The sequence below is a fragment of the Heterodontus francisci genome, chromosome 7, assembly GCF_036365525.1.
Source record: "Heterodontus francisci isolate sHetFra1 chromosome 7, sHetFra1.hap1, whole genome shotgun sequence".
Lineage (NCBI taxonomy): Eukaryota > Metazoa > Chordata > Chondrichthyes > Heterodontiformes > Heterodontidae > Heterodontus > Heterodontus francisci.
In genome coordinates this window covers 27,131,295-27,275,473 of record NC_090377.1, presented here as the reverse complement: position 1 = coordinate 27,275,473, position 144,179 = coordinate 27,131,295, and the positions used below count along the sequence as shown (strand labels likewise).

The following is a 144,179-nucleotide window of genomic DNA, read 5'->3' as shown; positions in this document are numbered from 1 at the left end:
AAGGGCAAATGTTATAAGCAGTAAGAAAAATACAGTGAAAGAGTCCTCAACGCCCACAGACAGGCTACAAATTACCTCAATATTGGGAGGTAAAGGCCTACTCTGGGTCACAGAGAGCCAAGGCTCACCTACGAGTGTAGTCCAAGATGCTGACTTCCCAAGAAAAATATCTTGAGTAAGGACCACAGAGTGAGAGCCACAAAAAACTACTAATTCTCTCAGTAAAGGTGTCAACAGAGTGAGGAACATAGACAGACTATGAATACAACATTTCCCAGAACACAACAGTCTAGCCTGCCTTTCCCACTAAATGCACTGACTGAATTAGACAACGTGTGTATTCTATCAGATGTGGCCTAATCTATAACATAGTAAATTTGCAATGTATGTCACACACTCTATTTTGGCATCACCATTCTGTGAGTTGTACCCTTCTATCAATAGATGGATTTTCATAAACTCTAAAAGCAGCAGATCCTCATACCTATACCTATAGCATCATTAATGTACTCTGAGGTAAATTCACTTGTCCTGACTTTCTGTGGCCAACACCATGGAAATCCATTGGTATTTTGAAATCTTTCCATGAGGTCGAGAACACCAGACACTGACAATACTTCCATTGGTTTATAGCCTCAGAAGTTTACCTTCCTCCTTTTCGAAGGTGACATAAGCAATGCCAGTGGCATCGGCTGGATAGATGACGCTTTCCACCTCACCACCACCATTCCTCGGCCTTAAAAAGTGAATGGTAAGTTTGTCGATCATCACAATGCTGGGAAGAATGTCCTCAGGAAAACCTGATACAACAATTGTCCTCTCTGCCCAGTTTGATTCCATTTTCTCTGGGGCTTGGGGCACCTGCAAAGATACAAGAAGCCATATTTCACTAAGATACGTAGCTCAGGGCTAGCTCCCACTTAACTAATGGATGCTTCACAGCTGCTGTTGTGAATCGCTCATGTTTTCCAGTTAAACACCACTCATTCTGGCTTTGTGCGAGTCAGATTTGTAACCAAAAAGCTAACCACAAATGAAGAAAAACATTAGTTATTTCTGTACCATGATTCAAAGGATACAGTTAACCTGCAAGGTTTATGCTGCAGTTATCCTTAAACACGATCAGCTTTCTTAACTATATACACAATTTAATTTTTGCACCTTCGCCATTAATGTCAGACAGCAAGTTGAGGATCAGACTTGCTGTCTGACATCAGATAGATTTTTTCCGAAGCCATCTGAGTAAACCACAAGCAGATAATCTACTCCCTATCACAATCCCTTTGTGGATGTCCACTCAACTTAATGGAGCACAGCCTCAAACCTGATCAGCTCTGAGCTGGGTTTGAAACCTCACATCCAGTCCATCACAAAGACTGGCTACTTTCAACTCCCAAACACCACCCATCTTCCATCACACTCCCCCCACCATCTCACCTCCAGTGCCTCTGAAATTCCCAATCATTTTCACCTCCAGACTTTTCAAATGCTCTCCTCACTGGCATCTATTATACAATAATCCCAATTCACACTGGACTGCCACCCACAAAATCCTGCTCACCCATCATTTAATCTGATCATTCCCAAACTTCACTGGCTCTCTGTTCCCCAATGGACTGGCTTCAAAATACTCTTCCTCAGCTTCAAATCCTCCTTGTCTCTTCCATTCCCACCAGTGCAACCTCCGCTAGTCCTACTGCTCCTCCAACTTTGATCGCTGTACACTTCCCCCTTTTTTGATTCTACCATCAGTGGCAGAACCTTCCTTTATCTTGCCCCATACTCTGGAACTTCCTCCCTAAATCCCTGTCTTGCTATATCTCACCCTACTTTCAAAATCCTTGTTAAAACCTCTTTCTTTGAGAACACCTTTGGACACTTACTCTAATGTGCCTCCTGATCCTTCTTAGCTCTAATCCCAAACTGTTTTAGTGGCTTGAGATATTTTGCTAAAGACACTATATCAATACAGATTATCATTGCAACTACAGCAGAAAAGGTTTAGAAACATTTAATTTGTACACCACGTTGTTTAGGGTTTGTCCAGGAGACACATAGCATGCATCATTTCTAGTTTTCTTATTCACAGGCCCCACAAAAAAATTCACTTTTCAACACCCTCTGGATAGCTTCCAAATATAAATGGAAAGACAATGGGTGGGAAGCATTCAGTAAACAAGGGTGGACAAAACTTCTTCCTCATATGCAACTGTCACAGGATCATTATGCATAATCATCCAAAATGGCACTCAAATTCCCCAGTACAGCATCCAATTGTTTCTTAAATGATTCCAAGGTTTCAAAGTTGCTGCCTTTCTTCAAGAAAATATTAAAAAAAATACACCAATAAATTAAAAAAAGACTTCGGCACTTCATGTCTTTCTTTACTAAAGATTCATTCAGGATCACTGTTTTGGGTACTTTTTTTAAATTAGGGAAGAACAAAGAACAAGAACAAAGAGCCAAGAACAATACAACACAGGAACAGGCCATTCGGTCCTCCAAGCCTGAGCCCATCTTGATGCCTGTCTAAACTAAAACCTTCCGCACATCCGGGGACCGTATCCCTCTATTCCCATCCTATTCATGTATTTGTCAAGATGCCTCTTAAACGTCGCTATCGTACCTGCTTCCACCACCTCCCCCGGCAGCAGGCTCCAGGCACTCACCACCCTCTGTGCAAAGAACTTGCCTCGCACATCCCCTCTAAACTTTGCCCCTCACACCTTAAACCTATGTCCCCTAGTAACTGACTCTTCCACCCTGGGAAAAAGCTTCTGACTATCCACTCTGTCCATGCCGCTCATAACTTTGTAAACCTCTATCGTGTCGCCCCTCCACCTCTGTCGTTCCAGTGAAAATAAGTCCAAGTTTATCCAACCTCTCCTCATAGCTAATGCCCTCCAGACCAGGCAATGTCCCGGTAAACTTCTTCTGTACCCTCTCCAAAGTCTCCACGTCCTTCTGGTAGTGTGGCGACCAGAATTGCACGCAATATTCTAAGTGTAGCCTAACTAAGGTTCTGTACAGCTGCAGCATGACCTGCCAATTTTTATACTCTATGGCCCGACCGATGAAGGCAAGCATGCCGTATGCCTTCTTGACTACCTTATCCACCTACATTTCCACATTCAGTGACCTGTGGACCTATACGCCCAGATCTCTCTGCCTGTCAATACTCCTAAGGGTTCTGCCATTTACTGTATACTTCCCACCTGTATTCAATCTTCCAAAATGCATTACTTCACATTTGTCCGGATTAAACTCCATCTGCCATTTCTCCGCCCAAGTCTCCAACCGATCTACATCCTGCTGTATCCTCTGACAATCCTCATCACTATCCGCAACTCCTCCAAACTTGGCGTCGTCCGCAAACTTACTAATCAGACCAGCTACATTTTCCTCCAAATCATTTATATATACTACAAACAGCAAAGGTCCCAGCACTGATCCTTGCGGAACACCACTAGTCACAGCCCTCCATTCAGAAAAGCACCCTTCCACTGCGACCCTCTGTCTTCTATGACCAAACCAGTTCTGTATCCATCTTGCCAGCTCACCTCTGATCCCGTGTGACTTCACCTTTTGTACCAGTCTGCCATGAGGGACCTTGTCAAAGGCTTTACTGAAGTCCATATAGATAACATCCACTGCCCTTCCTTCATCAATCATCTTTGTCACTTCCTCAAAAAACTCAATCAAATTAGTGAGACACGACCTCCCCTTCACAAAACCATGCTGCCTCTCGCTAATAGGTTCGTTTGTTTCCAAATGGGAGTAAATCCTGTCCCAAAGAATCCTCTCTAATAATTTCCCTATTACTGACGTAAGGCTCACTGGCCTATAATTTCCTGGATTATCCTTGCTACCCTTCTGAAACAAAGGAACAACATTGGCTATTCTCCAGTCCTCTGGGACCTCAACTGTAGCCAATGAGGATACGAAGATTTCTGTCAAAGCCCCAGCAATTTCTTCCCTTGCCTCCCTCAGTATTCTGGGGTAGATCCCATCAGGCCCTGGGGACATCTATCTTAATGTTTTGCAAGACGCCCAACACCTCCTCCTTTTTGATAATGACATGACCCGGACTATCTACACTCCCTTCCCTAGGCTCATCATCCACCAAGTCCTTCTCTTTGGTGAATACTGATGCAAAGTACTCATTTAGTACCTCGCTCATTTCCTCTGGCTCCACACATAGATTCCCTCCTCTGTCCTTGAGTGGGCCAACCTTTTCCCTGGTTACCCTTTTGCTCTTTATATACGTATAAAAAGCCTTGGGACTCTCCTTAATCCTGTTTGCAAAGACGTTTTATGACCCCTTTTAGCCCTCCTGACTCCTTGCTTAAGTTCCTTCCTACTTTGTTTATATTCCTCAAGGGATTTGTCTGTTCCCAGCCTTCTAGCCCTTACGAATGCTTCCTTTTTCTTTTTGACTAGGCTCACAATGTCCCTCGTTACCCAAGGTACCCGAAATTTGCCAAACTTATCCTTCTTCCTCACAGGAACATGCCGGTCCTGGATTCTAGTCAAGTGATGTTTGAAAGACTCCCACATGTCAGATGTTGATTTACCCTCAAACAGCCCTCCCCAATCTAAATTCTTCAGTTCCTGCCTAATATTGTTATAATTAGCCTTCCCCCAATCTAGCACCTTCACCCGAGGACTACTGTTATCCTTATCCACAAGTACGTTAAAACTTATGGAATTATAGTCACTGTTCCCGAAATGCTCCCCTACTGAGACTTCCACCACTTGGCCGGGCTCATTCCCCAATACCAGGTCCAGTACGGCCCCTTCCCTAGTTGGACTGTCTACATATTTTTTCAAGAAGCTCTCCTGGATGCTCCTTACAAATTCTGCCCCCATCCAAGCCTCTTGCACTAAGTGAGTCCCAGTCAATATAGAGGAAGTTAAAATCACCCACCACTGCAACCCTGTTACCTTTACATCTTTGCAAAATCTGTCTATATATCTGCTCCTCTACTTCCAGCTGGCTGTTGGGAGGCCTGTACTAAACCCCCAACATCGTGACTGCACCCTTCCTATTCCTGAGCTCCACCCATATTGCCTCGCTGCATGACCCCTCCGAGGTGTCCTCCTGCAGTACAGCTGTGATATTCTCCTTAACCAGTAATGCAATTCCCCCTCTCCTTTTACATCCCCCTCTATCCCGCCTGAAGCTTCTAAATCCCGGAACATTTAGCTGCCAATCCTGTCCTTCCCTCAACCAAGTCTCTGTAATAGCAACAACATCATAGTTCCAAGTACTAATCCAAGCTCTATGTTCATCTGCCTTACCTGTTATACTTCTCGCATTGAAACAAATGCACTTCAGACCACCAGTCCCACTGTGCTCCGCAACATCTCCCTGCCTGCTCTTCCTCTTAGTCTTACTGGCCCTATGTACTAGTTCCCCCTCAGTTTTTTCACCTGCTGTCCTACTACTCTGTTTCCCAACCCCCTGCCACACTAGTTTAAGCCCTCCCGAGTGACGCTAGCAAACCTCGCAGCCAGGATATTTGTGCCCCTCCAGTTTCGATGCAACCCGTCCTTGTTATACAGGTCCCACCTGTCCCTGAAGAGATCCCAATGATCCAGATATCTGAAACCCTCCCTCCTACACCAGCTGTTCAGCCACGTGTTTAGCTGCACTATCTTCCTATTTCTAGCCTCATTGGAACATGGCACAGGGAGTAATCCCAAGATTACAACCCTCGAGGTCCTGTCTTTTAACTTTCTACCTAACTCCCTAAACTCCCCCTGCAGGACCTCGTCACTCTTCCTGCCTATGTCGTTGGTACCGATGTGTACCACAACCTCTGGCTGTTCACCCTCCCCCTTCCCCCTGTCCTTTCAGAGACATCCTTGACCCTGGCACCAGGGAGGCAACATACCATCCTGAAGTCTCTTTCACGTCCACAGAAGCACCTATCTGTGCCCCTGACTATAGAGTCCCCTATAACTATTGCTCTTCTGCACTTTGTCTCTCCCTGCTGAACAACAGTGGTGCCACTGCTCTGGCTACTGCTATTGTTTTCTCTGGATAGGTCATCCCCCCCAACAGTATCCAAAACGGTATACTTGTTAGAAAGGGGGATAGCCACAGGGGATTCCTGCACTGACTGCCTGCCCCTTCTAGCAGTCACCCATCTATCTGCCTGCACCTTGGGTGTAACCACTTCTCTAAAAGTCCTGTCTATGACGCTTTCTGCCACCTGCATGCTCCCAAGTGCATCCAGTTGCTGCTCCAACTGATCCATGGGTTCTGTGAGGAGCTGCAACTGGGTACACTTCCTGCAGATGTAGCTGTCCAAAATGTTGGAAGCATCACGGACCTCCCACATCTCACAGGTGAAGCACTTTACCCCTCTAACTGACATTTCTAGCACTAATTAATAAATTAATTTAAAATACTTATTAAATCCTTACTAAATTATGTTACAATTAACTATATGGTCCCTAGTGCTAGATTTTTACTATAAATATTAAATGCCAACTAAATACAGTAATCTCCTCCCTCCGGTTTAGTTACTCTACTTATTAATTAATTAGTTAATTAGGGTTTTAATCAATTTTTATCAATGTTTTATTTTCAAATTCAATACAGATTCCCTACCAGCCAATCAAGTCACAGCTTTCCTGTGACGTCACAGCTATACGAAGCTATAATAGAACCTCGGCAAGAAAACTGCAGGCACTGTGAACTTACTGGTTGGTTTACATCAGCATTGTTCTTAAAAGGGAATTGTAAGTATAATTATACAATAGGGACAGTATACTTAGGGAGATTGACACTGTTCTCTGCAACAAACAGCTAGCTAGAAATAGAAATACAGAAATAAGAGTTTCTATTGATTTTTTTTTTAAGTTAACAAAGTGAGTGTTGGTTCTATAGAAAGTGAGTCTGGAGAATTAATGGATAATAAGGAGATGGCAGATGAACTGAACAGATATTTTACATCAGTCTTCACTATTGAGGATACAAGTAACATCCCAGTATTATCTATAAGTCAGGAAATGGAAGGGAGGGAGGAACTCAAGAAAATTACAATCACCAGGGAAGTGGTACTGAACAAATTGTTGGAGCTGCGAGCTGACAAGTCCCCGGGTCCTGATGGATTTCATCCTAGGGTGCTAAAAGAAGTAGCTAGTGAGATAGTTGATGTGTTAGTTTTAATTTTCCAAAATTCCCTAGATGCGAGGAAGGTTCCATAGATTGGAAAATAGCGAATGTAACTCCTTTATTCAAAAAGGGAGACAGAAAGCAGGAAACTACAGGCCAGTTAGCTTAACATCTGTCTTCGGGAAAATGTTAAAAGCTATTATTAAAGACATTATAGCAGGAAATCATGTTTAACCAATTTATTGGAGTTCTCTGAGGGAGTCACATGTGCTGTTGATAAAGGGGAACCGGCAGATGTATTGTACTTAGATTTCCAGAAGGTATTTGATAAGGTGCCACATCAAAGGTTATTGCGGAAAATAAAAGCTCATGGTGTAGGGGGTAACATATTGGCATGGATAGAAGATTGGCTAACTAACAGGAAACAGAGAATAGGCATAAATGGGTCATTTTCTGGTTGGCAAGATGTAACGAGTAGTGTGTCATAGGGATCAGTGCTGGGGCCTCAACTTTTTACAATTTATATAAATGACTTAGATGAAACCAAAGGTTTGGTTGCTAAATTTGCTGATGACACAAAGATAGGTAGGAAAGTAAGTTGTGAAGAGGACATAAAGGGGCTACAAAGGGATATAGATAGTTTAAGTGAGTGGGCAAAGACCTGGCAAATGGAGTATAATGTGGGAAAATGTGAAATTGTCCACTTTGGGAGGAAGAATAAAAAAGCATATTATCTAAATGGTGAGAGATTGCAGAGCTCTGAGATGCAGAGGGATCTGAGTGTCCTAGTTCATGAATCACAAAAGGTTAGTATTCAGGTACAGCACGTAATCAGGAAAGCTGATAGAATGTTATTGTTTATCGCGAGGGGAATTGAATACAAAAGTAGGGAGGTTACGCTTCAGCTGTACAGGGCATTGGTGAGACCACATCTGGAGGAGTGCGTACAGTACTGGTCTCCTTATTTAAGGAAGGTTGCAAATGCATTGGAGGTAGTACAGAGAAGGTTTACTAAACTAATACCTGGAATGGGTGGGCTGTCTTATAAGGAAAGATTGGACAGGCTAGGCTTGTACCCGCTGGAATTTAGAAGAGTAAGAGGCGACTTGATTGAAACATAAGATCCTGAGGAGTCTTGACAGGGTGGATGTGGGAAGGATGTTTCCCCTTGTGGGAGAATCTAGAACTAGGGGTCACAGTTTAAAAATAAGGGGTTGCTCATTTAAGATGGAGATGAGGAGAATTTTTTTCTCTGAGGGTCATGAGTCTTTGGAATTCTCTTCCTCAAAAGGCAGTGGAAGCAGAGTCTTCGAATATTTTTAAGGCAGAGGTAGATAGATTCTTGATAAGCAAGGAGGTGGAAGGTTATTAGGGGTAGGTGGAAATGTGGAGTAATCAGTTCAGCCATGAACTTATTGAATGGCGGAGCAGGCTCAAGGGGCCGAGTGGCCTACTCCTGCTTCTAATTCATATGTTCGCATTTAAAAATAAAGAATTGCCTTTATATAGCACCAGTCACAACTTCAGGACATTTCAAAGCACTTTACAGCCAATGAAGTACTTTTGAAGTGTAGTCACTGTTATAATGTAGGAAAAATGGCAGTCAATTTCTGGACAGCAAGCTCCCACAAACAGTATTGTGATTATGACCAGAGCATCAGTTTTTTGTGGTCAATTTTGGGATAAATATTTGTCAGGATGATATTGATGCAATATCAGCGACCACCCTCTGGAAGTGGTTCAAGAGTTCATCACCTACCTAGGCTCAACTATCACCAGTAACCTGTCTCTCGATGCAGAAATCAACAAGCGCATGGGAAAGGCTTCCGCTGCTATGTCCAGACTGGCCAAGAGAGTGTGGGAAAATGGCACACTGACACGGAACACAAAAATCCAAGTGTATCAAGCCTGTGTCCTCAGTACCTTGCTCTACGGCAGCGAGGCCTGGACAACGTATGTCAGCCAAGAGCGACGTCTCAATTCATTCCATCTTCGCTGCCTCCAGAGAATCCTTGACATCAGGTGGCAGGACCGTATCTCCAACGCAGAAGTCCTCGAGGTGGTCAACATCCCCAGCATATACACCCTACTGAGCCAGCGGCGCTTGAGATGGCTTGACCATGTGAGCCGCATGGAAGATGACAGGATCCCCAAGGACACATTGTACAGCGAGCTCGTCACTGGTATCAGACCCACCGGCCGTCCATGTCTCCGCTTTAAAGACGTCTGCAAACGTGACATGAAGTCCTTTGGCATTGATCACAAGTCGTGGGAGTCAGTTGCCAGTGATCGCCAGAGCTGGCAGGCAGCCATAAAGGCGGGGCTAAAGTGTGGCGAGTCAAAGAGACTTAGCAGTTGGCAGGAAAAAAGACAGAAGCGCAAGGGGAGAGCCAACTGTGTAACAGCCCCGACAAACAATTTTATCTGCAGCACCTGTGGAAAAAGTCTGTCACTCTCGAATTGGCCTTTATAGCCACTCCAGGCGCTGCTTCACAATCCACTGACCACCTCTAGGCACTTACCCATTGTCTCTCGAGATAAGGAGGCCAAAGAAAGAAATTTGTCAGGACACTGGAGATATCTCCACTGCTCCTCTTCTAAATACACATTCACCTGAGAGAGGCCTCAATTCAACAGCTCATTCAAAAGATGGCACCTCTAATAGTGCAGCACTCCTTCAGTACTGCACTGGAAGGTCAGTCTAGATTTTTGTGCTCGAGAACTCAGTCTTTTGATTCAGAGGAGACAGGTATCAACTAAGCCATGGTTAGCACTTAGGGGTTAACGTGCTAAGTACTTGGATAAAATTTTGAAGGGAAAGAAAAACTTTTTCGGGCTATTAGGGAAAGAGCAAGGGAGTGGGACTAATTGGATAGCTCTTTCAAAGTGACTGCACAGGCGCGATGGGCCGAAAGGCCATCTGTATCATTCTACAATGCGAACATTCTATCGGCGCCATTAGCCAATGACAACGAGGAAACTAAACCGAAACTAAAAATCTTTCGACGGTTGAGTTGAAAACTCAAAACTATTTTCAAAGTCATCGTGTAAATAATGTCTGTTCTATCCAAAGATTACAAATGAATTATCTACCCGATTAAAATCACTTTTTTTGCTGTTTTGTATTGTTTTAAAGTTACTGCAGTTGGGTCTGTTGCTAGGTGCAATGTCCCAGTGTGTTGCGCTCTGTGCCAGCAGATTCACACGCAAATTTTCCATACTCACCAGCAGTGCTCACTGTTAATGCAGTTCGCTTAACTTCGAGCTTTCCCCTGAATCCCACTGCACCGTCTAATTTTAACTTGCAAACGTCGCTTCTGCCCCCCTCACTGCTGTGATTGGGGAGAAACAGCGCCGTGCAGGCCGAGCCACGCAACCGCGCAGAAGATCTGAATCCTTTCACTCTCTGCAGCACGTACTGTTTATGCCTTTTGTTCCAGGAAGAAGGGGGAGGTAGTATTCTCCGTTATTGCGACAACACTGGGAGAAAATGCCTGGAAACGTTGCAGAAGAAACTAGTCTGCTAAATCTCCAACAATGTGGCCAATAACTTCATTTAAAAATGTAACCAACTGCATGATCGGTTCCGATGAAGGGTCACTGACCCGAAACGTTAACTCTGCTTCTCTTTCCACAGATGCTGCCAGACCTGCTGAGTGGTTCCAGCATTTCTTGTTTTTATTGCATGACCTAAGCCTTGGTTTGTGTGTGGCTGTACTGGGATCTTTATCACACCTGACAGAGAATCCTGTTCGCCAAACTCACATAAATAACCATAAAATCATATTCAGTGATTCCCAAATTTTTGGCATGTGCTGTTGGTGGACAAGGCTCTCAATTGGTTGTATAAAGTCAGAAAATCACTTTTTTTCAAATGGGTTTGCAATCTGATCGATTTGAAACATTAACTCTTGTTTCCCTCTCCACAGTTGCTGCCTGACCCTGCTGAGTATTTCCAGCATTTTCTGTTTATATTTCAGATTTCCAGTAGTTTGCTTTTGCAATCCATCTTTTGTGTTATATTACTCTCTGCTCCCTCTCTGTAAATTTTAAGGAGGTAACCTTCTCACACCTGTATGCCAACATAAAATTGGGAGCCATCAGGTTGCCTGGGAGTAAGCTGACGTGTATGAAGGCCACCTCAGTCCAGGACTCTTCTGTAAACAGCATGGGGAGCCAAGCACTTCCTGCAATCCTGGCCTCAGATGGCACTTGGAAGGAGCAGCAAAATAGCAATAGGTATGTACATGTAGGCACCCAGGAGAAGGAGTGTTAGGAAAGAGTAGGTTTGTTTGTTCACTAATATTGTATTAATATAGACTGTGGGTTAACATGGCACTATGTTATTCATGGAGTTGCATTCATAAGGAAAGAGTGCACTCATCTGGTGCTGACTTAACTGGCATATTATATTGTATATGTCAGTATTCATCGATGGGCTAAGCATGATCCATTGTCTGCAATGCTAACCATGGAGCTTATCAAGTAACATAGGCACTAGTCAGCCAGATCTTCATCAACTCATGACTCCAAGTATGATCAAATATCAGGTAGGCTGACAACTGGATCGATCATCGAGTACAATGCCCAGGTTAGACCACACCTGATGTTCTGGGCACCAGACATTAGGAAGGAGGGAGTGTCGTGTAGGTTTACCAGAATGATAGCTGAACTCCAAGGGTTAAGTTACAAGGAGAGATTAAACAAAATAGGGTTGTATTCCCTAGAATTTAGAAGATTTGATCGGAGTTTTCTAGTTATCAAGATAGGGTAGATGGAAACTACTTCCGCTAATAGAAGAGTTCAGGATTTAGGGGGGCATAGTCTAAAAATTAGAACCAGACCTTTCAGAGTGAAATTAGGAAACACTTTTTCATGCAAAGGGTGGTAGAAGTTTGGAAATCTCTTCCGCAAACAGCAACTGATACTAGATCAAATGTTAATTTTAAAACTGAGATTGATAGATTTTTGTTAACCAAAAGTATTAAGGGGCAAAGACAAAAATTTGGAGTTAAGTCAAAGATCAGCCATGGTCCCAGTCAATGTTGGAACAGGCTTGAGGGGATATTCTTTTGTTCCTGCATCAAAAAGAATAATTTTCTAAACTGCCTAGTCAACACTAAAAATGCCTGGCGTCATCTTGTTTCAGAAGTTAACTGTGACTATGTCAGGCAAGGAGATTTATGATAAATTTCAAGTCCATAATAGAGTACAGAACTAAGCTGAATATAAAATGTACAGAGATGAACTGAAAAAGAAAATAAGAGGGGCAAAGAAAGTGTGCGAGAATAGATTTGCTGGTAACATAATAGGGAAATAAAGTCTTTTATAAATATAGAAACAATCAAAGGATGGGTGGGACTGATTAGAGACCAAAAAGGAAATTTTCTTGTGGAGGCAGCAGGCATGGCTGAGGTACTAAATGTGTAGTTGCTTGGAACTTGAGTATTGATGAAGAAAGAGACATGCTGTCGAAGCTTTTTGTCTTACACTCATCAGGACAGACACAAGAATGCCAAGTTTCAAAGGGAGCAACAATTTATACTACATGAGAAAAGGGTGCTGACTGGTTGGCAAGTCGACTCTGATTGGTCGAGGTGTTGCCATGGAGAATGCAACAGGGAACTATTGTCCCCCATGCGTTATGTGTAACATAGTGTTATGAAAACTCCACAAGCCAAATGGAAAATATTAATTTCATCGATTGGAACGTTGTTTGAGACTTTTATTGGAAATTGTTACAAATAACTTTTTTAAAAAGAACAGCTAGCAGCCAAGATGGAATTTGAAATACCAAAGCATTAGACTGGATACAACCATGATTGACTCAGCCTCGCCAGAACAATGGGATGCTCCCTGAGATAGCCTTATCAATGTGGTTGTCAAGAGCCATCGACACCCACTGACTTTGAAAGAGCCAACCCCACCCCAACCCCCCAACAACCAAGTACATCTGGACAGCCTGAGGAGAGAGTCTTGAATTTCAGAGAAAATTCCAGAAGAACCTCATTGAAACACAAAAAGGTGGCCATGTCATGTGACTGCTTGTGCAACTCTGAGAGATTGTGAGTCATAACTCAGAAAGCAGACAGTAACTGAAAGTCTTCAAGGGAACAACTCTCTCTCCCTCGCTCCAGTAAAGAACCAGAGAAGCCTCAGCTGAAACCGCTGTCATGCTGGCCCCTGCCTGCCAAGAGTGAGGCACACATTATTTTGCCACATGAACATTAAAAACTTTAAAATGTTGCTAGGAAGAAAAAGGGCCTATCACAAGGAATTGCCAGGCCCCTCGCTGGAAAGACCCTTTTTGCATGCTAGCAAATAGTGTTGGAACAAAGGACCCAGTCCCTGCTTCCCTGATACACAGAAGTCCTGGTCAGACCAGTTTAGTTACATGACTAACTGGTGGTTGGAGCTATTTGAATTTGAACTTGCCACAGTGTGTTTGAAACTCAGAAAGCTCTTTGCTCCTGGACTGAAAAGATCTCTCTCCTGTCTGCTCCCATCTCTTTCTCACGGAACTGAAGACCCATTGAAGACGTATGACCCCTAAGAGAGAAAAGTCTCCTACAGTGGGCAAGGTTTAAGAAGAATACTGGGCCCCAACGAAAAACAAGACTACTTACAAAAGGACTACAGTGAGCTTGAAGCACAGTAAACAAGAAACTTTTCTGATATTGCCTCAAACCTCTCTATTTTTCTTCTGCTCTTTTCTGTCCCTATTTGCAAGTGCATATCATGTGTGCATGTTAGCATAGGGAACGGCGTGTATCCGTAGGTGTTAACCGAATTAGAGTTTAAGTTTTAATAAATTTCACTTTTCTTCTTTAAACCTAAGAAGGCCTGTTTGTGCTTATTTCTTTGCCTTATAATTGGAAATTGGTGGACAAGGATTCACCAAGGGGGAGCTCAAAACACTGTGTGTTTAAAATTAAACCCTGTGACAATAAGACCAGGTGAAGACAGTAAAAGACCCCTAGACACCTTGCGCACCTGGTCATAACAGAAATTTGGGTGCTAGCGTCTGGAATTTTATCCACAGACAAACGAGAGAAATTGGAAGTGGGAAGCCAAATTGTTCCCAATCAATCAAAAAAAGCAAGATTAATATAGGTTTTATTGTGGTTGTGTGTGATTGAATACTAACATGTCTGCAACTGAAGCGAGTAGCTCTCCAAACCAGGGTGAAATAACTTGGGATAAGTTAAAAGCACTGTCTATGGAGGAGTTGTGAAAAATGGCAGAGCAGCGTGGGATCACTGTATGTGGCAATGCTAGGAAGTCTGAACTCCTAAGGCTAGTGGCCAACCATTTTTCCCTTGAATCTGAAGAAGCAGCAGCAGTGTTAGAAACAGAATCCGACAGGGTGCTGTTAGCATCGGAACAAAGAAAACTTGAATTATAAGACAGGGAAAGAGAGAGAGAGAGGCAGGAGAGGGAGAAAGAGAGGGCCTTCCAAAAGAAACGTAAAGAAAATGGAAGACAGGAGAAGAAACGAGAGAGAGAGGGGACAGAAAAAAAGACAGGAGAAGAAATGAGAGAGAGAGAAGAGAGAGAGAGAAAGAATATTCCAGAAAGAATCAGAAGAGAGATAGATGAAGCTGCTTGAGTTAACTAGGGGTGACACAGTAACCCCACTGAAAGCATAGCCAATATGAAGGAACAAATTCAGGGCTGGGTACAAAATTGCTAAAACTCGCCCAATTAATTCCAAAATTCAATGAGGAAGATGTGGAACTGTTTTTTGTGTCTTTTGAGAAACTGGCAAGGCAGCTAAAATAGCCAGCTGAGACCTGGTCCCTTTTAATACAAAGCAAACTAACTGGAAAAGCCCATGAGGTTTATTCCTTGTTGCCAGATGAGAGTTCATCAAATTATGAACTGACCAAAAATGCTATCCTCAGGGCACATGAATTAGTACCAGAAGCCTACTGCCAAATGTTTAGAACCCTCAAAAGGCAAGCTAATCAAACTTATCTGGAGTTTGAAAGAAGTAAGTAGCTGGCTTTTGACTAGTGGCTGAGGACTCTTAAAATACAGCTCAGCTATACTCTCAGAGAAGTAATTCTGTTGGAGGAATTTCAAAACTCTCTCCCACTCTCAATAAAGATCCATGTAAAGGAGCAGCAGGTTCAGGGAGCCCAGCAAGTTCTGGCTGATGAGTTTGCTTTAATTTATAAGTCGGTTTCCCGGGGGACAACCCTTCCTAGTCACCCCAAAAATCCAAAAATAACAAAGGGTGGGAAGGTGATATCCGTCCAGGCAGTTCAGGAAGAGAAAGGAAATAGGAGACACAGGTGGCCCTCCTCCAACCAATAAGGAAGGTGCTGTGAGCAAGAGTGAGACCCAGAGACCTGTGTGCTGCCATTGTAATAAGGCAAGGCATTTAAAAGCTGACTGCTAGAAACTAAAGGGAAAACCGATACGGTTAATCAGAGCATACCCGCTCAGTGAAGACAGGGCCCTGATAGAAAACACAGAACAAGCTGTGGCTTTAACTGCAGTAAGAGTGCAACCCAGGAAGCTTACTACGGCCATTGCAGGAAAAGTTAATAGGATTCCTGAAGGTTATCAGGGTTTTGTGTCTGAAGGGAAAGTAACCCAATACCCCTCAAGTGGGGCAAGCAAGCCCATTGTAATTGTCAGGGACACAGGGGCCACTAGAACCCTTTTACTGGGAAAAGGCCTGACCTTTCCCTCAGAGAGTGCAGTAAACACCAAAATGGTGGTGAATGGTAATGGAGGGCAGTGTATGTCTGTACCTGTACACCGGGTGCACCTGGAGTGCAAACCTACTTTTGGGACCGGTGACTGCAGGGATTATCCCTAGTTTGCCTGTGGACGGGGTTGACCTGCTCCTAGGTAATGATCTTACAGGGGTGAAGGCGGTAGCCCCCCCCCCAGTCGTGAAAGAAAGACCGCAGGAGGTCAGAGGGTCAGGGCAGTGGAAGGAGACGGTTCCCTGCAGCTTCCCTGAATGTGTAGTGGGTCAGACCATGATCAAACCAGCTCCCCCAGAGGAGACTGCATTGGCACTGTAAGCAAATGGCCACGAGGTCTGCCATCCGAGACTTTCTTTGGAAAGTTAGGAGACCCAGGGAATGAATTAAATGGATTTTTCCTCACTGCGGCTCAGCGAGCCGACCCAGTATTGCAAGTGTTAGCACAAGCTGCCCAGTCTGAAAGTGAAACAGAGGGAGTCCCTGACTGCTACTATTTAAAGAATGAGGTACTGATGAGGAAATGGAGTTCACTTCACAGACCTGAGGGCAAGGAATGGACAGTAGTTCACCAGTTGGTGGTGCCACAGAGGTACCGGGGAGAAATATTAAGAAGGGCCCATGAGACTACAGTGACTGTACATGCCGGTATAGGAAAGACCAAAGCCTGCATAAGACAGCAGCTTGACTGGCCAAAACTCCACAAAGATGTGGTGGAGTACTGTAGGAGTTGGCACATATGCCAGGTTGAGGGGAAGCCCCAACCTACAGTGAAACCTGCATCCCTAAGTCCTGTACCAGTGTTAGGAGGACCCTCCGAGGTAAGGGACCCCCGCCGAGAATAAAAGGGGACAGACAGGCACACAGCTGGCAAAAGTTTAGAAAGAGAAGGGGAAAAAGTGTTCAAGAGGGCAGGTTAAAGGAGGAATCCCAAATGAAAATCCCTACTGTCCGATCAACCAACTCTGGAAAATATGAAAAGTTAGACCGCCTATGTAAATGCAGACTCTAGAAGCACCCCACCAGTGTTGCTAACAGCATTTACAGGAACCTGCAGAGACAAAGAGAGACCTCTAGGAGGCACGGAAACTGTGAGGGTGATGCCTTACCTAGTTGATGTGCCACAGGATCAAGCAGTCAAGCCTGTACACATACCTGCACGTATGAGTATCCCAGAGAACAAGGGGGAGATTAAAAAGGACATCTCCCCCACAGTCAGAGGAAAATGGAACCACCCATCCCCTGAAGTCAAAAGTCTTTGCATGACTCATAGAGTTCAGGATAGACTATTAACTCTCCAAAAAAAAGACCATTTTAATAGGCTTTAAGATTGATGAAGGAATGGAAATGAATGAGAGAAATTGATGGTTTTTCTTTCTGTATTTCATATTTCTCTCAGGCCTAGTAATGAAATGTGCCATTTTTTCAAATCGCATTTCATTCCCCTGGGTATGGAGGTGTCATGCAGGCCCCCACCTGCCAAGAATGAGACAGACATTATTTCGCCACATGAACATTAAAAACTTTAAAATGTTGCTGGGAAGAAAAGAGGGCCTATCACAGGGAATTGCCAGGCCCCTCACCGGAAAGACCCTTTTTGCATGCTAGCAGACAGTGTTGGAACAAAGGAATCAGTCCCTGCTTCCCCAATACACAGAAGTCCTGGTCAGACCAGTTTAGTCACATGACTAACTGGTGGTTGGAGCTGTTTGAATTTGAACTTGCCACAATGTGTTTGAAACTCAGAAAGCTCTTTGCTCCTGGACTGAAAAGGTCTCTCTCCTGTCTGCTCCCATTTCTTTCTCACGGAACTGAAGACGCATTGAAGCCACATGAACCCTAAGAGAGAAAAGTCTCCTACAGTGGGCAAGGTTTAAGAAGAATACTGGGCCCCAACGAAAAGCAAGACTACTTACAAAAGGACTACAGTGAGCTCGAAGCACTGTAAACAAGAAACTCTTCTGAAATTGCCTCAAACCTCTCTACTTTATTTTTCTTCTGCTCTTTTCTGTCCCTATTTGCATGTGCGCATCGCGTATGCATGCTAGCGTGGGACGCGGCATGTATCCATAGGCATTAACTGAATTAGAGCTTAAGTTTAAGTTTTAATAAATTTCACTTTTCTTCTTTGAACCTAAGAAGGCCTGTTTGTGCTTATTTCTTTGCCTTATAATTGGAAAGTGGTTTTATTTTTTTTATTTATTTTTTTATTTAGAGATACAGCACTGAAACAGGCCCTTCAGCCCACCGAGTCTGTGCCGACCAACAACCACCCATTTATACTAACCCTACAGTAATCCCATATGCCCTACCACCTACCTACACTAGGGGCAATTTATAACAGCCAATGTACCTATCACCTGCAAGTCTTTGGCGGTGGGCGGAAACCGGAGCACCCGGAGAAAACCCACGCAGACACAGGGAGAACTTGCAAACTCCGCACAGACAGTACCCAGAATTGAACCCGGGTTCCTGGAGCTGTGAGGCTGCGGTGCTAACCACTGCGCCACTGTGCTGATTCACCAAGGGGGAGCTCAAAACACAGTGTGTTTAAAATTAAACCCTGTTACAATAAGACCAGATGAAGACAGTAAAAGACCCCTAGACACCTTTCATACCTGGTCGTAACACCGCTAAAACCTCAAACCTACAGACCCGCACAGCCAGCAACTAGGGAACAAGGATAAAACCCCCTCTTCTGCCTTCCTAAGCCTGAGAAGCAAACCTACAACCATGCACATGGTCCAGCCAGGACTTCAGGACTACAATTTCAACTAAGACCTCTGGGACTGCTGAACTGTATTTAAATTCCATTTATTACAAACTCTACTCCAACCACCCAACTCTGTTTTTCCCTCTATAATCTATCTGTATGCGTGTGTGGCTCTTGTGTGAATGTGGGTGTGGATGTGTAGCACATTCTAGTAATTTTAACTGGTTTAGAGTGTTAAGGATTATAAAATTATATCCTTCTTTAAACTCAAGAAAACCTGTCTGATTAGTTCATTTGCTATTATATTAGAGGAACAGGTGCAAATGCTCACTGAGGTGGTAGGTCAATCACTGCGTTAAAAAAAATGATAAACCCTGTTGTGGTCAAACCAAAGAAGGGGTGAAAGGATAGCCTGAGACCCCCTCCTCACCTGGTCACAACAGTAGGTTTCCAAGCTAAGGTCCCTGATGTCATCAGATTTCTGTATTTACTACGAATAAAAGATGTTTTATGCAATAATAACATTGTCCTCTGTTGGATATTTGACTTCCCTTTGGAAGTTAGGAGTATGCAGAACATTTAAAAATCAGAGATGTATCATTTTGCTTTTGAATTTGACTTCTATCAGCTGTCCTCAAGCAGCAGGCAAAGTAGATAGGAGGAACACAGCTGTGATAAGACAAGAAAGTGATTGAATACAGCATCACTATTTTCTGCCTACTTGTTAGCTCAGAAAACCATCACTGGAAATCATGGAGGTTTTCCAAGCTGACATAATATAAATATCTTTGCATTGAACTGCCACCAAATCAGACAATCACCTAAGCACTGTACAAATGTACTGTTTAAGCCAAAGTCTGTCCTGTATTGGTGTTTGATGCCTAATTATCTGGTGCCAATCTTCTGAAGATTTCTTAACAGGGAATTCATTGACCAAATACTGCATAAAAGTAGACAATCTGAATGGCCTCCTTCTGTGCTGTAAATGACTTTCTGACAATCTTACCGCATCTAAAAACTGCATTACGCAACAGTACAGTGCAGCAGAGATCACAGCTATAGCATATCTTAACACATAGTGCAAAGGGTAATTGCACTTTCTGTTGTTGTATTCAGCTGTACAAGATGAGAAAGATAGCAGGTTTAATGCCTGGCTCCAGGAGTTTTATAATTGGTCTTAAGTGCTCCAATACATTGTGCAATAAACTTGTGATCTCAAATCCCCAAACCAGCACATTTCTAGCCAGAGCTTCTCTGTGTCATTCCTGACAGGAAAGGGAGATGATATAATATGTTATTATTTTGGCTATCAGTCAGACGTTGTTCAGGGCATTTTGGTGAGGAGGTAACCAATTCATTTTCTTGGCTAAGTCGGCGCGGGCGGGGGGGATATTGATCGGGGGATAGTTTTCTTGCACCTTAATTTCATTTTCCACCTCTAAGTAATTAAATATGACATAGTACCACAATTTCGCAATTTGTTTTTAAACCTAAAAATTCATTTGTTGCTGCAGTTGTAATTTGCTTAATACAGCAGGTACAGGAGGATACATTTGGTGAATTTATCAGCATAATTGTGCACATTGGTACAGAAATTAGTTACTTTTTTGTGCAATGTTTAAATGTTTCATAATCTATACATTTGTCACATTTGTTCTTCTCCTCCAGCCTTTGCAGGGTCGGAACTCTAGAGGGGAGAGGAGAAGAATCTTTTCATGCAGAGTTTTCGGGATCTGGAACATTCTACCTGAAAAGGTGGTGGAAGCTGATTCCATAAATAAGTTCAAAAGAAAGCTGGGGAGGTACTTGAGGATGAGAAACTTAAGAGTTATGGACAAAAAAAAAAATGGATGTGTGCAACTAAGCACGATTGTTCTTTCAGAGAGCCAGCACTGGCAAATGGCTTCCTTCTGTGCTGTAAGTTTCTATGATTCTCAGTAAAGCAGCCTGAAGGAGGGAGGATTACACTGAACCAGTGCATTAGGCCAATTAAGTAGCATCAGTAGTGGAGGTATGTGCACTGTGACACTGATAAGCTGCACGAGCTACTGTTTCGGTTCTGCCATCTGGATGAGTTTTCACTGTCAACTGTGTCATTATTAAAATGTTCTGAGTGAAGGCCCAGTCCTTCCTTAAAGGGAAAGGAGGAAACAAAATACAGGAGAGTCATTGAGAACTACCTGGCATAGACCTCCTGGCTGTCCTCAATGGGAGGTCTCGGAACAGGCTGCCTACTGTATAGCCCAGGCAGATGAAAGCAGGGTAACAGTAGGGAACTCAAAATTGAACCATAAATAGTCTCAAAGAAAACAGGGGCACTGACTGTATTTGTAGAAATGCATGTTGAGTTGACATGCAAATATAAAAATGTTGCATCTAGTTCACATCCATCACATACTAGGCATTATACAATGCAGATGCAAAGTAAACAAATACAAGAAAGTTATTGGGTTGGACCTAAAATTTAAAAGCAGTTTCCAATTCGAAGAGTTCCCTGACCAAACAACAATTAAACCTCAATTGACCACTGTTACTTAATATCAGTATGACCAACTGGTCTTAAAGGATCACACTTCCAGCTTACCAGCAGAATAATACATTAGATTGCATGGAACATCTGCAGGCACCTATCTGAATATAGTCCTTCCCTCCACAGTGCCAAAGTAGGTGAAAGTGCTGACTACTGTAGCACAATATCCCTGGATAAGTTATCAGTCCGTGCTGAGGAAGATGATCAAAGCCAGGGGAACAGCTGGAGCCCAAGATTCAGTCTCAGTGTCCCTGGGCTAGGGAAGGGAAAAATATGGCAAATATTCCTGCCCTCCTACTATGTGGATGTGCTCCATTTCTGACTCCCCTGTAGACTCTCAGGCCAGTATTTACTGCTTGTGGTAGCTGCAGTTTCACTGTCCAAGAGATTAATGCGGGGGAGGGGGCAATCGTGAGCTGGTAAGTATACAAGCAGAAACCCACAGCGTCGTTTCTGGGCTTACAAATGTGAAATGGCCACTTCTGTTATCATCTTCAGGAAAGAAAACGGTGAAAAAGTTCTGTGTTTTAAACACATAAAAGAATCTGAATAAAAACATGTTGCTGTTCAATGCCTCACAGTGTACTGATTGTACCAGCGTACACTTAATATACATCAGCGTACACTTCATCTATCTCAGTGTACATCCAATATACCTCAGTGAACACCCAATATATCAGTGTACGCTCCAAATACCTGTATACACTCACAATGGGCCAGACTTTGCTCTCAAAATCATAGTAACACTAATGGCGCTTGCCGTTATTATTGTGTAAATGGCATAACAACTTCAGGCAAGATGCAAATGCGCGTTTAAATGCCAAAATCCAGAAGGTGCTGACAGATTTGCACCTGCTATTAGTTTTGTGAAAGCAGTGTCTCGATATATGGTTCACTACTGAAATGCATTACCATCTAGTTGCTGTTATTGTGTGGTAGACAGTACCCTTTTAATGATGTGGTAACTTTTAATTGATGCCAATTTGTCTCTCTGGCACTGAAAATTGGGAAGTTTCCTTCATTCAGCTATTGAGATTTTGAAAATGCTAAATTAAAACAAAAACTTTTCCTGTTTTCTTTCTCTTATTCCAATCTTTCTAATTTTTCTTTTTGTAGCTGATTTAACATTGAATTCACCCATTCTAAATTACACCTCCATCTCAGATCTTGCACTGTTAATTTTACAATCCTTCAATCTGATTCATCAAGAAGATTCACGGTTGCTTGCCTGTTCACTCAGGTTGCAGAAGCCTGGTTTCCCTCACTGCAACATTATCAGCTCGCACTTTCAGCAACTTTCCATATAAAACATATAAAAACCTAAACGGGCAGTGACAAGCTTAACTAACAGTAAATGCCATTAAATTCCCTGCTACAACAAAATCTGAGCAAATATGGTTTGAGTGCAAGTGCTGGAAGCTGAAATAAAAACAAGAAACGCTGGAACCACTCAGCAGGTCTGGCAGCATCTGTGAAAAGAGAAGCAGAGTTAACGTTTCGGGTCAGTGACCCTTCATCGGAACTCTGTGCTGGAAGCTGATAGCCAAGCATGAAGGTACATCAAATACACAATCGCCAACATGCTTACATTTTATATTTTCTTAAGAATTTCTTCAAAACTTAATCACTTTGAGTGCATGTAATAAAAAAGTCCCTCTTTTTACAAACCGAATATTTCATTACATGACCAAAGAGCATGATTGTAACAACAATGTATATTTATATTGTGCCTTTAACGTAATAAAACGTCCCAAGGTGCTTTAGAGGAGCGTTATAAAACAAGATATGGCACCAAGTCACATAAGGAAATATTAGGTCACATGACCGGAAGCTTGGTCAAAGTGTTTTAAAGGAGGAAAGGTGTAGGGAGGGAATTCCAGAGCTTAGGGCCGAGGCTGCTGAAGGCACGGCCACCAATGATGGACTGATTAAAATCGGGGATGCTCTAAATGAATTATAATGCTGGAACCCGAGAGTGCTCAATGTACATCAGATTATACAAACTCCTGTTTTTAACAGATAAGCCGCAGGGAAAAAGTCAACAGTCTTCCATTCCCTGATGATCAATAGTATTGTCCTTCATAGTTCAATATTTTAAATCACTACAAATACTGAAAAAATCCAATCTCATGCTAAGTTTATTCTCCAAGGACTGATATAACAATGCAAAGACATAAGAATAGTACTTTTCATTCCTTTATTTTGGCTGGTATTTTTATACACAACCATTTTATCATGCCATATTGCGTGTGGTTTTGCCCTTGTTAAAGGTTTATCCTGGTATGTAACACACTACAGAGTGCTTTTGTACATACTGTAAAACAACTCAGCAGTGATTAAACTAAAAATACATATATACATGATAAATGATTCATTGAAATTACAATTAAATCCTGCAACTGTTTTGTGGAATAATCAAATCAACAGGAAAAGACTCTGATTCTGGTGACTACAGGAACATGAATAAAATGTCTTGTGAGAAGTAGCAAAAATAAGCTACTTAAATTGACAGAAAAATAGATTTTCAAACACCACACAGATCAGAGACTACCTGCTGCAAACTAGAACATTAGTTCTCTTCCCTATCTTCTTCAAAGTACACAGTGAGATGTTTGTCTTTTGGGACGTACTGTACACTCTCAACTTCACCGCCATGGTTGCTTGGTTTCTGGAAATGGATCTCAAGCTTGTCCTGTAATTCTTCCTCTTCCATTGCGTTCTTAATGTCCGTTAGCAGCACAGTTCGTTTGCAAATGCCATTAAATGTCTGAAAGGTGAAAGAATGCAGTGGATTGCAGTTCATTATTACATTTAGTTTTAAAAGGTATTGCGTAACACTTTAGATATGGTAATGTTTCTAAAATCCAGATTGTGGATCAATCCTGTATGAATAAAATGAATAAATTTACATAGACTTACCTGCAATCTTGACGGCCCACTGCAATCTTCGGCGTGGTGGCTGGCACTCCTGCGCCTTCAATTCGGGGAAAGAGAGTGTGACACTTGTGGGGAGGGGAGGAGGTAGGATTTTCAATGCAGGGGGGAGCAGGGGGTCAAATACACACCATGGGTGGAGAGGATGGTGGGAAGGGTTGAACTTGGTGCAATCTGGGTGTGGGGAGAGGTCACATTTAAAAGTTTAGTGTTTTGGGGGAAGGGCAAATAGTGTAATTGTTATTGGGGGGTGTGGAAAAGGGGCATAAGAAATTTATTTATTTAATTTTGGGGGTATGCCTTTAAAACTTTAAATTGGGCAACAGGGCTGGCTGCCCTTTAAAAATGGCGTCAGTGCCCACGCACAGGCAGCTAACGCCATTGTTGGGGACGGACAGCCTGTCCCCTCCACGAGATTGGGGGGGGGCTATTTAAATGAGCCGCCATGCATGAGATTGCGGCAGCCCGCAATTTTTTTGGGCTTGCCACCGAGAACAGCGGTAGGTTCTTAAAATCCAGCCCCTAAAGGGAGGAAAACCAAATGCAATGGGGTATGTATTGCTTCCCTATATTAAACCTAGATAAAAGCATGCATAAAGGGCACACTCACTGGATTTTATTCTAGGTTCATAAATGTCATCATTCTATGGTCAGGCAATAATCTTTGGTCATGATCACATTGGTACTATTGGTGTATTAACCATAAATGCATGGAACTAAAGGTCTGTTATACTCCAATCTTTCTGAATGAATTTAAAACTGGCCTAAATCAGGTCTATATAATAGCTATGAAATTACTCCAGGTGAATCAAAAACTAATAAATAAGGATACATTTAAAATACAAGTTTACTGCCTGTCTGTATAAGGCCTGACCTGACTCTATAGTGAAGCAAGTGGACTCTGTGCTCCAGCAAAACTGCTTTGCATCCGCACTGCAGTTGTAGTGTAAATCCATTCTTAAATACAGGGTTAATGTACTTAATGGTTAAAGATGAGCAGAAAGTATCTACAGGAAAATAAATGGTTGTTTTACATGTTTAGAAGTTTATGTATATTTTACTAATGAAGGATAGGAGTGTTATACCATGAATGATATACCATGTTATACCACTGTCTGAACCACACTTTTCACAGCCTTGGCATCTTACTTGACGCTGTGCTGAGCTTCAGACTCCTTAACTTCTCCATCACCAAGAACACCTACTTCCACCTTCATAGCAACAGTCTTCCCCACCTCGCCTCAGCTAATCTGCTGCTGAAGCCCTCATGCCTGCTTTTGTTACCACCAAACTCAACTATTCCAATGCTCTCCTGGACAGCTTCCCACCTCACACCCACCCTCACTAAACATTTCCTAATGTCTCCTCATGTGGTTTGGTGTCAATTTTCTTTCTGATAAAACTCCTGTTAAGCAGCTTGGGACATTTACTATATGAAAGGTAATATATAAATGCAAATTGTTGTTGTGATACAGAAGCTATTACTCTGCTAATAAAATAAAGCTACGTCCATTTAAGGCTACAAAGATAACCTATTACGTAAACAGTTCACTCTGAGTCTAATTGCTTGGTTAGATGTTAGTGTGGGATTGGAACCCACTGCAGTCTCAGCAGCAAACAATGTTTTAAGATTGTTTTGCATCTATAGCAAAGCGAGGAAGATCCGAGCCGGGGGAGGAATTGTAAATTAACCTAACTGTAACGGTCATGATTGTTTAAGAAGTGTCAACATTCCTTCATTCACAGTCAACTTACATTTAAAAATGTCCCTACATTCATATGTCCATTACTGTTCTTTACTTTTTTCAAAATCACAAAAGTATGCAAATACATGAATGAAATAAAATAAACTTGAACTGGTGTGGGACAAGTTTGAATATCAACCAATCTGAAAGAATGATCCCTTGTCAAGTGTGACTCAATAAACGTGACTCTCCTAACGGGAACTGCATATAGATGTACCATTTTTATTATGAAGATATAACTTTTACGCTCCATTAAAGTCATTTGCACTGACAATTTAGTCAGAATATTTTCTCAACGTTGCCAACACACCAGATATTTAAACTTCACAGCATCCTTTTCTGAGTGTTTTTTTTAAAATCATAAACCCAATGTAGCTTCTAATATCAGATTTCAATTACCTGTATTGGGGGCATGGGCTGGGGGTGGGGTTGGGAGCGTCCAAAATTAAACCAAAATGCTTATCTCCTATGCTTGCCTATTTGTATTATTGAGTAACTATCAGTTTAGAATTTAGAAAATTCCTAAGAATGAGCCTTTTTGAGTTAAAAGGGCACAGGTTAAGGAAAGCTTTAGTTTCAACCAAGTGTTCTGCTAAAGACTGCACTTTAAATCACAGACATTGGGCCAGATCTCGTTGGAAAATTTGTGGCGTTATTAATGTGCAAATTGGCCAGCGAGTTCAGGAGATTAGGAGGTACACTGAGAGTTGCAAATCTCCAGGACTCACTGGTCGATTCAGGCCATCCCACCATTTGCTTCGCATAAACAGCGTCTCACCCTTAGCCTTCCCATTATTTTTTAAAACTTGCTGGATTTGCACATTAGTTGCCAGTAAACGCATCCCAGGAAGTTAAGTCTGGTAATTAAGAGCGTAAATATCTTTTGAAGCATTCAATCGTATTCCAGCATGTAGTCAATTATTGCCAAATTTAATATTTTTATATTTTTTTACCTTTCCTTTCTGTCTCTTTTTACCTCTCAATCCAATTTTTCTTTCCCTCTCTTTTTTTTCTCTTCCTATACCTGGTTTTACACTCATTCACCCCTTTTACCATCATTTCTGTTTTTGTCTCAGATCTTAAATCTTATTGGTAAAGGAGATACACCACTGACCCCGTCAATCTTGCAGAAGCCCCATTGGTCCCTGCTATGGAATTATCGGCTCATACTTCCAGCAAGTTATGGTGCAAAAAGTTTAAGCTGAAGGGTGCAGGAAAGCATCCAACTAATGGGGCTTGGCATGAGATGCCCGCTCCAACAAGATCTGGTCCACTCAGTCTTCAATTAGTCACACTATCCATTACAATGAATGTAATTTTTGTGCAAGCTCTTCATTAAAATGGCATAACATGTGCCCATCCTCACCTGAAATTTCTCCAAGGAATAATCCTTTACCGATTCAACTGCCACCCAACAGGATGTCTCCTCATTTAACAGAATTTTGTAATTCTTCTGTTCTGCAACATGCTGAGCAACTGAAAGGTAAATCCAGAGTATGAGGAATTCTTCATCATCAAAATGTGATACCACGTGGCCAAAACCATACATTGTTTTTTGGCACGCTATCAGCTTAGGGATTTACTACTGCTCCCAACACAAAGAAATTGCCAATATTCACTTTGATCTGTCTTCCAATAGGCAACAAATCCAAACGGATGGAGAAAAACAAAACCCAAACATGGCAGCGAGTGTATGAAATAAACTGGCCGCATCTGTGGAGAGAGAAACAGAGTTAACATTTCAGGTCAATCAGATCTTCTCATTGACCTGAAACATTAGGCAAGATCGTAACTCATTTGAAACCCATTTCACTTGCACAGAGTTAAAATCTTGCCCAGTTAACTCTGTTTCTCTCTCCACAGATGCTGCCTGGCTTGTTGAGTATTTACAACATTTTCTGTTTATAAGTCAGGTTTCCGCCATCCGCAATGTTTGCTTTTGTATGAAATAAACGGCCTGCGGAATCAGGAAAGATTAAATTCAAGAGAACTGTATAGAAATTTGACAGCAAAAGACTGTTAGAATACTGTGCACAATATTTTTCTAAACACTCCAACCAACTAGATGGACTGTCACTTCCAGTCATGCACATTCCTATATTCCTAACTTAAAGTTGTTTCACCAATAGTTCAACAATAAAGACAAATCTAACTCTGCTCTAAATGCCTTTTAAATTATTAAGGAAAGAGAAATTACTAATATTGAAATATGAAATAAAAACAGAAAATTCAGGAAACAGACTTGAGCGTCATCAATTTGATAGACAAATTAATGTTTTGCATATTTCCAGCATTTATGTTTAAGCACATTAAAATATCTCATCCTGCATTTAACTCATTTTACTACAATCTCTGTCACAGCTCTGGATGATAGTTGAGTGCTATGTGCTTTCTTCTTTTACCATTATACTGACCCACATTTAGTCTACAACAACACTTACAATCAGGAGTTTATTAAGAATGAAGGTAGTTCAGATAAAAGGATATTGACCTTAAACATTGACCTTGCTATTAACTGCCCCACATAGGCAAGACTTAAATATCGGGAATGTGACCCCAACACACTGGGCGGTGGATATTGGGGTGTCCGTGTAACCTGCTGTGGAGAGGTGGGACACTTAATTAACATATTTAAATCGGGTTCCCAATGTGAAATTGGAAGTCTGATTTAAAATTTACTGCGGCTATGTGGGATTCCCAGGGATCGGGGAACCTGGCAGGTGAATGGGAGACTCCAGAAGGTAAGTGTCTTTCTCAGCACTCACTGTGAGCCAGCAGGAGCCAGAATGTTTCCCATTAGGCCTCCTCCAAATCCGATCAGCAATTCCTCTTCCCCTCCCCCCACTTATAGAATCATAGCTTGATACAGTACAGAAAGAGGCCATTTGGCCCATCATCTCTGTGCCAGCTCTTTGGTCGTTCTATCCGAGTAATCCCACTCCTCTGCTCTCTCCCTTCCAAATCATGGCCTCTCTCCCTCTTCCCGATTACGGCCTCCTATCCTTCCAACCCCAATCACCTACCTTCCCACCCCCATCCCCGAATGCTGACCTTTCCACCCCCACCCCTGATTGCTGACCTTTCCACACCACCACCCCTGATCATTGACCTTTCCACCCCCACCCCCGGCCCTGATTGCTGACCTTTCCACACCACCACCCCTGATCATTGACCTTGCCACCCCCACCCCCGGCCCCGATTGCTGACCTTTCCACACCCCCACCCCTGATAGTTGACCTTTCCAGCCCCACTCCCAGCCCTGATCGCAGAGCTTCCTCCACCTGATTGCTGGGGAATGGCACGGACACAATGAGCTGGATGGCCTCCTTTTGTGCTGTAAATGTTACTATGACCGTCTCCAAAGATCCCCGGCTATAGCTTCCTGCCATTGTCGTTCAACTTGACAGGCTGCCTGGTGGGAAATAGATCCAAAAAAAAAGGTAGTGAGATCCTGCCGTTAAGTTTGGCTGGACCTTTGAGCCCCCAGCCTTCTCTGATTCTTTGCCCATTAATGGCCTTCATGTAAATATCAGGGCCACTAACTCTTGTTTCTCTCTCCACAGTTGCTCCCTTTCTGTTTTTATTTCAGATCTCCAGCATCCACAGTAACTTGCCTTTGTTTTAAGAAGGGCTCAGTGAGAATTGTAAAAAAAGGCTGTATACTTTTCTAACTTTACTCTGAGGGGAAAAATTACATAAATGAGACCACATCTGGAGGATTATGCATAATTTTAGTCTCCCTATATTTTAATAAAAGGATATTAAGTTATTGGAGGGAGTGTAAAGTAATAGATTAATTCCAGAACAAAGAGACAGAGTAAAAGTATGATAAACGTGTGGAACAAATTCTTAATAAGGGTGGTGAAATGAAAAACTATGACAGGGTCTAAGTTCCTGTCAGTAAATAAAGTTATCAGATTTCAAAATATATCAAGCTAATTTTGTGTGTTGGTTCAATGAATCGACAGGTTACGCTTATTGGAAATTGTTACTGTGTTACTAATGCAGCAGAAGCAAAGCTTGTGGTAGCAGGATTCTGTTTTCAGTATCCTTTTTGTTGCCCTTATTGTTATGTTGAGGGCAGTTTAGCACTTGGGGTCTGTCTTGTGACTCCCTGTGCCGAGTTGCAAATGCTATCTTCCAATTGTTGGGTGACCAAAAATTGTCAGGCTACCAAAGCACAGGAAATTGGGAAGGACAGAATTCCCAGGATCTTCCGTCAGTGATTAATGAATAAAATGAGACACACAGTTTAATTATCGCTTATCTGTTCAATTAACATTAGTGCCGGGAAGCGTGTGATCAGAAAATCGGGCACGTTCTCACTGGAAAAGAGAAGGTTGTGAGGTGACATGATTGCTGTTTTTAGCTTTTTAGACTTTGAAAGGGACTAGATAATGTAGACCATAGGAGGTTCTTTCACCTTGCCCAGAAAAACAGAACCAGAGGACACAACCTGTGCTTGAACTAATGTGCAGACAAAATATTTCAGTGAGTGGTCAATCTACGGAGCAAAGTCCCTTGAAAGAGACGGTGGAAGCAGATGGTATTAGTTCATTCAAATGCAAGTTAAATAGATACATTTCAGAAAATAACATTTTTGAGATACAGTATGTGAATAATTTGAGACAATACATGCAGTAAATGTAGCATACTTAGGAAGAAAAAGGTGACATTTCGACGTATGGTTTCCAAAAACTCTCCACTATGGGCGTTTTCCTTGCATCATTTCTGGAGCTGCTTTAGGCTAACTGATAGAGGTTAATTGCGATGATTAATCAACAACTCCATCATCATTGTATCGTGCGACTGCATGTTCACAAGAAATTCTACACTACAGATGTCCCCTCCATCTCTCTTAGCCCCTCCCTATTTGTGTTCCTAATAATAGTAAATTGTGCTGCTTTATTTGCAGCTCCTTAGGTCCCTCCCACTCGCATATTTTAACCAACAGCAACGGTGAAAGTGAAAACATTTCACTTACTTCCCTTCTCGACAAATATGACCAGGGCAGTTCCCGAAAAACTATCATAATTAATGTTCTCCACCTCCCCTCCGCCCAGACTCGGCTTTGAAAAGCTTATTTCCAACTTGTCTCTCATCCGTTCTTCTGGAAGACTATCCGGAATTTGGGAAACCTTGACCATCTTCCTGGAGATGTCAATATGTACCTGAAAGGGTTCATGAAAATATTCCAAGTTAAATTCTCAGGCGAGAGGCAGATAAAGTAGCTGTCCTTGCTCTTGACGCATGGCAAATCAGTGCAGGTATGACAGAAGTAATTGATTTTGAACATTATCTCTGAGCTGGTTTTATAAATAGACTGCAGAGCATAGCTCAAATTATAAAATGTCACACAAAGGCCCTTATTTGCCAGGATCCTTCAATACAAAACTTTCCATAATATTCTGACAATAATTTCATGTATTTACCTCAAACTGTCTTGCTGTATCCAGTCTGACAGGTTGTACCTTCACATCCAATTTCCCAGGATCCAGGTTGATGTGATGTTTGGTCACTTTTAGAATTTTATTAGCAACTGCAAGAAAAAGATTTTAAAAAAAGAAATAATTTGAGGGAGTTAAATGAGAGGATCGCAGCTGGACAGCTACAAGAAGCAGTCATGAGGTCAGGCCTGAGCAGAGACCAAGGGTAGGAGGTAGATTCGCAGGCTTAGATTTGTTCATTCACTGCTCCTGTCACACGCATGTCAGGGAATTACACATCTGCAACCTACGATTTTCTTACCATTAAACTTAAAAATTGGAAATTCATGGCCTGGAGTTTGGGGAAATTCCAACATTCTAAGCCGACATGCATCAGGAGTTTCTGCTTCATCAGCCTCCAAATACAGAAGCTGCACCGCTCAGTAACAAGACATACCAGTATACAAAAAGGCATAAGTGGGACCCTCTGGGGAGGCAAGAAGTGGTCGAGTTTTCTGCTTACCTGAGTTAGTAGGTGCCCAAGATGCAGCTGCCACCTGCCAGACCCATACAAATAAAGTGCATTCTCTATTATCCAAGATACTCTGGCGGGTCGAGCACTGGAGGGCATTGAGTAGGCGGCATCTTGATGTAACTGCTGGGATCACTTCCCACAAGCAATTTTGGGGCACATGTGTATACATAAAAACAGAGCTTGAGGGTGGACAAGAAAAGGAGAAATCAAATCCACGTAAATAATTATGAAGAAAGGAAGGTGCCAAAAATCCAGGCGTCTGTGATCCCAGCAGATATACCCAGAAAGAACTTTCACTGCTGATCCAAGGGGATGTCATGTGGCCATGGGAAGCTTTCCTAATTTGGATAACATTTTAGGGTGCCCTTGACATTAGAGACACAGTTAGGTTTCTCATCCACTAAAGAGGCTAAAAGGAATGGCAGAGCATCACAGGGTAAGGGGAGTGTAGCCCCTACCCCCATCCTGAGAATGGTCCCTCAGGCCTCTTTATGGGGGAGGAAATGTTTCAATTTTTTTTTATCTGCTCTGTTTGTGAGGGATCCCGGCCAGGATCCCAACCTGGACCACAACGATTGTTGGATGATGTTGTCAGGTGCTTAATAATGGTCTTTCAAATGGTCCTGGGCATGATATCTGACAACAGAGGAATTTGCCGCCCCAGCTCTGCTACTCCCCTTTGATAATGGAAGATCCAATTCAAGAGTGAACTATACAGTAAGTGGAAAAGTCCTGGGGAAAATTGATGTACAGAGATATTTGGGTGTTCAGGTCCATTGTTCCCTGAAGGTGGCAACGCAGGTCAATAGAGTGGTCAAGAAGGCATACGGCATGCTTTCCTTCATCGGACGGGGTATTGAGTACAAGAGTTGGCAGGTCATGTTACAGTTGTATAGGACTTTGGTTCGGCCACATTTGGAATACTGCGTGCAGTTCTGGTCGCCACATTACCAAAAGGATGTGGATGCTTTGGAGAGGGTGCAGAGGAGGTTCACCAGGATAGCAAGACGCTTTTTCCCAGAGTGGGGGATTCAATTACAAGGGGACACGAGTTCAAAGTGAAAGGGGAAAAGTTTAGGGGGGATATGCGTGGAAAGTTCTTTACGCAGAGGATGGTGGGTGCCTGGAACGCATTGCCAGCGGAGGTGGTAGACGCAGGCACAATAGCGTCTTTTAAGATGTATCTAGACAGATACATGAATGGGCAGGAAGTAAAGAGATACAGACCCTTAGAAAATAGGCGACAGGTTTAGATAGAGGATTTGGATCGGCGTAGGCTTGGAGGGCCGAAGGGCCTGTTCCTGTGCTGTAATTTTCTTTGTTCTTTGTTACATTTGAGATAGGCAAAGCTGTGTTCCCAATGGGCTATCTCAGATGCTTCCAATCCAAGGCCGAAATCTGACGTAACCAGGTCCATCCCTAGTTTCTAGCCATTCTGGAGGACTTCTGTCAAAGTAATGACAGTGGTATTCCAGAACATCCGTGAATTTTCAGGGGAAAAGTATCAGGTATTAATTTGGGGACCGACATGGTCAGGGTGGGAAAAGAGAGTTGCTGCATCTTTCAACAGGAATCTGTACCTTTTTTAATATTTTGTTTCAAATCATCTCTGAAAAAGGAAGAAAAATCTGGGAGCCAGAATAAAGGTGAAAATACAGTATTAGAACTGTGCCGGCTCAAAAAATATCAATAAGCAGCAAGAAGAAGCACCAAAGAAAGGCATGCTTGTGTCTGAAAATGCAGCAATCCCACTATAAAATTATCTGCACTTCTCCCAAAAAAATAGTGACCACGTCTTTTCAGTATGTGGTTGCCATTTTGCTGAAATCAGTGACAGGACAACTGAGAATTTGCAGAATCTTCTGTTTTCCTATTAAGGATAGCTGCATTACCTTGTTCGTCTTCAAAAGTTATTAAAGCCTGTCCATTCTGAAGAACCAGTGAAACTTTAGGAAAGATGTTATAGCAACACTTGATCTTCAGGAACTCTTCTCCCTCTTTATCTGTCGGCACACTTTCTTCGAACTTGGCAAACTTAATATTCTTCTCAGGTAATACGACCTTAATCTGTACATAACAAAAACTAGCTTGAAAAGGGAAAATTCTAACTGGTTAAAAAAGAAAAGCTACTCCAGCATTTATAAGCTCAAATTGTTTTGTATATATTAAAAGACAGGAATATTTTCATCCACAGAGATATGAGGGTAGAAACTGGACCATATTGCAACCATTTTATGGATGTAAAACAGACATAAAACCAACGCAATGAGTCACAATTTTGGAAACCAACACCTTGTGCCCCAAGGAAGCCTGAAAAACATCCAACGCGAAATTGGTTCCCGCCATTTTGCTGGTGGCACCCAAAACATGGATTCGCCTCAATGCATGCACTACTGAGGGCCCTCACATTTATTTTAGGACCTCTGCAGACAAATTTGAGTAGAGTAGGTGCCAGAGTGGACATCAAAAAGCAAGAAAGAGGAGCAAAGACTAACAGCTAAAATAAAAGGGAGCCTAAAGGTCTTCTTTGGGCACATTAATAGTAAAAGGGGGGTGAAAGGAGGAGTGGGGCCGATTAGGGACCAGAAAGGGGATTTACACATGGAGGCAGGGGGCATGGCTGAGGTATTAAATGAATACTTCGCATTTGTCTTCAACAAGGAAGAAGATGCTATGCAAGTCTTGGTGAAAGAGGAGGCAATCTGGATACTTGAAGCGTTTAAAATTGATGAGCAGGTGGTATTGGATTGGCTAGCTGTACTTAAAGTTGATAAGACATCAGGACCATCTAAGGATACTGAGGGAAGTGACAGTAGAAATTGAGGAGACACTGACCATAATTTTCCAGTCTTCCTTTGACTGAACAATTGCAAATGTTACACCTTTGTTCAAAAAAGGGTGTAAAAATAAGCCCAGCAACTACTGGCCAGTCAGTTTAACCTCAGTGGTGGGGAAGCTTCTAGAAACGATAGTTTGAGGCAAAATTAAAAGTCACTTAGGTAAATACAGGTTAATTAGGGATAGCCAGCTGAAATTGTTAAGACAAAATTATGTTTAACTAACCAGCTGGAGTTTTTTGATGAGGTAACAGAAAAGGTTGATGAGGGCAATGCTGTTGATGTGGTGTACATGGACTTCCAAAATGCATTTGATAAAGTGCCACACAACGTACGTTAGAGCAAAGTGACAGCTGATGAAATAAAAGGGACGGTCGCAACATGGATACAAAATTGGCTGAGTGACAGGAAACAGAGAGTAGAGGTTATGGATGTTTTTCAGACTGGAGGATGTAATGAATCACCAAGGGTTGGTGTTAGGACCCTTGCTGTTTCTGATATATATTAATGACCGAGGCCTTGGTGTACAGGGCACAATTTCAAAATTTGCAAATGATACAAAACATGGAAACATTGTGAACCGGATAGTGTACAACTTCAAAAGGACACAGACATATTGGTGGAATGGACAGACAAAAGGCAGATGCAATTTAATGCAGAGAAGTGTGAAGTGATTCATTTTGGTAGGAAGAATGCAGAGAGACAATATAAACTAAAAGATGAAATTTTAAAGGGGGAGGTGGGGAAGAGGGGCCTGGGTTAATCTTGTATAGAAAACTGGTTCGGCCTCAAGTGGAGTACTATGTACAGTTCTGAGCACTACATTTTAGGAAAGATGAGAAGGCATTGGAGAGAGTTCAGAAAAGGTTATGGAATGGTTCCAGGGATGAGGAACTTCAGTTACATGGATAGATTAGAGAAGTCGAGACTTTTTCCCTTGGAGGAGAGGTTGAGAGATTTGATAGAGATAGTCAAAATTATGAGGGGCCTGAACAGGGTAGATAGGGAAAAACTGTTCCCAATGCTGGAGGGATTGAGAGCAAGAGGGCACAGATTTATGCTAACTGGCAGAAGAAGCAACAGAGACATGAGGAAATTTTTTTTCACGAAGCAAGTGGTTAGGATCTGGAATGCACTGCCAGAGAGTGTGGTGGAGGCAGTTTCAATCAAGGCATTCAAGAAGGAATTGGATCGTTATCAGAAAATGAAGAACGTGCAGGGCTACAGGGAGAAGGCTGGGGAGTGGCACTAGGCTAAACTGCTCTTTTGGAGAGCTGGTGCAGACACAATAGGCTGAATGACTTCTTTCTGTGCTGTAACAATTCAATGATTCTAGGACATGAAGAGTAAAATTGTTGCAGTACATTTCTTACATGCCCCCATTATTTCATGTATACTTGGTCCTACAGTGTAACTACTGTTAGGGGTCCTATAAACTACTCCCACAAGTGCCGTCTTTCTTTTGCTATTTCTTATCTCCACCTAATCTGATTCTACATCTTGCTCTTCTGAACCAAAGTTACCTCTCACTACTGTACTAATTTCATCCTTTAATAACAGAGCTACGCCACCACCTTATGCTTTCTTCCTGTCCTACCAAAATGTCAAATATCCTTGAATATTCAGGTCCCAGCCTTGGTCACTTTGCAACCAGGTCTCTGCAATGGCTAGCAGATCATACTTATTTAATGCTATTTCTGCTATCATTTTGTTAAGAATGCTGTATGCAGATACAGAGCCTTCTGCCTTTTTACCATTCTTCCACACTCTGACCTTATCTGCTGGTGCATTATTAAGTATGTACACTCCATCCCTTCCTGTCACACTCTGGTTATCATTACCCATATCGCTACCCTGCTCTATTGCCTGTCCTTTCTCTTTAATTTACCAAATCTCCCCTCACATGATTTCTCCCCACCCCCCATTATTTAGTTTAAAGCTCTCTCTACAGCCCTAGTTACATGATTCACCAGGACACTGGTCCCAGCGTGGTTCAGGTGAAAACCATCCCAACTGTACAGTTCCCTCTTTCTCCAGTACTGCTGCCAGTACCCCATGAATTGAAACCCATTTCTGCCACACCAATCTTTGAGCCACACGTTCAACTCTCTGATCTTCTTTACCTTATGCCAATTCACTCATGGCTCAGGTAGTAATCAGTGTATAACATGCATAAAAATACATTCACAACTGCATACAAATTTGTGATGGTTTGTTGGGCTTCCACACAAAAATTGCCATGACTGATGAAAGCATCATTTAAAAGGACCAGAGAAAAATAAGCCCCAAAATTCTTAAGAGCTGGAGAGGGTAGAAAGCCACAATTCCATATGGGATAGGGAAGGAGCAGGATTTGAGGCAATGTGATTCCACCCTGTTTGCACTGACCCTTTAAATGGCAGTGGAGGGGGGGGTGGGAAACGGTGTGAACAGATCTTCTGTCTGCCCACGCACCCCCATGTCAAGTGGAAATGTTCCAAAAATTTCAGCCCTTTACTCCCTCCATAGCTCTCAGCATTAGTCACAAGTGACAGGTGAGAGCTGACGCAAGTGCCACTGAGGCCTGTAAAAAAAGTCCCCAACCCTTTACAAGGGAAAGGTAATCGATACCAGAGGATCAACTTCTTTCCCGACGAGACCCCATAGATCTATTGAGAGTAAAGAGGTGAAGAATAGGAGTTTCTTTTGGACGTCCCTGGGCTTCTCTCTTCTGTTGGACTAGCACAATACCGCTCTAACATTCCAGTTGCCAGTTCGGTGCAAGCACCCTTGATGTGCCATTTTATGTGTGATGTGCTTGCCCCCGACAATCTTGGGATTTTGGACGGGGTCTCCTGCTTCAGGATAGAGTGGGCAGGAGTGCTGCCCTGATGCACACTTGTGCTAATAGAACAGACTCTGAGAAATTTGGAGCCACAAACAAGTTTGTTGAATAAATTTGCCGGAACAATTGGTGACACCATGATTATTTCGGCCTTGATTCTGTAACATCCTTTTCTTCTCTCCACAGATTGCTATAATTCTGGACTCTTTAGCATCCCTCCTATGGTGTTTTTCGAACTATAACTGGTTACTTGCTATGATAAGTGAGCTATGAGTTCACCTCTGAATTAATAAGATGTGAAAAGAGCCACTGTCCAGTTGACACAGCAAATTCAACCTAGTCTTGAACCCTTGCCTATAACAAATTTGCAGATATCAGTCAGAGCGCTGATAACAAGCAATGTAGTTGACCCCAATGTTCCTGGATTAGTTTTGGGGAAAAAAGTCACTAATCCAACTCCTGGGCATGATCCTGGGACCACTGGTGGTAAAATGTGTGGACGGCAGATGAGGACAGATTCCAGCTTGGCTGTTACATCGAGTATTCTGCAACACTCACAAGTAACAGTGCTTGAGTGAGATAACTGAGGGAGAAAAAGATTAGGCGATAACAAAGGTGTGACAGAGATTCCCGCATAATAAAAAGTCCTCTCATCCCTGTTCACTAACATTTACAATGGTAGGAAGAGACTTCCAACAGAGATAGGTAGGTAGCTACACAGAATTGCAAAGTAAAGAGATCATGCTAAACTTGTATCGAACCTTGGTCAGACCACACCTGGAGTACTGTGTCCAATTCTGGTCGCCATATTTTAAAAAAGATATAGAGGCACTGGAGAGGGCACAAAACGGATTTACAAGGATGATACCAGAAATGTGGAGGTATACCTATCAAGAGAGGATGAACAGGCTGGTTCTGAATATGAGTTATATCCAACTCAAAGCGTTTCTCTCTCCACTGAGTATTTCCAGCACTTTCTGTCTTTATTTATTTTATTTATTTAGAGATCCAGCACTGAAACAGGCCCTTCGGCCTACTGAGTCTGTGCCGACCAACAACCACCCATTTATACTAACCCTACAGTAATCCCATATTCCCTACCACCTACCTACACTAGGGACAATTTACAATGGCCAATTTACCTATCACCTACAAGTCTTTGGCTGTGGGAGGAAACTGGAGCAACTGGCGAAAACCCACACGGTCACAGGGAGAACTTGCAAACTCCGCACAGGCAGTACCCAGAACTGAACCTGGAGCTGTGAGGCTGCGGTGCTAACCACTGCCAAGGGCAAAACAAGAGGCCATTAATATAAGGTAGACAGTAAGAAATCAAACAAGGAATTCAGAAGAAACATCTTTACCCAGAGTGGTGAGAATGCGGAACTTGCTACTACAGGGAGATTTTGAAGGAAATAGTATAGATGATTTAAGGGGAGACTAGATAAGCATATGAGCTGGAAGGGAATAGAGGTTTATGCTGAGTGTTAGATGAGGAAAGGAGGAGGTGGCTCAAGTGCAGCATAAATGTTAACATGGATTAGTTGGGCCAAATGGCCTGTTTCTGTGCTGTATATCCTATGTAATCCCAGTAACTACAGTAACCATAATCCCATCATTCGCAGACCACAGATGCTCCGGAGAGTCAGACAAATAACTACAAGGTGTACTTAGATCTACTTAAAAATAGCATTTATTGAAGAGCATGGATGTGATTTTTCTTTCTCCTTAATGACATAAGTGTTAGCAGTTACCTTGAACTTAGACTGCAGGAGGTCACGGTCAGCTTGTTTACTTTGGAGCTCATTTTGAAGTTGAAGCAATTGATCTTTTAGTTTTGCACCTTCACGCTGTTTATCAATTAGCTTCTCCTATTAAAAAAGAACATACTATAAATAAATTATAAAGCATTAAAAGTAAGTCTCTTGTCAACTGAATCAACAAAATAGTGATACATAAACTCGGCATTCACAATAAAAAGTCGCCAGCATTGCTTCAAATTGATCTCCTGTAACTATGAGTGATGAAGAATGCAGTTGTTTCTCTTTAACACAGATGTACATTGGATCAGATAAAGCTTATACCCAACAAGCCAAAGCAGCTTGTTGGGTTCAAATGAATTCTATGACAATTGCACTAAATCTCCTGGAAGGTTCAATAAAATTTGAAGAACATGTTAAAGTTGATTATATGAGATTAAGATCTACATTTCTGTATGGCGCACACAGTGGACCATGATAAAACGACACAGGCAGAGGCTGGATCCCTTTCATTTTCCATCTGCCGAGTGCCCGACATACACAGAAAGCTATCAGCATGTTGAAGAGCCTCCAAATTAACTTATACTAAGATGTCTATACAAGTAGCTTCTGTTTGCCCAATACAGACTGCACATGCTCTCCCCATAAGAACACACTCACTTACAAAGCCATGAGAGCTTAGACACAGATGCGTGGAACCAAAGTTTAGGAACTTCCAAAGTCGCAAGGTGATGCTACTGGAGTTTAACTATCTAAAAGTGCCCAGCCCACCAGCTTGGAGAACAGTTGAGCCTCCCATTGACAATTAGCTGGAGTGGAAATGGGCAGAATGCTGGCTTCCGGTGACACGCCTATTCCTCCTCATTCTATTAGTGAGCCCAGGCTGGCTGGTTACTCATCAACAGTTCCCTGGAATACTGCAGAATCTTCCTGGTTTAGCTATTGGCATACAGTCTGACAAAGCGTATTGACCAAACATCCACTGCTACCCAAACAAGAAATGCTGGAAATACTCAGCAGGTGTGGAGAGAGAAGCAGAGTTAACGTTTCAGGTCAGTGACCCTTCATCAGAACTGGCCTGCTACCTGTTCGCCTTAGAGCTACATTGATTCCAGAGAGATAGCATCCATCTCGCTCCTCGATTCCCCCAACATTACCAGCACTGTTCTTGATTTCCTGCCCCACCCCCTCAAACAGGGGAGGTGATCAATTGTCCCATTCCCATTTCACTGCATGCAAAAGATTTGCCTGCTTTTTCTTGCTCCTGTTGCCTACCTCAGAGAGAGCCAAGCAAGGGGGAGCAGGAGAACTGGAGGAATCAACGGAAGGCCCGATAAGCATCCTTTCGGGGAGATAAGGCCCAGTAAGGGCCACCTTTACCTCTCTTGTAGCCCCAACCACCCACCCAATGAAAGGCACTGGCCTAGCCCAAGGCCTAAAAGAAAAATAAGTGCAAATCTTCCAGGTCTTTCTGCTCCCTTTAAACCTTCAACCACCTCTTCTGAAATGCAGTAGATGATGCTGCACCGATAAATGATGGCGCCTGGCAGCTGTAGACTCCCTCTTATTGGTGATGATCCTGTCGGACCCCACCCTACAGAACTAATGACTCCCAACCCATGAAAGAAGGTTGAAATCCCGCCCTGAACTTCCTCTTGTGGCTAACCCATCCCAGAAGGAAATTTAGGCATACACTTTTCATGCAGGCATTAAACCAGTTTAAGTACAGACAGGAGCGGAGTATGAGTGGTTAAGATATTCATATGTGAAGTTAGTCCATCAGGTCATCTAACCTTAAAGTTGTGCCGAAAAAACTAGTCAAAAATCACTTCTTACCTTGAAGGACTGCTCTTCCTTTTGAAAATCTCTCTGGAGGCTCTCCAGTTTATCATTTAGCTTGGAAAGTTGACTACCAGCATTCTTCTTCCTCTCATCCGCATCCAATTTTTCACAAATTAAATCTGATTTGTTCTTCTCTACCTTGTCTATTTTCCTCTATTCAAAAAGACAAGGCATGCTAGTAACTTCTGAAGCACCTACTAAATCTATGACACCTTTTAAAAAATATACATTAAAACCTTTTTTTAGAACTTCGATGACTATCGATTAAATGGCTGAAACTAAGTTTTGCCTCAATTTTTCTTCCTGAAATTATTAAACGGAGAATATTTTGCTCCATTCATGTAGCCTGGATGAAGTGAGTGCATGTTTATCATGCATGTTTATCAGAGCAGCCACTACCAAATTTTACAGATGAGGAGGCACCAGTGTAATGGACCATAAACAGAAAAACTTTGACAAACAAGTTGTCCAAGGTCCACTGGAGCTTCTTGAAGGATAAGTGGTCAATGTTTGCAGACATTTTCTTTTTCTTCAATAACTTCTAGGATTATTTCCCCAGTAATTTTGGAGAATTGGACAGGTTCACTATGTGAAATATATCACCCTATGCTCTTCAGTTCTTCTTACACCCTGCTGTGACTCCTATTGTTAATCTGAGTTCTTTTTGCCTTCAGTCTGGTTCAGTAAATATACCGAGTCGGATGTGTAGGTAAAATCAATTACTTTATTTGCGCAGTCGCCAGCGGACTTACTCTGAGAACAGCGGCACTGACTCCACCAGAGTCTGTCGGGTCCCCCCCCCTCCAGAGTAAGTGAAGTTTGTGATACAGGTACTACTGTTTATACATTAAGATTCATGCTACACCCCCTTGTTTAACCAATCAGTGCGGTACAATTCGACTTCACCCACGTGGTGACATGCAGTACATCTGTTACTGAGGTTAACAATACACTCCATTCTCAATACATACTTGTTACTAATAAAATATTGTTTTGTACCAGCAAGATAAAACAAAGCGGATAAGCAAGCTAATTAACAAGAGTGTAGGAATCATCAATAACCATGCTGGTCTCACTCCCTACATAGATCATGAGTCTGTCTCTACCTTGTGACAAGTAATTGCGGCGCATCCTGCTATCTCTATTAGGTGTACATTCCTGAGTGTTTCGTGCATTGTGCAGCTACATCAAGTAGTGGCAGTTCACGAAGATAAGAGGGGTCTAGCACTCCTTATCACTCACACAGGGATGGACATCATTTGATTCACAGGAGTCCATTTGTTCCAAACCACAGGGAGTCACACAATCAGGCCATAAAGAACAGATGTCCTTGCAATTACCAGTGTCGGCTAGTCTTTACAGTCTCACACGCTCTGCCTTTACTTTTAACTATTTCATTGTGGTTTCTGCCACTTAAAATCAAAGCTCAGCAAAGCTACTATTCCTAACTTGGCTATATTTCCCATTAAGCATAGTGCCATGCCTTTCTGCTCACTTCCACACTATAACCCAACTGTAAAGGTAAGTAGGCTCTCCTTTGCATGGTACAATAATTCAATTTGTTCCTCCGTCAGCCTACTGCAAATGGAGTTATTACCACCCATTATCCTACAGTTAGTGTTCCCATTGAGCGCTGCCCCCATCATTTCTTCAACCAAACTGTGGACTCAAAAGGTCATGTGACAGAGGGATATTTGTCATGGTACATGAATGCTTGAGTGGAGGTGGACCCCTAGTTCAGGTAGAGGTCTGGAAATCCTTTTCTGGCCAAGTATAAAAGCAATTCATTTGAAAGTATTGCAGATGTTTCTGTCCTTCAGGTTGTGCTCATCCAGTTCTTGGTGGAGGTGTATTATATCTACATTCATTAGGTCTCCACTTTTAAACTCAAGTAGAATATGTGCATTTCAGAGATGGAAGACCACTGAGGATCAGGCCAGAATTCTTAAGTATTTGTATATGTTTTAGAATATATAGAAAAAATCTGAGTGGAGTATTTTTGTACAAAGCCCTAGTACCATTATTTTTCATATCTACAAAAGCTGCTGCAATAAAGTTTGTTGAAAATTTTTATAAATAAAATTGCATTTATACCATGTAGGTTTACACAAGTCTTCTCTTTGCCGTTACTGGCAGAAAGAATTGTAGAGATGGTCCACTGAGATCAATTAGGCTGGGGTAAAGGCCTGCTACCCAACCCAAACCCGACAGGACCTGACGACAAGTGTCGGGTTCGGGTTCGGGTCGGGTCATACTTCCGGGTCCAGCATTCGGGCTCGGGTCAGGTCGGGTCGGGCCGGATCGGACACACACTATCACCACCTCAGGTAAGTGACTTTAATGTTAAATTTACTTTTTGGACTTTAAAGGTGGTTTTGCTACAGTTATTTTAAGCTTGTGCACGTAAGGAATAAAGTGAAAAATGGAAGGTAGGTTAACTGATGGTCAGGTTGGGCCCGGGAAAAAATGGAAGGACTCGGGCGGGTCGGGCTCGGGGTCGGATGGGGTTCTGTCGGGCTCGAGTCGAGTCTCATTTGCAGACCTGAGCAGGCCTTTAGACTGAGGCTTTGGAGTGGCATGAGAATTAATCTGGAGTGATCTGATGTTGGAAAACCAGAGAACTATGACAGTAAAGCATTTTCCAGGGTTTGATGGCTCTAGATTCACTCTCAAGCTGGATCTTAAGTCATGGTTTACAGATCTTTTAAACTAGCTGCTGAAGGGTGCTTTCCAAATGACATCAGGTGTGACTCAGCTGTGGAACTGCATGAAAGATAAAAGTTCATTATAAAAGGTTACACAGATGGAACACACCTCAGGGTTCAGGTGGCTAAGAAACCAAATACTGGTTTGACTGGTACTTTCTCCATACTCCTATTCTCACTACTACAGATAATGTACTATTAACTGTTTCAGTTCAGCTAGTGGGGATGATAAGAACTTTTTTATGCAGTGAGTTGTTATAATCTATAATTCACTGCCTGAAAGGGTTGTAGAAGTAGATTCAATAGTAACTTTCAAAAAGAAACTGGATGTATACGTGAAATATACCAGGCATATACTAGAAAAGGAATCATTTTCAGGGCTATGTGGAAAGAGCAGGGGAGTTGGGACAAAGTTGGTTAGTACGACAGGCTGAGTCTTCTGTCTAAATAATTCCATATTGGGAGATATTGATAATTAATGTATTATTATTTTCACACATGAAACTGCTTTGTCAGACATTATTTCTTTTTAAAGAGGCTGATTATGGCTGGAATTTTACGTCAGGGCAGAGGCCCCGCCCACCGGCCAAAAAGTCAGGGGCGATTCCTCTGCCAGGCATGGAAGCCATGCTGTGATTTTACATGGCCCAGGCCCTTAGTTGGCCTCTGGCAGGACTTCCACCCCTCTGAGGCAGGATGTCACACCTCCAAGTCCTGAGGGTCAGCAGCTCTTTAGTCCCAGCAGCACCACCAAGCATGGTGGCCATGACTCAACTGCACTGACTCAGAAATAGGAGCAGCAATGGAAGAGGCCTGGAATTGAGGTAAGTGTCTGGGGCCTCGCTGGGGACAATCGGCTGGGCCCCAGTGAGGCGGGGTGGGTCAGCTGAGGGGGGCATGTGATCCAGTGGGGGCAGCATGCGCCAGTGGAGGGAGGGCCCTCCGTGGGCACAGGGTGCCCGATCAGTAGAGTGCTCCCCACCCTCCCCCACCAGCCCACAAGGAGGCTGCCAGGGTTTACTGGGCAGTCTCCTGAGGTAATGAGCCACCCACCACTGCTGGTAGAATATCAGTGGCGGTGGGAAGAGGCCCTTAAGTGGCAATTAATTGGTCACTTAGTGGCTTAATTGGCCTGGGGCAGGCGGACTGTTTACCAACTCACCTGCTGCTCGTAAAATTGCACTGGGGCAGGAGGGCAACGAGAACGGCACCCCAACCCCCGCCTCCAGCCCATTCCCACAGGTGTAAAATAAAAGCCATTGTCTTAGTTAAAATATAAGAAAGAATTTTACATAAACACATTAGTCTCTTCGCTACCAATCTTATGCAACATAATTTCACCTTATACTGATAGCTCAAAGGAGTTCATCTACTTCAAATTGCAAACTTTTTTTCAAACTTACTTGTGTAAATGCATTAAATTGTGATGAGTCAATTGCACTCAGAAGAGAAATTCACAATTTAACTCTTAAATATGACTTTAGTAAAAATCTCAGTTGTATTTATGCATAATTAGTTGTGACTACAAGATCACAATAAATTGATAAAATCAGTCAAAGTTTGTCTGATCGTTATTCAGGAGAGCCCCAAACCTTTGCACATGACTCCAAAGCCCAATCACCCCTTCCAGCTATTAATGCAGTACCAGTGGTTCCCATAACGTTGTTCTTGTGATTGTATGGAGCTTAATCTAGAACCACAGCCAGATAAGTCACAGAAGCTGCTGTTAGATACACTGTACCTGCCACAATTCTAACTCTTCTTTTGCTTTCCGAAGTTTTGCTGAAAGATTCATATTGTTCTGACCATTCTCTTGAATAACTTCAAAATCCTGAAAGGCCAACCAAAGAAAAATTAGCGAGAAATAATTCTGATCAAGAATTGTACTCAAAACATTAATATATCTTTCTCTTTCAGATATTGATCAACTAATACTTCTTGTTTATATTTTACACATGAATAAGAACCAGTTATAGCTGTAATTAGAAAATAATGATACTTTCTGGAACTTTAATGGTAATAATTACTGAATTGTTAAAGATGGATATCCGAGCCTTTGACTGTTTCTCTTTAACAGTTGTGTTATTTGTAAAGTTTAGTTTAGTTTAGTTTAGAGATACAGCACTGAAACAGGCTCTTTGGCCCGCCGAGTCTGTGCTGACCATCAACCACCCATTTATACTAATCCTACACTAATTCCACATCCCCACCTGTCCCTATATTTCCCTACCACCTACCTATACTAGGGGCAATTTATAATGGCCAATTAACCTATCAACCTGCAAGTCTTTGGCATGTGGGAGGAAATCGGAGCACCCGGAGGAAACCCACGCAGACACAGGGAGAACTTGCAAACTCCACACAGGCAGTACCCAGAATTGAACCCGGGTTGCTGGGACTGTGAGGCTGCGGTGCTAACCACCGCCACTGTGCCGCCCTTTAAAAGAGAAGTGTTTTAATACTCAGAAAATCTCATTCATTGAGCAACATGGAATAGATCTTTATTTACCCCAATTTACTGTCTGACCTCTTATACCAAATATATATGATCCACTAAGATGAATGGAAACCCATGACATAAGCTGGAATAACACACAGATTCCTTTTCCCTTCTTCCTCAGCTGAAGCTACTTGCTGGGGTACAGTTACACAGGTACCAGAAGGCCCTCCAATACCCCATCTAACAGGCCATTCTTCTTAGTTGAACCTACACAGTGAGTGTCAACAGACTAATGAGCATAGAGAGCTTCACATCGGACATTCATACGAAAACATTTTCCAGTAAGACTGTGCTAAATAGTGATCAGTATCAGGAACTGACATTGATTTCTGTAGTTCCAAGACTCCAAAGCCAGGAGTAGTACCCCAACTACTTCCCTGTCTGCAAACAACTAACTCAGTGTAGACCCAAAATTGGGCCTAGGACCTTCTAGTCTATATGGCATAGTAGTACATCAGCTGGTCCCTTTATTGTCTGGATCACCTGGGGAAATTATATCGCACTGATGACCATCTGGACTTAAAGATAAAAAATTGTTATATAATATCAAAATATTTTAGACAGCAATACTATCCTTGACGTTTTCAGAAATAGGGACAGTGTTTTGTAAGAAAGTTTTGTACTTAAAAATAAATGGATAATTCCATATATCTGATCCCATTTAAAATCATTTGTGTTCAATAAAACAAGATTTACTTTTTTTTAAAAAACTGAACATTCTCGACTCTGAATAAGTAGGTTGTGAGTTCTAGTCCCAATGCAGCACATAATTTAGGCCGACACTTCAGTGCAGCACTGAGGGAGTGCTGCTTTGTTGGAGGTTTCCACCCTTCAGATTCAATTTTAAACCAAGGTTCCATCTATGTGTTCAAATTGACGTTAAAGATCCCAGAACACTATGTGAAGAAAAGTAATGGGTTTTTCAATGTCCTGCCCAACACTGTTCCCTCAACCAACACCAGCAAAACATATTAGCTGAACATTCATTTCACTGCTGTCTGTGAGATTTAACTGTGAGCAAAATGGCTGCCATATTCACCCACAGAACAATAGCCATTACATTTCAAAGTAATTGATTGTGAGACACACTTTGGGGCATTTCTGAGATGCAGGCTCTTTATTTTAAGCTCAAAACCAAGAAAGATATTGAACTGTGTATTTTTTTTAGAACATTACAGCGCAGTACAGGCCCTTCGGCCCTCGATGTTGCGCCGACCTGTGAAACCATCTGACCTACACTATTCCATTTTCATCCATATGTCCATCCAATGACCACTTAAATGCCCTTAAAGTTGGCGAGTCTACTACTGTTGCAGGCAGGGCGTTCCACGCCCCTACTACTCTCTGAGTAAAGAAACTACCTCTAACATCTGTCCTATATCTATCACCCCTCAACTTAAAGCTATGTCCCCTCGTGTTTGCCATCACCATCCGAGGAAAAAGACTCTCACTATCCACCCTATCTAACCCTCTGATTATCTTATATGTCTCTATTAAGTCACCTCTCCTCCTCCTTCTCTCTAACGAAAACAACCTCAAGTCCCTCAGCCTTTCCTCCATACCAGGCAACATCCTAGTAAATCTCCTCTGCACCCTTTCCAAAGCTTCCACATCCTTCCTATAATGCGGTGACCAGAACTGCACGCAATACTCCAGGTGCGGTCTCACCAGAGTTTTGTACAGCTGCAAGTGTCAATTAAATGGCAACAAATATCGTAAAATGGTTATTTACAAGAACAACACTTGTATCTATGCAACATTGCCCCATGTTCAAATTTCCTTATGTTACACTGAAAAAAGTTGGTATTTATGTAATCTGGATGTATGCAAAGAGCTGGGTTTTTTAATTCGTCCATGGGAGGTGGGCAAGGCCAGCATTTGTTGCCCTTCCCCAATTGCCCTTAAACTGAGTTGCTTGCTAGGCCATTTCAGAGGGCAGTTAAGAGTCAACTACCTTGATGTGGGTTTGGAGTCACATGTAGGCCAGGCCAGGTAAGGAGGGCAGATTTCCTCCCCTAAAGGGCATTAGTGAACCAGATGGGCTTTTAATGACAATTGATGATAGTAATGGTGCTATGAAACTAAGACTAGGTTTCAATTCCAGATTTTTGATTTTATTAATTAATTGAATTTAAATTCCACCAGCTGCCATGGTGAGATTTGAACCCATGTCCCCAGGGTAATGGCCTGGGCCTCTAGATTACTAGTCAGGTTTGCCAGACTGATTCCTGGGATGGTGGGACTGACGTATGAGGAGAGATTGAGTCGGTTAGGATTATATTCGCTGGAGTTCAGAAGAGTGAGGGGGGATCTCATAGAAACCTATTAAATTCTAACAGGACTTGACAGGGTAGATGCAGGAAGGATGTTCCCGATGGTGGGGGAGTCCAGAACCAGGGGTCATAGCCTAAGGATATGGGGTAAACCTTTCAGGACTGAGATGAGGAGAAATTTCTTCACCCAGAGAGTGGTGAGCCTGTGGAATTCGCTACCACAGAAAGCAGTTGAGGCCAAAACATTGTATGTTTTCAAGAAGGAGTTAGATATAACTCTTGGGTCTAAAGGGATCAAATGGTATGGGGCAAAAGCAGGAACAGGCTGCTGAGTTGGATGATCAGCCACGATCATAATGAATGGTGAAGCAGGCCCGAAGGGCCGAATGGCCTACTCCTGCTCCTATTTTCTATGTTTCTATCACTAAGCCATCATCTCCCCTTTGTGTCATGAAAATAGATTTAACGCAAAACATTTTGGATAACATACTTACAACCTGTGAGTTATCATAATCTGCAGATAGCTCTGGTTTGTCACGCTGATCCATATCACTATTCAAAGAAAAGTAACAAAATTAATGTACATAATATTAATTGCATTGCTTATAAAGAGCAAGTATGATGTGCTATTATAATTATGCTTCCAAGGGGTAATCGGTTACCAGAGTGGGTTAGGCAGTGGTCCTTCAGCTCTGGGTTTTGGTTTCAAAAAGAATAATTCTTTCCAAGTGTAACTAGCTTGGGTCAGCCCACTAACTGACAATGATATTTTGACCTCTGGTGGAAACGATAGTCCAAATGGGAGTTAGGCCTGGACTACGTGCAGTTGTCATGTCCACAAAGTCATCAATCACACATTTGTCAATCACAATTTGTCAATACATCTCATGATGTTTATAAGGGCTTGAAATATTTTAATAGTATTATCATGAAGATGAAGGCGTTATTACAGCGAAACACCATATAGCCAGCCGACATCAAACTACAACCAAACATCCTACAACCCAGGAATAACAACATTGAATATACAGAGAACCGTGCCGTACATTTCAAAGCGAAAGTAACTCAAGTTACTTCTGAAAGAGTCAAAACTTTAAATCATCTTAAAATATAAACATGAAAAACCTCACAATGATGCTTAAATTCTCCCCTGAATTCTGAGTGTTGTGTAAATCGAGCCCCTGTTTTAGACAGCAGTACCTGAGGCACTCTGCTGTTCGATGGAGCTCAGGTTCGGTTTCCCGAACTTGCAAGTTCCAGGACTACAGCATTGGAGAGAAACAGACCCGGTCCGATCGCCTCGCTATATTTGAAGCGGCGAACGGCGGCTATTATTCAATCTATTGCTTTCTTTGCTCAAAACCGCCTGTTTAGACACGGCCTCCTTCTGACACTTGCTCGCAGTTTACTTTCGGTTTCCAGAATGCCGCATTACTAGAAATCACCTGACCTGACTGCCAAGTGTTTTTTTAAAAAAGGGGAGAGACAAATGTTTTCACATTTTTCATTTAGTTTCCCCACCAAAAATACGTCTAAACTCTCAGCTTTTGATCTGATCAGTACCAATGACATATCTTGCAAATCCATTTAAACATGAAGCTAAAAATTACTATTGGTGTTAAATCGAATGCTATTTCAATGATTATTGAGCAAATCATGCCGGGAGTGCAGTGTAAGCATATTGTTCCTGCTTAGTATGTGAAACACATACTGTACTGTTAAATTGTTGCTTGAATGAAGTGTTTTGTGGGGTCTGCAGCCAGTTATAATTGTCGGATTTTGCTGCCTCGCCCATTATTACTGGGTGAAACTGAAAGCAACTTCTGGCGTCTGCCCATACAGTTAAATACAGAAATCCGGAAGTTGCTGCAGATATCTCTTGCTCCTCCACAGACTGGGCTATTGCAGCTTCACCACCAATGGAAGCTGCAGCGACATCACTAACATAGCGTGAACTTCGGCGAATCAACCAATATTCTCAGTCTAAAAACGGCTGAAAAAAGCTAGAGCTTGTTCAACCAGGAATAACTGGGTATAAAAATGAGAGTGATTTGAAAGTTTTTTTTCTGTTTTTCTCTTCTATGTCTTTCCCTTAATCTGATGTTCATGTCCCAATCTTTATTTTGCTTCCTGCACAATGATTTAAGTATAATTGATAGTTCCTGTTTTTCCTTCTTGCTTTGTGGTCTCTGTGGGCGAATGAGGATTTTTCAATTATCGGTGGTTAAAAAGCCTCCCCACTACTTGCCCTGCTCACAGACGCTGGAGATCCCCTATAGTGGACACGGAATTTAAACAGAAACTGGGTTACTTGAAATTTCTGCTTACAAGCGTGCGAAAAGGCTGTGGGCAACTGTCTGCAAGGTGAACGGCAAAAGCTGTGCCTTCACTGCTCACAGAAAAATCTGGTGAATGTCAATTTTTGTCTACATTGCAGCAGTGACTAACTACACTTCAAAACTACCTAACTTGACTGTTTGGGACATCCTGAGGTGATGAAAGGCACTATATAAATGCAAGTTTCTTCTTTGATTCTTTCTGATGGATTTAAGAGGAAGCTAGATAAGAACATGAGGGGGAAAGGAATTGAAGGATATGCTGATCAAGTTTAATGAAGTAGAGTAGGAGGAGACTCACATGCAACATAAACACTTGTTGGGCCAAATGGCTTCTTTCTGTGTTCCACATTCAATGTAATTCAATGTATTTCAATGCAGTTTTCAAATGAGGGTATGGTTAGTCCTCCATTGAAGCTGTATCACAGAGACTACAGACTGCAGAACCTATTGATAGGTGAAATGCGACATAGTTCTAGCAGAAACTAGAGAACTCTGATCAAAATGGGATGGCATTCAACAACAGTAACTTGCATTTATAAAAACACCTTTAATATAGTAAAACATCCCAAAGCACTTCACATCTTATTGAAACTTATAACATTCTTACAGGGCGTGACAGGTTGGATGTGGAGAGGATGTTTCCTCTGGCTTGTGAGTCTAGAACAAGGGGACATAGTCTCAGAATAAGGGGTAGGCCATTTAAGACTGAGATGAGGAGGAATTTCTTTACTCAGGGGGTGGTGAATCTGTGGAATTCTCTGCCCCAGAGGTCTGTGCAAGCTCAATCATTGAGCGTGTTGAAGTCAGAAATTGATAGATTTCTGAATACTAACAACAACAAGGGATATGGGGATAGTGGAGGAAAATGCTGTCGAGGTAGATGATCAGCCATGATCTGCTTGAATGGCAGAGTAGGTTTGAGGGGCCGACTGGCCTACTCCTGTCCTATTTCTGATGATCCTATGATCCTACAGAAGTGTAATCACACACAAATTGACATTGTCTCCCCTACCCTTGCACTTTTCTGAAGAAACCCGGCAAGAGCTAGAAAAGGCATGTCCATGATATTAAGTAGCAGACTAGTTATATAATCAGGCCCCATGTGTATGCAGCTCATTGGCTGTACTGTCCCAGTCACTGATCTCAGGAAATTACACTCGAGTTGTGCTCCGGGAGGCTGAAACTTAATAAGTAGCTTGCGGTAGAATTCCACCATCTCCTGGAACACCGTAATATTCAACCATCCACAGTGATTATTAGCCCTCACTGTTTTATGTATCAGGCTCCTTCCAGGCTAGTATTGGTGATATCTGCTTTGTCACTCAGTTTGCCATCCACAGTGTAAAAGGAAGTCACAGGAAGTGTTTAATAGGGGCAATGACTTCATCACTTACACCAGTGCCAAGCAGCAACACAGTTCTACATATATGCTGGTTCACCCAGGGTCCTGGGGTTGGGGGGTGGGGGTTGTTGTTATTGATTATGCCCATTTTGCAATCAGATTGCGGTGCATAATAATGTAGCCTATATGAATCATAAGAAATTTTGTCAATATCCTGCTGTTGTGTGATGACTATCAGGATTGAAAGTTCTCATGTTACCTTCATTTTAAGGCAATGATCTGTGCCATCCTGACTTAAAGGGGGAGGAAAAGTGGAAGGATGTTTCCCAAGAGACCAAAACTGTTCTCTCTGCAGCCATGGCTCTTATGGCCAGAAGGAAAACGTAGGGACATGCTGCAAACAGAATGAGTATGGAACATACCATTGGGATCTTAAAAAATGGGATGTTACTCAAGCTTAGCTTGTGCCTTTGTGACAGTCACCCGGTAAGTCAACACTATATAGCATGAATATTAGAGTAGTATTCAGAAGAAGCCACCAGGTTCACTAATAACCTATTCTTTCAGTGCTGTCCAGCCCACTGATGGCTAGCCTCCTCAACTGGGATTAGGGGCTGGAGTTGTTTTGAGCCACCAACTTTATCAGCCAGCTGAAACCAATTAAACACCATGTTAATCTGCAAGCAGAAAAATAGAATTGAAAGTTTGCAATAATAATATCAAGCAAGTGACAGGAAACAGAGAGTAGTGATGAACAGTTGTTTTTTGGACTGGAGGAATATACAGTGGGGTTCCCCAGGGGCCAGTACTAGGACTACTGTTTTTCTTGATCAATATTAACCTAGACTTGGGTGCGCAAGGCACAATTCCAAAATTCGCAGATGGCAAAAACTTAGAAGTATTGTGAAATGTGAGGAGGATAGTGATAGACTTCAAGAGGACATAAACAGGCTAGTGGAATGGGTCGATACGTGGCAGATGGAATTTAATGCAGAGAGGTGTGAAGTGATACATTTGGTAGGAAGGGCAGGGAGAGGCAATATAAAATAGAATGCATTTGTTGACAACGCTATCGGTAGGTGGCGCTGTTGTGGCACATGCGCAAATACAGCATGTGCCACTAAAATGTCACAGCTTGCGACTGTAGCAGCTGCCGCAGGAGACTGTCTGCGCATGTGCGCACCGCGGCGCAGCATGATGACGTCAGTGGGGAGCTGCATTGTCAGGAATCACCTTGTAAACAGAAACTCATGAAGTTGTGCTCAGACAGGTTGTCCCGTACTGTACCAGTATCTGTATTGCTTAAAATAAACACAGCATTGCCCGAGGGCTCAGAAAATATAATTTTACATTACCTAGACTCATGCTTTACAGGTTGAAATACTTGCTGCAAGTTTATCCAGTGAGCAGCTGAGATGCAGAGACCAGGAAGGTCCTGAGTGATTAATTATTATAAAATATACATTCTTATATTAAAGAGGTTGTGCTCTACCTTCGATGGAATCGCTCACTGCAGACTAGTGTGGAGTGTTTCCTGCCTTGACGTCCTGGCTATCACTGAATCATGAGTCCAGGCCTCTGGATTACTAGTCCAGTAATCTTTGAAATGTCTCTCCTTGTTTTAATATTTTAATGCGGTAAGTCAGATTTTACAAACAAAAATATTAACTGATTTAAGACTGCTTCATATTTAGTGGTGTCACATGAATTAAGAAATTAAAATAGATTCAAAATTATATGTCAACTATTAAGCACTAATGCTCAGCTTTGTATATAAAAAATGCCTCTTAATTTCATTAATTATCCAATAACACTGAGGCCACATTAAACTAAAAGCAGCGATTTATCAGGTCTGACACTTAATTAATTAAATATATTCCAAATTCAGAGCATAATTCGTTGTGTTTCCCCTTTAAATCTCTTAATTTCCCTTACAAGCCTCCTTTACTTTATATTTTTTATTCAATACACTATGTTTTGAGGCAGGCATGAGAAGTCTTGCCAACCCCTAACGGGATGCAGTCAATTCATTTGAAAACTGTGCAATTAAAGAAAAGGGCCAAGTTCCTATTAATGCAGATTGAAGCTGTTGAACTGCTTTTGTCACCAAAAATACAAAGTGCGAAGGAAAACCAAGAGATAAACAAAAACACAAAAAAGTTAAATTTGTATCAATGAAAAATAGAACTAATTAAAAACATCTTATTACATAAGCAACTGATTACATTGTAAATATTTCATTAACATTAAAATGGCAAAGACCTTCAACACCCCTAGAATCAGGAAAGGGCAAGAAAGGCCTAACCGGATAATTGTGAGTCTGGGGCTGAGTTCTACTACAATGTATGCAAGAACCGTTTATTGATTACTGTTGAAATACCAAGCAGAGTAGGAAGCACACTTCAGAAGATCTGTGGTTTCCAGTGTTTCACTAACACAATTGTAATGCAAGGCTGTTAGAGTGTGTCCGACCCAGCCCGACCCGACCTGAGCCCGAATGCTGGACCCGGAAGAGCGACCCGACTTGACCCAAACCCGACACGTCATCGGGTCATGTCAGGTTCGGGTAGCCATGCTCTACACCGAAGTGAACATCCACTGTTTAAAAAGGAATAAACCCTGTTGCAGTCAAAGGGGAAGGACAAGAGGGGAGCCTTGTGATCCCTCCTCACCTGATCAGTAACAAGTTTCAACAACACTCAAGAAGCTTGATGTCATCCAAGATGAAGCAGCCTGCTTGATCAGCACCCAATCCACCACCTTAAATATTCACACCCTCCAGTACTGACGCATAGTGGCAACAATGCATACCATCTAAAAGAGGCTCCTTAGTCAGCACCTTCCAAACCTACGACCACTACCATCTAAAAAAAGGACAAGGGCAGCAGATACTTGGGAGCACCATTACCTACAAATTCCCCTCCAAGTCACACACCATCCTGACTTGGAACTATATTGCCATTCCTTCACTGTCGCTGGGTCAAAATCCTGGAACTCCCTCCCTAACAGCACTGTGGGTGCACCTACACCACTTGGACTGCAGTGGTTCAAGAAGGCAGCTCAAGGGCAATAAATACTGACCTTGCCAGAAATGTTCACATCCCAAGACAAATAAAAAAAAAATCCAATCAATTAATATTGATTTACTACATGGTTCCCTGGATAAATTGGTCTATTCTCTCTATCCCTTGGTATTATTTGTTCTATATGGCACCATCTGCTCACCAACCACAAGTGCTAAAAAAGTATTCACTGGAGTATAGAAATCTGACTTCATCAAAATATGAATTTATCACAAGCACTGATGTCAAAGCAATACAATAATTGATTAAAAATGCCCTTTCCCCTTCTAATACCCCAAACACAGCCAGGTACAATCTAAAGAACAGAAACTTATCTACCCTCCTGGCCAGTGATCCCACACCCCTTCTCCTTACACCCACATGGCTATGACAGTCTGTCGGAGGAAGGAGTAATTGCATGCAAACCACCATCAGTGGCGTGTGAACAACAAAAACTCTCATCCATCACGGATATCAAAATATGGAAATAGCTCGACAACAACATCAAGACCCCTCGCCTCTTCCCCCAAACAAAATCATGACAAACCAAAACCCATTGAAACATTAATGCCTGCTCCAGTCTGACGAGAACAACACTACATACTAATCTGTAATGAAGAAGGGGTGGAATATGGGGAAAAGTAAGGACAACACATGAACAGAAGTAGGCCATTCAGCACCTTAAAGCTGTTCCGCCATTCAAAGAGCTCATGGCTGATCTGTATCCTAACTCCATTTAGCTGCCTTGGCTGCATATCTGTAATAACACACTTTGGCTAGCAAAAATCTATCAAAATTGGATTTACAACTATTGATTTATTTATAGATACAGCACTGAAACAGGCCCTTCGGCCCACCGAGTCTGTGCCGACCAAGAACCACCCATTTATACTAACCCTCTAGTAATCCCATATTCCCTACCACCTACCTACACTAGGGGCAATTTACAAAGGCCAATTTACCTATCACCTACAAGTCTTTGGTGGTGGGAGGAAACCAGAGCACCCGACGAAAACCCATGTGGTCACAGGAAGAACTTGCAAACTCCACACAGGCAGTACCCGGGTTCCTGGAGCTGTGAGGCTGCGGTGCTAACCACTGCGCCACTGTGCACTAGCTAGCTCAACTACTTTTTGTGGGAGAGAGTTCAAGACTTCTGCCATTCTTTCTGTGAAAAAATGTTTCTTAACTTCTCTCCTGAATGGCTTGGCTCTGATTTTAATGTTATGGCCCTCACCCTAGACATTCCCACCAGCTAAAGAGGTTCTCTCTAGCTACCCTATCAACTCCTTTCAAAATCCTAAAAAACCTCAATCAAATCACCCCTTAGTCTTCCACATTCCAGGGAATACAAACCTACATAATGTAATTTTCTCCTCATAATTTAACCCTTGGAGCTCTCGTAAGAGGCTGCACTCCTTCCAAGGCTCATATATCCTTTCTAAGATGCTGTACCCAAAACTGTACACAGTACTCCTGATGTGGTCTAACCAGGGCTTTCTATAGCTGTAGCAAAACGTCCCCCCCCCCCCCCCCCACCACCCTACCCCTCACCCCCCCCCCCCTTCCCTTTACTGTGTTTGTAAAGAAAACTCCCCAGTGGCTTTGCAGCCATGGTACCCAGCACTCATGGGTACTTGTCTGAAAAGAAGGATGTCTGGGGGAACATCATACCTATATTTAGACTCTGAGGTCCAATGTACTCTTGCCATTTTTCACCTGCACCAAGTTCCAACCATCCATCACCCCGGTGCTCACTCCCACTGCATGATCTTGAAATGCTCATGCTTGTTTTCAAATCCCTCCATGGCTTTGTCCCTCACTATCTCTGCAAGCTCCTGCAGCCTTACAACCCTCTAAAATCTCTGTACTCCTCCAATTCTGGCCTCCTGAAGAATCTCTCCACTATTGGTGGTCGTACCTACAGCTACTTAGGCCTGAAGCCTTCCAGAAATCTCTCAGTCTCTCTCTCTCTCTCTCCTCCTTTAAGATTCTCCTTAAACTTACCTCTGACAATATTTTTGATCGCCTATCCTAATATTGCTTTATGTGGCTCAGTGTCATATTTTATTTGATTACGCTCTTGTGAAGCACATTGGGACATTTTAACGACATTAAATGCGCTATATAAAGGCAAGTTGTTGTTGAGGTTAGCCTCTGAAGATGTGGGCAACTGGCTGGTGGGAACAGCCATTTGATAACCAGACAGGGGCCAATAATACAACCAGTCCTCTCACGGGTGAACTGGAGCCTGAGCAGATGGCAATAATAGATCATTTTGAAATAAATCAGTGAGTCCAATGTTTGTAATGTAGTGTTACATCTCTAAATATTTTACTATTTTTGTAATCTTTCACTTTCGTTTTGGATAGATAGCACACACGGAAGTTTATTTCCGAGAATTGTTCACTCGAAAATTTGGGGAGCTCTGAACAAAACATCGAGTTCACATTAATGGAAAGGCAGTGGGGCAGACCCAAAAGTTGAGCTGGCTCCGAGGATCGATAGGAGTCGGGGCTGAAACTTTGTTGTCTGAGGAGGAAAGCTGAGGGATGGCTGGATTTCCCGTGTTAGTGGAAGGGCTGCCTGTGGACCTGGACTCTGTCAAAAGTAAACTCGCCATTTATTTCCAAAGCAAAAGGAAATCTGGTGGCGGAGAGTGTGAGATTAAAGCACTCCAAGATCAGAGGAAATTCCTGGTCTATTTTAAAAATGAACAAGGTAAGAATTTATCTTAAAGAAATTTCGATTCGCAACCGGCTTGTACCGGTGTACAAAATATGGACGAATAAAGTCTAGACCACTTGATAAGGGTGTCAATTACACTGAAGTCTTTTGAGTGCAATTTAATGGGCACTTTTAATGCCGCTACTAGTCTGACAGCCCCACGTTAAGACAACTGTAGATATCAGGGGAGTGTCATTATTATTAACTGTTCCTTTCAGCAATTCAATTAGACACCTGTTTTTTGAGGGCAAATGCGCCGATACTACACTGGGTGAATCGGCCTTGCAGTTTTGGAGCTCCCTTCCAGCCCAACTTTCCGCTAAGAGTGTATGATCAGGGAATTTATCCTTTGGAATCACTCAGCAGGTCTGGCTGCATCTGTGGAAAGAGAAGCAGAGTTAACGTTTCGGGTCAGTGACCCTTCTTCGGAAATCCGAAGAAGGGTCACTGACCCGAAACGTTAACTCTGCTTCTCTTTCCACAGATGCTGCCAGACCTGCTGAGTGATTCCAGCATTTCTTGTTTTTGTTTCAGATTTCCAGCATCCGCAGTATTTTGCTTTTATTTATCCTTTGGAATTTGTTTTCTGGCATCCACTAAAACTAGCTATCACCATCACTGGGATATTTAATTTGAATCATTCATGTACATAGAAGAATACATTGATTGATCCCAGACTCCCTGCTGGGAACGTGCACTTGAAAGCAGAACAAGTTTGTGACTGAGTAATCATTTAGGATATTTGTGGGGAATCCAGAGCAAGAGGGCATAATCTTAAAATTAGAACCTAGCCATTCGGGAGTGAAATGGGAAAGGAACTCTTCACACAAAATATAGTTGAAATCTGGAACTCTCTCCCCTAAAGGACTGTGGACTTTGAGTCATTTGAAGCTTTCAAGACGGAGATTGCTAGATTAATTAGTCAATTACCAGCCATTTCCCACCCCACCGGCACTTTAACAGTGTCGAGAGGGGCTGCCAGCAGTAGGGGAGACTGGCAGGTGAACTATGGCAGCCTCCCAGACTGTTCCCGGGCAGAGGTGGTCCCCTCATTAATGGCCACTCCGTGGCCCATGGAGGGGCGCCTTGTTGCAATGACCACTCTTGCAGCAATGATACCACCACTGGAGGGCACACCCTTCCGAACACCAGGGCCTGCCTGCCTGACCCTAGCACATTAAATTAAAAAACTTACCTGGCCTTCGAGGGCACCGCAACCTGAAGGCAGCCTCAGCAGTGGCTACCTCTAATGGTGGCATTGCCGAGGCTGCCAAGCTACCGGCCCTCTGATTGGGTCAACAGCTCTGAGAGGTGAGCTGCAATCTTCAATTGAACAGCAGGCCCACCTGCAGCCTCTTAATTGGCCACTGCCAGTAAAATGCCGCCTAGGGTCCCGCCGTCCATCTGTGTGGGCTTCAGTCCCACTTTCAGTCCTGGTGGCGGGACAACCTGTTCTTTGATAAAATTCCACCCTCCCTCTGTTCCTTGGATATAGTGGCTGGTTACAGGGGCACTTACTGTAAGGCAGATTTTCAATTTCCCGTTTGGATGTAAAATGGGATGTTACAAATTGTTTGCCTGTTACAGGAACCGCATGATTTTTGTTTTGAATGAATTCACTAACAAGCAGCCAACCCATAATACCAATGTTCCTGCCAAGCAGCAAGTTGAGAATCTACCCCTCCCCCCATATATAAATAGATAAAAATGATAGAAATTAACATATACCTGGTTACCAGCGTAAGAGGAGACTGAAAGTATTTGGATATGAATGCAAAGATTATCTTTTTTCCCTGGAACATGTATTTGCTGCCTGCAATCTCCACAGGAAAACCTTCAAGCTGTTCTATCTACCACACCATGTCTTTAAGCTAAATCTTTATTACAAAATGATAACAATAGAAATGAACAAGAAAAGGTAATTTCACTCAGTCACCTTTTGTATCTTCTCCTATTTTACCATGCAGCTGCATTTTCAATGACTACTAGTTTAATATCTGTCTGGTGGATCATTCCTGATACTTGTCATGCTTTTTTAGAATGAAAAAAATCTTCTTGAAATGTTTCAAATCCACTTTACACCAATTTAAATTCATGTAGTCTGAACCAACTTCCTGAACTTACTTTGAATATTCTGGGTTGACTTTATCTGTAGCATTTAATATTTTGTAAACCTTGAAGAGGTCATGCCTTCTTTCTAGACTTGATCTTTTTTTTTCTCCTGTAACGCATCCCCTTTACATGTTCCAAAATGAGGTATGGACATTGGAATGGATACAGTGCACAGTCTGGCTGCTATCTCTGAATCTATCTCAATGCCTATGTCTCTTTCTGTAGCGTGGTAATCAGAACTGACCACAGCAGACTCCAAATATGGTCTGATTGCTGCATTTAGATAAATGCATAAAACTTTAGCATACCACTGTAAATTTGTACTCTACTTTCTGGCTGTAGGGGTTGATTTTGTGTTGGAAACCATGCCTGCTGGAAGTGCATATTGGAAATCCAAGTGCTGCTGTTCACCATTTTCTGACCATTTAAGTTTATGGTGAAAGTGATGAGTCCACTGTCAATCCCAGGTTGCCTTCCCAGTCTATGTGTGCTATTTCATCTGGTTAACAAAATTGAGGATGATGGAATAGAAGGGTCAGTGTCAGCTTAGACAAAGAATAAGACAGAAAACGGTGAGTCTTGGTAAATAGTTGCTTTCAAGACTGGAGGATGGTGATCCCCAAGGGTCGGGACTCATGCTAGGACCATTGTTTTTTTTAAATATATAAATTACATGGCTATTGGAATGCAGAGTAAATTTTAAAAATTTGCAGATGATACCAAACGTGGAGGTGTGGCAAACAGTGAGGATGATACTAATCACTGCAACAGGACATAGATAGGCTAGCAGAACAGGCAGACAACTGGCAGATGGAATTTAATACAGAGAATTGAATGGTGATGCATTTTGGCAGAAGTGATAGGGAGAGGCAATATCGACTTAATGGTACAGTTCTAAAGAGTGTGCAGGTAAAATGGGACCTGAATTCATGTCCATAGATGTTTGAAGGTGGCAGGACATATTGAGAGTGTAGTTAGCAAAGCATATGGGATCTTGGGCTTCATAAATAGAGGCATTGAATACAAAAGCAGGGAGATTACATTGAACCTTTCTGAAGCGCTGGTTTGGCCACAGCTAGAGTATTGCATTCAGCTCTAGTCACCACACTTTAGGAAGGATGAGAGGGTGCAGAGGAGATTTGCCAGAATGGTTCCAGGGATGAGGGATTTTAGCTACAAGGTTGGGTTGGAGAAGCTGGGGTTTTTCTCCTTGGAGGAAAGGAGATTGAGGGGAGATTTGATAAAGGTGTACAAGATTATGACAGGTTTAGATAAGTTCAACAAAGAAAAGCTCTTCCCATTAGCATTTTTTTCTATTTGTTTCAGGGGATGTGGGCGTCGCTGGCAAGGCTAGCATTTGTTGCCCATCCCTAATTGCCCTTGAGAAGGTGGTGGTGAGTTACCTTTTTGAACCACTGCAGTCTGGTGCAGGTATATCCACAGTGCTGTTGGGGAGGGTATTCCAGGATTTGATCCCGCGACAGTGTAGGAATGGCAATATATTTCCAAGGGTATGGCATGAAGGGGAACTTGCAGGTGGTTGTGTTCTGCTGGCCTTGTCCTTCTAGGTGGTACAAGGACTAAGGGGCACAGATTTGAGATTGTGGGCAAGAAACGCAGGGGGAATGTGAGGAGGAACTTTTTTGCGCAGCGTGTGGTAATAACCTGGAACTCGCTGCCTACGAGGGAGGTGGAAGTGGCGATGATGAATGATTTCAAAAGGAAATCGGATGGGCAGTTGAAAGAAATAAATCTTCAGACTATGGGATTAGAGCAGGGCAATAAGACTGACTGGATTGCTCTACAGAGCCGGCATGGCTACAGAGTAGGCCAGATGGCCGTAATAATTTTATGTTTATATGATGCATTCTATATGTAAGACACTATTTTTATCCAGTATGTACCAATTTGCATTCAACTGCTATATTTTATTTGTAGTTTCTCTGTCCAGTTGCACAATTGATCTGAATCATTTTGTAGATCTTTCACTACTTCTCTGCAGAGTTCAGTAATTTAGGTTTGTCAGCAAAATTGATATTTTGGGGTAGATTTTTATTTCCACTCTTGAGTGGAAAACAACTGGTAATAGATTTATTTTATCTTCATTTGTTCAGTTTGCCTACCCACTGTTTTTTTTCATTTTTTTTTCATGTTTGTACTTGCAGCTGTTCAGTTTTCAGTCCGTTATCACCCTATTTGTACTAATATAAAAGCAAAATACTGCAGATGCTGGAAATCTGAAATAAAAACAAGAAATGCTGGAACCACTCAGCAGGTCTGGCAGCATCTGTGAAAAGAGAAGCAGAGTTAACGTTAATTCTGCTTCTCTTTTCATAGATGCTGCCAGACCTGCTGAGTGGTTCCAGCATTTCTTGACCCTATTTGTACTAATGCTTTGTCTTTCAACACACCATTAACATATTGTTTGCCTTTGCTCCATGACCTTCTGGTCGGTTATTCTCTGTGACCTTGTCCTATCTACACCTCCTTTGTTATCTCTTGCCCCACCCCCGCTTTACTTGCTTAAAACCTTTCACATTTCTAATATTTGCCACTTCTGAAGAAGGATCACTGACCTGAAACATTAACTCTGCTTCTCTCTCCACAGATGCTGCCAGACCTGCTGAGTATTCCCAGCATTTCTTGTTTTTATTTCAGATTTCCAGCATCCGCAGTATTTTGCTTTTATTATTATTACGGTAATAGATTGCTGCTTGTTATATGCCTTTCCATTCAGTTCCATTCGTGTGGGGTGTATTGGCGGTGAAGGTTAAAATCTACCCCTTGGTTTCAACATCCAAGTCATTTACTGCAAAACACTTTATCACTTTATTATACTTACATCCAAAGAAGAGCACAGTGTTGAATTTGGTGATCCCCATTGAGCTACTGAATCATATCTGGTGTTGAAAAAGCAATAAAGTAGTGAGCAATATGACAATCCTGTAGTGCTGCCTTGAGGGCAAAATGCATCTGGCTGATTCAGGGCAGCCCATAGTTCCAAAGTTTTTCTGATAATAAGGTTAGAACCAGGAAAGGGAGTGCTCAAATGTTGCAAAATTCCCCCCAGTAAATTCACCAGGTTGCACCATGCCTTTATTACTTTGATGAATACACTTTAAAGCACTGTGTTCCAAAAGTATCTGATCATCTCTATTGATATTTTACAATTGCATTCATGCCCAGATATGAATGCAATGCCACAGTTGTAAATATAGATGCAAGTTTCTGTTGATAATTTGTTCTATAATCCATGACTGCTTTGAAAAATGTAAATAAGCAGAAACTGTTTCTACTGGTGGATGGGTTGGAAACTATGGACACAAATTTAAGATAATTGCCAAAAAATCCAGGAAGGAAATGAGGAGAATTATTTTTTTGACATAGTGAGTTATCACAATCTGGAATGCATTATTTGAAAGGGTGCTGGAAGCAACTTTCCAAAGGGAAATATTGATTCTTATAATTGCTGTCCTCCTTGAAGCTTGTTAATTGAGATTCAGTTTAAGTTTTTTCTCGTCTGCTATTGTTATATTAATACCTCGTGGCCATGTAAGTATTCAGAACGCAGCTGCTCCATCCAAATCATCTCTTTTGCCTCCACCAAATCTCAGCCCGATGATGGTCTTTTTTTAAAAAATCGTTCATGGGATGTAGGCATCGCTGGCCAGGTCAGCATTTATTGCCCATCCCTATTTGCCCATGAGAAGGTGGTGGTGCGATACCTTCTTGAACCGCTACAGTCCATGTGGGGTTGGTATACCCACAGTGCTGTTAGGAAGGGAGTTCCAGGATTTTGACCCAGTAGAGTGAAGGAACTGTTTTATAGTTCCAAATCAGGATGGTGTGTGACGTGGAGGGGAACTTGCAGGTGGTGGCGTTCCCATGCATCTGCTGCCCTTGTCCTTCTGAGGTGGTAGAGGTTGCGGGTTTAGAAGGTGCTGTCTAAGAAGCCTTGGTGCGTTGCTGCAATGCACCTTGTAGATGGTACACACTGCTGCCACTGAGTGTTGCTGGTGGAGGGAGTGAATGTTTGTAGATAGGGTGCTAATCAAGCAGGCGGCTTTGTCCTGGATGGTATCGAGCTTCTTGAGTTGTTATGACCGACCGCTCCAATCAAAGCCCCCAATCAAAATATATAATTCTGATTGTGGTGGGAGAAATGCACAGATAATTCAATCCCATCGCTCCACAGATCGCCTAACATATTATTTAAAACTTTCCAAATTAAAGAAAGACCCAGCCAAATTGTACCATCTGTTAACCCCTGAATGAGGCTAACCAAACCAGGCGTCTTTAAATCAACAAATCAACTCTTTAATTAGAATAACTAATTTTTTAAACACTATAAAGATACAAACAACATTTAAAATGGAAAATATTTGAGTCCTTGCAAATTTACAGTCCAATGTTGCTTGAAGTCCTCGCAGAATGTTGTTTGAAGTCTTCGCGGAATGTTGAATGAAGCCTTCGCAAAATGTTGCTTTCCTTCTCCAGCGAATTTCAACAATTAACGACTTGCAAAAACTTTCAACAGAATCAATCTGACTTTAGAGTTTTTGAGGGATAATAGATTATCACAGTCTAAATTCCCTTTCTTCAATTTAAATTACCAGAGATCTCTGTTTTGGCTCGATGTTTTAGAATTTTGAGAGAAAATAATTAAACAGACTAAAATCCTCTTCCTTCAGTTTAAATGGTTGAGAGCTTTTTCTTCAGGTGCCAACACCAGCTGTGTCTGCATGTCTCTGTGTGTCTCTGTTAGAAAAAACTGTCTTCAACTAAAAGCCAGTTCAAAACTGAATTGTAACAAATGTATCGCATGAGACTCACATAGATACAGTGACTGTATCTATGGTAACGAGAATGCACCCTTTGAATCACAGTCTCCAAATGGCTGTTTCTAAGGCAACGAAAATGCACCTTCCTATAATTCCTGAGGCTTGCTGGTTCTTAAAGCAATACTGATCCCTTGCAAGCCTTAAACGCAAACTGCATATTCTGAAAAAAAAACTACAGGACCATGACAGTGTTGTTGGAGCTGCACCCACCCAGGCAAATGGAGAGGATTCCATCACACTTCTGACTTATGCCTTGTAGATGGTGGACAGGTATTGGGGAGTCAGGAGGTGAGTTACTCGCTGCAGAATTCCTGGCCTCTGACCTGCTCTTGTAGCCACGGTACTTATATGGCTACTCCAGTTCAGTTTCTGGTCGATGGTAACCCCCAGGATGTTGATAGTGGGGGATTCAGCAATCATAATGCCATTGAATATCAAGGGGATATGGTTAAATTCTCTCTTGTTGGAGATGGTCATTGGCATTTGTGTGACACGAATGTTACTTGCCACTTATCAGCCCAAGCCTGGATATTGTCCAGGTCTTGCTGCATTTCTACACGGACTGCTTCAGTATCTGAGAAGTCGCGAATGGTGCTGAACATTATACAATCATCAGCGAACATCCCCACTTCGGAGCTTATCACTGAAGGGAGGCCATTGATGAAGCAGCTGAAGATGGTTGGGCCTAGGACACTACCCTGATATTGGCAAAGTATATTTGGAGCTAATACATACCCTATATAAACTGACGCATGTCATGATAGGTAGGAACCCTAATTACACCCACCTGATAGTAGAATTCCTTCATGTCAGTGGATGAGACAAGAGGTAAATGCTCATTTCTTTTAATATTTACTTGGTATGGAGGCAGAACTGACACACTGGTAGGAATGGCAGGCTCCCTTCCCTGAAGGACATTAGTGGGTTTTTACAATAATCCATGGTAATTCTTCTGGTGCTAGCTGACAAATTAACAGATACATTGAATTCCTAGTGGGATTTTGAATTCCTGACCTCGGGGTTGCTGGTTTAGTACCACAGCATTAGGCTACCACATCCTTATTCTGATTTCTTGATCGGTTAAATTGCTAACACAGAATATGATTGAAGCTCTGAGACTTGAAGCATCATTATCTGCACAAGTACTTGACACATGGAACAGCATGTATGTGAACACAGGCCATATCAACTCAACACATGACATGGAACATACGTGGTGCTGTTTTATTTTGGAGGAAGCTGGTGCACAGGGTATATAACAGCATATTTTAGGCAAAGTTGTTAAATATGCAGGGCTCATGCTGAGAATTTAAGGATTAAAAAGGCGTTGAAATTACCCTTTTCAATTATCTTTTAACTATATTTGTTCTCAGAAGTTGGGTGATGCTACAAAGACATATTTTATGACGCATTCATAGTTGTTCTAAAATGGTAGTGGTGGGCCTTCTACTTGAATTGTTGCAATCCTTCTGTTTCTGGAGCCTTCATAATTTTGTTAGCTAGGGATTTGAGGGTTATGACCCAAGTCAGAATGGTGGGTGACTTGGTCAGAAAATCGGAGATGATGGTGGTCCAATGGTCTTGTTGCTTCTTGTAGAGGTTAAAAGGCTGTGAGGTTCTGGTGAAGGAAGTTTGGTGAGGTGCTACAGTGCATCTTGTAGGTAGTATATGTTGCAGCTACAGTACACCAGTGCTGGCGGAGTAGATATTGAGCCAAGTTTTTCTCTGAGCGGTGAAAGAATGGTGCAATTACTGATTGACTTTCTATGGGCTTTTGCATGTATGTTCCTGTCAGCCAACCATCTAAGCACAGCACCCGCTACAGGACATCTGGAACCTGTGTGAGCATGTCAAGCAATGGAATGTCTCCTTAACCAATCAGATTGAAGAATTATTAATAATCAGTGTGAACCAGGAAGTGTAAGTTTGAATATTTAATTTGATGTCAAATCAGGTACAGAAAGCAAAACAAAAAGAGGGGAAAAGATTGGATTAAAAGAGAGAGAGAGATAAAAGAAACAGAACAAAGTTTTTTAAAAATTACTTTTTAAGAAATTTCCAGCAGCAATTAACAGCTGAATGAATGAGACATCATGCTTGTAAAGATTAATTTTCAGTGCCAGAGAGGTTGTTTGGCAGTAATTGAGACTTGCTATGTTGTTGGGTATTTAGCCAGAAGTAGACAAGCCCTAAATTTGTTTGGTGAGTTTAATCAATTAAATGTGGGGTTGGTTAGCTCAGTTGGCTAGACAGCTATTGTGTGATACAGAAGAATGCCAACAGTGTGGGTTCAATCCTCACTGTGCCCCACACTTGCAGAGCAGTGGCCCTCAAGCTATACATTACCACCTGTCTCTAATGGGGAGAAATTCCTTTGGGACTACAGCTAGAGCGTAGCAACAAGGTAAATGCAGCAACATTTCACTGTCCAATGTATTTGAATGGTCAGACAGGGAGAAGCAGAGCATTTTGGATAGCAACTTTCAGATTTCTGCACGTGCCATTGCTGTTTGAATTGCATATAAATAACGATAAGCACTGTTACCCTCACCGTTATATTTACAGAAAAATCTGGCTCAACTTTGCAATGAGTGTTTCACCTCTTGATCCCTCAAAGTGTCTCCACCATCTAAAAGTTCAAATGAGGAGTATGCTAGAATTCTCACCACTCCCTTGTATGTGAGCAGCTGCAACAACACTCAAAAACCTCAATATCAACCAGGACAAACCAACCTGCCAAATTGGCAACCTGATACTGGGTTCATTGACCTGCTGTTGGAGATAAGTGTAAGACATAACCTTCTGCCCCTTGACAGGTTACTGTACTGTTCAAATATGAGAATTTCGAGAAATAATGAGACAACACTCAAAGCCCAAATTAAACACTAATGTATTTACTAGCTTTGATAGGAATACAAATTATCAATACAAATCACCTGACAGTCACAAATACATTACAAAGAGTTGTATATACGATCGCCCAGTGAGCGCTCACCTCCCGTTGATCATACTCTTCAGCTACTGACCTAGTTGCCTGGCTTAAGCAGTAAATCATTCTTTTCAGCAATTTTAATATTTTTCTTTCCGAAGTGGGCAGGATGTTTCATTGACAAGATCATACTATCCTATCAAAACCCAACTTAAGTTACAGTTGTCCAATGAGGCATCTAATTCGTTGTTCAAACTACGACATTAGAAATTGCCTTGATGATGAGCGTATGTTTACATTTCCTTCAGTAATTTCATGATCTCTGATGGATGTTGCCGATGCCTTCAAGATCTTTATTAGGAAACACAATAGCAGTTTCCTTTCCTAGTCACACACACATTTTAGGTCCACAGGACAATTAAACAATCAGTGTCCCTTACATTACTGACTTCTTACAAGCTGCTGCTTGGAGAATTAAAAACAGCGTTTATCTGATAAAGCACTTAAAAAAAGCTTCTTCTAGAGTTAGTTTCTCTGTATTTCAAAGGAAGGCAAACACTGACATCATCAATCAATGTTAGTTTGTCACTCTTGCGCTGCTTTTCAAAACACTTTGGACCACTTACACCAGCTAAATTAGCACGTTCCATCTCTTATCTTCATGTTTTCAGATACCATAGCTTCATGTTTTTACGCACGTGAATTTTCTCCAAAGTTCTCACTCAGCATCAAAGCGAACCGTAGCTTTGAAGTATGTCTGTTTATTAGTTTCAACTAATTTTTTATGACTTTGCTGCTTTTTGCTAAATATTCCATAGCCTTAAAGTGTTTTTTCACCAGTGACTCTCTTTATCTGTAATAAAGATGGCTTTCAGTTGTTGACAGGTTACTTTAGCTCAAAGCCCTTTTGGCCTTTACAATGCATGCTGGTCAGATTGGGTCAGTTTTCTGTACACCTATATATAGCGCAGCTTCCTGAATTTCATTTAAATTATTGATGCTCCTGGGTTGGATAGCCTCACAAGTCTCAACTACAAATTTTGATTAACAATAATATTACGATAATATGATATGGCTGCTTCAGTTATGCTTCTGGGCACTGGTGACATCAAGGATGTTGATGGTGGAGGGATTGGTAATTATGCTGCTCTTGAGGTTTAAGGAAAGAAGGTAGGGCATTTTCTTTATTAAAAGCAAAATACTGCGGATGCTGGAAATATGAAATAAAAACAAGATATGCTGGAAACACTCAGCAGGTCTGGCAGCATCTGTGGAGAGAGAAGCAGAGTTAACGTTTCAGGTCAGAAGGTTCTGAAGAAGGGTCACTGACCTGAAATGTTAACTCTGCTTCTCTCTCCACAGATGCTGCCAGACCTGCTGAGTGTTTCCAGCATTTCTTGTTTTTATTTGGGCATTTTCTTTTTTGAGTTATTGACATGCATGTGACATGAATGTTATGACTGAGGCAGGAGGAGTGCACTGTTTTTCTCTAGTTCCACTTCTGCACAGCATATATTTAAATGTTTACCCAGTTACCAATATGGTCAATCATATACTCTATTTTTATTTCAGAATAAAATCCACCAACCAAGTTTCTTTAATAAATAACAAAATTATCAATTTATTATAAAACAAGGCATATTCCACAAAGATGCCAAGTATTAACACACAAATTGAAATATAAAAGTTCTTCCCTTCTAACTTAGTCCAACAAACACACAAACACACCTGAAAAAACAGAGGTGTTCTCTGCAGAGATTTCCTTTTTACAAAAAAAAAATGCTTTGGCCAAATACTTTTTAATTCTTGAAGGAAAAAGATAAGATATGGAATGATATCAGTTGTCGCTTTTCTGACATCCCAAATACATGTGATGTCCATCACTGGGATCTTCAGGCGACATCGAGGATTAGTCTGGCAGGCTTTCCAGGAGAAATGCGACATCAGGGGTTTCAGCTATCACACACTGGATTCTCAGGGTTTCTCAGAGAGAGGTGCAGAAAGGATGAACTGGCCTACTCTTTTAGCCGACCCCCAAATGACTGAAAACAATCTAAAATGCAACCAACTCTTGACCACCATAAATCTTGACATGTCATTTCTCTGTAAACAACTCCCATAATCAGAAGGAACCTGCTGTTTACTTAGCTGAAGATATGTGACTTCCAGTATATGTTTTTAAACAAAGACCCAAGTCCTTCCAGTGACTTTTCAAAAAAACGTCCAGCATCTATGGAATCACTTCAGTCCTCCAAAGGAATCCATTTCCACAATTTTAAGCAAGTCCTCACAAAAATTAAAAAAATGGACCTCATGCCTGGTAATATCTTGGTACTAATGTAGCTTGGCTGAAGAAAGTGTAATCTTGGTAGGAAAATGATGCAAACAGATTTTAATGATTAAATGCAATGAAAAGCTGATAAGCTCCATCTTGGCAAATGTAAGTGGAAAAAGTAAGCCAAATGTTACAGAATAAAGGGAGGTTATTCTTACCAAATTGTGAATAAAAATGATTCATGTTTATCCTGTGTTATCAGTGCAGAAAAATGTTGTGAAGAACGAGTTCCACACAGTGCAGTTGTTAGCCCTGGAGCCAGTCCAGCTTCGTGTTACAATCTATAAGGTGGACAGTAGTAGAGAAAGTTCTGTGAGCTCCATTGGAGCGATTGCAGACAGCATCAAAGAGCCAGGAAAAGAACAATGTCAATTGCTGACCAGTTCACAAAAGGAGAATAAACATGACCAGGTAAGTCACTTCTTCTGTAAATGTACATGTTATTTATTCTTTATGCCTTTGTTTTCCATTAAATCGGTTTTATGAAGAGGGCGACTTTTAAATAGTACAAAAGCAAATGCTTCTCATTTTGTTGATACAATCCTGCAATTAATCTTTAAGTATGTATGTAAAACTGATCTCAGAACTTGTAACTGTCCTGTGTCAACAAAATGACATAGAATTTAAACATAAGTTATAAGTATAAACATAAACCCTGTCACAGCTGAAGTCAGACAATCTGAATCACATTGTTTTAACATATTTGGCACTCAGACTGGCTTTTCTTAAAATGAATGGTAACTTCCTAATGGGTAAAGGCTCTGGCTGGTATAATACTATGCTATACAGACCAGAAAGTTCCAGATCCAGTTCCTCGCCTGTGCTGACTCTGCAAATCTTAGATGCAGCAGCAGTTAGGTTGCTACAATTGGCTTCCCCACCCCTATAAATCAAAGGGAAAAATCAGTAATGGTTTTTGATCCCTTATCATTATTCAGTGGGACCTACTGGAAAATATGAATATTCGGCTGTTGGTGAGAATAGCAGTGGGCTTAGCTGTGATGGCTCTCACAGTCAAATAACTGGGGACAGCACAATTTATCCTCATACATGAATAATGTCTCCTTGAATCGGATACCAAAGGTATAACTGTGTCTGTGATGGAATCATAACTCACCATGAGCCAACAAATTCAGGAGAGAAGGAGAGAAAATTAAGGGAAAATAGAAAGCAAACTAACGACTTTTTGTTTTATTTGTATTTTTTATTTTCATTTAATTTACATCTAATGCACCACTACCTTGTCCTGAACAATTTAGTAGCCTCTTGTGTGCAGTACTCTTTTTCTGTTTTCCCTATGCAGAGCTCGGCAAAGGGATTTCAAAATCAAGGATTCCCAGTTCCAGTGGAAGAGTCAGGTACAGACTTTGTTTCTGTAGAGCTAAGTACATCCTGCCTTAACTTTCGTTGTGTCACAATCATTACCGGAGGAAAAAATGCCCTTCATGTATACATTTTTCTCTTTCAGTTTTCAAGCCCTCCGTGAGAGAGCAAAGCAGTTCTAATCAACTGCTGGTTAGCAGTGATGGTTCAGTTGATCAAGATGTTATTGCGATGTATTTTGAAAGAATTGTATCAGATGTGGAAATCTCTGCAAATGATGAAAGCTCTTGGCTTGTGAGCTGCCCGAGCAGTGATGGTAAATATTTATACTGTTAACTGTACTATCTGAGGGAAAGATTGAGATAGAATGTGACAGGGCTAAAAATGATACCAGCCTTTAAATGACTGCATTTCATGAATGCTTACCACGTCATATGCCATTACTTTGTTGAGCATTCGTGTATTATTGTTGTGCAACAGGAATTCTTAGACTCTAGTTTTTATGACACAAATGAGGCAAGCCTTAAGATTTTTCAATAAAAATATTGATACTCTCTGCATTATAGAACACCTACTCTAGCAGACAATGAGCAGTTTAATATCCCTGACCATCCTGGCTACTGGAGCTGTGATGAGACAAAATGTCCTTTGATGTATTACTTTGGGATAGACAGTGAGTTGTGACATCTCCCAGTCTGGCCCATCTGGCTTTAACACACATTATTCAATGTCTATTATCTTTGGCCATTTCTTTTTAAATATCTGCCAAATTGCTTTGTTTTAAAGCACAACTATTAAACAAACTCAGTCTCAAAATCCTTTTTGTACAAGAAAAATCAATCAAAAATCACAAAACATGATAATCTCTTCCACAAGCTGTTAGGCTAGCCACAATGACATTATTTACACAACCAGAGAGCAGGGACAATAAAACTTTGCAGTTTTTGTACTCATCAAGATGAGAGTATATGTAATGTATAATTTTCCCTCTTTTGATGCTAGGCATCACACCAAACATTCTCAGGTCAGTTTTAACAACAGGCCAGAAAGAAAGCGACACTTCCTTTGCACATAAGGCTCTCAGGATAACAAACCTTACCAATGCAGTTTCTTTCACTTTCAGTAGACATGCTTTGTGAGTGAGTGTGACAGTTTATGAGGGAACTCTCCTTAGTTCACTATTTATAGTGACTATCATAATCCTCTACATCAAGAAGGCATTTACAATTCCAACTCAAATAGTGAACACAGTACATCTTTGAACTCAGTGCCTTATTTTCCACTGGTACCACACTGGATTGAGGAATTTGTGTAAAATTATTTTGTGTGCTGTTTCAACACAATTTATTCCTTATTGCCTATTATATCAGGTTATAGAGTGAGTTATTTTGTCAAAGCAGTTGGACTTATGTGATTTTTATAGAGTGCTGCTATGGTTGTGATGATAATACAAGGGATATAAGGCTTATACAAAGATAAATTTAGCTGACTCAATGTTGCTTTTCTGGTTTATGTTTACAGACCTGGAAAAAATTATTTCACAAACACAGCACAAGCTGGCTGGCAAAACTCTGAAAGTGCAAATATATGATAAAGATAAAGAAGAGGAAAAGTATGAGCCCCAAACATTTCTTCTGAAGGGTTTTGATGGTAACTCGAGGTTGGAGTATATTTCATTGTACGTTGACAGCCTCAGCAATAACACACGGAATCAGATTGAACCTCTGCAAGATGGTGAAACAGTGGTGGTAACGTTTGAAACTGATATAGGTTGGTATTCTTACACTTAATTCTTTTCTAATTTTACTTTAATTAATAGCAATTCATTTATTTGCATGTATGGGAATGAGCCAGGGTGATTGATGTGTAGAACTGAATGAAATGGTTTCACTGAAGCCTGTATTGAAAATTGTGATTAATGTGGCTGTATGCGGTAATATAGAATTTTTTCCTGTTACTTTTTAGATGCCATGTCCTTTCTGCAGAATTGTTGTCAGAAGCCATTTGAAAACAATTGTATCACTGCCCACCGTCTGGCCAAGACAAACTTGGTGCAGATAGAAGGAATTAATCACAGTTTCAGCGATGACTTCCTGGAATTGTACTTTTCAAATACCAAACGCAGCGGTGGTGGAGAAATCGCAGAAATCATTGTCAAAAGATCTGCAATGACAGCTCTTGTTCGGTTTCAAGATTATGAGGGTATGCTGTTTCATTATTTTACAAAAATGTTGTATATCAAGAATTGAAATATTAAGATTCATTTTATTTTCCTGCTGGCTATCTTTTCCAGTTTCTAAGTTTAAGCTTCATAGTATCTATCTATGGCTCTGATTTTAACCCAAATTGCATGCTAGAATGGGATGGGTGAGCAGTTAAAATTGGGAAAATTTACTTGCCACCCCTTTCCACTGCCATTTTAACTCTGCACTTGACTCAGATATCCAACACTGTGGCAAACCCACTATTGAAGTCTAGTGGAATTGGCTTCGCAAACAGAATGACATGACTGGAAGCTGGATTTAAAGGGGCACTCTCCTGCCGGCACTCAGGTCTTTATGATCTGGCAGTTCTGATTTTACTTTTTTTCTGATGTTTTCCTCCTTCCTGACCCTGATTAAGCTTTCATTGCTTATCATGGGTGATGTTTTTGCTTTTTTTCTTTGGATGGATGAACAATTGGAGGAAGAGAAACAGTAACAACTTCAGCAACCACAAGCAGGACAGCAGCAGGTGGGCCTGTTAGAAAACAGCAGGTGAGAAGACCAGCTCATAAAAAGCATTACCCAGTCCTCAGGGTCTAAAGAATAAGGTCCTATACTCAGTTTGTTTCTTATTTCTGAGGAGCAATGTATAAGGGGACTATGCTTCGCCGGGCTATTGCTGCAGGACCTGTGCTTTGCCAGTGTCTCCAAATGTCATTACCGCCCTTAAATTCCAGATTGCTACCATGGGTATTCAACGCATTTCCCAGTGTGCAGCTACATCTAACAGGTCACCAATGAACGTCTTGCCAAAGCTAAGTTGTACATTGCCTTCCCAATGTATGTCAAGAGCTAGAACTCAACCATCTAAAGTTTAGAAATTAGTCTTGCGGCATTCCTTGGGACTCTGTTAAAGGGGAGACTGTGACGTAGTGGTAATGTCACTAGACTAGTAATCCAGAGACCGGGCTAATGCTCTGGGGACATGGGTTCCATGGCAGATGGTGAAATTTGAATTCAATTAATAAATCTGGAATTAAAAGCTAGTCTAATGGTGACCATGAAACCATTGCTGATTGTTGTAAAGAAACCAGCTGCTTCACTAATGTCCTTTAGGGAAGAAAATCTGCCGTCCTTACCTGGTCTGGCCTACATGTGACTGCAGACCTACAGCAATGTGGTTGACTCCTAAAATGCCCTCTGAAATGGCCTAGCAAGCCACTCAGTTCAAGGGCAATTAGGGATGGGCAATAAATGCTGGCCTAGCCAGCGATGCCCACATCCCACAAACAAATAAAAAAAAATTGGCATCATTCCTGTGATAGGGACACCAAACCTCTAGATAAGAAGAACTTCGTATGAAATGATTGGGTTTCTCTTTTTAAAAAACGTGTTTTGCATCTGTAATAAAATGATTCATTCTGGAGTATGGCGTGTGCACAGGACTAGATAGAGAATAAATGCATCTATTTCTGCTCACTAAAATTGTTTGGTTTCTTCCAATTGTATTTTTGCAGTGGCAAGAAAAGTCACTGAAAGGGAACATTTCCTAAAAGGTCATCAGCTGATTGTTAGTCGCTATTACCATGATCTGCAACAACCTTTGTATGGGAATAATGGTCCAAAAATCAAACAGCCTGAACAGTGCTACATTTGCATCAATTCCACACTTCTAAGCTACATCCAGAAGACTGGTCTCTATAAACAAGAGTTAGAAGAAATTGCAAAGGGTGTTTATTGTAACATTACCTTTACAGACTCTCCAAATTCAAAGCAAATGATTCTGAAGCCTTCTTTTGATGCAAATATATTGTTGTACTACAAAATTGCTAAGGACTGGAAGAAGCACGCAGAAGAAGCAATTCAGAAGTTCAATGGGAAGTTTGATTTCAGAGATTTTCCAATAGATAAAGACTTGTGGGAAAAAGTAAAGAACAAAAGCAGAGGATTGAAGGCACCTGGTTTTGATGTACTTTACTGTTATACAGAAAATAAGATTGTCGTTGTTGGGGAGCAAAGTAAAGTTTCGGACACTTGCAGAAAGCTACAAGGAATATTGGAAAAGGCAAAAAAAGAATTAGACGATGAAAAGAATACTGTTGAAGAGCAGATTTTATTGGAAAGTCTCGAGGAGTTGGAGTTCTTGCAAAGACATGTCAAGGACACTGCTTCCTCTGTGAAAATATCCACCACCATAGCTCCCCCAGCCTTAAAACTGAAAGGACTGAAGGAGCAGGTTGGTCAACTTCACAAAGTCATCAGCCAGTTCCAGTCCCAGTTAGAAAGGAAGCCTCTCAATCAGTCTTCACACATGATAGATTTTATAAAATCGCTAGACCTCAAGAAATTTGTACAAACGCACTTCATTCAAAATGACATCAAGGCCACACTGGTGCCTAGGCAATCTGTTGAACTCTTGGCTGTCAAGGCAGATATAAAGAAAGTAGAAGATAAAATAAAGCAACTGTTCCAGGAAGTGAGGATTGATTTCACTCCAGAGCAAATTGAAGTCACTGCAGTTGACAAATGGAAACGGTTCCTCGATGATTTGAAAGCTGACATGAAGTCAAGCAATGAGCACTGCAGAATCATAGAGGACAAAAATCAAGCTGCCATAATAATTGCAGGACTTTCAGGCAGTGTTACAGATGTTGCACAAAAACTAAATAGTTACCTGGACAATAAGCAGGTGATCACAGAATTCATTCCTGCCACGTTGATGCAAGTGAACTATATGGCAAGTTCCTTGACTCTCAGAGAACTGCCTGAAATCCAAAATAACGGCATCACCATATCATATATCAGAACGGCTTCTCCAGGTTTGGAAGTATCTGGTGCAGCGGAACATATGAAGGAAGCAGTTTCTGCTATTAAAGATAAGTTGTCATTGATTCAGTCAGAAACCTACACTTATAACAAACCAGGAGAGGCCACAGCCCTCTCTAAGCACAAGGATATGCTCCAAGTCAAGGCTAAAGGACATGGGTGTATGTTGTTAATTAAAACCAAGGAAGAATGTCAGCATTTGCCAAGACTTCAACTTCAACATGGCACCAAGGTCACATTGGTACGTAGGCAACCTATTGACCACTTGGCTGTCAAAGCAGATCAAACGAAAGTACGGGATAAACTAAAGCACCTGCTCCAGGTAGTACATATTGATTTCACTCCACAGCAAATTAAAGTCACTGCAGTTGACAAATGGAAATGGTTCCTTGATGATTTGAAAGTTGATATGAAATCAAGTAATGCGGACTGCAGAATCATAGATGATTCATAGAAGTGTACACAAACTCATCTTATCCATCTGTCAAACAATTATACTCGACTAAAAGTCAGATGAAGTTTTGTGCCCAGTAAATAATTGCCTGGTCCTAGACACCATGGCCCCAATATTTATGGGGAGGGGGGAAAGGGTGCAAGTGAGGTCTAAAATGGTTGAAAAACCCCAAAAGACCTTGCCAGCAGGACCTCATTAACAATTTATGGTTCTGTTTCCTGCCCGACAGCAGACCAAATAGACAGTCTGGCTGGAGGCCACGGCAAGGGATGCTTAGGGATAATCCCCTCACTTGTGATATCTGCTCTTGGGGTCGTGCAGGGTAGGCTGGCTTTCAGAGCTGGGGAAGGGCTAAGGCTTACTTGAGGGGCTCAGGCAGCACTCCTGCTCCACCTAGCCCACATAGAGTGCTGATAATGGTGCTTACCTTGTGTAGCCAGCTAGTCCCTTTCTCTGCCTGGGCTCCCAATCCCCGAGAAACCCATATAGAAACAGTGAATGTTAAATCGGCATCCGATTGCACTGTGGGAACCTGATTTAAATTTGTCAATTTGATGTCCTGCCTCTCCATTGTAACTCTTTAAACCCGCCCCTGCCCCCCACCCACCATGCTGATCCTTTCCCCCTGTCATTCTGGGGGTGGGTAAATGTCAAGGCCTAAGTTTTCATAGGTGATTCGAATTACTGGAGGCCATGATATTCAGTACATGATTGATAATGTTAAAAAGCAAATAAGAACTTGAGCTCCAGGGCAGGTGGTGTGCATCTCTGCACAAAAGTTACCTTTTAAAGTAACTGGCCAAGTAATTTGACAGCGCCCGCTTTTCTGGTGTACACCAATATGGCAGGCAGGAAGCACACCCTCATTACAAGCTGGAAGTGTGCCACCAGCCATTTGGTGTATGCAAAAAGGATGGCATCCAGGGCCCTGAACACTTTTTCGCTTTTGCAGTTAATTTCTGATTTTTTGCAGCAGTGTGAGAGGTTTCACTTCCTGTCTCAGTCAGATTGCCAGGTTAATGAGCCGGCTGCCCACTAGAACTAGATTAAGACAAAAACTTTCGCCTCATCAGTTTGGATTGGATTTAAACCCAGAACTCAGATGTATAAAGGCAGTGCTTCACTATGCCATCCAACCAACCTTTTGCCAAGCAGAGTTATATTGCTAGACTAGTAATTCAGAGCCTAGACTAGTAATCCAGAGAATGCAAGTTCAAAAGCCATCAAGGCAATTTGAGAATTTGAACTCAAGTTAAAAGATACCAGGAAGGATAATAAATGTTAGGCTTGCCAGTGACGCTGTCAGCCTGAGCATAAGTTTTTTAAAAAGGGAAAATGAGAAGGCCTTCACCAAGGCAATGATAGCAGGAGGTCCAGTTTTGTTGGGCCTGGATTTGTCTTGGTGATACAAAAACAAGACATGCTGGAAATACTCAGCAGGTCTGGCAGCATCTGTGGAGAGAGAAGCAGAGTTAATGTTTCAGGTCAGTGACCCTTCATCAGAACTGTTCTGAAACTGTTCTAAAATATTCAAGCCTGTTTGTCCTTTAACAATTCTTCTTTTGCTGCTCAGGTTATGGATCAACAGAAACAAGTCTTCATGCCATTCATGTCTTTGCCCCAAGGTAAGATATTATTACAATTTTAAAATAAGATGGCAGAATTGCCAAATTAAACAAAATGCACATGGAAAAGCAATAGTTTCTAGAAAATATGGTGCTGCTGACATAAATCTCATAATGGTTTGTGAGCTCTGTCAACCTTTGCCATAACTTGACTGAAATATTTTTTTGTAAATTACTGGTATCTGACTTGTGCCTTTATTGTAATAATGGTACTTAAGATCCCTTTGTACAATGTGTGCAAAGGTCCATCTGGTGTATATTTGTATGGTCTTTGTTTCAAGATTCTTCAGACAGATGGAGACCATGGGTTGTATCATTCTTACCCCCCCACCCCCCCCCCACGCACCCTGGCAAGTGGTCCTCGAGGGCTCAATCAACAGGATGTGCTATCCAACTAGCTGTAATCCTGGTGGCATGTAATATTTTGTGGATCAGGCCTCATTACATTGAGGTGGTGGGCTGGGGTCAGAGATCAGGAGCCCCAGGGCAACACTTTAGCTTTGGGCTGATGCAATATCAGGAGGCCTGACTGACCTGTGAGCTGGAAGGAAACAAGATCAAGGGTACGAGGTAGGCCCGATGTCTGTTGTTGCGGGGGTGGGTGGGGTGGTGGGCAGGGAACTGCCTTGGCCTTGGTTCAGGTTGTAATTGTAGACTTGCACTCTTGCTCATCTCAGCCCCACAAGAAAGAGGAACAAATCCTCTTTGACCTAGCCACCAGCTGATACTTGCTGGAATACGCAAGGCACAATCTCCACATAGCTCAGTCGTAAAATGCCAGTTGCAGTCCTACATACACCATTTTAAATGAGCGTACCACCTAACTCAGGGAGCCACTCTGGCCATTCAGCAATAGACCATTGGAAATATTGCCGTGGCCACAGTGACAGTGGGAATGGGATGGTAGGTCATTTCAATTATTTTCAGGGCCATTTCCTCTGGATAGGAGGCCATAAAATTCATCCCCCAAGTTTCATATCACAGCTTCCTTAATATCATGCGTAATCAAATTCCTGTTACAAGAAGTTCTAATATTTTCTTAAATATTGGATTTTGTTCCTTTTCACACTACTCCATCACCAAAAAGCACTGCATACTATTGGAGTGTGCAAGTAACTTCGGTCCGTGTGCTTTTTAACTGGCCTCTTTGAGGTGAACATAACTGAGCCATAGTGAATTGATTTAACTTGGTTGAGATGTAGATGTAGATCTCAGGACAGAAGATGTGAGTCAAAAAAATTATAGCAGCTACTTTGGAAGAACCAAAGCAGTCAACAATATATGACATGAAAGTGCAATCCAAGTCTATGTGTTTATTAGAGTTGTCATCACCACACAAATACTTCTACATGAAGGCTTCACCTTTAAAACATGTAAAAGCTATTTAAAAAATTGTGATCATCAATAAAATATAATTCACTGCCATCTAAGATTCCATCTCACAAACACTTAACTGTTTATAACATACATGAACCATATATTACTTTGTCTGAGAATAACTATGCTTTGATCTCTCTGCAGTCTCTAAACTAGTACCAACAATACAAATAGGTGGGGTAACAGTAGAACTAAAAAAAGGTGATATCACCCAAGAAAGGACAGATGCCATAGTAAATTCTACCAACAAGACTTTGGACTTAACTTCTGGTAAGTTTAAGAAATAATCAATCTAACTACTAATGGCAAACTAGAAGGCAAACTTTCCACTATATGGGGCAATTTTAACCTTGGAGGATACTCAGCAGGCTGTTAAAATCACTCATGGAACCTTCTGCCAAAGTCTTGCTCTGTTCCTGCAGGTTCCAATTTTAATCTGTTCTTTTGATCAGAGAGAAAGGACACTTGCCAGAAACTGGTAGGGTCCTTCTTTAAATAAGGATTGGGGTCCAATGCTGCTACTTTAGTGGCCTACACGAGCAAGCCCTTGTCGGAGCAGGATGAGGATTCAGAGCCTGAAGAGCCCCAAAAAGCTAAGTTGTATGAATTTATGTTAACTTCGCTTGTTGGTCTAGGAGGAGCAGGAATGCCCCTTTGAGTTCCACAAAGAACATTCAGGTCTAGGCTTAACCTGCGTGCCCCTCCCCCATGCCCCCTCATTGCAAGTCCCAATGGAAAGGTAAATCATACGTGGTGTATAATGGATGGTGAGTTCACCACTGGCTGTTTTATGCCAGCATCCAAAGTTAAAATTGTCCAAATTACACAAAAACAATCAAATTGTGACTTCTAAATCCAGTGTGCCAAGTAACAAAGGTCTTGTGTTCTTAACATCTGCTTTTTTGTTTTTACCGGTAGGTGTGTCTGGTGCAATACTAAAAGCTGCTGGTAGTTCTGTGCAGGATGAATGCAACGTCCTAGGTACTGGTACTTCTCAATCAGGGTTGTGTTGTTCTAGGATATATGCTTTGAAAATATAACTACATTTGTATAACAATTGCATAACAGACCTCACATCAAATATGTCCCAAGGCACTTAACAATCAGGAGAAAGAAGACACTGAACAGGGACAAGAGAGATGAAGGGATCAGCTTGAAGTTGAAGAGATCAGTTTATAAGAAACTTGTGATGGAAATGAGAAAAGTGGTGATGTTCTTGCAATATCTGTTGGATCTATATTGCAGTAAAAATATCAAACTGCATGTTATTTACTGTTCAAAAGAAGGTGATCCATGCTGAAGCTTATTTAACAGAATGATACTGAACAGATGGGAGGGACAAGCTACTTCTGTCCACTGCCCAACATCCTGGCAGCAATTTGGGACAATGACTGGGTGTGGGGGCAATGTGCTGGGCTACTCTGAGAATTTCCTCAGATTGGTTAAGTGGTACCTATGTCTACTGAGATGGAGTAGGCTCTGTTCTGGGCCTCAATGCCTTTGGAACAAGGACTTCACATCACAGGAGAGCAGTTATTTGAATATTTGGCACCTTTGCATTTGCCTCAACCCCAAAGCAGCAGCTTACATGGCCTCCATGAGGGCAAGTGCCCCTGAAATACCGCTACAAACAAAAGTGTCTGCTTCAAATATTTAAATGACCCCATCTCCCAGCTTTGGGACTGGATTATGGTGGCATGAAAGTTGTGGGCAGAACTTCCACTGGCATTCCCAGGCTAATATCACTCAGTTGTGCAGTGTGATTAATGGAAGGCTCTATTATATCCTGTCTGCCCTAAATAATAAGTAACTGCTTACTTAAAAATGACTAGCCTGTGGCAGCTCTTATCAGAGTTTAAAAAAAAGTCTGTTCCAGGCAAACCTTGTGCAAAAGGCTTACTATCCAATTCCCAGGAAGTATCTCAACCTCTGCTTAAATGGTATATATCACAGCTAGGGAAATATCTGTTGCAGCTTTTATATGGGAGAAGAGCGTATCTGCTACTTTCGCTGTGAACAAAAATAAGTGTATTCTTGATAATGCTATAGTTAGAGGTTAATGAGGGTGAACTTCTTTCATTCATTTCCTAGGTCAACAGCCAAATGATGGTGTCGTAGTCACCAACGGTGGCCAGCTTCACTGTAAATATATAATCCACATGGTTGGGGCTAAAACAGCAGCCAACATCACAGAATCAGTAAGTAAGATCCTTGAGGAATGCAAAAGGCTGAATATCACTACTGTTGCATTCCCATCCATAGGGACAGGTAACTTCTCCCCCATCTCAGCAGTTCGGTCAACTTATTCAATGATTCGCTGTTTACTTCACTTCTGAGATTTACTAATGAGTTTTTGGATTTTATTCAGGTAAAGGTGGAATCAGTTGCAAAACTTGCATCAACGCAGTCTTCAGCGGACTGGAGAATTATTTCACGAGCTCTGCAATGTCCAACATGAAAACCATTTCCATTGTTGCATTTGAATCATATGTTTATGATCATTTTGCTGATGTTTTTGAGACGAAGAAGCTGAACTCTGGTGTTGGCACAATGGTAATCTTTGCATCCTGGAGGGATTTCATTTTCACCAGCTGTCTGTTTTTAGTGTAACACATTAAAACATTGGAACTAATAACCTAGCATTTCAGTTAAGCAATGCTGTTATTTTAGAAACATAGGGACATAGGAGCAGGAGTAGGTCATTCAGTCTCTCCAGCCTGTTCTGCTATTCAATGAAATCATGGCTCATCTGTAGCCTAACTCTATCCACTCACCTTGGCTCCAAATCCATTAACGTCCACTGTTAGCAAAAATCTATTGATCTTTGATTTAAAATTATTAATTGAGCTCACATCTGCTGCTTTTTGTGGGAGAGAGTTCTGGAACTCTACAATCCTTTGCGTGTAGAAGTGTTTCCTAACTTTTCTCTTGAATGGCCTGGCTCTGATATAAACTTCATGTCCTCTTGTCCTAGACTCTCCCACAAGCAGAAAAAATTTCTCTCCATCTACCCTATCAATTACTTTTAAAATCCTAAACGCCTCAATCAAGTCACCCTTTAACCTTCTATATTCCAAAGAATACAAACCTAGTTTAAGTAATCTCTCCTCATCATCTAATCCTTATAGTTCTAGTAACATTCTGGTGAATCTGCCTCTTTCTCTTGGCTCTTTCATTTGGACACCAGTCCTGGTGGAACACACCCAAAATGTGCTCAGCTTGACGTGTCTTAAACCTACCTAGATTTCCAAATTCAGGTAATTAATTTCAGAGCGACCCCAACCCCTGACAGGTTCCTACACCTTCAAACAAGGGGCGGAAATCCAACCACTGCAGCAAAAGCTCTAATGGCCACCAGTTGGAAACAAGCAGCCAATGACCTCCTAGCCTGTAGCAAAAATAAAGTAGATTTACCTTTTACCAGGCTCATCCTTCTTGCTGTCTGCCCTTGTGAGTGCTAGGCACAGGCCCGAAAGCCTACTCCTTTTGAGCATCCTTTTGGAGTTGAAAAATGAAATGAGGCTGAATTTCCCATCCCACCTCACTATCATGTCTAAGAACATAAGAAATAGGAGCAGCAGCAAGTCATATGGCCCATCGAGTCTACTTTGTCTACTCTGTCGTTCAATAAGATCATAGCTGAAATTGTACATCAAGTCCTGTGCTATCCCCATATCCCTATCTGTCTGTCAATCTTAGTCTTGAATATACGCATCAACTGAGCATCCACAGCCCTCTATCCTCTGAGTGAAGAAATTTCTGCGCATCTCAGTCCTAAATGGTCAATCTCTTATCATGAGACTTTGATCCCGAGTTCTAGACTCTCCAGCCAGGTAAAGTAGCCTCTCAGCATCAACCCGTCTAGTCCTCTAAGAATTTTATATGTTTCAATGAGATCACTTCTCATTCTTCTAAACTCCATAGAATATAGACCCATTCTACTCAATCTCTGCTAATAAGCCAAACCTCTCATCCCAGGAATCAATTGCACCCCTTCTAAGACAAGTATATCCTTTCTTCAGTAAGGAGGCCAACCTATACACAGTACTCCAGAAGTGGGCTCACCAAAGCCCTATATAATTGCAGCAAGGCTTCCTTACTCTTAAACTCCAACCTCCTTGCAGTAATTGCTAACACACCATTTATTTTTCAAATTGCTTGCTGTACCCGCATGTTAACATCCTGCAATTTGTGTACAAAGGCCCCCAAATCCCTCTGAATACCAACATTTACCAGTCTCTCACCTTTCAAAATATATTCTGCTTTTCCATTCTTCCGAGCAAGGTGGATAATTTTACATTTCCCCATATTATACTCCATCTGCCAGTTTCTTGCCCAATCCCTTTGCAGTGTTCGTCCTCCTTACAGCTTACTTTCCCACCTAACTTTGTATTATCAATAAAGTTGGCTATATTTCTCTTGATCCCTTCATCTTGATCCCCTCATTGATGTAGATTGTAAAAAGCTGAGGCCCAGGTCCTAACCCTTGCAGCACTATGCTAGTTACAACCTGCCATCCCAAAAATTACCCATTTATTCCTAATCTCTGCTTTCTGTGCATTAACGGATTTTCAATCCATGTTGATGTATTATCCCAAATCCCATGAGTGTTAATCTTGTGTAACAATCTCTTGTGTGGCATCTTATCAAATGCCTTCTCAAAATTCAAATACACCACATCCACTGGTTCCCCTTTATCTACTCTGCTAGTTACACCCTCAAAAATGTCTGACAGATTTGTCAAACATCATTTCTCTTTCATAAAACAACGTTGGCTCTGCCTACTAATATTGTGATTTTCCAAGTGCACTCTTATCGTGTCCATAATAATAGATGCTGGCATTTCCCTCCTAATGATGTCAGACTAACTGTCCAATATCTCCCTGATTTCTCTTTCCTTCCTTTCTTGAACAGTGGGGTTATATTTGCTACTTTCCAATTCACGTAAACCATTCTAGAATCTAGGCAGGTCTAGAAGATCAAAGGCAGTGCACCAATATCTCTGCAGCCATCTCTTAAAAAAACCCTAGGATGTTGGCCATGCGATCCACTGGATTTGTCGGCTTTTAGCCCCATTAGTTTATCCAATACTTTTTCTTTAGTAGTATCGACTACCTTAAATTCCTCACTTTCATTAGACCTGGCACAGTGGCGCAGTGGTTAGCACCGCAGCCTCACAGCTCCAGCGACCCGGGTTCAATTCTGGGTACTGCCTGTATGGAGTTTGCAAGTTCTCTCTGTGTCTGCGTGGGTTTCCTCCGGGTGCTCCGGTTTCCTCCCACATGCCAAAGACTTGCTGGTTGATAGGTTAATTGGCCATTATAAATTGCCCCTAGTATAGGTAGGTGGTCGGGAAATATAGGGACAGGTGGGGATGTGGTAGGAATATGGGATTAGTGTAGGATTAGTATAAATGGGTGGTTGATGGTCGGCACAGACTCGGTGGGCCGAAGGGCCTGTTTCAGTGCTGTATCTCTAAACTAAACTAAAACCTTTGGTTCACCACATTTTCCATTATATTCTTTGTGTATTCTAGTGTGAAGACAGACACAAAATATTTGTCCAATGTCTCTATCATTTCCTTATTCCCCAATATAATTTCTGCTGTCTCTGCCTCTAAGGGACTCATGTTTATTTTTAAATACTTGTAAAAGCTCTTACAGACAGTTTTTATATTTCTTGCTAGTTTGCTCTCATTCTATTTTCTCCCTCCTAATCAATTTCTTGGTCATCTGGTAATCTTTTAACTGGTCAGCAGCGGGCCTTTCCCGGAATTAAGAACCCCAGAGATCGAAGTCCCGCTCGCAAAAAGCTGCTAGCCAATCAGAGGCCAGCAGCTCTTTTAGTCAGCAGTGCCACCATTGAGGCAGTGGCTGCTGCTGGTAAAGCATCCACCTGAGGCCCAGGATTTTTAAAAATTCATTTATAGGATGTGGGCGTCACTGGCTAGGCCAGCATTTATTGCCCATCCCTAATTGCCCTTGAGAAGGTGATGGTGAGCTGCCTTCTTGAACTGTTGCAGTCCACGCAGGGTAGGTATACCCACAGTGGTGTTCGGAAGGGAGTTCTAGGATTTTGACCCAGCGACAGTGAAGGAACGGCGATATAGTTCAAAGTTTGGATGGTGTGTGGCTTGGACTGGAACTTGCAGGTGATGGAATTCCTATGCATTTGCTGCCCTTGTCCTTCTAGGTGGTATGGGTCGTGGGTTTGGAAGGTGCTGTCTAAGTAGCCTTGGTGCACTGCTTCAGTGCATCTTGTAGATGATGCACACTGCTGCCAATGTGTGTCGGTGGTGGAGGGAGTGAATGTTTGTAGATGGGGTGCCAATCAAGCGGGCTGCTTTGTCCTGGATGGTGTTGAGCTTCTTGAGTGTTGTTGAAGCTGCACCCATCCAGTGCCTTGTAGATGGTGAACTGGCTTTGGGGAGTCAGGAAGTGAGTTACTCGCCTCAGGATTCCTAGCCTCTGACCTGCTCTTGTAACCACGGTATTAAATGGCTACTCCAGTTCAGTTTCTGGACAATGGTAGCCCCTAGGATGTTGATAGTGGGGGATTCAGCGATCGTAATGTCTTTGAATGTCAAGGGGAGATGGTTAGATTCTTGTTGGAGATGGTCATTGCCTGGCACTTGTGAGGTGCGAATGTTACTTGTCCCTTATCAGCCCAAGCCTGGATATTGTCCAGGTCTTGCTGCATTTCTACATGGACTGCTTCAGTATCTGAGGAGTGGTGGTGAATGGTGCTGAACATTGTGCAATCATCAGCGAACATCCCCACTTCTGACCTTATGATAAAAGGAAGGTCATTGATGAAGCAGCTGAAGATGGTTGGGCGTAGGACACTACCCTGAGGAACTCCTGCAGTGATGTCCTGGAGCTCAGATGATTGACCTCCAACAACCACAACCATCTTCCTTTACGCTAGGTATGACTCTAACCAGCGGAGAGTTTTCCCCCTGATTCCCATTGACATCAGTTTTGCTAGGGCTCCTTGATGCCATACTCGGTCAAATGCTGCCTTGATGTCAAGGGTAGTAACTCTCACCTCACCTCTTGAGTTCAGCTGTTTTCTCCATGTTTGAACTAAGGCTGTAATTGTCGATGTCCCCAGGCCACAGGTGAGTCAGGGTGGGAGAGGTTTTGATGTGTGGGAGTCTCCGGGGGTGGGGGGGGGGGATGTTGGTGGGGAGGGGGATAGTGATTCAGCATCAAGGGCAGGGGAGTGGCTCTCAGCAGGCACCCCCCCCACCCACCGCCCCCTTCCCAATGCCAGATTCCTCCATCAGGCAGTAAGTGCCTTTGGATGAGAGAAAACTGGGAGCCGGCAAGCAACTCACAGGAATTTTGCTTGTCTTACTTCCCATGTGGTGACAAGTCCACCTGCTGCTAGGCTAATACCAGCAGAGGCAGGATGAGGCCCTCAACTGGGCATTAATTGCCCACGTAAGAGCCTCAATTTCCTGTCATGGACTTAACTGGGGTGGAGGCGAGAGGTGGCTAGGTCCCCACCCGCCACCGTCCCACCCACCACCATCCCACCCGATTAAATGCTCTCCCCACCTTCAAACTCACCACGGGGGATAGCATCAAATCCAGCCTTATCTTTAATTTCTTTATTCAGTCATGGCTTTGCAACTTTTTCAATGGAGTTTTTAATTCCTCAAGGGAATGTATATGAATAGAAAATTTTGAATTATTTGTTTATTTAAATGTTTGTTATTGCTTAGCTATATCTTACATTTACCTCATCCAACTCACCCCTCACACCTCTGTAACTGGCTTTGTTTAAACTTCAGACCCTAGTTTCAGACTTAACCACGTCACTCTTAAACTTGATATAAAATTCTATCATATTATCATCAGTCTTTCCCAGAAGATTCTTTACAACAGGATTACTAATTAGCTCTGTCTCATTGTACAATACTAGATCTAAAATAACCTGTCCTTTAGTTGGTTCCTTGACATATTAATCCAGAAAACTGCCTCATATGTATTCTATGAACTCCTCCTCCAATCTACTTTTAATAATTAGTTTGCCTATATATAAAGGTTAAAGTTCTCCCAGGATTATGATCTTACAGGTTTTTCTAATTTCCTGATTTTATTCTCTGTCCAAGACTCTGATTACTGTCACCGGGCCTATAAACTATTCTGCTTTCCAGGTGCCTGCTGCAGGCACAAGCAATTCTCGACCCTCAAGGAAAGTGCTCACAATCCCCTGGATTAGTAAAGAGTTTGGAGAGCTGCAATCAAGAATCTTCATTCCTCTTCTTTCCGCAGGCACATGAAAGAAAAAGCAGCCCTTAAAAATTTAGTTGTGTGTTGAGCAGATTTCTGGCTAAAGTTGCACTGTAAATCCAAAGTTAAGGCCTGCCCTGACTCTGGAATTATGTGGAGTGATACTTCCATCTGCAGGGAGTCGCCATTTTGCTGCAGTGTCAGTTTAGGTCTTTAATCTGTATTTAGGTTGCATTTACACAATAATTATTACATTAGTATCAAGCACCCCTTCCTTCCAGGAGTGCTATAGATGTTATTTAAGTGCACCCTGACATGGTCTTCATTTCATTTACCATCAGGAAATAAATACCACGGCCTGAAACATGAGTTAAGCATAAGGCACTTTTAACATGCCAACTGTTCTGAATCATGACCATCACGGAGTGTTAGATATTCTCAGAATGTAACCAGTAGCATACAGTTTGATAGTTTTTATTTATTTGCTCACCAGGAATACAAATTTTATTTAAGGTAATTATTATGGTAATGATTAGTTAGAGAGACTCAAGGTAGAGAATAAGACAATATTTGTACTATAGAAAGCTTAAAATCTACTTTATTTTGCGATGTTTTTTATTTTATACTGAGTGGAAATAATTTTAAAAGTTTGATAAAATGAACAGCATTTGTCACAGTGAAGTAGTGAGAGTACAAACCTATTGTAGCGACTTTTTCATCTCAAGAAATTGTTTTTTCGCCCCAAACTGTTTTCAGTCTCTCTGATATTATATTTGGGAATTCTTCACATCTCAAAGAAAATTAATTTAGACATTGAAATAGAATAATACTGCATTCATTCGACATTAGAGAGCAGGATGCTTTAAAGATTTCTGTTTTATTAATGAATTCAGGAAATTATATCAAATAACCTCTTTTCTTCAAATTTAAACATTTTAGGGTGCAGCACAGATGATTGCGAATCCACAACATAGTTTCATCCCACCAGGTAATGGTAAATTCCATTCTCCCTGAAAAACTATCCTCTTTATTTTTACAACAAACCTGTACCTAATCCCTGAAGTAATTCTATAAAGAGGTAAAATGTAAACTTCATATTTAAACATCTTCATAAATGGTGTTTGTTCAAACATGTATATGTGATACTGCTCACGGAAAACCTCCTATGTATAGTTTTACATATTTCTTACTGAATGTCCTGCCTCAACAATGGATATGTCGTAATCAATAGGTCAGGAATGCTGCAGGCCTGTTTCTAAATACATTTTTCATAAAGCTACTGTTAATTGTATTCATTTTAGCAAGTACTAAAGTACACAATAGTGCTGATCTCAAATTCCACATCTTTTTTTTATTCATTCACGGGATGTGGGCGTCGCTGGCCAGGCCAGCATTTATTGCCCATCCCTAATTGCCCTTGAGAAGGTGGTGGTGAGCTGCCTTCTTGAACCGCTGCAGTCCATGTGGGGTAAGTACACCCACAGTGCTGTTAGGAAGGGAGTTCCAGGATTTTGACCCAGTGACAGTGAAGGAACGGCGATATAGTTCCAAGTCAGGATGGTGTGTGACTTGGAGGGGAACTTGCAGATGGTGGTGTTCCCATGTATTTGCTGCCCTTGTCCTTCTAGTTGGTAGAGTTCGCGGGTTTGGAAGGTGCTGTCTAAGGAGCCTTGGTGCATTGCTGCAGTGCATCTTGTAGATGGTACACACTGCTGCCACTGTGCGTCGGTGGTGGAGGGAGTGAATGTTTGTAGATGGGGTGCCAATCAAGCGGGCTGCTTTGTCCTGGATGGTGTCGAGCTTCTTGAGTGTTGTTGGAGCTGCACTCATCCAGGCAAGGGGAGAGTATTCCATCACACTCCTGACTTGTGCCTAGTAGATTGTGGACAGGCTTTGGGGAGTCAGGAGGTGAGTTACTCGCCTCAGGATTCCTAGCCTCTGACCTGCTCTTGTAGCCACGGTATTTATATGGCTACTCCAGTTCAGTTTCTGGTCAATGGTAGCCCCTAGGATGTTGATAGTGGGGGATTCAGCGATGGTAATGCCGTTGAATGTCAAGGGGAGATGGTTAGATTCTCTCTTGTTGGAGATGTTCATTGCCTGGCACTTGTGTGGCGCGAATGTTACTTGCCACTTATCAGCCCAAGCCTGGATATTGTCCAGGTCTTGCTGCATTTCTACACAGACTGCGTCAGTATCTGAGGAGTCGCGAATGGTGCTGAACATTGTGCAATCATCAGCGAACATCCCCACTTCTGACCTTATGATTGAAGGAAGGTCATTGATGAAGCAGCTGAAGATGGTTGAGCCTAGGACACTACCCTGTGGCAGATTGCTGGTAATCTGTAAACTCTAAATTTGTTGCCAATTTGGATCTAGAATAGCCAGCTACCTGTTTATTAAACTGTCACATAGATGAAACAGGTAATTCAATAGTCTGCCCTTGTTTAGGTGCATGGCACCATTTTAAAAGTTATACAAGCATTTGAAGGACAAAAGGTAATAGCATCCTTCACACAGTTCCCAACATGAACTGACAGTATTTATGATACTAAGTGAGAGCAAATCTCTTTGTTATTCTCCAGCTCAAAAAAGTGGACTGTTGCCTACACAGCTGAAAATCCATAATGTTGTTGTGGAGGTGAAGCAAGGAGACATAACCCAGGAATGTGTGAAAGCAATAGTGAATTCCACAAATACAACACTGAATCTCAATTCCGGTAAGATAACTTTTATTTGTATTTAACCTTTAGATCATAGAATCATAGAATGTTTATAGCAGAGAAGGAGGCCATTTGGCCCATTGTGTCCATGCCGATTTTCTGCGAGCACAGCTCAGCCATTTGCACTCTGCCACCTTTTCACTGTAGCACTGCAAATCTTTTATCTTCAGATAATTATCCAATTCCCTTTTGAAAGCCACGATTACCTCCACCACACTCACAGGCAGTACATTCCAGATCCTAACGAATCACTGTGTAAAAACGTTTTTCCTCATGTTGCCATTCGTTCTTTTCCGAATCACTTTAAATTGGTGTCCTCTGGTTCTTGACCCATCCGCCAATGGGAACAGTTTCTCCCTATCTAATCTGTCCATACCCCTCATGATTTTGAACACCTCTATCAAATTTTCTCTCAACCTTCTCTTCTATATGGAGAACGGTCCCAGTTTTGTTAATCTATCCATGTAACTCAAGTCTCTCATCCCTGGAACCATTCTTGTAAATAATTTCTGCACTCTCTCCAATGCCTTCACATCCTTTCTAAAGGGCAGTGCCCATAATTGAACACAATACTCAAGTTGAGACCAAACAAGTGTTTCATAAAGGTTCATCATAACTTCCTTGCTTTTGTATTATATGCCTTGATTTATAAAGCCCAAGATCCTGTATGCCTATTAACCACTTTCTCAACCTGCCTTGCCACTTTCAATGATTTGTGCACATGTACCCCCAGGTCCCTCTGTTTCTGCACCCCTTTTAGAATTGTATCCTTTATTTTATATTGTCTTTCCTTGTTGTACCTACCAAAAACTACCACATGATATTTCTCTGCATTAAATTTCATCCTCCACATGTCCACCCATTCCACCAACATATGTCCTCTTGAAGACTATCATTATCCTCCTCACAGTTCGCAATACATCCAGGTTTTGTGTCATATGCAGATTTTGAAATTGTGCCCTGCACATCAAGTCTAGGTCATTAATATAGATCAAGAAAAGCAGTGGTCCTAGTATCGACCCCTGGGAAACCCCACTATATACCTTCCTCCAGTCTGAAAAAAAAACATTCACCACTACTTTCTGCTTCCTGTCACAGAGCCAACTTCATATCCATGCAGCCACTGTCCCTTTTATTACATGGACTTCAACCTTGTTGACAAGCCTGTTATATGCCACTTTTGAAAGTCCATATACACCACTTCAACCACATTACTCTCATCAGCCCTCTCCGTTACCTCATCGAAAAACTCAATCAAATTAGTTAAACATGATTTGCCCTTAACAAATCCATGCTGGCTTTCTTTAATTAATCTGCATTTGTCCAAGTGACTGTTAACCTTGTCCCGGATTATCATTTCTAAAATCTTTCCCTTCACTGTGGTTAAATTAACTGGCCTGGAGTTGCTGGGCTTTTCCTTGCATCCTTTTTTGAACCAGGGTGTAACATTTGCAATTCTCCATCCTCTGGCACCACCCTTGTATCTAAGGAGGATGCATCTCATCCGGTCCTGGTGACTTATCAACTTTTAAGTACAGCCAGCCTTTCTAATACCTCCTTTTATCAATTTTTAGCCTATCCAGTGTCTCAACTACCTCCTCTTTCAATACAATTTTGGCAGCATCTTCTTTCTTGGTACAGACAGATGCAACGTACTCATTTAGTACCTCAGCCATGCCCTCTGCCTCCATGCATAAATTCCCTTTTTCGTTTCCAATCGTCCCCACTCCTTTTACCACTTTTTTACTATTTATATGGCTATAGAAGACTTTTGGATTCCCTTTTATGTTCACTTCCAGTCTTTTCTCATACTCTCTCTTTGCTGCTTTTATTTCTTTTCTTACTTCCCCTCTGAACTTTCTGTACTTAGCCTGGTTCTCACTTGTGTTAGAAACCTGACATCTATTGTATGCAAGTTTTTCTGCTTCATCTTACCATCTTTTTCTTTTGTCATCCAGGGAGCTCTGGCTTTGTTTGTCCTACCTTTCCTCCTCGTGGGAATGTACCTTGACAGGACTCGAACTATCTCCTCTTTAAAGGCAACCGGTTGTTCAATTCTAGCTTTGCCTGCCAATCTTTGATTCCCTTTCATTTTGTACTTTAAACAGTTAATAAAGGCATTCTATCTTGTAATATGATCGATTTGGTGAGTTTTGCTAGTTAAAGAATATCAAAACATATGAGTATGAAATTCAAAACTTCTGTTGAGATTCTGGGATCTGAAGAAGTTTAAAAAAAAGGAATGGAAAGACAATGGGAAACTGGGATTTCATTTTTAAAGTTGACTGTAGGAGTGGTTTTAATTTGAATCTTTGGGAGTTGTTTTTTTTATGCCCCAGTATTTGAGATGCAATTACCTATTGCCCAGTTGTCTTGACACTGAGCCAAAGTTTACACGGTCACAAGTGGGTTGTGGAGTGATGCACATGTCCAGTGAAAGAATTTGGAAAAAAGTTCGGGAGATCGTTCCATAGACAGCAAAGTGTTTTTTTGAATGGTTACTAGAAAATTAAAAGGTAATAATTTCGTTACCCATTGTCAGATGTCAGCTGTTCAGCATTTAATGAGAAAAATAGGACTTTTTTCACTAGAATTTTAGGTTGTAAGTGTGAAACTGTTAGTAATGGTTGTGACTGCTTTTTTGGGATAAGGTGAATGTCCGTTTCTGGTATGAATATGTTAACTGGCTTAATTTGGCAATTACTGCCACTGCACCCATGAATTTGCCAAGGTTTGGAAGTTAAGTTGAGAGTAGGGTTGTAGCGATGGTGCATGTTACTCAATTAAAACAACTGTCCTAAGATTCATGATCAGAAGTGTCGCCAATGTTTTGAGTGAGTTGTCAGAAAGGTTCTTTAGGGCTATTTCTTTTTTTTAAATTGACAGTAAACTCCCTCAATTGTTTTCTTGATCTCAGGATATACAACTGTGACTGAGGTTATGCCACTCACTATAAGCCAGATAATAGGACATACTTGCCTCTCCTGGAGATGATTCTCTGGATTTTCCCTTCCTCATTTTGGGGAAGTTCCTAGCCTCTACTCAGAGTGAAACTATAAACTCAATGGAGTTTCCAGATTAAGCCATTACATATATACAAACATACGAATTAGGAATAAGAGTAGACCACTCAGCCCCTCAAGCCTGCTCCGCCATTCAACAAGATCATGGCTGATCTAATTGTAACCTCAACTTCACATTCCCGCCTACCCCCGATAACCTTTCACCCCCTTGTTTATCAAGAATCTATCTACCTCTGTCTTTAAAATGTTCAAAGACTCTGCTTCCACTACCTTTGGAGGTAGAGAGTTCCAAAGATTCACCACCCTCTGAGAGAAAAAAAATTCTCCTCATCTGTCTTAAATGGGCAACCCCTTATTTTTAAACAGTAACCCCTACTTCTAGATTCTCCCACAAAAGGAAACATCCTTTCCACATCCACTCTGTCAAGACCCCTCAGGCTCTTATATGTTTCAATCAAGTCGCCTCTTACTCTTCCAAACTCCAACGGATACAAGCCAAGCTTGTCCAACCTTTCCTCATAAGACAACCCGCCCATTCCAGGTTTAGTCTAGTAAACCTTCTCTGAACTGCTTCCAATGTATTTACATACTTCCTTAAATAAGGAGATCAATACTGTACACAGTACTCCAGATGTGGTCTCACCAATGGCCTGTATAGCTTAAGCATAACCTCCTTACTTTTGTAATCAATTCCCCTCGCAATAAACTATAACATTCTATTAGCTTTCTTAATTAAATGCTGAACCTATGTATTAAACTTTTGCGATTCATGCACTAGGTTACTGAGATCCCTCTGCATCTCAGAACTCTGCAATCTCTCACCATTTAGATAATATGCTTCTTTTTTATTCTTCCTGCCAAATGGACAATTTCACATTTTCCCACATTATATTCCATTTGCCAGATCTTTGCCCACTCACTTAAACTATCTATATCCCTTTGTAGCCTCCTTATGTCCTATTCACAACTTACTTTCCTATCTATCTTTGTGTCATCAGCAAATTTAGCAACCATACCTTCTGTCCCTTCATCCAAGTCATTTATATAATTGTAAAAAGTTGATGCCCCAGCACTGATCCCTATGGCACACCACTTATTACATCTTGCAATCCAGAAAATGACCCATTTATGCCTACTCTCTGTTTCCTGTTAGCTAGCCAATCTTCTTGCCATTCCAATGTGTTATTCCCTACACCATGAGCTTTTATTTTACATAATAACCTTTGATGTGGCACCTTATCAAATGCCTCCTGAAAGTTCCACCTTCTTTGTTTTCATTTATTTGCAGTAACAGCATGTTATATAAGTGCAAAAAGGAAAGGGCCGCATGGCCTGACCACTGACTATGTATGGAAAGAAAGCTCGCCCAAAATTATTTGTCTTGATTAGAAATCAATTAGTTATCCACAAATTTTGTTGTGCCATTGTTTTTTAGGTGTCTCTGGGGCAATATTTGCAGCAGCTGGCACGACCGTCACGGATGAATGCAAGCAATTGGGTAAGTTACAGATATATAAAGATATGCATTATATTAAAAAACACCTCCAGAGTACTAGAGGTTTGCGTGCTTTTGAGACATACAATTTATATCAGCAATCTCCAATGATCACAAATTTTAACATTATGTACATAATTGAAGGTCGACAGAGCAAGAATTTTCTCTCTGGTATTGGTCATGAGGACCTGATGATATGGCTAGAGTGTTCAAACTAGATAGGATTGGTCATGGTCTTTGTCAGTATGTAAAGTTTAAACTTTGAAATTGTTGCACATTTGGGGCTGGATTTTCTGTTTGGAGTTGTGACCCTGAAATTGGGATCAAATGAGGGTCCCTACCTCGCACCGCGTCGGGAATAGTCATCCAACAGCGATTTTTGGTAAGCTGTGAATGTGGAGGGTCAGCCACTTCACTGGATGGCCAGCAGCGGCACCTGTGTCCCTACGGACTTGGTGGGTGTGTGGGGAGACCGGGTCCCGAGCGGGTGCCAGGCTCCTTAGACAGCACCTTCCAAACCCGCGACCTCTACCAACTAGAAGGACAAGGGCAGCAAATACATGGGAACACTACCACCTGCAAGTTCCCCTCCAAGCCACACATCATCCTGACTTGGAACTATATCGCCGTTCCTTCACTGTTGCTGGGTCAAAATCCTGGAACTCCCTTCCTAACAGCACTGTGGGCATACCTACCCCAAATGGACTGTAGCGGTTCAAGAAGGCAGCTCACCACCACCTTCTCAAGGGCAATTAGGGATGGGCAATAAATGCTGGCCTGGCCAGCGTCGCTCACATCCCATGAATGAATTTAAAAAAAAGTCCATTGGAAAAAGAATCAGCTCCTACAGTCATATTTCCTATGAACTGAAACAACATCTAATGCGCACGTTAATCTGGGATGACATGGCCCAAGAGAACAAGAAACCTATTTCTTGCATAATAAAATCAAAATACTGCAGATGCTGGAAATCTGTGCCAGTGTACAGGATGTTGAGAATAGTGAGGTCAGGGATAAGGCTACAAGGACGCAAGAGGGCACTGGCAAGCAAGAACCTGGTTTAAAGTGTGTCTACTTCAACGCCAGGAGCATCCGGAATAAGGTGGGTGAGCTTGCAGCATGGGTTGGTACCTGGGATCTCGATGTAGTGGCCATTTCGGAGACATGGGTAGAGCAGGGGCAGGAATGGATGTTGCAGGTTCCGGGATTTAGATGTTTCAGTAAGAACAGAGAAGATGGTAAAAGAGGGGGGGTGTGGCATTGTTAATCAAGGAGAGTATTACAGCGACAGAAAGGACGTTTGAGGACTCGTCTACTGAGGTAGTATGGGCCGAGGTTAGAAACAGGAGAGGTGAGGTCACCCTGTTGGGAGTCTTTTATAGACCTCCAAATAGTTCCAGAGATGTAGAGGAAAGGATAGCGAAGATGATTCTTGACAGGGGCGAGAGTAACAGGGTAGTTGTTATGGGGGACTTTAACTTTCCAAATATCGACTGGAAATACTATAGTTCGAGTACTTTAGATGGGTCAGTTTTTGTCCAGTGTGTGCAGGAGGGTTTTCTGACACAGTATGTAGACAGGCCAACCAGGGGCGATGCCATATTGGATTTGGTACTGGGTAATGAAACCGGCCAGGTGTTAAATTTAGATGTAGGTGAGCACTTTGGTGATAGTGATCACAATTCGGTTAGGTTTACCTTAGTGATGGGCAGGGACAGGTATATACCGCAGGGCAAAAATTATAGCTGCGGGAAAGGAAATTATGATGTGATTAGGCAAGATTTAGGATGCGTAGGATGGAGAAGGAAACTGCAGGGGATGGGAACATTCGAAATGTGAAGCTTATTCAAGGAGCAGCTACTGCGTGTCCTTGAAAAGTATGTACCTGTGAGGCAGGGAGGAAGTTGTCGAGCGAGGGAGCCGTGGTTTACTAAAGAAGTTGAAGCGCTTGTCAAGAGGAAGAAGAAGGCTTATGTTAGGATGAGACGTGAAGGCTCAGTTAGGGCGCTTGAGAGTTACAAGCTAGCCAGGAAGGATCTAAAGGGAGAGCTAAGAAGAGCAAGGAGAGGACACGAGAAGTCATTGGCGGATAGGAACAGGGAAAACCCTAAGGCTTTCTATAGGTATATCAGGAATAAAAGAATGACTAGAGTTAGATTAGGGCCAATCAAGGATAGTAGTGGGAAGTTGTGTGTGGAATCAGAGGAGATAGGGGAAGTGTTAAATGAATATTTTGTGTCAGTATTTACAGTAGAGAAAGAAAATGTTGTCGAGGAGAATACTGAGATTCAGGCTACTAGGCTAGATGGGATTGAGGTTCACAAGGAGGAGGTGTTATCAATTTTGGAAAGTGTGAAAATAGATAAGTCCCCTGGGCCAGATGGGATTTATCCTAGGATTCTCTGGGAAGCCAGGGAGGAGATTGCAGAGCCTTTGTCCTTGATCTTTATGTCGTCATTGTCGACAAGAATAGTGCCGGAAGACTGGAGGATAGCAAATGTTGTCCCCTTGTTCAAGAAGGGGAGTAGAGACAGCCCTGGTAATTATAGACCTGTGAGCCTTACTTCGGTTGTGGGTAAAATGTTGGAAAAGGTTATAAGAGACAGGATTTATAATCATCTTGAAAAGAATAAGTTTATTAGCGATAGTCAGCACGGTTTTGTGAAGGGTAGGTCGTGCCTCACAAACCTTATTGAGTTTTTCGAGAAGGTGACCAAACAGGTGGATGAGGGTAAAGCAGTGGATGTGGTGTATATGGATTTCAGTAAGGCGTTTGATAAGGTTCCCCATGGTAGGCTATTGCAGAAAATACGGAAGTATGGGATTGAAGGTGATTTAGAGCTTTGGATCAGAAATTGGCTAGCTGAAAGAAGACAGAGGGTGGTGGTTGATGGCAAATGTTCATCCTGGAGTTTAGTTACTAGTGGTGTACCGCAAGGATCTGTTTTGGGGCCACTGCTGTTTGTCATTTTTATAAATGACCTGGAAGAGGGTGTAGAAGGGTGGGTTAGTAAATTTGCGGATGACACTAAGGTCGGTGGAGTTGTGGATAGTGCCAAAGGATGTTGTAGGGTACAGAGGGACATAGATAGGCTGTAGAGCTGGGCTGAGAGATGGCAAATGGAGTTTAATGCAGAAAAGTGCGAGGTGATTCACTTTGGAAGGAGTAACAGGAAAGCAGAGTACTGAGCTAATGGGAAGATTCTTGGTAGTGTAGATGAACAGAGAGATCTTGGTGTCCAGGTGCATAAATCCCTGAAGGTTGCTACCCAGGTTAATAGGGCTGTTAAGAAGGCATATGGTGTGTTAGCTTTTATTAGTAGGGGGATCGAGTTTCGGAGCCACGAGGTCATGCTGCAGCTGTACAAAACTCTGGTGAGACTGCACCTGGAGTATTGCGTGCAGTTCTGGTCACCGCATTATAGGAAGGATGTGGAAGCTATGGAAAGGGTGCAGAGGAGATTTACTAGGATGTTGCCTGGTATGGAGGGAAGGTCTTACGAGGAAAGGCTGAGGGACTTGAGGTTGTTTTCGATGGAGAGAAGGAGGAGGAGAGGTGACTTAATAGAGACATATAAGATAATCAGAGGGTTAGATAGGGTGGATAGTGAGAGTCTTTTTCCTCGGATGGTGATGGCAAACACGAGGGGACATAGCTTTAAGTTGAGGGGTGATAGATATAGGACAGATGTCAGAGGTAGTTTCTTTACTCAGAGAGTAGTAGGGGCGTGGAACGCCCTGCCTGCAACAGTAGTAGACTCGCCAACTTTAAGGGCATTTAAGTGGTCATTGGATAGACATATGGATGAAAATGGAATAGTGTAGGTCAGATGGTTTCACAGGTCGGCGCAACATCGAGGGCCGAAGGGCCTATACTGCGCTGTGATGTTCTAATTCTAATTCTAATTCTAAAAACAAGAAATGCTGGAACCACTCAGCAGGTCTGGCAGCATCTGTGGAAAGAGAAGCAGAGTTATCGTTTCGGGTCAGTGACCCTTACAGAATGGAATCAAAGACTGACAGGAAAAGAATCACAGAATAATACAGTGCAGAAGAGGCCCTTCGGCCCATCAAGTCTGCACCGAAGCATTAAAGACACCTGACCTGTCTACCTAATCCCATTTGCCAGCACTTGGCCCATAGCCTTGAATGTTATGAAGTGCCAAGTGCTCATCCAGGTACTTTTTAAAGGATGTGAGGCAACCCACCTCTACCACCCTCCCAGGCAGTGCATTCCAGACTGTCATCACCCTCTGGCTAAAAAAGTTCTTCCTCAAATCCCCCTTAAACCTCCTGCCCCTTCACCTTAAACTTGTGTCCCCTTGTAACTGACCCTTCAACTAAGGGGAACAGCTGCTCCCTATCCACCCTGTCCATGCCCCTCATAATCTTGTACACCTCGATCAGGTCACCCCTCAGTCTACTCTGCTCCAGTGAAAACAACCCAAGCCTATCCAACCTCTCTTCATAGCTTAAATATTCCATCCCAGGCAACATCCTGGTGAATCGCCTCTGCACCCCCTCCAGTGCAATCACATCTTTCCTATAATGTGGTGACCAGAATTGCACACAGTACTCCAGCTGTGGCCTTACCAAAGTTCTATACAACTCCAACATGACCTCCCTGCTTTTGTAATCTATGCCTCGATTGATAAAGGCAAGTGTCCCATAAGCCTTTTTCACCACCCTATTAACCTGCCCTTCTGCCTTCAGAGATCGATGGACAAACACACCAAGGTCCCTTTGTTCCTCGGAACTTCCCAGTGTCAGGGCATTCATTGAATACTTCCGTGTCACATTACTCCTTCCAAAGTGTATCACCTCGCACTTTTCAGGGTTAAATTCCATCTGCCACTTTTCTACCCATTTGACCATCCCGTCTATATCTTCCTGTAACCCAAGACACTCATCCTCACTGTTAACCACTCGGCCAATCTTTGTGTCATCCGCGAACTTACTGATCCTACCCCCTCACATAGTCATCTATGTCGTTTATATAAATGGCAAACAATAGGGGACCCAGCACAGATCCCTGTGGTACGCCACAGGACACTGGCTTCCAGTCACTAAAACAGCCATCTGTCATCACTCTCTGTCTCCTACAGCTAAACCAATTTTGAATCCACCTTATCAAGTTACCCTGGATCCCATGTGCATTTGTTTTCTTAACACGTGTTATCTTTAAGGAAGAGATGCTTCAGGTACAGGCTAGGAGCATTCCAACAAAGGCAAAAGGTAAGGGAACCAAAAATAGGACTGCTTGGAATACAAGAGAGATAGAGATTATGATGAAACAAAAAAAGAGTGTGCAGGATGCTTGTCAGGTGAATTCTTCAAGTGAGAACCAGGTCATATACAATAAGTTAAGAGGGAAGGTGAAGAGGAAAATAAGACTGGCAAAGAGAGAATATGAGAATAGAATGGCAGTCAACATAAAATGGAACCCCAAAATCTTCTACCAGCATGTATTAAGAGGTGGAGTGGAGCCTATTAGTGACATATGCTTATATGCTTAGAGGCACAGGGCAGGCCAGTACACTTAATGAATATTCTGTACCGGAATTTACTAAGGAAGAGGAATCTGACAAAATATCTGTAGAAGCAGAAAGAGTAGAGGCAATGGATAGGGTAAAAATTGAGAGTTAAGGGGCACTGAAAAGGCTGGCTATGCTTAGGGTAGATAAGTCACCTGGTCTGGAAGGCTTGCATCCCGGGTTGCTAAAGGAAGTGGGGTGGAGATAACAGAAGGGCTTTCCATAATCTTCCAATCTTCCTTCGGTACAGGGAGGTGTCAGAGGATTGGAGAGTGGCAAATGTAACACTCATATTTAAGAAAGGGTGTGAGGTAAAGCCCGGCTCGGGTCTGCAAATGAAACCCGACCTGGGCCCAACAGAACCACATCCGACCCCAAGCTGACCCGGCCCGAGTCCTTCCATTTTTTCCCACGCCAGACCTGACCCAACCCGACCATCAGTTAACCTACCTTCATTTTTTCTCTTTGTTCCTTACCTGCACAAGCTTAAAATAACTGTAACAAAGCCACCTTTAAAGTCCTTAAAGTAAATTAACATTGAAGTCACTTACCGGAGGTGGGGATAGAGTGTGTCTGCCCCGGCCTGACCCAGAAGTGCGACCCGATCCAACCTGAACCCGACACATGTCGTCGGGTCCCATCGGGTTCGGGTCGGGTAGCCGGCCTTTAGTGTGAGGACAGTCCTAGCAGCTACAGGCCAGTTAGTTTAATATCAGTGGTGGGTAAGGTTTTAGAAACAATAATAAGGGAAAAAATCAACAGGTACTTGGAGAGATTTGTGTTGCTTAAGGATAGTCAGCACAAACTTGTAAGAGGCAGATCATGCTTGCCGGAGGTGGTGGCAGGAAAGGGGAGTTAAGGCCACAATCAGATCTGCCATTATCTTATTGAATGGCAGAGGAGGCTTGAGGGGCCAAATGGCCTCCTCCTATATAATAAAAGCAAAATACTGCAGATGTTGGAAATCTGAAATAAAAACAAGAAATGCTGGAACCACTCAGCAGGTCTGGCAGCATCTGTGGAAAGAGAAGCAGAGTTAACGTTTCGGGTCAGTGACCCTTCATCGGAACTGACAAATATTAGAAAAGTCACAGGTTATAAGCAAGTGAGGTGGGGGTGGGGCCAGAGATAACAAAGGAGGTCTAGATTGGACCAGGCCACATAGCCCACCAAAAGGTCACGGAGCAAAGGCAAACAATATGTTAATAGTGTGTTGAAAGACAAAGCATTAGTACAGATTAGGTGTAAATACACTGAATATTGAACAGCAGCAAGTGCAAACCTGAAAAGAAACAGTGGGTAAGCAAACTGAACAAACTAAGATGAAATGAAATAAATGCAAAAAAAAGGATTGTAAAAAATGTAAAAAAGAATGTAAAAAAAAAAGGAAGAAAAAATAACTAAAAATGAAAGTAAAATGGGGGGCTGTCATGCTCTGAAATGATTGAACTCAATGTTCAGTCCGGCAGGCTGTAGTGTGCCTAATTGGTAAATGAGATGCTGTTCCTTGAGCTTGCGTTGATGTTCACTGGAACACTGCAGCAATCCCAGGACAGAGATGTGAGCATGAGAGCAGGGGGGAGTGTTGAAATGGCAAGCAACCGGAAGCTCAGGGTCCTGCTTGCAGACTGAGCGGAGATGTTCCGCAAAGCGATCACCCAGTCTGCGCTTGGTCTCCCCAATGTAGAGGAGACCACACTGTAAGCAGCGAATACAGTATACTACATTGAAAGAAGTACAAGTAAATCACTGCTTCACCTGAAAGGAGTGTTTGGGGCCTGGGATAGTGAGGAGAGAGGAGGTAAATGGGCAGGTATTACACCTCCTGCGATTGCAGGGGAAGGTGCCCTGGGATGGGGACGAGGTAGTGGGGGTAATGGAGGAGTGGACCAGGGTGTCACGGAGGGAATGATCCCTTTGGAATGCTGACAGGGAAAGGGAGGGGAAGATGCGACTGGTAGTGGCATCACGCTGGAGGTGGCGGAAATAGCGGAGGATGATCCTTTGGATATGGAGGCTGGTGGGGTAAAAAGTGAGGACAAGGAGAACCCTGTCACGGTTCTGGGAGGGAGGGGAAGGGGTGAGGGTAGAGGTGCGGGGAATGGGTCGGACACGGTTGAGGGCCCTGTCAACCACAGTGGGGGGAAATCCTCGGTTGAGGAAAAAGGAGGTCATATCAGAAGCACCGTCACGGAAGGTAGCATCATCAGAGCAGATGCGTCGGAGACGGAGAAACTGGGAGAATGGAATGGAGTCCTTACAGGAGGTTCTTTTTTCTTTCTTTTGGGCCTCCTTATCTCGAGAGACAATGGATACGCGCCTGGAGGTGGTCAGTGGTTTGTGAAGCAGCGCCTGGAGTGGCTATAAAGGCCAATTCTGGAGTGACAGGCTCTTCCACAGGTGCTGCAGAGAAATTTGTTTGTTGGGGCTGTTGCACAGTTGGCTCTCCCCTTGCGCCTCTGTCTTTTTTCCTGCCAACTACTAAGTCTCTTCGACTCGCCACAATTTAGCCCTGTCTTTATGGCTGCCCGCCAGCTCTGGCGAATGCTGGCAACTGACTCCCACGACTTGTGATCAATGTCACACGATTTCATGTCGCGTTTGCAGACGTCTTTATAACGGAGACATGGACGGCCGGTGGGTCTGATACCAGTGGCGAGCTCGCTGTACAATGTGTCTTTGGGGATCCTGCCATCTTCCATGCGGCTCACATGGCCAAGCCATCTCAAGCGCCGCTGACTCAGTAGTGTGTATAAGCTGGGGGTGTTGGCCGCTTCAAGGACTTCTGTGTTGGAGATATAGTCCTGCCACCTGATGCCAAGTATTCTCCGAAGGCAGCGAAGATGGAATGAATTGAGACGTCGCTCTTGGCTGGCATACGTTGTCCAGGCCTCGCTGCCGTAGAGCAAGGTACTGAGGACACAGGCCTGATACACTCGGACTTTTGTGTTCCGTGTCAGTGCGCCATTTTCCCACACTCTCTTGGCCAGTCTGGACATAGCAGTGGAAGCCTTACCCATGCGCTTGTTGATTTCTGCATCTAGAGACAGGTTACTGGTGATAGTTGAGCCTAGGTAGGTGAACTCTTGAACCACTTCCAGAGCGTGGTCGCCAATATTGATGGATGGAGCATTTCTGACATCCTGCCCCATGATGTTCGTTTTCTTGAGGCTGATGGTTAGGCCAAATTCATTGCAGGCAGACGCAAACCTGTCGATGAGACTCTGCAGGCATTCTTCAGTGTGAGATGTTAAAGCAGCATCGTCAGCAAAGAGGAGTTCTCTGATGAGGACTTTCCGTACTTTGGACTTCGCTCTTAGACGGGCAAGGTTGAACAACCTGCCCCCTGATCTTGTGTGGAGGAAAATTCCTTCTTCAGAGGATTTGAACGCATGTGAAAGCAGCAGGGAGAAGAAAATCCCAAAAAGTGTGGGTGCGAGAACACAGCCCTGTTTCACACCACTCAGGATAGGAAAGGGCTCTGATGAGGAGCCACCATGTTGAATTGTGCCTTTCATATTGGTTGAGGAAAAAGGAGGTCATATCAGAAGCACCGTCACGGAAGGTAGCATCATCAGAGCAGATGCGTCGGAGACGGAGAAACTGGGAGAATGGAATGGAGTCCTTACAGGAGGTAGGGTGTGAAGAAGTGTAGTCGAGGTAGCTGTGGGAGTCGGTGGGCTTATAATGGATATGGCCTCCTCCTATTCCTGTTTCTTATGTTCTTACGGCAGAGCTCACTGTAAACAGCATTTATTCAGCAAAGAGCAAACCAAACTAAATCTATTAAGTCAGCAAAGAGAGTCTATTTAAACAGCGCACTACAATAAACAGTCTGCAGGGTGTATTAGTCCCTGTGAGATATAGCAAACCGATTTCATGACTGAAAATACAACAACTTCTCTGGATAAAACCAGGGTGATTTCTCGAGAAAAATGCAGTGAGCGGAGGAGAATTACATCATACAAATTGATTATTTCGCCAACTAATTGCAGTAAGTAGAAGATAGTTACATGCAAATTATTTGCATAAAATCAATCCCACTTATACCAGCGCAGTCTCCAGATGTGATCGATGGGATAATTTCCAATCATCCCTATTCTAGCCAGAAGTAGTGGTGTCATCAAACAAGGCCTTAATTGTATCTAGCATTTGGCCATGCTTTCCCAGATGCAAGTATTTGTTCATAATCAGCTAAGAGGATAATAATTATTGTCTTAGCCTGCAGTTGTAGAAGCTGTTTAAATACATTGGTGTTGTTAAGTGCAATGCTTTCATAGGTAGAGGAAATAAGTGTAATTACTATTTAACTTTGTGTCTATGATTTCTTTAGGTTCTCAGCCTAATGATGGTGTTATAGTTACTGGAAGTGGAAATCTTACCTGCGATTACATCATACATATGGTCGGCCAAACAGTTCCAGCTATGATTACAGCCTCGGTAGAAAAAGTATTGCAGGAATGCGAAACAAACCAGATTACCACTGTATCTTTCCCTGCTCTAGGAACAGGTAACGGAATATTTTTATTTCCTGCCAAGTTCTTCTCCTCCACTTCTCTCCAAGAGGTGTTAATTCCTGCTGAGATACAGTCCCATGAGAACCAATGTGCCTCCAGCTCCTCTCCTAAACACCCATTATTCACATGTGACTCTTGACAGTGAGTATCATCTGGTTATTCAACGTTAGTGGTACCACAGCCAGACATCATTTATTCCTTATCCAACACACGCACACACTTGCAGCAGGTGTTGTCCTCAATAACAATTGGTTGCAAACACTGGGGCAAATCTTTCACCACCCTAACCCAAGGATGCTGAGGCCAAATTTAGCGTCCCCAACTGCTGCCTTGGCTGCGATCAACTAACTGAGCAGAGACAGGAGGTCAAATTGGAGATCAGCTGGTTTGTTTGGTTCAATCCGTGTTAGTGTCTGATTACCTAACGTCGCTTCCTCCTTATCTTCAACTTCCATCTTAGAACTTTTTTTTTTACAGTCTTTCTCACTGGATAAAGTGCTTCAAATTAACACTGCTCAAATCATGTGTGCCTGCTATTCCCTGCCCATTGCTCACTAATAAATAGGTAAAAGCTGTTCCAAATTAGTTGAATGTGCTACTGATAATACACTGCAATAATTTGACCAAAAACACGTCTAACAGTGATTTTGATCCTCTTCTGGTTTCAGTCCATCTTCGTTTCATTTTGCTAAGACATTGTCCTTTTGCAGGTATAGGAGGAGTGAAGCCGCAGGACACTATTGAAAGCATGTTGACTGGATTCGAAAATCATTTGTCACAAAACAAACCATCATCCATTAGACTCATTTACATTGTTGCCTTCGAACCTAAAGTGTACAATATTTTTTATGATGTCTTACAACAAAAGTCGCAACAGGTAGGAATAGGTTTAAAATTAGCTACAGCATTTTGCAGCCTTAGAGTGAAACCAGGCAGAGGGGCATTTAAAATAAAATGTGGGGAACTTACACATTCCTTTCCTGCTCCATCTGGCAAGAGTACTCACCCTAGCCCAGTGGGATCATTTGGGCCCAATCTGATATTTTAACCTGAGGCTCGAGTGGAGGAGCACTGATGGCTTCTTCACCAAGCCAAAGCTTCCAAGAACAGGAGCCATGGCCAGAAGAGGCCACTGCAATGTAAGTTTTTACATTTTTTAAAAGTTTCATCATAGGTCAGGAGGATCAGAAGTGTTCCTCTGGGTCCCACAAGGAATCCTTGGTCCTCTTCTCTCCTGGGCTTCCCTTCTCCTGACCAGGTTTCTCTTCATGGAGCAGATACCTCATGCCTGGAATCATTCCCCTGGGTCCCTAGTGGCAGCATCTCACCACCTGACTATTATGGCCATATTAGTCAGGGGGTCAGCAAGGTACTGGTGCCTCGCTGTTAAAATTGACCATTCCCAGATGGCCTGTTGTTCACTTTGCCCTCCAAGAGTTCAAATTGAGTCCTGTGCTTCTATAAGTGAAAGCCCAGGAACAGACTTTATTCTCTTAGTCAGAAAGAAGCATGCGTTGAAAGAAAATAATTGTAACATTTTTAAAACTCACCATTTTTTCTTTCAGAAATTGAGCTCTATAGAAATTAACATTGGCAGAGTAAAAGTGATAGCTATTCAAGGTGACATCACAGAAGAGCAGACTGATGCGATTGTAAACAGCACGAATGCCAACCTTAACCGAAAGAATGGTTAGTGGTAATGTTTGGTTCACACATCAGTTTTTTAACAACTATATGCATTTTTAATCATCCTTTTATTGTCGTAAAACATCCCAAAATACTTCATAGGAGCATTATAAGAACATAAGAAATAGGAGCAGGAGTAGGCCATACGGTCCCTCAAGCATGCGCCGCCATTCAATAAGATCATAACTTCCTCTATAGAGAGTATGGATAAGGAAATTGGAGGAGCATGTAAGATGGGCAATATAATAACCAATGGGGATTTTAATTTTCATATAGACTGGGGAAACCAAATTGGCAAAAGTCGTTTAGAGGGCGAGTCCATGGAATGCATTTGAAACAGTTTTCTAGAACAATTTGTCCAGTAATCAACTCGGGAACAAGCTAATTTAGATCTAGTATTTTGAAATGAGACAGGATTAATTAGTCATTTTGCAGTAAAGGATTCTCTGGAGAAAATTGCTGATAATATGATAGAATTTCATACTAAGCTTGAGAGTGATGTGGTTAAGTCTGAAACTAGGGTGTATTTTTTTTTAGATTTAGATTTAGAGATACAGCACTGAAACAGGCCCTTTGGCCCACCGAGTCTGTGCCGACCATTAACCACCCATTTATACTAATCCTACACTAATCCCATATTACTACCACATCCTCATCTGTCCCTATATTCCCCTACCACCTACCTGTACTAGGGGCAATTTATAATGGTCAATTTACCTATCAACCTGCAAGTCTTTTGGCTGTGGGAGGAAACCGGAGCACCCGGAGGAAACCCACGCAGACACAGGGAGAACTTGCAAACTCCACACAGGCAGTACCCAGAATTGAACCCGGTTCGCTGGAGCTGTGAGGCTGCGGTGCTAACCACTGCGCCGCCCTTGCACCACTGTGTATATGTAAACAAAGTCAATTACGGACGTGTGACGGGCAAGTTGGCCGAGGTAGATAAAAGATTTGACAGTAGATAAGCAATAGCAAACATTTATAAATAAATAATTCAAAATTCACAAAGCATATACATTCCTTTGAGGAATTAGAACTCCACTGAAAAAGTATTGAAGTCATGGCTAACTGAAGAAATTAAATATAGTATTAGATTAAAAGAAGATTACAATGTTGCCAAGAAGAGCAATGAGCCTGAGGATTGGGAGGATTTTAGAAGTTAGCAAAGGATTTCCAGATTACCAAGAATAAACTAGTCCAGTTTAAGTTGAGTCCGTCCCACTGGAGCAACTCCCTCTTTCCTCTATACTGGTGGAGCTTCCCATGAGCTGAAACCCCTGCCGCCCACATCACTCTTTCAGCCATGCACTGAAGCCTCTAATCTTTTTGTCCTGATGTAATTTGCATGTGACTCAGGTAGAAAACTTACCTTTGAGGTTCTGGTTTTTAATTTGTACTTCAGTTCCTCAAACTGTCTCAGAAGAATCTCATTCTTAGTTCTACTTATGTTGTTTGTTCCTATTTTGACCATGACAACTGGATCGTCCCCCTCCCACTCCAATGTCTTCTCTAGCTGTGAGGAGATGCCCTTCACCCTGACACCGGGAAGGCAACACACCTTCAGGACTCCCGGTCATGGCGATAAAGAACAGTATCTATCTCTCTTACTATACTATCGCCTGCCACTTGTTTGACACTGAGCCACATAAGGAGATATTAGGACAAATGACCAAAAGGATGGTAAAAGAGGCAGGTTTTACTGAGGTGGGTCTTAAAGAAGGAGAGAGAGGTAGAGAGGTGGGTTAAGAAGGGAATTACAGACCTTAGGGCCTAGGGAGCTGAAGGCAGGGCTGCCAGTGGGGATGCACAAGAGGCCATAGTTGGAAGAGTGCAGGGATGATGGAGGGTAGTAATGCTGGAGGAGTTTACAGGGTTGGGACGGGGTAAGGCCATGGAGGAATTTGAGAACAAGGATGAGGTGCACAGATGTTCATGTGGCAGGATGGGGTTGCATTTCGTGATTTTTAATTATTTTCCCTCACCACCCCACCCCACCCCTCTGCCGTTCGTTGCAGAGGGTTAATATTGAGGCCTCTGAGTCAGGCGAGATTGCTAACAACTGAGCCAACCTGAAAAATAATTATCTGAACTGTCTAAAAGAATTTGTTTTTGAGAGACCCATTACAGCTGATATGTTAGTGCAGAATTCCCTTTTTACAGTTGGCCACCATGACAGAAGCTCAAAATGAACTTTCAACTGAGTTGAACTATGAAGATAATTGATTTCAAATATGACTTATTGTCTTTTTCCTTTATTAATTTGCCACCCTCCCCAAGTGAATGTGTTAACTCCTTGCTAGAGTCCAGTTCCAGGGGCACCTCCAGTATCTTCTCAAGCGGTCATTATTATATGTGATCCTTGACAGTGAATGTTGGTGAGCTGTTATACCATGAGGGTCTCACAGCTAAGCCCTATCCTGGCCTCGCCTGATGTCCGCACATGTACCCTTTCAGCAGGTGTCACAGGAAAGTGATTGGGAATGCTGATCATTTTTTCTCCCTGCCAAACCCATGTCTAAAGCCAGCTAAAAGCTGTGACCTAGAACCAATCCACCTGCCCGGGCTTCTTGCCTGCAGGAGATATCTGGCCAAGAGAAGGGGATTCCTTCTAGGAGAGAGAATGGAAAAAAAGAGGATGCATGCCCTGATTAGAGATTGCTATACCATGAGAAAAAAGGTCATGCAATCACAGCATAAATCCCATGGTAAAACGGTTTTGCAGTCTTGGGTTAGGTTGCGGATCTGCTGCAACTTACAGATCTTAAGTACAAAAGTTGAGTTCTTGGTAAAATTGAAATTGCCTTTCAGCGCCAATAACTAACTTTTCAACTTGCAGGGGTTTCTGGTGACATTCTAAAAGCAGCCGGCCAATCAGTAGTGGATGAATGCAATCAACTAGGTGAGTAATTGTAGGGCATCTGCCCCTTCATGCAGATAAATTCAAGATCAGAATGAAGCATAGTTTATAGCAAGAATAGTGGTTTGGCAGTGTCTTGTCAGAAGATGGGCGCAAAGATTAAACTAGCACCAGTCCCAAAGTTCAGAAGGTTTTGGAGGACATTTCAAAATTATTTTTAAATGAATTCTAATCAAAATACCATAATTTCCTTTAAACACAGAAGATCTAATTAAATTAAAGGTCTTGATATAATTTAGGTCGGTACTTAAACATGTAATTGAAATGAAAATCTATAAACTTAACTGTTAGTAAAATTATTCTGAAACAGGAGCAATTACTGAAGCATAGCTTTCAGTATCATTTTCTGTTTGCTTAATTGAGCATATTCAGCTTGAAATTTGTATGTAGACCAAACAACAGCAGATGAAATTTAAAATAGGTAAGTGAAAATTAGCGCACATAGGAAGGAAAAATGTGAAAGATATGCACTCTATTAATAATGGTGAAACAGCGACGGAAGAATGTGAAAGAGATCTCGGAGTCTTCGGATGTCTATGTTAAACCTGACAACCAATGCACAGCAGCAATCAGCAAAGCCATCAGAGTATAAGTCAGAGGAAGTCATGATCAAACTGTACAATGCTCTGGTCAGATGGCACCTAAGTCTAGTTCTGGTTGCTAAGGCCAATTTCAAGTGTCAAAGGTCTGAATTGTGATGCCTCAAAAGGAGGCATCTGAGAGGTAACCTTACAGGTGGATATAAGAAAGTTAAAATAGTAATTGTGGAATACTACTAAAGAATATATTCAAACAATGGGACAAGGCGAGGCAGAGTCAAATTATTAAAAGGTAAACTGATAGCAGGACATTCTTCTTCAATATAGAGAGTGATCAATGCATGGAGTAGACTGCCAGATAGTACAGTGAAGGCAAAAAAACACTCAGATCATTTAAGAAACAATTGGATGTTGGAATAGGGAGGCTTTGGGGTTATGCTGGATGGATGAATTTAGATGGCCCGAATGGCCTCATCCATAACTAACTTGTGAGATTCTGGATAACACATCCTTTTAGCAGAAACATCCATCAGCTTTTGAACTTACAGAGTAAGGTTAACTATATGCTACTAACGAGTTACTGAATTGATGACAATGGAAGTAATTTTTGTTAAGTCAAGCTTCTCTATTTTCCACCATAGGAATCCAAAGTCATGATAGTGTTACAACCACAATGGCAGGAAATCTTCAAGTAAGATACATTCTACATTTGGTTGAGTGGACTAAAGCGAAAAATACAAAAGCATCTGTCGGCAAGGTTCTGAAGCAATGTGAAAACCTAAAAATAAGTTCAGTGTCTTTCCCAGCAATAGGAACAGGTAGGTTTGAGTACAATATGTATGTGTATATCAAGTGCCTTTATATGAATGCATCTGTGAGACATCTCTCCCAATTCAGGAACTAGTGCAGAGATTTTACAGGGTTGACTAAGCTAGGTGTGCCTTTATCATTTCCTGATTTGATGCTGAGGTCGTGACCAAGTAGTCTGTCCGGTTTTAGCCAGTTGTTCCCTTCTCACAGTGTAATGCAACTGAGTAGCTTGCTAGGTCACTTCAGAGGGCAGTTAGGAGCCAGTATGAAAGCTGGAGTGAAATATAGGCCAACGGTGTAAACACGGCAGTGTTCCTTCCTTAAAGGACACTAATGAACTAATTGGGTTTCTACAACAACTTGACAGCTTTGTGGTCATTTTTACTGGTACCAGTTCTTTTTTTAATTCCAGAATTTTTTGCTGTCTTTTTTAATTTAAATTTTCATTGAGGCTGGATCTATCCCTCATGGACATTTCCCTCGGAACTGTCAAGTCATTACTTGGTTATGTGCTTTAACAATGTGTGAAGGGTTATCTTCCAAATGATTTCCTGGATTCTGCAGCTGGGAAAAGAAAACTCACAATCAGCAGGAAATTTGAGTGTAAATATCAGCAAAAATTATGTTTCAAACTCATGTTATGTACTTGGGAGTGCAATAGTCTCACCCTGGAGTTACTGGATCATCTTAGAGTCAGAGAGTCATTATGTCACATTTGGCCCATCAATTCCTTGCTGGTTCTCTGTAAACCAATCCAGTCAGTCCCATTCCCCTGTTCTATCCCCTTAGCCCTGCAAGTTTATTTCCCTCAAGTGCCCATTCAATTTCCTTTTGAAATCATTGATTGTCTCTGCTCCCACTCCTCCTGTGGGCAGTGAGTTCCAGGTCATTACCATTCACTATGTAAAAAGGTTCTTCCTCACATCCCCCTGCATCTCTTGACCAAAATCTTGGATTTGTGTCCCCTAGTCCCATCAGCAAATGGGAACAGCTTTTCTTTGTCTACCTTATCTAAACGTGCCATAACCTTGTATACCTCTATCAAATCTCTCCTCAATCTCATTTGCTGCAAGGAGAACAACCCCAACTAACTATTAAGGTAGTTTGGAGAAGATGTGAAGTCCTCCACACTAATATCTCTGTACTAGTTCCAGAGTGCAAGAGCTGCCTCACAGATCAGTCAAGCAACAGCCTAGCAGTCATACTTACAGAATCACACCAATCAGCCAACATCCCAGACTCTTCCATCACCATACCTGGGTATGGCCTGCCACACCAGCTCACCCATTGCCTTTTTTATTGAAGCAGAAAAGTTTAGTAGAATATCTGATGGAAGTGTTTAAAATTATGAAGAATTCTGATCAGGTAAATAGGAAAAAACTATTTTTTCTGGTCAGGAAGTTGGTAACCTGAGGCCATAAATTTAAGATCATCACCAAAAGAGTAAGGGAGATGTTATAATTTCTTTTTAAAAAAACAACTCAGTGGCTTGGTGTAGAAGATGATGGAGGAAAGGCAGATGAGGAGGATGAAGTGGAGAGCTGTTTTAGAGAACTGACACAATCATCATAAGCTGATTAGTCTCCTTCTGTGCTGTAAAATTTTATGCTTTCCCCCACAGGAAGTTTGGAAGCAGGGACAGCATTTAATCAGGCGGGATAGTGACAGGGGGTGACCCCGCCACCTTGTTGCTTCCACCCTACTTAAGTCCGTGGCGGGAAGACTTTTGAATGCCCTGTCCATCCCGCTGCCAATTGAGGCCCTTAAGTGGGCAGTTAATGCCCAATTGAGGCTCTCCTGTCACCTCCACCGGTACTAGCCCAGCGGCGGGGCAGGTGGGCCTGTCGCTAAACAGGAAGAATGTACAGGTTGTTTGCCAGCTCCCTGAGGTCGGTGGAGGGTGGAGGGGTGTCCCTCGTTAAAAACCATAGTGCCTGATCAAAGGACCCAGCATCGAGAGGTGGTGGGGGGGGGAATGATCGGGGGTCGCTGAGAGCCACCACCCTGCCCTTGCTGCCAACCCCTCTACACCCCCTTTCCCTGCGACCTCCACTTCGCAAAATCCCTCCCGCCCTGACTCACCTGTGGTCTCGGACTCTTTCCTCCAGTGGGTTCATTACCAGCAGCAGCCACCGCCTCCATGGTGGCGCTGCTGTGTGAAAGAGCTGCTGGCTTCTGATTGGCCGGAGCTCTCAGCAGGTGGGACTTCCGTCCCCGGGGTCCTTAATCCCAGGGAAGGCCTGCCACTATCCACTTAAGTGCCTAATTGGCAGCAGGCCTTACCCAGAGGAGGCAACGTGGGGCTCCCCACAGAACTCCCGTCACCCACATAAAATGCCCCCTCCATGATCCTACTGGCAAGATCATCTTTTAAGTTGGCCACTTGCTTTAAAGTCACAAGGTCCAATAGCTATAAATAAACAGTCAGAATTTTGTTGTTTGGTGAGAGAAGCACCCAGCATTTTAAAATTTGCTTTTGTAACAGTGTGATGTTACAAGGTAAAGAAAAGAAAGACTTGCATTTATATAGCACCTTTCACAACCACAGGACATCCCAAAGTCCTTTACAGACAATGAAGTACTGTTGAAGTGTAATGTATGAAACACTGCAGCCTGTTTGCACACCGCAAGCTCCCACAATCTGATAATGACCACATAATCTGTTTTTATGATGTTGGCCGAGGGATAAATATTGGCTAAGACATCAGCGATAACTCCCCTGCTCTTCTTCAAAATAGTGCCATGGGATCTTTTACATCCATCCAAGAGGGTAGATAGGGCCTCAGTTTAACCTCTCCCTTGAAAGGCAGCACCTCCAGCAATGCAGCACTCCCTCAGTACTGCACTTGAGTATGAGTCTTGACTTTTGTGCTCAAATCCTGCCATGGGAATTGAACCCAGAATGTGCTAATTCAGCAGTAAGAGTGCTACCAACTGAGCCATGGTCCTATTGCAGTGGACCTCTGCATCATACCCCCACATGATCAAATAGCTTTCAGTCACTCACTTATATATGAACGATGGGCACTTGAACAAAATACTGCAGTTTAACTACTGCCTGTAGAATTGTATGCCATCAAAGAAGCAATACTTTAAAAATGAGGATGGAAAAGGGGGGGGGGGGGGGGGGAAATGACAGTAAAAACTGAAAATAAGAACACAATAAAAATAATTGACTGCAGAGCAATGTAGATGCTAATAGTTTGATTGCCTTACAGCCTTTGATTTTGTTGAACTTACTCATTGCAGTCCAATTAACCACACAAATCTGCTGCCTTTTTGTTTAGGGGAGGGAAAACTGAATCCTAGTGATGTCGCAAATGCACTGCTGGATGCAATTAGTGATTACGTGGTAGACTTCGTTCAACCTTCACTGTCTGTGATAAGGATTATTTTGTTCAATCCAAAGATGATGGATCCGTTTCGCCAATGTATGCAGCAGCGTTTCAAAATTTCAGAGTCTGTGGGTGAGGAACTATTACTGTGCAATAATTCTGCATAATTTCCATAATCTTGAAACCCAGTTCAGTAACTACCACTATTTTGCACTGTTAGCCTCAAGCCTTTGCAAGTCAGCATCATTCATTCTTGGCCCACCATGTGCCATAATCTCAGAAGAACAACGATGATGCCTGTGGAACATTCTCATTTGATATATTAACCTGTCTTGTCACCTCAACAACAATGACAACTTTTTTTAATATAGTGCCTTTAATGTAGTAAAAACAAAGTTGCTTCACAGGAACGTTATCAAGCAAAGTTGGACACTAGCCACATAAGGAGATATTGGGGCAGATGACCAAAAGCTTGGTCAAAGTGTTAGGTTTTAAGGAATGTTTTAGAAGCGCAAAGAGAGGTGGAGAGGTGGAGAGGCGGAGAGGTTTAGGGAGGGAATTCCAGATCTTAAGACCTTGGCAGTTGAAAGACAGCTGCCAATGGTGGAGTAATTAAAATCGGAGATGCTCAAGAGGCCAGAATTAGAGGAGTGCAGATATCTTGGAGGGTTGTAGTGCTGAAGGAGATTACAGAGATAGTGAGTAGAGAGGCTATGGAGGAATTTGAAAACAAGGTTGACAGTTTTATAATCATTGTTTAACTGGGAGCCAAGGTAGGTCAGCTGGCACATAGTATGAACAGAACTTCATGTGAGTTAGGATATAGGCAGCAGAGTTTTAGGTGACCTTAAGTTTACAGAGGGTAGAATGTAGGAGGCAGGCCAGGAGGGAGCTGGAATAGTCGAGTTCAGAGGTAACAAAGGTGCAGATCAGGGTTTCACCAGCAGATGAGCTGGGGCAGGGTCTTAGTCAGCTGACGTTAGGAAGGTAGAAATTGGCGGTATTAGTGATGTCGCAGAAGTTCATCTTGGTGTTGAATATGGCACCAAGGTTGCAAACTGCCTCGGACAGTTGCCAGGGAAAGGAATGGAGTCAGTGCCTAGGGATTGGAGTTTGTGGCATAAAGCGAAGTCACTGGCTTCTGTCTTCCCAATATTTTGTTGGAGGAAATTTCTGCTCATCCAGTACTGGATGTCGGACAAGTGGTCTGATTATTTAGCAACAATGGAGTGATCGATGGAGGTGGTGGTTATAGGTGGGTGCTGTCAGCATACATATGGAAATTGACACTGTGTTTTCAGATAATATCGCCGAGAGGTATCATGTAAATGAGAAATAGGAAGAGGCCAAGGAGAAATCCTTGGGGGACATGAGATGTAACTGTGCGGGAGCAGGAACAGAAGCCATTGCAGGTGATTGCCTGGCACGGTTGAATAGATAAGAATGGAACCAAATGAGTGTAGCCCCTTCAGCTGGATTACAGTGGAGAGATGGAACGAGACAGTCCATTTAGTGCCAGATTGTGGTCAGTTTTGTGTGGTGGGTTGCATCCATTAAGAGTAAGGTTGAGTCCACCCAAACAAGCAAGGCTGTTCCAGGCACCAGAAAAAAAAAGTGTTCCCTCGTCATTCTGGGCTTGGTTCTAACCCAAGTCAAAGTCAAAGAAAAGTGTTCTAGCTCATTTTTATTGTACTTTCCCCACTTGAAGTACCTACAATGATGTTAGAGATTTGTAGTTGTTCTGAAAAATCTACTGATATTTTGATACTGTCAGTCAAATTGATGTCTAGTATATCAATATATATCAGTATATTCTGAAGGGGATGCTGTTTATTGCCAGTAATGAATCCTTCTGCAGGCATTTTAACATTTCTACATTTGCTGTATTGTGCAGCCTCTCACACTCGTAATTCTACTGGAATTGTAGATAAGTTGGTATAGTTGTTTGGGAGTATACGTAATAAACCTTTTATAGAACCACAGATGGGAAATGGATGTCATTGGCAATGCCAGCATTTGTTGCCCATCTTTAATTGCCCTTGAACTGAGTGGCTTGCTGGGCCATTTCAGAGGGCAGTCAAGAGTCAATCACATTGCTGTGGGTCTGGAATACATGTAGGCCAGACCAGGTAAGGACAGCAAATTTTCTTCCTTGAAGGACATTAGTAAACCAGGTGGGTTTTTAACACCATCAGTGGAAGTCTCTTGGCACCGTAACTGAGACTAGTTTTCAATTCCAGATTTCTGTTAATTAATTGAATCAGCTGCCATGATGGGATTTGAACCCATGACCCCAAGTCATTAGCCCTGGCCTCTGGATTACTAGTCCAGTGACATTACCACTACGCCACGGTCTTCCCTTTAGCTTATTTAGTTCAGTTTATTTACTTTGGAATTCTCAGACTCCAAAGACCACATGTTAACATTACGAACGGGTCAAAAGCTGGATTAGAGAAAGAAAAGTACAGTTAAATTTAAAGCATAAAAACACCAGTAAAGAAGAGAGAATGCGGAGACAGAGCGATTGACCAGAATTAAAATGAATACAGTGCTTTATTTTCAATGTCAGATTACACGTTTATTTTTATGATTTAACCTTAATATTATAAAAAAGTAACTCTCGGCATTTATATAGTTGCGATATCATGACACAAAAAAGTCTTAAGTAGTTTCTATTTAATAAATGTTAGTTGATCTCCTGAGGATGAATTTCAACAGCGGTGCCTCGCTCATTTGCCATAACTTTGGCAAAACAGCTACAGAAATTCCAGAACGGTGATACAAATGGCATTTACACCATTTTCCTAGGGTTTCTGCAGCTCTTCCATCAAGATTATGGTAGACGAGTAGGAGAATCACCTTCCCCAGGAGGTTAGATCAAGTGTAATATACAGGACAAGCAGCGTTGGAGGGCAGCGGATAATTGGGTCAGGGCATCCTAATTTAAATCGTACATTCTGTCCCTTTTGCTGTATTTCCTGTATAAATTCCTTTCTCCGCAATGTTGGCAGGAAGTGTGCAGACATAATATATTTTAGATATGTATGTATATGTAATATAAATTTTATTTTTCAGCACAAACAACTCTTCCAGCCAAACCTATTCCTGCTGTCAGACTTGTTCCTGCAGTCAAACCTGTTTATCCTGTTATTCTGGGGGCAGCAAAGAGTTTGATTGGCATCGTTGAGATATATGGCATGACAAAGAATGCCATTGCTGAGGTTCAGAAGGATGTTGAAAATCTAATTAAGGAAAACTGTACAAACCAAATAATACACAATAGATATGCAGCCTGTTTCTCAGATGACGAAAGACAACAAATCATAGATCTCTGTGAAAAACACCAATTGAAAGTTGAAATTCAGCAAGCAGAAATAAAAATACTTGGACACCATGCTGATGTTCTGAAATCCATTGTGGAAGTGACTTCTATGCTTCAGGCTGCCAAAGCAAGGGAGGATAGAAAGCAGGAAGAGACTCAGATGAAGAAATCTGTCCAGTGGGAGTTTGTGAATAATGAAACAGCTCAACCTTATGATCAGTCTTTAAACTGCAACCTTGAGAAAGCTTACCTGGATAAAAAGAAAACCTTAGCCTACGTGAGAAATGGGGAAACATACACTATTGACCTTGACAAGATGCAAGAGAAAGATTCAAAAGGAAATGTGGTGGATATTAAGAGAAGGCTTCTTGAAGGAGGTATGTCAAAACAAATGGTTATCTTAATGAAAGGATTACTTGGGAAATTTGGTGTACACATTGTGCTGAAGGTTCTTAAATTACTGTAGATTCTTCATTAATCTTCATTTAGATTGTATTTTGAATAACAGTGCAATCGTCTTTTTGAGCATGTCTGAAGATAGAAGTCTAAGAACCCTCATTTGGTTGCTGCACTGCTGGAAGTGTAGTCTGCCCCAGCAAAGATACATCCAAATTCTGGGGACAGGGTTATTTGCATAAAAGGGCAGGGGCTTAGCCCAGTGTGTTCACTGTGATTTCTATCAAGTGATCCTGGATAGAAAGTAATGGCATGCTGAACTATAGGTAAGGATTGGATCAGTATTACTATAATGCTGCTCATGGTTAAATAACTTACTGACACACTGTGCGTTGCCTTACACATAAAGAATAATCACTAGGGGAAAGTGTTGGAGAGCTGCCTGACCCTGTAGAACTAAATTCTGGCATGAGTCAACAAGTTAGGCAGAAAAGGAACAAAAGAACCATGGTGGGGGATTGGGAGCAAGGAGGGAGTGAGGGACTGATTGTGGAGATGTCTGAACATTACCTAGAGGGAGGCTGATCACAGGCTTGGGAGGGGTGTGGATGACCGTGGCAGAAGATTTTGTTGAGGGACTGTGGGAAGCATTGCTTCTCCTGGCCCACAAGCAGTGCTTTAAAAAAGTACTTAACTGCAGGATCTGGCAGCTCCCAACTCCCTTTAGGGTCATTGAGACATTAAAGCACAGAAGGAGGCCGTTCAACCCATCAAGTTCATGCCAGCCCTCTGTGGAGCAATTCAGTCAGTCCCATTCTACCACCCTATCCCTGTAGTCCAAGTTTATTTCCCTCAAGTGCCCATCCAATTTCCTTTTAACATCTTTAATCGTCTCCACATCCACCATCCTCATAGGCAGCGAATTCCACGGCATTACCACTCGCTGTGTAAAAATGTTTTTCCTCACATCCCCCTTGCATCTCTTGTCCAACACCTTAACTTTGTGTCCCCTAGTCCTTGTACCATCAGCTAATGGGAAGCTGTTATTTATCTACCCTATCCAAACCTGCCATAAGCTTGTACACCTCAATCAAATCTATCCTTAATCTCCTTTGCTCCAAGAAGAGCAATCCCAGCTTCTCCAATCTAATCTTGTAGCTAAAATCCCTCATCCCTGGGACCATTCTGGTAAATCTCCTGTGCATCCTCTCAAGGACACTCACATCCTCCCTAAAGAGTGGTGACCAGAACTGAATGCAAAACTCTAATTGTGGCCTAGTCAGAGCTGTATAAAGGTTCAGCATAGCCTCCCTGCTTTTGTGCACAATACCTCTATTTATGAAGCCCAAGGTCCCAAATGCTTTGCTAACAACTCTCTCAGTATATCCTACCACCTTCAATGGTCTGTGCACATGAACCCCAAGGTTCTCTATCCCTACGCACTCCTTATAACTGTGCCATTAAATCGATATGGCCTTTCCCTTCTGCCAAAATGTATCTCGGAGCCCTGGAAACCCAGTCTGCAGCATTTAATTCAAATGGCTCCCAAAATCTGAGGAACAACAAAGCCTGGTCATGGATAATAAATTAGCTGAAGGTAGAGAAATGGTGGTACTTGTTAGACAAGTGATGTCGGGTGGAGAGAAACATCCAGAGATCAGAGATGTTTCTGAATTATTGACCTGAACTCAGTTACTCAGTGGAGGTTGTTCAAGTTCCTTCTTGACACTAAAATAGGAAGAATCAATCACAGAATCACAGAATAATACAGTGCAGAAGAGGCCCTTCGGCCCATCGAGTCTGCACCGATGCATTAAAGACACCTGACCTGTCTACCTAATCCCATTTGCCAGCACTTGGCCCATAGCCTTGAATGTTATGACGTGCCAAGTGCTCATCCAGGTACTTTTTAAAGGATGTGAGGCAACCAGCCTCCACCACCCTCCCAGGCAGTGCATTCCAGACCGTCACCACCCTCTGGGTAAAAAAGTTCTTCCTCAAATCCCCCTAAACCTCCTGCCCCTCACCTTAAACTCATGTTTAAGAAGTGGGAATGGAGACATGATCAAGTTTGATGAGTCTCTCAAGAGCCTACAACAGGAGGTGAATAAAATCTGGAAATGGGCATTAATAGTGACAGAAGAAAACAGCACAAGAATTCTGTCCATTGGGAGAAAAAAATGACATCAATGTTGCCTAATTTTAACCAGACAAGATGAGAAATACCTTTGAAAATAGCCACGAGAAAATAAAGTTAAACATGTTTCTTGTAAACTCAAAAACTGCTAATCAAATAGAGATACAATTAAAACTCACAAAATGTGTGTGTATGAATTTAATGGCTTGTCCTTTAAATACCTGAGCAGACATAACTTGAGCTTTGTACATCCAAACAAGCTGATGCGTTCTCTGTGAGTGAACTTGGTCTTTGACTCCATATATACTATAACAAGGAGTACTCTCTGAATTGTGTAAAGTTAATGGTGAAGTTGAAAGTACACTAGACGAGAGTGGTCCTAAAGGAAGAGTGCTAAATTGGGGGAAGGCTAACTATACCAAAATTCGGCAGGAGCTGGGGAATGTAGATTGGGAGCAGCTCTTTGAAGGTAAATCCACATTTGATATGTGGGAGGCTTTTAAAGAGAGGTTGATTAGCGTGCAGGAGAGACATGTTCCTGTGAAAATGAGGGGTGGAAATGGCAAGATTAGGGAACCATGGATGACAGGTGAAATTGTGAGACTAGCAAAGAGGAAAAAGGAAGCATACATAAGGTCTAGGAGGCTGAAGAAAGACGAAGCTTTGAAAGAATATCGGGAATGTAGGACCAATCTGAAACGAGGAATTAAGAGGGCTAAAAGGGGTCATGAAATATCTTTAGCAAACAGGGTTAAGGAAAATCCCAAAGCCTTTTATTCATATATAAGGAGCAAGAGGGTAACTAGAGAAAGGATTGGCCCACTCAAGGACAAAGGAGGAAAGTTATGCTTGGAGCCAAAGAAAATGGGTGAGATTTTAAACGAGTACTTTGCATCGGTATTCACTGAGGAGAGGGACATGACGGATGTTGAGGTTAGGGACAGATGTTTGATTACTCTAGGTCAAGTCGGCATAAGGAGGGAGGAAGTGTTGGGTATTCTAAAAGGCATTAAGGTGGACAGGTCCCCAGGTCCGGATGGGATCTATCCCAGGTTACTGAGGGAAGTGAGAGAGGAAATAGCTGGGGCCTTAACAGATATCTTTGCAGCATCCTTAAACACAGGTGAGGTCCCGGAGGACTGGAGAATTGCTAATGTTGTCCCCTTGTTTAAGAAGGATAGCAGGGAAAATCCTGGTAATTATAGACCGGTGAGCCTGACGTCAGTGGTAGGGAAGCTGCTGGAGAAGATACTGAGGGATAGCATCTATTCCCATTTGGAAGAAAATGAGCTTATCAGTGATAGGCAACATGGTTTTGTGCAGGGAAGGTCATGTCTTACCAACTTAATAGAATTCTTTGAGGAAGTGACAAAGTTGATTGATGAGGGAAGGGCTGTAGATGTCATATACATGGACTTCAGTAAGGCGTTTGATAAGGTTCCCCATGGTAGGCTGATGGAGAAAGTGAAGTCGCATGGGGTCCAGGGTGTACTAGCTAGATGGATAAAGAACTGGCTGGGCAACAGGAGACAGAGAGTAGCAGTGGAAGGGAGTTTCTCAAAATGGAGACGTGTGACCAGTGGTGTTCCACAGGGACCAGTGCTGGGACCACTGTTGTTTGTGATATACATAAATGATTTGGAGGAAAGTATAGGTGGTCTGATTAGCAAGTTTGCAGACGACACTAAGATTGGTGGAGTAGCAGATAGTGAAGGGGACTGTCAGAGAATACAGCAGGATATAGATAGATTGGAGAGTTGGGCAGAGAAATGGCAGATGGAGTTCAATCAGGGCAAATGTGAGGTGATGCATTTTGGGAGATCCAATTCAAGAGTGAACTATACAGTAAATGGAAAAGTCCTGGGGAAAATTGATGTACAGAGAGATTTGGGTGTTCAGGTCCATTGTTCCCTGAAGGTGGCAACGCAGGTCAATAGAGTGGTCAAGAAGGCATACGGCATGCTTTCCTTCATCGGATGGGGTATTAAGTACAAGAGTTGGCAGGTCATGTTACAGTTGTATAGGACTTTGGTTCGGCCACATTTGGAATACTGCGTGCAGTTCTGGTCGCCACATTACCAGAAGGATGTAGATGCTTTGGAGAGGGTGCAGAGGAGGTTCACCAGGATGTTGCCTGGTATGGAGGGCGCTAGCAATGAAGAGAGGTTGTGTAGATTAGGATTATTTTCATTAGAAAGACGGAGGTTGAGGGGGGACCTGATTGAGGTGTACAAAATCATGAGAGGTATAGACAGAGTGGATTGCAAGAAGCTTTTTCCCAGAGTGGGGAATTCAATTACGAGGGGTCACGAGTTCAAAGTGAGAGAGGAAAAGTTTAGGGGGGATATGCGTGGAAAGTTCTTTACGCAGAGGTTGGTGGGTGCCTGGAATGCGTTCCCAGCGGAGGTGGTAGACGCGGGCACGATAGCGTCTTTTAAGATGTATCTAGACAGATACATGAACGGGCAGGAAGCAAAGAGATACAGACCCTTAGAAAATAGGCGACATGTTTCGCTAGAGGATCTGGATCGGCACAGGCTTGGAGGGCCGAAGGGCCTGTTCCTGTGCTGTAATTTTCTTTGTTCTTCTTTGTTCTAGACTTGGCATTTAAAATGTCCAGTCACTGAGTAACAGCAAGCAACAAAATAAAATGAATGCTGCATTGATTGTAAAATCAGTAGAACTCAAGTTGAAACATTTCATGGCTAAACTCTGCCGTGCTCCGTTCAGGCAACGTAAATGTTTTGCCTAGTTCTGTACAGTGAAACACAAGGGAAATGTTTAGCCTTTGAAGGAAGTGTAGAAAAGAGTCATAAGGCTGATGCACAGTGTCAGAGGATTTACTTATTAGGAAAGCGGGTATCAGTGTTGAAAGGAGGTAACCAAGAGAGATCCCTGGAGAGGTCTCTAAGATACTAACCTGAACAAAAATAGAAATCCAGAACAAAATATTCCAATGTACACTATGAAAGTAGGAAAAACAGGCACAGACTCCAAATGGTGAAGGGCAGAGGTGGAACCAATATCAGGAAGTACTGCTTTGAACAAAGGATAAAGGCCATTCAGCCCATTCAGTCTGCTCTAGCATTTTGTTGTCCATGACAGTTCTGTCACTTCTTAAAAATTGATAATCTGTTTCTTTTTCCATATCCCTTAACACCCTCATTTCCGAGTAAGTTTTTAGTCCCCGTTTAATCACTTCAGTTGATTTTGCATCTATGGCTTTCTGATGCAACCTGATTCATATTTAGTTTGGGATTCCGGGTAGGGTAATGGAGGAAAATCTTTGCTGTGATTGAAAATATGACGGTAAACCCTTCAGATGGATGAGCATTGATTTTCTTCATTCAAATTAACTGTGCCATCAGCATGGCCATGTTGTTAATATCAGGATTGAAGGCATGAGGTTGTATGCAGATGGTGAAACAGTTGACAGCACAGTGGTGCTGCCCTGTTATGATCATAAAAATACCATCATTGGAATGCAGGCAGTCAGGGTTAAATATTATAGACTGGAACATCAGATTGATATCTGCGAGATTTTGCTCAATTAGCTTCAGTAGCCAAAGGAAATTTCAAGTTTTTCTTGTTGAAAGTTTAAGTAATGCCCCAAATGTTTGCATCTCAGTGAGCACAGTGAGGTCTGAATTGCCTTTACTGTATTGTTTTACTTAAATATTTGATGACAAGAGTGAAGCAGGTATCTAAGCTAAACTGATTGACAAAGGCAGATCATTTACAAATGAAAAGTGAAACTTTGAAGTTAACTTTAGTTGGAATGTGCATTCTTGCTACGTTTGTGTCTATTTTATGTTCCAGGTATGTTTGAACTCCCAAGAACTTGGACTAACATGAAAAATCAGGAAGTTTTAATTGTTGCTCTTCAGACAGGTGCAACAGAATACAAAGACGTTGCAGAGAAATTCAGGAAGTCTTGTCAGAAAACAATTGTTGACATAGTCAAGGTATGCATGTTCAATAAAATTTGATTTCATATGTTATTGCTTTTAACTCAACTTTATCCTGTAAATCAAACTATTAAGATCCCTACTAAAGCCTATGTATCAGATGCTAGAGACTAAAAATAAAAATTGATAGTTAGGATTTATGGAATCGATATAATTTTTCTTGAATTCTGGTGGAAATACATTCATTTATCTATCTGAAATATATTAAAAATCTTACCTGTGCATGCATTTCCAGTATTCAAACCCTTCCACCAGTGATAGCACTACAGCATCTCAAGTTTTGCATTCTCAACTCCTGTGCTCTGGCCTCGGGAAACCTGCCAGCTAAATCGAGGCGAGGGACTGATCAGGAGATAAGTGCCTATCCACTTACCTGCTGAATCCAGGGTGCCTGCCTGGAAAACCTGTCCATGATTGGAGACTCCCTCATCACCTGACCCTTTCCATGTGCCCCCCGATTTCCCCCCAGGCTTCTGATACCGCACCCCACCAAGGCCTCCAGCCTCCCCCCTCCCCCAACCCCGGCCAGGCTTCCAACAACCCCCCTAAACCTCCACTTCACTCCACCAATCCCCAGATCACCGACCTCCGTCCCCTACTCTGATCCGTCAGGCCTCTGATCTCCAACCACACCCTCCCAGAGGACTGGCCATTTCAGCCCAGCCCTGGCTGGGATTGTTACCCTGCCCTCCACTAGTACCTGCACCCCCATGTCCAATGAGATTCCATGATATTCATGCAGAATGTATTTAACTAAGATAATGTTAGTTGCAACTGTTAATCTATTTTTACTTTAAATATTAATACTGTATAAATGTCTCATCTAGATCGAAAGGATTCAGAATCGTAAGCTTTGGCAAAGCTATTCTGTCAGGAAAGAAACAGTACAAAGAAAGAATCCTAGGATAAATACTGAGCAGATCCTTTATCATGGGACAACAAAGGAAATTTCCCAAAAAGTGAACAAAACTGGCTTCAACAGAAGCTTTTGCGGGAGAAACGGTAAGAACCTGAGTAAACACCAGAATAAAAGGACCAAAATACTGCTGGAATATTCAGGCTGAAGATAGTCTGACAAAGAAGAGAAGTGAACAATGTTGGAGAGGGTACTTACTCTTTCAAATGAAGGAACTTAGCAGCTGCCTGCTTCAAGTTCTTGTTAAGAATTTTTAAGATGGCAAATTCTAATGCCAATGGGATGGGAAAAATGGCATCATAAAAACCCATGGTTAGCTGGAAATGGCTCATGCCAAACAGCACAGGAATATAATGTACAGGCAGACATGTCAGTTTTGGAGATAATCCAGAGTATAGTTTCAATGAGATGATGCCAGGAATTGGAACCTAGATATGAGGGGAGACTTGAGATATTGGAATTATTTCTATTGGAGCAGGGAAAGCTGAGGAAAGTTTTCAAGTTTTTTTTAAAATTCTGAAGGGTTTTGATAGGATGAATAAGGTGATTCAGCAGGGGAGAACTTCTTTACAAATGGAGTTGCTGCAGCGTGATATACTTTGCAACAGGGAGTATTTGTGGCAAATACCATTGTGTCTGTAATGGGAAAATTGGTTAACTCTTTGAAGCAGAGCAAGATACAGGGCTATGAGGAAAGAGTGGAGCAGTGTGATTAGTGTTGGATTGCTCTAGCACAGAGATGCCACAAACATGGTGGGCTGAATGGATTCCTGTGCTGTAAATCTCTATGGTTCAATGTACGATTTTAAGTTGCATTTGGTAAAAGAAAGGCATGTATTTCTGTATCACTCTATCATTCCCCTCGACACCCAATTCATTGTTACAGTTGCTTTACAATCATCTAGGCAAATATGGCAACCAATTTGCTCCCACAATCTCACAAGCTGCAAATTAAATGAATGACTGTTAATCTACTGGTGGTGTTTTAGGGAACCATGTTGGCCAGGACCCCAGGAAAACACACTGTGCCTCTTCAAATAGTGCCATGAGATCTTTTACATCCAACTAGACCACTATATCAGGCAAACAAGGCCTTGATTAAAGGTTTCATCTAAAAGACAGCACCTTCACCATTGCAGCAGTCCCGCAGTACTGCACTGAAATCTCAGCATAAATTATGTAATCAATACCTGGAATGGGGTTTGAACCCACAACTGTCTGACTGAGAAGTGAGAACATTGCCAACTGTGCCAAGCTGCCATTTGACTGAACTGTTTATTTCAGCCATAGATGTTTACAAACGTATGAAAATGATGTGTATAAAAAGGCCAACTGGTCCATCAAGCCTGCTTCACAGTCATGATGTCAAGTGCATAATGTCTCGACCACTGTCACCCCCCACTGCCCCCAGCCAATAAGGGAAAAAGAGTTAGCACACACTGCACCAGCCAGCAACACATTCCAGAGGCTCACCAGTCTCTGGGAAAAGAAGGACCATCTGACATCTAGCCTATTCTGATTCTTGTATAGTTTAAATGCATGTCCCTGATTCTACCCAGTCTGTCGAAGTCAAATAATCTGTCAATAGTGTTACGACCAAGGTGGGAGGAGTGCACTGTTAATTCAGTCCCACTTCTCCACAGGTCACAGCATATCAATAAATTTCCCACTTACTGAAACAGCCAATTAGATCCTCTATTTGTCCCCAGAATAAAGCACACCAACTAGGTTTCTTTAATCAACAACAAAAATTAACTGTTTATTATAAAGCCAAGTCTTAACCAAAAATTAAGTAAATCTGTATACGAGTTGAGATAATAAAGCTCCTTATTTTCCCTAGCCCTCATGCTCATGCACATACATGCAAAAAAAAAGGTTAACCAGGGAAAAAAAGATTTTTGTTTGCAGCTTTTTTATAGGAATGAAAAGAGTAATAAAAACCTTAGGCTGTCAAGGTCTGGAAGGAAGTTCTTCAGTTTGACAAAGTGTCCCAAAGTCGAATAGCCACTCAAAGTCTTTCTAGGCGAGGTTGATGAACAGTCTGTGTTGGGTAGGCATTCAAAGAACTTCAACAGTAGAAGGCTTCATATACAGTCTTCCATCAGGTGTGCAGCAACAAGGATCTTCTTAGGTCTTACAACAGCAGTTTAGCAGTAAAAGATTTCTTCGAATATTCTGGATCTCTTAAACCCAAGAGGCAACAGTACAGCTTGATGCAGGGATTCGTCAGAGACAGGAGGAAATAAGAATCTGCCACATTAGAAATATAGGGTTTCTTCTTCAGAGATGCAGGATTCCTTCACAGAGAGGTAATACTTTACCTGGATCTTCTTCTGATCTCCAGGCACGTCAAAATCAAATTTCAAATGCCTGCTTTTTGTCCAGACCCACTGGCTTTTAAAGTTCAAAACTGAAACCAAAACCTTCCATGAACAAGTCACATGTCCTGTCGTAAATTCTGCCTTGTCATAACAGAGAGTAGCTCTGAAGTCAACCCCCTGCTGGTTTCCTTGAAATTACCTGCATTCCAGTCCCTGTTTACCAGTTCGCTTTTGTTGAACTTCCTTTCAAAACATCCATAAAGTTCAGCTATTTGCAAATGTCTCAATATCCACTGAAATCCTCTTCAGTTATTAAAAAACACAGTATCCTAAGTTTGAATACAAAAAAACAATAGGCATACTATCCAACCCTGGTAGTATTTTATATACTTGAATGGTTTTATTACTACAATGCAATACCCTGTTCACTTTGACATACTGCACAGGAAGAAACCATTCAGGCAATTATACATTAGCAGATTCTTTGCTAGAGCATACTGCTCTCTTCCACTGCCCTCCTCTTTCCCCATGACCTTTTACCTTTTCAGCTTTAAATATTTATCTACTCTTCCCTTTAAAGATGCAGTAGTCGCTGCCAGAACTGCTCCGTGGCAAAGTATTCCATATTCTAACAGCTCTGCGTAAAAAAGTCCCCTACTACTCTCCACTCTATTTTAATGACAATTTTAAATTGGTGCCCTCTCATTACAGACATCCCCTCCCCACCCCTGCAACCAGAGGAAATAATCTTTCCCGATTCAGTTTATCAAAACCCCTTATAATTTTAAAATCTTTCACTAAATCTCCTAGTTTCCTCTAATCTGATACAAACAGTCCCAGTATCTCATCTCTCCTCATAGCTACATTTTCAAATTCCTGGTGCAAACCTGGTGAAACTATGTTATATATTCTCTATGGCTTTATTGCCCTTTCTATAATTGAGCACCCAAAACTACACATAATATTCTAACAGTGGTGGAACAATGCCTTGCACAAATTTGTAATTTTATCCTCCTACTTGCTATTGGCCTTCTTTATGGCTGTATCTACCTGCACTCACACCCACATATGCCAAAAACAAACAGGGCTAAGAACAACAGGCTGTATCTTTCACTTGGTCTCTGGAGAAGCAAATTGCCACAAATGGATTTTCTGTCCATACCTTTTAAATCCTTTCTTCTCCCTCCATCTCTTTTACTGTTTCCCTTTTCCTCTTTCTCCTTTGCTCTCTTAACTCCCCTGACTGGCAATTGCAAGTGTTTTCTTCTGTTTCATTTCACTGGAGAGTGAACCTTCCCCTTGTCTGATTAATTATATAGGGCCTGTGGTTTTAACATAGGACTTACACAACGTCTGGAACTCTGGCAAAACTCTAAGCATGCTGCCATAGCGATCCCATGTCTTTTTTTGATGTCCAGCTGGCTGAATGTGGGAGAATGGTTAAGCCTGTGTAAGCACTAAAGAAGTTGTTTAGAAAAGAAAGCACAATTGTAGGCGGATTGCAGTCCTCTTTCATTAAGTAACCTCCTTAATGAAAGGGCAACGGGAACCCTCATTTAAACTCATAAACAGGGCTTCCATTGCACTTCTGACAAAATTATGGCAGCACAGTAGCAGAACGTCTAATGAAATTCAGAGCCATTGTATTGTCATTTGTGGTTTTAAGTGATAAAGCCTGGTCAAGCACTACCTTTTCAGTGTAACACCTTAACAGATCGGGCAATTGTACATCATGCCAAAATTATTCATTCATTTATGTTGTGTGTACATTTCTATGACAACAGTGCATTCATTGTTTACCTTCCCTTTATTGCTGACCTAATTTTAATTCAATTGCCGGGTAACCAGCATCAACCTTTCATCTTCCCCTGTTTCACACTGCTAAATCCAGTTTCCTTATCCCAGTGGCAGACTCATATACTCATGAAAAATTGGAAGCTGAGTGGATAAGGGAGTTTTAACAACACTGAAAACTGGCTCATGAGCATTGATGTCCTGGAATCCAAACTAAAACAGGACCAGCACAAAAATGGCTTAAATTGTATTATAATTTCCAGATCATTTGGAGTTTTGGGTTTTCTGTTTATTGTAGGCCCTGTGAATTTTCACGTGTTTTTAGTTTAGGTGAAGTACAGCAGGTTCTCAATTCAAGCACTGGTTTGAACTATTATCTAATAATATACTTTTCATACTTTTAGCTACTTACTACGGAAAAGGAACTTACTTTGCCTTAAATGCTTCGTATTCATGTGACAACAAATATTCCAACCCTGATTCTGATGGATGCAAATACATCTATCAGGCACGAGTGATTACTGGGAAGAAATGCAAAGGAGAACAAGACATGTTGGAACCAGCACCAGTAGATGCACAGATAGATTCAGCTGACCTTTGTGACTGTGCAGTGGATGACTTATCAAAACCTCGTATTTTTGTTATTTTTTGCGATGATGGAGCATATCCAGAATACTTAATAACCTTTAAAACACGGGTAGCGTGAGTCAGAAGCAACCTGTCTAACTACCATGACTTTATTGCAACTTATTTGAATTTCATTCATATTTCAGGTAATTCATATTTCATTTTACAAATTGCCATCTTTAATGATCTGTTCAGGATGCTTTTATGTGACAGGTTGCCAATGTGCACTGTTTCCAACCTGAGCTGAAATCAGCATAGTCTTAGAAGAGAAAAAAGCATGTCTTGTTTCGTAATCATAAGCTATTATTTTCTAGGATGTTGAATATAAAACTGAACAGTGAAAATGTATTCCCAAGTAAACAATATCATCTGCCCTCTCCCCACCACCACCCCCAACCACCACTTTTCCCACCCCATACCCCCTCCCCACACCTCAGTAGCATAATGGTAATGTTACTGGAATAATAATCCAGAGTCATGAACTAATGCTCCACTGAAATGAGTTCAAATCCCATGATGGTAGCTGGGGGAATTTAAATTCAATTAATTAATAAATCTGGAATAAGATACTAGTCTCATTAAAGTAATCATGAAACTACCAGATTGTCATTAAAAACTCATCTTGTTCACTCATGCCTTTCAGGGGAGTAAATCTGCTGTCCTTACTTGGTCTGGCCTACATGTGACTCCAAACCCACAGCAATGTGATTGACTCTTAACTGCCTCTGGAATGGCTGAGCAAGCCACTCAATTCAAGGGAAATTAGAGATGGGTAATAAATGCTGGCCTTGCCAGTAGTGCTTGTATCCCAAGAGTAAATTTTAAAAAACCATGAGTCCAGAGGACTTTAACTTCTGGGGCTCATTAGCATTCTCTGATATGACTCCCACTCAAAGTTGGCAGGAATTAACATGTAAATTTGGTACTACAATTTAGGTTGCACCATCCGCATTTAAAATTATAATTTTTTATGTTCCTTGGGATGAAGGTTGTTCATAATTTCATTTTGGGTGCTCCCACATAAAGTGTAGCATGAGTTAGATACAGAATAAAGCTGCTTTTGCTTTGCCCTGGTAACATGCCTTCACTGACCTCTTCAGTGATCTCGTGCCTACCTGTGATACCAGTATGAATTATTCTCTCTTTCCCACACCAGCCACCATTACACCCTGTTGAAGTGAGAATGTCACTTTGCTAACAATTTGAATGTGTCAGGCAAACCCGCAACCCCCCCCCACCCCCCCCCCCCCCCACCTGACAAGACTGAGGCACACATTATTTCGCCACATGAACAGTAAAACTTAATATTGCAAGCTCCTGACTGGAAAGATATTTGCATAGTAACAGACAGTGTTGGAACAATGGGGACCCAGTCGTTGCTTCCCCAATACATAAAAGACATGATCAGACCAGTTTTGGAGTTTTTGAATCTGCACTTCTCACAGGGAATTTGTAATCAGAAAGCTCCTGGCTCCTGGTTTGAGAACAATCTCTCTCCTGTCTGCTCGCATCTCGCTCACACCAGCATCGGAAACCATTGAAGACATATGAACACTAAGAGAGAAAAATCTCCTACAGTGAACAAGGTTTAAGAAGAATACTGGACCCCAACGATAAGTACAAGCTGTCTACAATCAAGGACTCTATGCGAGCTGGGAACACAGCACAGTAAACAAGAAACTCTTCTGAAACTGCCTCAAACCTCCCCATTTTATTTTTCTTCTCTTTTCCTATTTCCTATTTGCATGTGTGTATCACGTGTGCATGCTAGCATGGGTGTGTCATATATCCATAGGTGTTAACTGAATTAGAGTTTAAGTAAGTTTAATAGATTTCACTTTTCTTCTTTAAACCTAAGAAACCTGGTGTGCTCATTTCTTTGCCTTATAATTGTAAAGCTGTGAACAAGGATTCACAAAGGAGGAGCTCACAACACAGTGTGCTTAAAATTAAATCTTGTTACAATAAGACCTAGTGAAGACTAAAAGGGACCCCGAGACAACCGAAGATTAAAAGACCTGGCTTTTTATATTCAAACTGTCTGGCAAAGACAAAAGAATACATTCAAAATAAAGAGGTGTCAATTACATCCATCCTGAGCCCATCAAGAGACATTTTTGAATTGAATGTGTTCTTCTGAAACGAAGAAGGTGTGAAATAACCACATCCTGGACCATTGTCGTTCACCCCAAGGAAGATCTATGGCTGGAATTTTACGTTGGGCTGGAGGTCCTGCCCACTGGCCAAAAAGTCGGGGGCGAGCCTGCTTCCACTGGGCCTGAAAGCCCAAGCCCTTAATTAGCCTCAGGCAGGACTTCCGCCCCCCGAGGCAGGAAGTCCTGCCTCCAAGAGGTGCCGGTCGATTAGTGAGCCTGGTTAACTGATCAATTAACTTCTTTCCGGTTGCATATTATGAGCTAAAATAATAATATTCTAAAGTGTGATCAATTTAATGGTGGTAATTTCTGTAAAAATGCTGTCATTGTAAATACCACTGTCAGTGATTTTCCTCATATACATTTAATTCAATAAAACATAACTCTGCATATTGTTCTATTAGTCATATTTGTACAACATTGAGTATGTAAATTTAGAAGATTAGCCCGAATTTTGTGGTAGTAAAAATGGTGAAACTGTAGGCACACACTATCATTTCTCTTGTGAAACTGACTGCAACTTCTGTTGTCTGCACATGCAGAGTTAAACAAGGAAATCCAGAAGTTGCTGTCAGTGATTCCTTGTTCCTCCACAGGGTGCACTATTGAGGTTCTCACAGATGGAAATCAATTAGAAATCGCTGATTTGATGTGTATTTCCATTTTTTACACCATTAGTCTTGCTTTAAAAACTCTTGGAAACATTACATCTCGTTGAATGACGTGTAACTGGGTTTTTAGCAGGTTAAGTGATAATTACTGCTGCACAACTTCTCTGGCTCTGAAAAACTAATTTTATGTTTGTGGGATATCAAATTTCTCTATTCTGTGTTTAAAAATATCCATAGATTTTAAAATAATACTAACATTTTAAAAAGTTTTTTTATGGTATATCAGTTTCTACCCTAATCCCATGTGTATGTCACCATCTTTATTTTGCTTTCTGTAACATAGGGACAGGAGTACGCCATTCAGCTCATCGAGCCTGATCTGCCATTCAATACGATTCAATGCCTTGATACAATACTTCAATGACTTTTTCCCACACTATCCCCATATCCCTTTATGTCATTTGTATTTAGAAATTTGTCAATCTCTGCTTTAAACATACTCAATGACTGAGCTTCCACAGCCCTCTGGAGTAGAGAATTCCAAAAATTCTGAGTAAAGAAATTTCTCCTCATCTCAGTCCTTAGTGGCTTCCCCCTTATATTGAAATTGTGTCCCTTGGCTCTAGACTCCCCAACCAGGGGAAACATCTAACCTGCAGCTACCCTGTCTATCACTTTAAGTATTTTGTAGGTTTCAATTAGCTCACCTCTCTTCGAAACTCTAGAGACTATAGGCCCAGTTTCCCCAATCTCTGTTCATAGAACAGTCATGCCATCCTGGGAACAAGTCTGGTGAACCTTCATTGCACTCTCTCTTTGGCAATAATATCCTTCCTAAGGTAAAGGGACCAAAACTGCACACAGTACTCCAGGTGCAGTCTAACCAAGGTTCTATACAATTGAAGCAAGACTTCACTACTCCTGTATTCAAATCCTCTTATGATAAAAGCTAACATACCATTAGCCTTTTTAACTGGTGATTAGTTATCACCTAATTCGGTGACGAGGACATCCAGGTCCCTTTATACATCTACACTTTCTAATCTCTTACCATTTAAGAAATACTCTGCACATCTGTTCCTCCTACCAATTGAGAGTCTGGTCAGGACAAAGAAGGAGGCATATGTTAGGTATAGGCAGCTGGGATCGAGCGAGTCCCTCGAGGAGTACAGGGGATGTAGGACTACACTTAAGAAGGAAATTAGGAAGGCGAAAAGGGGCCATGAGATTGCCCTGGCAGATAAGATAAAGGAGAATCCTAAAAGATTCTATAAGTATATTAAGAGTAAAAGGGTAGCTAGGGAGAGAATAGGCCCCCTTAAGGATCAGTGTGGCAATCTATGTGTGGAGCCACGGGAAATGGGCGAGGTCTTAAATGAATATTTCTCGTCCGTATTTACCGTGGAGAAGGTCATGGAAGCTAGTGAGTTCAAGGGAGGGAACACCGATATCCTGGAGCATATCAACATTACAAAGGAGGAGGTGTTGGAGGTTTTGAAGTGCAGTAAGGTGGATAAATCCCTAGGGCCTGACCAGGTGTATCCTAGGATGCTATGGGAAGCAAGGGAGGAGATTGCTGGGGCCCTGGCAGAGATTTTTGTATCATCGTTAGCCACAGGTGAGGTACCCGGAAGACTGGAGGATAGCTAATGTTGTGCCTTTCTTTAAGAAGTGCAGCAGGGATAAGCCAGGGAACTACAGGCCGGTGAGCCTTACATCAGTGGTGGGAAAGTTATTGGAAGGGATTCTGAGAGACAGGATTTATATGCATTTGGAAAGGCATGGTCTGATTAGGGATAGTCAGCATAGCTTTGTGCGCGGGAAATCATGTCTCACGAATTTGATTGAGTTTTTTGAGGAGGTGACCAAGAGGATTGACGAGGGCAGGGTGATGGATGTTGTCTACATGAACTTTAGCAAGGCCGTTGACAAGGTCCTGCATGGTAGGCTGGTCCAGAAGGTTCGAACACATGGGATCCAGGGTGAGCTAGCAAATTGGATACAAAATTGGCTTGGTGATAGGAGGCAGAGGGTGGTAGTGGAGGGTTGTTTTTCAGATTGGAGGCCGGTGACCAGTGGTGTGCCACAGGGATCAGTGCTGGGCCCTCTGTTGTTTGTCATATCTATTACTGACTTGGATGTGAATGTAAGGGGCATGATTAGTAAGTTTGCAGATGACACCAAAATTGGTGGTAAAGTGGACAGTGAAGAAGGTTGTCTAAGGTTGCAACAGGATATAGATCAACTGGGGAAGTGGGCAAGGGAGTGGCAAATGGAATTTAACGCAGACAAGTGTGAAGTGATGCATTTTGGGAAGTTAAACCAGGGCAGGACATATACAGTGAATGGCAGGGCCTGGGGAGTGTTATTGAGCAGAGAGACCTTGGGGTGCAAGTACATAGCTCCCTGAAAGTGGCAACACAGGTAGACAGGGTGAAGAAGGTGTGTGGCATGCTTGCCTTCATCGGCCGAGGCATCGAGTACAAGAGTTGGGACATCATGTTACAGTTGTACATAACGTTGGTTAGGCCGCATTTGGAGTACTGTGTGCAGTTCTAGTCGCCGCACTACAGGAAAGATATGATTAAGCTAGAGAGGGTGCAGAAAAAATTCACAAGGATGTTGCCTGGTTTGGAGGGCTTGAGTTATAAAGAGAGATTGGATAGGCTGGGTCTGTTTTCCCTGGAGCGAAAGAGGCGGAGAGGAGACATGATAGAGGTATATAAAATTATGAGAGGCATAGATAGGGTAGATAGCCAGAGTCTGTTTCCCATGGTAGGGATGACTAAAACTAGAGGGCATAGATTTAAGGTGAGAGGGTGGAGGTTTAAAGGGGATCAAAGGGGTAAATTTTTCACACAAAGAATAGTGGGTATCTGGAATGAGCTGCCAGAGGAGGTGGTGGAGGCAGGAACAGTAGCAACATTTAAGAGGCATCTGGACAGGTACTTGAATGAGCAAGGCATAGAGGGATATGGAATTAATGCAGGCAGGTGGGAATAGTATAGATAGGCAATATGGTCGGCACGGATGCGGTGGGCCGAAGGGCCTGTTTCTATGCTGTATGACTCAATGACTCTATGACTCAAAGTGGATAACCTCACATTTTTCCACATTATATTCCATCTGCCATGTTCTTGCCCACTCACTGAATCTGTCCAAATTCCCTTGAAGCTGTTTTGCATCTTCCTCACTACATGCGTTCCCACCTAGTTTTGAAACATCTGCAAACTTGGAAATATTACATTTGGTCCCCACATCAAAATTGCTGATATATATTGTGAATAGCTGAGGCCCAAGTATTGATCCTTGTGGTACCCCATAGTCACAGCCTGTCAATGTGAGAATGACCCATTTATTCCTACTCTCTGTTATCTGCCTGTTAACTAATCCTTAATCCATGCCAGTATATTACCTCCTATCCCATGTGCTTTATTTTTGCTAACCAACCTCCTGTGGTTTCCTGTGGAAAGCCTTCTGAAAATCCAGGTATACTACATCCATTGATTCCCCTTTATCAATCCTGTTAGTAACATCTTCAAAAAACTCCAACAGGTTATCAAGCATGATTTCTCACCCATAAATCCATGTTGACTATGCCCAATCAGATAATTATTATCCAATTGTCCATTTATCACATCCTTTAGAATAGATTCTAGCATTTTCCCTACTACTGATATAAGGCCAAAATTGCAAGAAGTGAACAATAAAACCTATTTGCTACTTCCTGGTTTACTGGGCTGGATTTTATGAGCTCCAAAAATGGGGGCTCGCATGGCAAAGAGCTGCCACAATCTCAAGTGCGGCAGCTCATTTAAATAGCTGGGCAGGTCACGCCTCCGCCTCCCCCAATCACGTGGAGGGGGCAGGCTGTCCGTCCCCAGCAGTGACATCAGCTGCCTGTGCATAGGCGCAGGCGCCATTTTTAAAGGGCAGTCAGCCCTACTGGCTTATTTAAATATTAGAAGACATATTGAATAAAATTAAATAAATACATTTCTTTTGCCTCTCTCCCACCCTCCAATAAGAATTACATTAACTATTTGCCCTTCCCCCCAAAACACTTCAATTTACTATCTGACCTTCCCCCCCCAAAACTGCACAAATTTTAAAGTGCAACCCTTCCCACAATCCCCTATACCCATGACGTATATTTTACCTTGTCCCCCTCACTCCCACACTGATAAACATACCTCCTCCCCCCTCCCCAAAAGTGTGGCACATCATTTCCCTGGACGGGGATCCAAAGGTGCGGGGGTGCCAGCCGTCGGCCCATCCAGATTAGATGTAAGTATCTGTAAATCTATTAATTTTGCTAATTTGCATATTCTGATTGTGGTCCCGTCGCAGAGCAGCGGCGGTGGGGGGATGGGGGGGGTGCCACCACAGTACCTCGCTGCCGCAGGATCGGGCTGGGCCCTGCCGGGTTCAAGGTCCGTGGCGGGCCTCATCCGGAGCCACCTTCAGGCCGCCCCCACCCCCACACCCACCCTCCGCCACAGATCCTGACGTCGAGGGCTCCTTAAAATCCAGCACACAGTCTTTGAGAACTCTGTATTATGATTGGCTGCTTAGCCTGCTTGATGATATCACTGTTGCTGGATGCCTCTTTAACTGACGCCAGGATTATCATCAGGAAAGGTGAAATCCATGCCACAGAGATTTTTAGATCTTCGTGAGCATCTTCAAGGTTAGCAGCGAATGCCGTCACTTCACCGCTGACTGCAAAATCTGTGCCATTTAGTTTCCATAGCAAATGGAAGATCACATATCCTTTTGCAGCATTTGTACCATCAAATACTCAGTACATCTACCCTCAGCAGACATCGTTATCATGTTGTCCTGCCCACATTGTAAACAGTTCCCTAGTTAAATGAAGGCATGATTTTGTTAACTGAAAATAGTGAGGCTATTTACTCTGCCCCAATAATATGCCCTTCACTGATCTCTTAGTTCATTGACCCACTTGTTACACAAGTTTGAATTATTGACCCAGATTTTGCTTTCAGAGCCGAAGGATGGATTTTGTAGTTCACCTCATGCACAACTGCCTATAGACATTTTGCGAGCTTGTCAGCGGAGATGTCCACTAATCCAGCATCAGTTTCACTGCAGCACAGTGTGGGGATCTGTGGTGCGGTAAACAGGGCAAGCAACAGCGAAGCTCCTCAACCACTCAGATTGAAGTATCCTCATTTGAGACATGCAGCGTCCAAACCAGGAACTATAAAACAGCAAATCTAAATTACATTTAAATGATACTGAGGAAGCTAAATAAAAATTGGGAAATACAAAATGGGATTAAGGGAGAAAGATAAAAGAGACAAACAGAAAAAGTAAAAAAAAGTAATCTTTACGTTCTTTTAAATTGGAGGGGTGTGACTCCACACTTGTAAAAATATTTTTTCCATGGCCAGAGAGGTCATTCATCAGTAATAATCATTAATTATGTTGTTAAAACTTCCTCTTAAATGTGCCAGCTTAACTTTTTCAAGTGTTTTAATGTTTCATTAGTTCACACCATTACACTGATTTCAGTGGCATGTTATTGGCAGGGATTGCAACAGAGCACCCTTTGGAGGAGCAGGGTATCTCTGAGAGCTATGTCTGGATTTCCACATTTAACTGCGCATGTGTGGACATCAGACATTTCTGTTAGATTTACCCTGTAATAGAGCATGGCTACCCGACCCGAGCCCAATGGGACCCGACAACATGTGCAGATTCGGGTTGGGTCAGGTCGCTCTTCCGGGTCTGGCATTCGGGCTTGGGTTGGGTGGGGCTGGGATGGACTCAGTGACAGCCAGGACGTCGAGGCGGGAAACACTCCACACTTGTCTGCAGTGAGCAATTCCATCCAAGGTAGAGCATAACCTCTTTAATATAATCAACTTTATACCGGTGGTCGGGTCAGGTCGGGCGCAGGAAAAAATGAAAGGGCTCGGGCCAGGTTGGGCTTGGGTCGGATGTGGTTCTGTCGGGCTCGGGTCGGGTTTCATTTGCAGACCCGAGCAGGCCTTTAGGCCTTTACCCTGTAATAACTGGAAATGCTGATCCCTTGCCATTATTATTACAGCAATATCTGGATTGATGTCTGGTTCCCACATAAGCCGTCTTTCAGCCTGCCTTTGGAAGTAAATGTTGTGTGAGTGACTCCCGCCACAAATGGAAAATTATAAAAATGTAAAAGTTAAAACATGCATAAAAATAAACTGCTTGGAAACATAACCATTGCAGAATTGATTTGCGAATATGGTTCTGCAACATTTATTACCAGTGACTGAGTTAAAATAAATATGTTTTAGTAAGCCTTTGCTGTGTACAGCTGGAGCTGATTATAATACTTAGGGCTGGAGCTTAAGAGCCCACCGCTGATCTCGGCAGCGAGCTCAAAGAATGGTTGCCAGCCCACATGGGCCACATGACAAAGAGCCACCGCGATCTTAAGCATGGTGGCTCATTTAAATAACTGGGGTGGCCCGCCCCCCCTCAAATCATGTGGAGGGGATGCGCTGTCCATCCTGGCAATGGCAACAGCTGCCTGTGCGCAGGCGCTGGCACATTTCTAAAGGGCAGCCAGCCCTGCTGGCATATTTAATTTTTTAAAGAAAAATCCCCAAAATTAAATAAATAAATTTCTTATGCCCTTTTCCTACCCCCCCAATAACAATTTCAATAACTATTTGCCCTTCCACCCCAACCTCCCACCCCCGAAAACACCTTTATTACGACCAAGGCGGGAGTAATGCCCTGTTAATTCAGTCCCACTACTCCACAGGTCATAGCAGATCAAATTAACTTTCCCACTGACCAAAGATGAGCCAAATTAAATACTGTAATTTCTCCCAGAATAAGGCACACCAAACCAGGTTTCTTTAAACAACAGTGATATTAACTATTTATCAGAAAATAAATAATAGGTCTTAACTACTAATGAGATAAATCTATATTGCTATAACTATAACTAAATCTTATATAGTTATAAATCTATAACTACTAATGAGATAAATCTATATTGCCCCTCTACATTGCTTTCATTGATCTCACCAAAGCCTTTGACCTCGTCAGCAGACGTGGTCTCTTCAGACTACTAGAAAAGATCGGATGTCCACCAAAGCTACTAAGTATCATCACCTCATTCCATGACAATATGAAAGGCACAATTCAACATGGTGGCTCCTCATCAGAGCCCTTTCCTATCCTGAGTGGTGTGAAACAGGGCTGTGTTCTCGCACCCACACTTTTTGGGATTTTCTTCTCCCTGCTGCTTTCACATGCGTTCAAATCCTCTGAAGAAGGAATTTTCCTCCACACAAGATCAGGGGGCAGGTTGTTCAACCTTGCCCGTCTAAGAGCGAAGTCCAAAGTACGGAAAGTCCTCATCAGAGAACTCCTCTTTGCTGACGATGCTGCTTTAACATCTCACACTGAAGAATGCCTGCAGAGTCTCATCGACAGGTTTGCGTCTGCCTGCAATGAATTTGGCCTAACCATCAGCCTCAAGAAAACGAACATCATGGGGCAGGATGTCAGAAATGCTCCATCCATCAATATTGGCGACCACGCTCTGGAAGTGGTTCAAGAGTTCACCTACCTAGGCTCAACTATCACCAGTAACCTGTCTCTAGATGCAGAAATCAACAAGCGCATGGGTAAGGCTTCCACTGCTATGTCCAGACTGGCCAAGAGAGTGTGGGAAAATGGCGCACTGACACGGAACACAAAGGTCCGAGTGTATCAGGCCTGTGTCCTCAGTACCTTGCTCTACGGCAGCGAGGCCTGGACAACGTATGCCAGCCAAGAGCGACGTCTCAATTCATTCCATCTTCGCTGCCTTTGGAGAATACTTGGCATCAGGTGGCAGGACTATATCTCCAACACAGAAGTCCTTGAAGCGGCCAACACCCCCAGCTTATACACACTACTGAGTCAGCGGCGCTTGAGATGGCTTGGCCATGTGAGCCGCATGGAAGATGGCAGGATCCCCAAAGACACATTGTACAGCGAGCTCGCCACTGGTATCAGACCCACCGGCCGTCCATGTCTCCGTTATAAAGACGTCTGCAAACGCGACATGAAATCGTGTGACATTGATCACAAGTCGTGGGAGTCAGTTGCCAGCATTCGCCAGAGCTGGCGGGCAGCCATAAAGACAGGGCTAAATTGTGGCGAGTCGAAGAGACTTAGTAGTTGGCAGGAAAAAAGACAGAGGCGCAAGGGGAGAGCCAACTGTGCAACAGCCCCAACAAACAAATTTCTCTGCAGCACCTGTGGAAGAGCCTGTCACTCCAGAATTGGCCTTTATAGCCACTCCAGGCGCTGCTTCACAAACCACTGACCACCTCCAGGCGCGTATCCATTGTCTCTCGAGATAAGGAGGCCCAAAAGAAGAAAGAGAAAGAAAGAAAGAAGATAAATCTATACATGAAAAAACCCTTATTCACTTAACTCTCATGCACACATGCACACATTCAAAAAGAAACAGTTAACCAGTATCAAAAGGGAGTTTTGGATTATAACTGTTTCTTAGGACAGAAGTAATAATAAAAAAAAATTGAGTTTCACGTTCTGGTAGGATGTTTTTGGTAGGTGAGGTGTCTCAGAATCGAATGGATAGATGCCAATTGAAGTCTCTCCAGGCGAAGTTGATGAACAGTCTGTGATGGGTAGGTGTTCATGGCAATTTAACTGCAGCAGGCATCACATAGTTCTTCCATCAGGAGTGTAGCAACGGGTCTGCCCTGGTTTTGAAGCAGCAGTCTGGCAGTAGAAGAATTCTTCAGATTTCAGGATTTTCTTAGAACACAGGAGACAACAAGAATCTCACTGGATGCAGACATTCGTCAGAGACCGAGGCAACAGGAATCTGCTACCTTTCAAATGCAGAATTCTTTTTCAAGAGATGCGAATCTCCTTTACAGAGAAAGGTAACACCTTTCTGGGTCTTGTCTCTGGCTCCAGGCAGGTCAAGCAAAGATTTCAAATGCCTGCTGTTTGCCCAATTCACAGGCTTTTAAAGGGTCCAAAGTGAAAAAAGTATCTTCCAGAAATGGTCACTTGTCCAGACACAGTGTTTCCCCCTTGTCACTCAAACTGCTCTGAAAAAAGGTCAAGCCCCCGTGATTTCCTTGAAACTGCTTAACTTCCTATCCCTGTACAAGTTTAACTCCCTTGCAAAACACCCATAAAATTCAACTTTTTGTTTTGAACTTCTTTTCAAAATATTGCTGGAATTCCAATTATTTTTGCAGGTGCTTCACTGCGCAAAATCCTTCTTTCATTTTTTTTTGAAACACATAGACGTTCAAGTTTTTAGTACAAAAATAAAATATTTTGTGACACCTTCACCTTGGCAAAATGAAACACCATGCATTTCATGACAATGTAAAACAAAAATTGAAAATATTTTAAACATATTTTTGCACTCATGCCCCTCATTTACTCTACTGGTAGTAAACAACATTTTTCTTTGTACCATGGTTACTCATGTAACTCAATAAAGTTAAATTCATGATAAAGCATCTACGATAACTGTTTTTTTTCCTAAAATGTGGACAATTTTCAAGTGATTAGGCTGTAACAATAAATTCCATCTGAATAGTCTGGCATTTTGGTTTTTAAATTTTTCCCAAAGGTTAATGGATTCTTCTTTCTTTCTTTTGGGCCTCCTTATCTCGAGAGACAATGGATACGCGCCTGGAGGTGGTCAGTGGAGTGACCTCTCCATGGCGCATGCCTGGGCAAATTTATGGAGGTTGAGAGTTGCCCAGTCGTCAAAACCCCCCTCTCGGCCTTTCTGGTGGGGTCCAAAGGAGTGCAGGACACGACGTTTGGCACCAGTATGGCTGCAGGAACTGCCGGAAACATGCCAAAGGTGACACATGACCGCCTACGGGGTTCCGCTCCGGATTTTCTGTTAGGGTTTACTCCCTTAGCCTTGGTCTCTCCCGAGACGCCCACAAGGCAGTGGGGTTGTTGGGGCCCCTACACAGGTGTAGGATGGTGCCGGTGGGAGGAGGGGATGCAAGGGGGAGGGGTAGAGGGAGGGGGTGGGGGGGGGGTGCAGGGGAAGTACTTAATTACTTATTAGAATATTTAAATGACTTACCTGACAGCTCTGAGGGGGTCCCCTGCTCAGGTGAAACCCAGAACTAAAAGGTAAGATGTCGGGATCCCAACCCAAAATCACATTTAGGTGATTCAACTCCCTGCACACATCCAAAGTGCCTTCCCTTGTCTGTAAAAATTCCCATTTAGTCTGTATGTCTTGTGGCCATATTGCCTCAAGTACTTGAAATTCTATATCCCAGATAGAGCTGAATTAAGAATTATTGGGGACCTGGGCATTAAGAACATTTGGGGTCTCCTTTCTACACTTGCCTCTCCCTTCCTGATTCATGGACCTGCATTTCCAGCACTGTTATTGAGAGCTGATGGTTGGTGTATATCAGTGTTTCTTTGTAGTTGTGGCAGACATATACTTCAAAATGTTTAAGAGCTAGCAATAGTCTTAACATTTCTTTTTCCAAAGTGGAATACTTTTTTGGTGGTGATTCAGTTTTCTTGAAAAGTACCCTACTGGTTTTTCTATGCCTGATTCGTCATCCTGCAATAGGACTGCACCAACCCCCAGGTTGCTAGCATCAATTGCTATTTTGAAAGGTTTACCAAAATTTGGAGCAGCCAACACTGATTTATTAGTTAAGGTTGCCTTTAGCTTTTCAAAAGTTGCCTGGCGTTCACCCGACCATACTACCTTGGTTTCTTTTTCTGTAGCAAATCGGTTAGTGGAGCAGCTACAGCACTAAAATTCGGTACAAACTTTCTGTAGAAACCACACATCACCAAAAACCTCATGATTTCACGCTTAGTTTTAGGTATAGGGAACTCTACTAAAGCTTGTACTTTTGCCGTTCTTGGCAACACTTGTCCTTGCCCCACTTTATATCTGAGGTAGGTTACTCTTGTTTTTGCAAATTTGCTTTCTGCCAGATTTACCACTAAATCAGTGGCTTTTATTTTTTCTAACAGTCATAGAGTTATACAGCACAGAAACAGGCCCTTCGGCCATCAAGCACCTAACTATTCTAGTCCCATTTTCCAGCACTTGGCCCATAGCCTTGTATGCTATGGCGTTTCAAGT

At 42.3% G+C, this 144,179-nt stretch overlaps 3 protein-coding genes across 9 annotated transcripts in view; 1 reads left to right on the top strand and 2 right to left on the bottom strand.

The window, feature by feature from the left end:
• The window catches only part of LOC137371907 (RNA-binding protein 43-like), a 22,664-nt gene extending 12,049 nt beyond the window's left edge, over positions 1-10,615 (bottom strand). Inside the window, exons 1-2 of one of the 2 annotated variants that reach the window (XM_068034929.1) lie at positions 10,352-10,615; positions 648-861 (exon numbers count right to left, since the gene is read on the bottom strand). In XM_068034929.1, coding sequence (XP_067891030.1) covers positions 648-840 — 193 coding nt within the window. In that variant the 5' untranslated portion in view covers positions 841-861; positions 10,352-10,615. Of the gene's footprint in view, positions 1-647; positions 862-10,351 lie in introns of those variants that run through there. The other variant, XM_068034930.1, reaches the window with a different exon arrangement.
• Positions 10,616-23,209: 12,594 nt separating this feature from the next.
• nmi (N-myc (and STAT) interactor) lies at positions 23,210-49,904 on the bottom strand. 4 transcript variants are annotated; one of them, XM_068034927.1, is made up of 10 exons: positions 49,596-49,904; positions 48,965-49,022; positions 45,439-45,528; positions 40,987-41,145; positions 39,145-39,261; positions 33,622-33,796; positions 31,201-31,307; positions 30,753-30,939; positions 27,135-27,244; positions 23,210-23,856 (listed from the first exon to the last, which is right to left on the bottom strand). In XM_068034927.1, the coding sequence occupies exons 2-10, from the start codon at positions 49,016-49,018 to the stop codon at positions 23,659-23,661; spliced, it is 1,197 nt and encodes a 398-aa protein (XP_067891028.1). In that variant the 5' UTR covers positions 49,019-49,022; positions 49,596-49,904; the 3' UTR covers positions 23,210-23,658. The 4 variants fall into 4 exon arrangements, with proteins under 4 accessions (XP_067891028.1, XP_067891027.1, XP_067891026.1 ...); XM_068034926.1 differs by having other exon boundaries at positions 49,601-49,904; XM_068034925.1 differs by having other exon boundaries at positions 49,671-49,904.
• Positions 49,905-57,391: 7,487 nt separating this feature from the next.
• Positions 57,392-135,827, top strand: LOC137371904 (protein mono-ADP-ribosyltransferase PARP14-like). 3 transcript variants are annotated; one of them, XR_010975300.1, is made up of 26 exons: positions 57,392-57,934; positions 70,360-70,568; positions 71,461-71,515; positions 71,626-71,796; positions 73,002-73,250; positions 73,446-73,682; positions 75,202-76,832; positions 78,538-78,589; positions 80,111-80,236; positions 80,885-80,947; positions 82,058-82,234; positions 82,335-82,519; positions 89,146-89,194; positions 90,792-90,926; positions 95,388-95,450; positions 105,315-105,491; positions 106,209-106,375; positions 107,064-107,187; positions 110,024-110,086; positions 111,285-111,461; positions 114,741-114,920; positions 117,864-118,487; positions 124,463-124,608; positions 125,439-125,613; positions 130,047-130,415; positions 133,380-135,827. XR_010975300.1 is itself a non-coding variant. In XM_068034923.1 (26 exons), exons 2-26 carry the CDS (start codon positions 57,766-57,768, stop codon positions 130,346-130,348), a joined length of 5,706 nt encoding a protein of 1,901 aa, XP_067891024.1. In that variant the 5' UTR covers positions 57,392-57,504; positions 57,586-57,765; the 3' UTR covers positions 130,349-132,884. The 3 variants fall into 3 exon arrangements, 2 of the variants coding, with proteins under 2 accessions (XP_067891024.1, XP_067891025.1); XM_068034923.1 differs by lacking the exon at positions 133,380-135,827 and having other exon boundaries at positions 57,392-57,504; positions 57,586-57,934; positions 130,047-132,884; XM_068034924.1 differs by lacking the exon at positions 133,380-135,827 and having other exon boundaries at positions 75,202-76,751; positions 130,047-132,885.
• The last annotated feature ends 8,352 nt before the right edge of the window (positions 135,828-144,179 follow it).

Coding starts and splice junctions, on each gene's coding strand:
- nmi (XM_068034927.1), bottom strand. CDS start 49,018: ATGGATCAGCGTGACAAACCAGAGCTATCTGCAGATTATGATAACTCA. Junction 45,529..48,964: donor ATTATGATAACTCACAGGTT/GTAAGTATGTTA, acceptor TTGGCCTTTCAG/GATTTTGAAGTTATTCAAGA. Junction 30,940..31,200: donor ATACAGCAAGACAGTTTGAG/GTAAATACATGA, acceptor GAACCCTTTCAG/GTACATATTGACATCTCCAG.
- LOC137371904 (XM_068034923.1), top strand. CDS start 57,766: ATGGCTGGATTTCCCGTGTTAGTGGAAGGGCTGCCTGTGGACCTGGAC. Junction 110,087..111,284: donor GGATGAATGCAATCAACTAG/GTGAGTAATTGT, acceptor TTTCCACCATAG/GAATCCAAAGTCATGATAGT. Junction 125,614..130,046: donor AAGCTTTTGCGGGAGAAACG/GTAAGAACCTGA, acceptor TCATACTTTTAG/CTACTTACTACGGAAAAGGA.